This window comes from Myzus persicae, unplaced genomic scaffold, assembly GCF_001856785.1.
Source record: "Myzus persicae strain clone G006 unplaced genomic scaffold, MPER_G0061.0, whole genome shotgun sequence".
In the NCBI taxonomy this organism is placed as follows: domain Eukaryota; kingdom Metazoa; phylum Arthropoda; class Insecta; order Hemiptera; family Aphididae; genus Myzus; species Myzus persicae.
Genome location: NW_019103164.1, coordinates 153,326 through 297,504, shown reverse-complemented (window position 1 = coordinate 297,504; position 144,179 = coordinate 153,326). Strand labels below are relative to the sequence as shown.

General features: G+C 30.0%; 11 protein-coding genes and 2 pseudogenes across 14 annotated transcripts in view; 5 read left to right on the top strand and 8 right to left on the bottom strand.

Moving 5' to 3' along the window:
- LOC111033902 (ubiquitin-like protein 5) overlaps positions 1-3,787 on the bottom strand; it is a 5,997-nt gene extending 2,210 nt beyond the window's left edge. Inside the window, exon 1 of one of the 2 annotated variants that reach the window (XM_022314843.1) lies at positions 3,686-3,787. The gene's annotated coding sequence lies outside the window, so the exon portion shown is untranslated. Of the gene's footprint in view, positions 1-815; positions 1,015-3,685 lie in introns of those variants that run through there. The other variant, XM_022314842.1, reaches the window with a different exon arrangement.
- On the top strand, positions 1,273-2,831 carry LOC111033899 (surfeit locus protein 4 homolog). Its single transcript, XM_022314840.1, has 6 exons — positions 1,273-1,513; positions 1,607-1,870; positions 2,049-2,181; positions 2,241-2,338; positions 2,411-2,590; positions 2,668-2,831. The coding sequence occupies exons 1-6, from the start codon at positions 1,460-1,462 to the stop codon at positions 2,752-2,754; spliced, it is 816 nt and encodes a 271-aa protein (XP_022170532.1). The 5' UTR covers positions 1,273-1,459; the 3' UTR covers positions 2,755-2,831.
- Positions 3,682-6,521, bottom strand: LOC111033898 (protein arginine methyltransferase NDUFAF7, mitochondrial). Its single transcript, XM_022314839.1, has 7 exons — positions 5,936-6,521; positions 5,700-5,810; positions 4,564-4,836; positions 4,386-4,499; positions 4,155-4,319; positions 3,917-4,090; positions 3,682-3,861 (listed from the first exon to the last, which is right to left on the bottom strand). The coding sequence occupies exons 1-7, from the start codon at positions 6,176-6,178 to the stop codon at positions 3,682-3,684; spliced, it is 1,260 nt and encodes a 419-aa protein (XP_022170531.1). The 5' UTR covers positions 6,179-6,521.
- A 1,479-nt stretch (positions 6,522-8,000) lies between these two features.
- LOC111033925 (tetratricopeptide repeat protein 5-like) lies at positions 8,001-10,992 on the top strand. The gene is made up of 10 exons (XM_022314881.1): positions 8,001-8,250; positions 8,308-8,463; positions 8,543-8,672; positions 8,734-8,951; positions 9,493-9,732; positions 9,797-9,850; positions 9,914-10,099; positions 10,237-10,406; positions 10,477-10,621; positions 10,696-10,992. Exons 2-10 carry the CDS (start codon positions 8,320-8,322, stop codon positions 10,807-10,809), a joined length of 1,401 nt encoding a protein of 466 aa, XP_022170573.1. The 5' UTR covers positions 8,001-8,250; positions 8,308-8,319; the 3' UTR covers positions 10,810-10,992.
- Positions 10,993-28,419: 17,427 nt separating this feature from the next.
- LOC111033918 (G1/S-specific cyclin-D2-like) lies at positions 28,420-69,792 on the bottom strand. The gene is made up of 4 exons (XM_022314875.1): positions 69,225-69,792; positions 65,072-65,287; positions 57,555-57,714; positions 28,420-28,864 (listed from the first exon to the last, which is right to left on the bottom strand). Exons 1-4 carry the CDS (start codon positions 69,426-69,428, stop codon positions 28,569-28,571), a joined length of 876 nt encoding a protein of 291 aa, XP_022170567.1. The 5' UTR covers positions 69,429-69,792; the 3' UTR covers positions 28,420-28,568.
- A 12,702-nt stretch (positions 69,793-82,494) lies between these two features.
- On the bottom strand, positions 82,495-84,147 carry LOC111033924 (urease accessory protein UreE-like). Its single transcript, XM_022314880.1, has 2 exons — positions 84,016-84,147; positions 82,495-83,119 (listed from the first exon to the last, which is right to left on the bottom strand). Exons 1-2 carry the CDS (start codon positions 84,025-84,027, stop codon positions 82,811-82,813), a joined length of 321 nt encoding a protein of 106 aa, XP_022170572.1. The 5' UTR covers positions 84,028-84,147; the 3' UTR covers positions 82,495-82,810.
- Positions 84,148-86,924: 2,777 nt separating this feature from the next.
- LOC111033893 (carotenoid isomerooxygenase) lies at positions 86,925-98,028 on the top strand. Its single transcript, XM_022314833.1, has 10 exons — positions 86,925-87,544; positions 87,750-87,861; positions 87,983-88,129; positions 90,608-90,752; positions 91,900-92,044; positions 92,656-92,885; positions 93,666-93,842; positions 94,787-95,029; positions 95,885-95,983; positions 96,824-98,028. Exons 1-10 carry the CDS (start codon positions 87,199-87,201, stop codon positions 96,998-97,000), a joined length of 1,821 nt encoding a protein of 606 aa, XP_022170525.1. The 5' UTR covers positions 86,925-87,198; the 3' UTR covers positions 97,001-98,028.
- Positions 98,029-98,465: 437 nt separating this feature from the next.
- LOC111033894 (ionotropic receptor 93a) lies at positions 98,466-108,762 on the bottom strand. The gene is made up of 8 exons (XM_022314835.1): positions 108,462-108,762; positions 107,778-107,896; positions 107,469-107,651; positions 103,049-103,207; positions 102,694-102,871; positions 101,650-101,949; positions 100,536-100,713; positions 98,466-99,631 (listed from the first exon to the last, which is right to left on the bottom strand). The coding sequence occupies exons 1-8, from the start codon at positions 108,553-108,555 to the stop codon at positions 99,169-99,171; spliced, it is 1,674 nt and encodes a 557-aa protein (XP_022170527.1). The 5' UTR covers positions 108,556-108,762; the 3' UTR covers positions 98,466-99,168.
- A 950-nt stretch (positions 108,763-109,712) lies between these two features.
- LOC111033897 lies at positions 109,713-111,753 on the top strand. Of its 2 annotated transcripts, none has more exons than XM_022314838.1 (6): positions 109,713-109,791; positions 110,363-110,511; positions 110,586-110,765; positions 110,837-111,000; positions 111,079-111,179; positions 111,423-111,753. In XM_022314838.1, exons 2-6 carry the CDS (start codon positions 110,423-110,425, stop codon positions 111,471-111,473), a joined length of 585 nt encoding a protein of 194 aa, XP_022170530.1. In that variant the 5' UTR covers positions 109,713-109,791; positions 110,363-110,422; the 3' UTR covers positions 111,474-111,753. The 2 variants fall into 2 exon arrangements, with proteins under 2 accessions (XP_022170530.1, XP_022170529.1); XM_022314837.1 differs by lacking the exon at positions 109,713-109,791 and adding an exon at positions 109,799-109,963.
- Positions 111,584-119,606, bottom strand: LOC111033896 (GPN-loop GTPase 3). The gene is made up of 5 exons (XM_022314836.1): positions 119,536-119,606; positions 114,114-114,310; positions 113,825-114,039; positions 112,104-112,209; positions 111,584-112,040 (listed from the first exon to the last, which is right to left on the bottom strand). Exons 1-5 carry the CDS (start codon positions 119,578-119,580, stop codon positions 111,758-111,760), a joined length of 846 nt encoding a protein of 281 aa, XP_022170528.1. The 5' UTR covers positions 119,581-119,606; the 3' UTR covers positions 111,584-111,757.
- LOC111033895 lies at positions 114,317-116,766 on the top strand (annotated as a pseudogene).
- A 2,167-nt stretch (positions 119,607-121,773) lies between the features above and the next one.
- On the bottom strand, positions 121,774-132,307 carry LOC111033917 (peptide transporter family 1-like). 2 transcript variants are annotated; one of them, XM_022314873.1, is made up of 15 exons: positions 131,899-132,305; positions 129,920-129,992; positions 129,678-129,819; positions 129,470-129,562; positions 128,291-128,565; positions 126,013-126,095; positions 125,495-125,662; positions 124,602-124,853; positions 124,262-124,519; positions 123,157-123,263; positions 122,943-123,071; positions 122,747-122,849; positions 122,484-122,612; positions 122,063-122,167; positions 121,774-121,971 (listed from the first exon to the last, which is right to left on the bottom strand). In XM_022314873.1, the coding sequence occupies exons 1-15, from the start codon at positions 131,929-131,931 to the stop codon at positions 121,861-121,863; spliced, it is 2,061 nt and encodes a 686-aa protein (XP_022170565.1). In that variant the 5' UTR covers positions 131,932-132,305; the 3' UTR covers positions 121,774-121,860. The 2 variants fall into 2 exon arrangements, with proteins under 2 accessions (XP_022170565.1, XP_022170566.1); XM_022314874.1 differs by lacking the exons at positions 121,774-121,971; positions 122,063-122,167 and having other exon boundaries at positions 122,503-122,612; positions 122,700-122,849; positions 131,899-132,307.
- A 913-nt stretch (positions 132,308-133,220) lies between these two features.
- On the bottom strand, positions 133,221-140,967 carry LOC111033916 (annotated as a pseudogene).
- Positions 140,968-144,179: the final 3,212 nt, after the last annotated feature.

Below are 144,179 nucleotides of genomic sequence, written 5' to 3'. Positions count from 1 at the left end.
ATAAATAACGAGTTACTTCTAATCAAATCCAATTTTGTTCTTTTATAAATAATTAAATGATATATATTGCATAAAAATTTACTTTTTATTATTTTAAACCATATAACTAGCTGCTTATATATTAAAAAAAATAAATAAATAACTTAAATTAAGTTAGTAAGTTAAATATAAGTTTTCAAATAACTTTTAACTTTACTGAGTTAAAAAAAAAATAGGATAACTATTAACCTTTAACTTTTTAAAATATTTTCTATCAACTTAACTTAACTAAGTTAAAAATTAACACTGACTTGCCCAGGCTTGGAAAAAATAAGGTCGAAATATAGGTAAATAAGTTTAGTTCTTAACAGTCAAGATAAAAAACAAGCAAACAATAATGTACCAATCTCAAAGTAGATGAAAACAAAAAAAAAATTAATAGACCAAGATACAATAATAGTATATATACAGTGGTGGACAGAATTCTGGTGATACAAATATTAACACATTAAAACAAATGGTGCCTGTATAGCAACTAATAATATAATAGCAATTTTTGACCATCCACCACTTATATAAATAAAAATGATAGTATATTTGATGTGCTGAGTTAAAATTCAAAATTCAAAATACATGGGTATTTTAGAATTGCCATAGGAAAGAAATGTGAATCACATCATTATAATATTTATTAAAATAATATGTTAAGAAACACCATGTTGAATTTGAAACGTGAATACGTGAATAATATTGTTGATGAAACTGTTTTGAATCAAATAGGGGCAATTTGATTGAGAACTATATAATAAACATAATATTTTTTATTGAACCTTTACCTTTGAAACACGGATGTAAATTAATTTATCCCAAAAATGTAACAATCACAATTGTAAATACTATTAAGTAAAAACAATAGTTATACAACACACATAAATATTAAAAACTTCTTAGTTCTTTTGAATGACAGGAATGTCAATTACCAAAGCAATTACCAAGAAGCAAGATATATGTACCCTGATAATTATTTTATAACTGATAACAAAGTTGATAAATAAGAAGTTATATTCAAAATCAAAATATTTGATCGTTATAAATAATTAAACTTTTTGAAAAAATAAACTACAAAATTGAAGTGGATTTGCATTTATTATAAATAGGCAGAACGGAATAAATTCTAATTGGAGTTGTGCCATTATTACATTTATGCTTCAATAGAATATATACAATTTAAGATGACATAATGACAAATATACAAAAATTAATGACGTCGATAACTAAAACGTTACTATCATCCGATCGATCACATCATCAACATGAACATTTTTCAAAAACAAATATTAAAAACAATTTTACATTTTTCATTAGAGTGTAGACCTACTTTCACGTTATGTGTAGTAATAAATTATGTGTATGTTAGTATAATATTTTAATATTAGATAATTTATTGGGGTTTATTTGTTTTCTACTTTTGTGTACTACTATGGCATTCATACCTAAAAATTATATTGACAAAGCAGAAGATATTTCAGAACTGGTAATTACTAATAATAAATACATTATAATATTACACTGTGTGATTAAATATCAAAATGAAAAACTACTTATTATTAAAACATCATTTTTATAGGTTGTTAAAAATTGTAACGCATACTTGCCTACAGCTTCTCGACTATGTTTGATATCAACATTTATAGAAGATGGCCTACGAATGTATTTTCAGTGGTCAGAACAGAGCAGATACATGGATATGTCTTGGAATTGTGGAATGTTTTTAGCTACCGTTTTTGTTCTTATTAATTTGGTTGGACAGTTGGGTGGATGCATACTTATATTACTTCAAAAACATGTTCGAATAGCTTGTGGAATATTATTTTTTATAGTTGTATTGCAAGTAAGCCAGCATCCCTTAACATATATATTTATATTAATTTTGTTTAGACTTAACATACTCGTTGATACTACTTTAATATAAACTTTGATTATCATACTATTTTATCCTTAACAAATAATTCTTAAACTTTTTGTATGAATCAAATGCATTAAAAAATGTATTTGAATTTTATATCTAGACAGTAGCATACAGCATCTTATGGGATTTCCATTTTTTGTTGAGAAATTTTGCATTAATTGGAGCATTATTATTAGTTCTTGCTGATAGTGAAGTCGAGGCAAAATCTCTGCTTGCTGGTATTCCATCATTGGGTAACTTGCTAATTTTATTAATATACAGAAGTAAAAACTAATTTTTTATTGTTTTGAAGGAGAAAACAAACAAAAAAATTACATGCAATTGACAGGAAGATGCTTGATTGCGTTTATGTTCATTACACTATTAAAATATGAATTATCATTTTTCCAAGTTTGTAATTTAAAATACCATAATATTATTTGTGTATTATACCTTTAGTTGACATCTAAACTTTTTGTGTAGCTGGTTCAAGACATTTTAGGAACTATTATGATGGTATTAGTTTTCATTGGTTACAAAACTAAACTTAGTGCTTTAGTGCTTGTTTTATTTTTAACAAGTTTAAATTTCTATTATAATGCTTGGTGGACAATACCTGAAACAAAACCTCTCCGTGATTTTCTAAAATACGACTTCTTCCAAGTAATTATATTAATATTTATATTAATTAAACATTTAATATTATTTTTTGTGTTTCACTAATTTATATTTATATTTAGACACTTTCGGTAATTGGAGGCTTGTTAATGATTGTACTCAGAGGACCTGGCGGAGTCTCAATGGATGAACATAAAAAAAATTGGTAATCTCTATTCTAAAACAAATGTTTAATATAATGATGTTATTTTTCAAAAACAAATATATACAATTTGATTATTTAATATGTTTTTTACTAGATACTTATTGCTATGTACTGGCTATATATTAATATCCACTTTATATCATATATTGTATATTTATTCTAGTATATCATTGTTAGAGTGACTTCTTAGGAGGATGTCTGACTGCATGCATGGTTTGTTAGAAGTGTTTTTTCAATACTTTAATTTTGAAGTGAGTTATAAGTTTGTAAAATATTACTGTAGAAAAATTCTTATTATTTCCTTCAAAATGAAAATATTGAACACAATTTCTAACAAACTACAGAAAGTGTTGTTTCCTTTAAGTTTAACAATAGGTAGATTTTCTCCAATATTAAAACTAACAATGCTTAATAATAATTTAAATTTAAATTGTCTATGTTACACATTCAAAGTTAAGACAAACTATGCAGGTAGGATAAGACATCCTTTTAATAGCCTATGAAAAATTTGATTCATTTTTAGTATTTAACTTTGCTTTTTGCCGTTAATAATTGTCAATCATTTAACTATTCATTAATTATTCATAGCTAAAATATAAAATTTCAAAAAACTTATTTTTTATATTAAATGCAGTATAATATTATTGCAGTTTATCAGTGTACTCATGAAGGTTGACATTTTTGACTATTGTTTATGTGTAATATTTTTGAAGTGACCTGCCAAAGTTCCACAAACGCTTAGGTATGCACTAGCCACTAACATAGTATGTATTTGACGTTTTGAACTCAGGTTGTTATTAATTTTTTGTTACTTAATAAGATAACAAAAATTGATAGATTTGGTCATAGTTCAAGAGCTAATAAATTATTTATTAATAAGAATACAAGTGTTAGTGTTTATAGTTCAATATATTGAAATTCAATAGTATTCTCACTTTTTTGTTGAATTATATAATCCAAATCCACTAACTGGAGAATCATTTAATAATGGTGTCATTGTTGCTGGTACCATTCCCATTATTTTAAATTTTTTACCCATTTCCATTAATTTATTATAGCCAAATGTAAGTGATGTTGCTTCTTTTTCACTTTTTGTTAAAGTCAACAAATTCTGTAAACATACAATAAGTTAATTTTTTACAATAAGTATTATTTTCTTAAATTACTTGGTATCTCAAATTAATCATCATATTCTCTAAAAATAAATTTTGGCCAATTGGTCCGAAAGCCAAGACATCAGTTCCAGCCACATTTTTTAATCTACTAAAATCAACATCTGCTGTCAAGTCTACTGTTCCAGGATTATGCAATGGATTAACTTGTTGGTGTCCACTAAAAGCCTATACATGAACATTTATTATTTATATGTTAATAGCCTTTGAAAATCAATATTTAAAATCTTACCCTAAAGGTATCAATTATTGGCTTATCTTGTCCATAGTCAATGCATAGAAATATTCCACCATCTAGTACTATTCTCTCGCTTAGCTTCTGCATCACAATAGCTGCGTCCAGTCCGACTTCAATTTCAGTATCATTTTTAAAATTAGAACATTTATAATATTCTATCTAATAGAGATATCTAGTTATTAAACAAATTTAAATAATTTATTCATGCATAGTTCAATAACATACTGAAGATATTAAATTGGATGTAGTTGTAGATGTTTTACTCAAGACATAACGAAATGTTCCACTTACATCATTTTCAATATCTATGACTATTTCACACCATTTTTCATTAATTTTCTAAATAAGAAAGTAAGTAAACAATCACAACTATAAACTTAAATATTTAATAATATATACTTGCCCTGAATTTATGTACAGGTAAAGCATCAAAAAATTCTTGGGCAACTATTAAACTAAATGTATTTTTAGGGATATCATCTATTGATTCATACCAGAATATTTCTTTCATTCCATATTTTTCACAAGTTATACCGTGTTGATAATAACATTTGTCGGAATTTGTCCGTACATCTGAACAGTTTAGGTTATTAGCTTGTTCTAAACTACATTTTTTACTTGTTTCTACCATATGTATGGTAAGGTCAAGTGAGCTGTATTGAGTTTGGTTTAATAACTGTAAAAAAAAGATGGAAAAAATGACTAATAGCATTGATTTATAATCAGTGCTACTTTTTTAATTAGAAAATGTAAACTTATGGTAATAGGCTCTGGTCAGATATGAAAAGCTTAAGCAAAACTATGATATTATGAAATCAGTCAATGTTCATAAAAAATATTGATACTTTTCCAAATAAGAGCATAGTAAATGTTTGTAAAAAAATAAAATTCAAAGCAAAACATTTTAGGCTAGTTACAATAGTAAATTGTAGTTTATCTCTTGCTAAATGTTTTTACAAAAACAAAGTTGTGGGTACTTGCTAGTTCTGTACTAGTACAAGTCTCCATATATTTAGTAGTTACCTACAGTTCTTTTAAAATATTTATTATTGTTTTTTTTTCATTTTTAATTCTACGGCTAATTAGTTATTTATTTTGTTTCAAATACATTTGAGTACAAAGTAGTGTGGAAAATACAATAGATAAGGATTTAGGACAGATGACCACATTATAAAAGCAAATTGGGTCTTGGGGAAAAATTTTTATTAGAAGAAATTTACCACAAAAAAACAATTTTAAGAATCAATATTTTGCTCAATAACAGGAACATTAAGGTCTTGATTTAAGCAGCCATAATTTTTGTATCAAAAAATTGTATATAATATTTTTTTATGTTTATAAAAACAAGGATTCACACTTTGTATTGCTGTGAAGAGTTAAATATATTCAAGGTAACGTGTGACCAACATTTTGTTACCTATGTAGTAATTATACAGAACGCTACATGACACAACGAGGTGTGAATCCACCTTTAGACATTGTTGAGTATAATTTGTTTATGGTTAATAAGTAATGAATTAAGCTGTAATGTAACCTTACTCTTAGCATGTCTGTCATCATTACTCCTGTTCCTGGTCCCAGTTCTATTAAGTTCACAGGAGATGGACACCCTGCTTTTTCCCACAAGCTTAACAACCATAGCATAACCATCTAAAAATAGTGTTGACACCAAATATTATATGCATTTAAAGAGTTAAACTAAAATATTAATAAAATAAATCTTTTAAGGCAAAAGCTAAAAGTAATTTTAGTTAAGAATAATATTGTTTGCTTACTTCACCGTAAAGTTGACTAATTTCAGGAGATGTTATAAAATCTCCATCCGACCCAAAGACATTTCCACTATTATAGTATGTTTTTAATGATTCTCGCATATATTCAGCTAATGTAATTGGGCCATTTATACGTATTTTATCTTGAAAATATTTTGTCAAGTTTTGTTGAACTGGTAATTTATTTTGGAAGGTTGTAATTGTTCGAACAATAGACCTTGGTTGCAATTTTAATAACTTCAACATTTTTTTGTTTTTTATTCTTCCTATAAAATAATACTAGTGTTGAATTATTATTTTCTCATTTCCCTCTGTATGATAAAATAGTTTAAAAAATCAAAACAGTACACATTGTTTAAAAATCAATAGAATCACTAATATTTCTAAGATATCATATATTTCAATAATCGTCAGTTATTTAGACAGTTCTTATTTAGTTATTATAGTTAATACTGTTATATAGACTCAGTAATCTGCATGAAGACTAAAATGTCTATATATGTCAGTTATAAATTGTATATTAGAATGTTCAAAAATATAAAATATATGTATTAAAAAAAAAAATTTAATATTTCAAATAATAATTATCATTTATCACTCATCAGACTAAATAAATTAGATAAGATAATATCTATAGCCGTGCTGGTAAGCATTACTCTATGCTGGTAAGTCAGACACGATAGTAGACCTCAGAAGCATGATTTAAGATAGACTATCTTAAATCATGCTCAGAAGTCAGAATGAAACTATGAAACCACAGAATATTCTGTGATGAAACGGAATGGACACTGATAGCAAATAACTAACAAGCATTATAGGATAAAATTAAAATCAGTCAGCCATTTCATTTGACGCACAGTAGGAAGTTAGTAACATTTTATTCCATCATGAAACGGTTGTATTAATAGTAATAAGTTAGCGCAGTTTTTCAAATGTTACTTATCAGGTGCAAATAGCGTTTGAGTTTTGGAATGCTATAAGGTCTTGTACTATAGCAGGACAGTGCGTAGGAAAGAGACTCTTTTTAAACTATTTATGAGCATAAGCAAAATTAGAATTTTAGTAGTTTTTTTTAATTATTGTTGATACAATATGTTTTCATAAAATTCAAAATCTGTTAACTGAAATACAACGTTCCTCATAAGTTGTTGTTGAGCGTAAATCTACAATAATTTTTTACGACCATTTGAAGTTAAAATATTGACAACATTTATCAAAATCACGAAAATTTATAAATTCTTTCGATTTAGAAATTCTATTTCTATTTATGCTTGGAAAATTTAATAGATGATTCCCCTTAAGTTTTCCTACATTTAAAAAAAAAAAAGGTTACAGGAAAGTCAAATTAATTTTTTACGAACGTTGGATACATTGGATATTCATTATTCACCCATAAATTAACAGATTCATATACAACAATTTTCTTAGGTTGCTATTCAAAAAACTAATAACCATTCTTAGACAAAATATTTTTTTATTAATATTAATCTTAAAGAAATAATTACATTTTCAAATATCCTTAACACAAAATGTGCCAATAATCAATTAATATCAATTTTTTGAAATATTTACCATTTGAATGTATAGGACATAGTTCGGAAGATATGAAAACGATAAAGATATTTTGTGTTTTTGATACTCATAGAAAATATAATATTTCCTTCATGATTGTTTTTTCAATAACTTGTCGTTCTATAATCATTATAGTTAAAATAATTTTCACAATTTACAAAATTATTTTCATAAATTAAACTGTTTATCAAAAAACAGATAATTTATTTTCAATTCAACAGTTCGAACAATTAAACGAATTAAAAAGTAATACTTGCTATAAGTGCTATAACTTCCAATGATAATAATGATGATAAATAATAAATAATTATACAAGCACAATGCACAATATTAAAATATAATTATTATTGTTATTATTTGTTATCCTTCTTAAACCACAATACATAATATCAGTGAAAAAACAGAAATAGTTTCTTTTATAAGTGATACATAGGCAACTGAATTAGTATCTCTGTTATCACCTTATCAGAAAGTGATAAGAACCAAGTTTATGCAGCGTCGGGAGTGGGAGTCGGAAGATATCTCATTATCTTTAGTATTTAATATTTTTAATTGTCAGTTTATGCTTTAGTACTTTACAGTTACGCTGTTCACAACTATTTCAGAAGTGTATCATGAATGACGATTTTATAATTAGCCAAAGCCAGTAGATAAGCTCAAGATTCGGGGAAATAATTTATGCTATCATGGACTACTCTTATACAAGGGTACAATAAACTTTTAGAAAAAAAACCGGATATATTTTGGTAGGTCATGCAACTTGTTTTTTTATGATTTTTTTCATACGTATTCAAATTGTATAGATTTCGCTTAAAATGAGCGATACTCGACAAACAGATGACGACAAGTCTGAGAAAAACCATGATCAGAATTTAGAAAAACTGAATGATTTGAATTTGAGAGAAGAAAATGAGGTTTCTGAACAGGACAAATGTACGCCCACACTTGATTATCTTCAGGTACCTACCATAAATGGAGATATCCTTTGGCTTGATACCATGATTTTATTTTTTTCCATTATATTTCATTGTCTTTTAGTCCATTGTTGAGGAGCTGTATACGTTTCATAAAAATTCATCAGAAAATAATACCGAAAAGGTATCTTACAATAAAGAAGTACTCAATGAAAATATTAAAGGAGTATTAACATTGATGAAAACAAATGAAGGTAATAACATAGGCACTTTCCTTGATCATGATTATAAATAAGGCATCTCTTAAACTTTTAGAAGCTGCAGTTGCTGAAAACAAAGCACAGTATTTTTTTTTACTGGGCAAAACTTGGAGTGTTACTCAACCAGTGACTGAAGAATGTATTAATGTATTGTCCAAAGCTGTTAAACTGAATCCAACACACTTAGATGCCTGGAATTCGCTTGGGGAATGTTTAGTACATTTAAAAAGGTTTTCCGAAGCCAAATATTGTTTCCTTGCCTCATTGAAACACGTAATTAGTATGTTATGGTAGAGTGAGGGTTTAAATGTCCTAAACAACAACAAAAAATTGTATTAAGTGGCGCTATTGCATTTTATGTAAGCTTTAAATATCACAAACTATATTCTATATCTATCTGCTTGCATATGACAACAATGTTGTTTATCAGACCATTTACGGTTGCCACCACTTTTGTCTGATACATAGGTTAAAAAATAATATGTAATACCTTATAAAAATAATACTTATTTAATTTTTTTATTGTTAGTATGGACTTAACGGTATATTTGTAACAAATTTTATCCATTTGTATAAAATATAAAACAATTCATATAATAACTATAAAAAAAAATGCCCTAATAATTTCAGTAAATGCTCTAATCATAAAAATATTTTTAAAAAAAATACAAAATAAAAGTTTTTAAGTTCTTTTATGTATGAAACAAATGTTGTGGCTGAAAAGCCACGTTAGAGGGCTTTTAAATTCACACCATAATAGTATTTTGGTATCACACTTTTTAAATATATTTATATGTTTATCTTTCTGTTCCAGGGTAAATGTAAAGTCATTTTGAGGAATCTATCTATTATAATGCGAGAGGCTCAGTTATTGACTAATGAAAATATTAAGGAAAACCTGAATGCAGGTATTGAGTATGCAAAAGAAGCTGTTGAATTGGACACTAATGATGGTGAATCATGGGCAATACTTGGAAATGCTTATCTATCCTTATTTTTTAGAAGACAAGAAGATAAGCTCCTTAGACAATCCATCAACTCTTTTGAGAAAGCTGTAAGTCAATACATTTAGTATACTTAAATTATTGTTAATTTTACATTATTAAAATTATATTTAGGTCAAAGATCCTGTAGCTGCCAAAAATGCTGATCTTCATTTTAATCGAGGCGTCGTAAGTGAAACTTACTGTTAAAATGTGAATAATTTATCGTTAGATTACATTTTGTGTCATTAGGCTTTAAAGTATGGGGAAATTTATACTGATGCTTTATTGAGCTTTGAACAAGCCTCAATATTGGATCCAATGTGGACTACAGCTAAAGAAACTTTGGAAGATCTTATTAAATATTTGACCTCAACACAAACATTATATCAGCGTAAGGGTCAGGTAAAGAGTAAGAGACTGCAACAAATGACAGAGGTACTATTATACAACATACTTAACATTCATTATTATATATTATATTGTTTTATTTATTCGCACAATTTCTTATAAATGAATATTAAAACTAAACTAAGTATAATAATAGTATGTTTTTTTGTTATTCTCATAATTAGTCTTTAAACCCAAGTTGCTTGGGATTGTACAACAATAAAATAAAAACAATGAAAGGTCATGTAAAGTTGGAACATGTTCCACTATCAAAACTTCAAGCCGGTTTTAATGCTAACAATGTAGTATGTGGCCGAGTAGTATGTGTTGTATACAATCAGGAACCTGTCCCTTAGTAAGTGCAATTAATAATATTGCGATTTGTATAATTTTGTATTAAGACATGTTCAAAATAATTTGTTTAGTACATTCTGCCTGGTTGATAAAGAATTATCGTGTGTTGTGGTATCGGTATACAATCTAGCTCAGGGTAGAGGACCGATCATAGGAGACTCTGTGGCTATTCCCGAACCTTATTTGACTCATATTGATGCAAAATATATAAATCAGGTTTGTTTCTTCTCTAATTTAATAAATTAAATTTAAATTAAAACATATTTTTATATTACTTTTATTATTTCCAGACATTCCAGTACCCTAGCATAAGAGTAAATCTTCCTTTAACTATGGTGGTAAACAAGAAAAATGTGAGTGCAGAATGTGTATCTCAACCACGGTTTTTATCCAAACCATTTTAATAACTGTTTCTATTTTCTTACACCATACATTTTGTATAGTCAATCAGTCATTTCATCATGATAATCATTATTATAAAATTGTTTTTTATGAGCTTAATTTAATTAACATTGTCAACAATATTTGTAAATACTTTAAATTATTAGTGAACTACTTTCATTATATAGAAGACCTTCCATCATTAATTTTGTACTTTTAGTTGTATTTCTTTCTTTTTTACATTTTATTTATACTTTTTTACATTAAAAAAAATTGTTAATACAAAAAAAAAATATATTTACCTATTAACAATGATAAAACTTTTTTTTTCAATTTTTCAACTAAAATGTTAACCTGCTACATTTAAAGTAAGTTAGTTGTATACAGATTTTTATTAGAACGTTAAATTGTAAACTCATTTTTTTATCTTAAAGTAATAATTTCAATTTTAATATTTATTTAACATTTTCAACGATTTATAATATCTAAAAATTCTAACATGTTTTGTTATTTTAAACTATATAGTTATGTCCAATATATAAATATATTAATTAACGTTTTAGTAATTATTTTAATTTCAAATATTATGCTGTGAATAAATAATTACAATTTTATTTCAGATGAAATTAGTTGTTTCTTTAAGTCTAGTTATATAAGCATATTACTTATAACATTAAAATGTTGCTTAAAAAAAACTTATAATGTAATAGAACGTTTTACCTACTTTCTTAAATCGTAAGAAAACAATAAAACGTTTATGAAGTACTTATCATTCAAGTTTTTAATGTATAAACTATAAAGTCATATTTACCAATTAAATAACACACCCACCATAACATTGTAATCTTTCATACTCGTTTTAATTTTAGATTTGATGTGCATAATAATAATATTTAATTATCAGCACACTTTAAAATTGTCCTTGGTATAATTTATAGTACAATATTTTAAATTTTACATTTATTGAGAATTGGTTTGGGCACCAATAATCTAGTTGAAAAATGAAGTTATATTTTGGTTATTAGTTTTTACTTGTTAGTCAACGCTATTCAAACATGATAAAGAATAATTAAAACTCAATTTTTATTATTCTTCTTTTTCAAATGCAATATATTTGTGCGTTCTACAATAAAAATAGGACTATATTTTATATTATACATTTATGCTATTACATTGGTTGATTAGTCTTACTGACACTGTACAATTTTTTTTTAATGCATAGGACTTTGGTATTAACTAAGTTACACCTAAAAGTATTTAAATACTGCTGATTTGATGTGATAATATTGAAGACTACTATAGACAAATAAGATGAATTTATGTATTTATACTAACGCAAGTTATAAAAATATAAACTACTGTAGCTTGACATATGTATACATTATCTATATTTGTTTATTTTAAATAAAATACGGTTTGTATTTCTTTGTGGATTACAATGTAATTAAAAAAAAAGTATTTAGTGGCAACTATGTACACATAAGACACTTCTAGATTTAAAATAAGCACCCACATTAGTAATAATGTCAATAATTGTGTTTCAAATTGTTATTCGACAAGATTATGATTTGATATTAATTTATAATATTCACTATCAGAATGGAATATACAAGTGCAAATTAAGTAAATACATTTTTTGTCAGATCTGTGTCGAATTTTTAGTTTCAATAACAGCTGAAGCGTTAGAAAATGACCGTTTTCTTCTGTTTTTTCCTCACTACGGATGGTAAAGTGGAAAATCCACTAGACGGCGGCGGTCAGACAGACTGTTAGTTATCACCACAAATGATATACATTTTTATATAATCAGTGTTATTACTGTATAGCTCAGATTGAAATATACAATAACATGCTGGTAGGTGGCCAGGTGGATCTGCGTTTTATGTGGGTACGTGGACACTCGTCTCTCGTATTCCTACCGGCTACCGCTGGTGGTAATCATTCGGCATCATATTATTATTTATTTGTTTACTGCAGTATTTGGATGTTTACTGGATAGATTCTCCACATCGCTCCGATCACCGTCAACTCACGCAAAACTGCCCGAAACTAGCCTATTCTAAAAATACGATAGATTTTGACAGTTAAATAAATTCTAGTGTTTATCATGCCTATTAAAATGTATACATAAATAAAAAATTGTTTTAAATTAACATCATAATAATATGTACTAATAATTTGTCCGTATTCAAATAGTGGGTAGACGTTGGCTCACCGTTTTCTTTGACACCTGACCAGTGACCACTATAGCCGATATTCGGTAAAGTCTATACCTACTCTATGTAGGAAGTACTATGCGCACTAAGCTGCATGCACCAGCACCAGAAATTGAAATTCTGGTTGATAAATATTTGTGATATAGTGTTGAATTTCAATAACATTGGTCGATAATGATTGGCCGCAATTAAACAAAGTAGTGATATGGGTAGGCTGTAGGCAATACTTGAAATGGATGATAAAATGTTATGTTCAGCATTCAGCAACTCTTAACATTAACTGTTCATTTAAATAATTGCTGTATAGGTTACTTATACGGATTACGGACTAAACGTGGCCATTAAATAACTTATATATGTCTATTATGTACACTTTCTAACAAACAGTTATATTATTCTTATCGGTCAATGTCGTCAAAGTTTCATTGCAATTGCCCGTAAGCAATGATTCATCGTTTCCGTTCGTTATTAATGGTTATTAAAATGGAACGTTCGAACAATAAATTCGTCTAACTTTCTAAGTAATAATTTGTCAAATCTCTGGGCTTCGAATTCGGTCCGGTGATTTAACAAATTATTTTCCTAAACCCATAAGCAGTCATTTTTCATTATTTCCCGGAATGTGTTAAGCAATTTCACAAATTAATCGCGGGATTATTGTTTGTACGTAAGTAGTTAGGATCTACGAGTTACAACCCACCTATAACCTATTCCATAGCTAAATATTTGTAAAAGACGATACAAGTGGAGAATTTTACCAAACCGGATATAGCTAATTAATTAGTAAGTAGATATATTATTACTACGAAGAAAAAAAGATATAAAATAATATAATATATTTATTCTTCATAATTATTACCTACCTATTAATTGTTACTCAATAACCTAAACATGCCTATTTCAATCATTCTGAAAACCACACAAGTCGCGTCTAATTTCTGATTTGTAGACATACCTAATCCACTCTTCCCAAGTAAGATTCCAAATTTTTGTCTTCATACAAACAAAATCGATGTAAATTGTAAGTATAAATAAAAATAATATATGACAATATTATTAAAACCGTTAATGCTATAAAATATTAAAATTGCTAAGATTGTTCAAGTGCTTTATCCAAAAAAAAAAAAGCATAAGTATAAAGTAGGTAAACTTAGTCAGTCTTTGTGCAAAAGGATGAAAACAATTTTGTTTGCATATTTTTATAACCATAATAATATAAATCATATTTTATTCGATTTTCCGAAAATAAATATTAAATTATGACAGAACTATTGCTCTATTTTACTATGACATTATGACAATATTAGTTTCATATTTATATTTATTTATTATAACTTTTGTCTTTGCAGTTGACCCTTGACACATTTTATGCATGTTATATATTTTATACTTTTATTATAAACAACCACTACCTACCTAGTATAAATAGGAAATTATTGGTGCTACTCAAACGCCATATGAAATAATAATAATGTGTGCCATATAAGCCGACAGTATTTTAGTTGACAAATTTAATATTTGCACCGATAGTATTTTAGCTGACAAATATATTACAATCGACAGTATTTTAGCTGACATATATTACAGCCGGTACCTGGACGTTTCCCCCGTGCTTTTCCCCCCGTGAATCTTAACGGCACTGGACGTTTCCCCCCCAGACTGAGACGTCCCCCCCCCCGACTTAATATACCTTTTTTTTACACATAATAATAGGTTTGAAATTAGGTTCTTTGGATTTTATTCGAATTCTTACGTACTTTGATACAACTTATGTTAACGGTCGTTATAGAAATAAAAAAAACGTAGAATTAAAGTACATTCTTTAATTCTTACCAGAACACCTCCGTTATTTCCACCTTCCATATGGAACGTGTTTGAGTTGACTAAAGCTGGTATAGATAGAACAAACAATATTTCGGAAGGGTGGAATAATAAATTTACAACACTAGTGCGAATTAATCATCCAAATATTTGGCTTTTTATTGAAGCTCTACAGATGAGCAACTCAAGTGCATCAATCAAAATTTTAAATTATGTATAGTCGTATAGAGCAGGAGCTTTTCGTAATAATTTAGGTAAAGATGATAGGTTAAAAAATTTATGTGAAAGTTTTTCAAATGATGATATTTAACATTTTTTAATTTCTGTGAGCTATCTTACCAGAATAAAAAAATAAAAATATACATTTATACAATTATATTTATTATATTATTATTTTATTATATTCATTATATGTATACATTAATTCAATCATTTGTACATTTATTTATTTGCATTGTATATTATTGTTGTTTAATATTTATTTTTTTTTGTCCGGGGGGGAAATTGTCCCGTCCGGGAGGAAAAGGCACGGGGGGGGGGACGTCCAAGATTCATTACAGCCAACTGTATTTTAGCCTTAAATATTTTATATACGTATTTATGTATAATAAATACTATCTAGTGTTTACTGACATATAATGGATTTAACAATTTGACAATTTTATTTTATTTATATATTATTATGGATATTGTATATTAGAAATTTACTGTCAAAACAAATTGACCATTTGATTGTTTTAAAATCATAGAAATCTCGTGAACATTGGTGTTAGGGACACATAATTCTTGTTATAGGGTTATTTGTCGGGGATTGTTTATAAGGAGATTCGTTTAATTCAACCCCACTCCGTGTTAAGGGAGCTCAACATTGCCGTTTTGTCAAACCGTTATACTGTTGTAAGCCTTATTGCAGGCTGCAGCATGTACCATTACCCATCAGAGTTCGGTGAGCACAGAACTATATAATTACGTATTCATTGCACTATTTAATATAGGCATATATGTTAAATATTCTCATCTATCACTAGACTTAAGCACCATGGTTTCATTAAAATCTGCACAGATTAAGTATTATGTTATGTTAAAAGTACAAGCTTTAGTACCTATAACTGCAACATACTTTTGGTCGGCCTTAATGTAAGATATAAAATTATGGGCCCCAATTTCTAAGTCATACAGTACATAGTTATTAATTGTTGTTAATGTTGTGTATCATATTTTTAACCCCCTTCTCCAACCAGACACCAATAAACAAATATTAAACTTTGACAACATGATAATATTTTACCATTTTTTAAATATTATCTACCCCAAAATATAAAGAACAAAAGCTAAATTATTAACATACCTTAATACGTTTGATTAAACAACCGTATCGTTTTAAAATATTCTTATTTCTACATTTTAAATTCTTATCAAGTCTTGACAGCCTGTAATCATTTATTAATTCGTCAAGATCTAGTTAATAAGTCTTCAATTTCGCAGCATTTCTTAAGTAATGTTAAAAGTAACTGGAAGACTTAACTATTATTTAATACCTACATGCTGATAGAATAATTTCAGTATAGTGTGAAAATAAGTTATAAACTGTTGTTAAATCAAGTTTCACGAGTGTGTCTATGTGGTATGAAACTGTAGTAAATTATAAAAATATAAATTAGTAGGTGTTGTACTTATGAGCAAGGCTTACTAATACAAGTTACTATGATTTTTTCAAGTATGTATAATTAGATATTTAATTATTTATATTTATATTGTTTACGTCAATCAAGACCGAAAATTTATGAATTATTATGGGAAATTTGAATGACAACATTAAATCAAATAATTTCTAGATTTTTTTGTCGGTGAATGAAATATTACAATTGGGTAGGACGGTATAAGTACTTGACTATTTTACTTTTGACGTTGGGCCTTCATAAAAATAAAAGCTGGAATGCAGTGCATACCTTGCGACCCCTATACTTGTTGCGGAGTTGAGTAGAAACTGTTATCTTTAGAAAATATCACGTCGAACATTGTACAACTATTATTAGTAATGATTTTCAAAAAAATGATAATGTAATAGTGTAATAGATTATTCAATAAACATGGTTACAAATATTTCCAAACAAAATCATCACTTCATAATCAATAATAATCAATGGCTGTTGCAGTAGTATAATTTTACCAAATTTTATATTAATCGGTTTCTTGCAAACACTGTAGTTCGGTACCATAAGCTCACGAATAACGTGCCTGTGCAGAAAATTCGGCTGTCACGCGTACAATTTCGGCACGGACAGTTTGTGTAGGGTACTTTCCGGTGACAAATATTTTCTACTCCCACCGGAAAAAAAAAAACACAAGAAAAAGGTTACAAAAACAATAAATTCATCGAATCGTGACGTTGTTTTTCGGAAACCCATAATTTAAATTAGTTTTAAGAGGGCTTCGCGATATAGTATAGCAGTGAACCTATCGTGGTCATTAATTCGTTGTCACGTCGATTTTCACACGAGTAAACTCGTCTATTACGTATCATTATATTGTGTATTATCATAATATACGGTGGTACGCGGGCAATCGCAATGTACATATAATACCTATACCTAACATATTAATTTATGGTATTATTTGTTCCTATTATATCCAATAGCGTACGGGCAATACCTATAAAATAAAATACGTAATATATTGTAATATACACACCGAAATGTATATAGGTATACGTTATCCGATCATCTAACGATAATGACACAAAATTTGTTTTTTTTTTCGGGGGGGGACAATATTTTTTTTCGTCCACCACCGAATATTATCGTAACCTATCATTACTGTGCCCACACACTCTTTCGAGTACATTGTACACGACAATATGTACTGCAGTGTTGTACACGACGACAAAAGGCAGTTTATTGTTATTAACCTACTGAATAATATATAAATATATATTTATAGATGTATCGGAACTCAGCCCTCGAAACACACACACACGCACATTACACACACACGATATGACATATATATATATGTAAATGTATACATTTAGTTCCTTTTTGCGTGGTAGCAGGTACCTATATATACAACCACATAACGTGCATCCGGTTCACATGGTCCTAAATGTAACGTAGTAACCTCTGCAGGTATATTATAATAGTTCCTCCGGTCTTCCGCGCGACACGCCGTCCAATACAAATGAATACCTACGTCATAATTAACTCCCATAATACAATAATTATTGACACGGCTGTGGTATTATAGTCCTATACATACTATACATACATAATATTATATATGACTTTGAACTTCCCGCCCGTCGATCGGGGTTCTGCGTTTAGCCCAAACAGTGACGCGACAACTAAACCGGCGAAAATCAATGTCATATCGCATACATTATATTACAATGTATGTTACGGGCAATGGTCAACCGTTTGATAGCCTTATGGAATACAAGACAATGCGTGTACATTGTCCGTAACATTTGTATTATACAATCATAGTTTGGTGTATACTCGATTGTAGACTGAAGTAGACGGGGATTGAAGTGGAAGACGCAGGGGAACGAATCCTGACAGCCCCCCCCCCCAAAATGGGACAGTTCCCCCAAGGAAAAAAAATGAATAGTAAAAATATTCAACAATAATATGCAATTTACATCAATAAATTTAAAAATAACTAAATTAATAATTAAATTAAAACAACATATTCATACATTCAATAATACATTATTATAACACTATTTCCAATACAAAATTCACTAATATGAATATTAAAAATATTAAACAATGTACCTCCAAATTACAAATGCAAAGAAATAAAATATATTGGTACTGTTTACGGGTATTTTCATTGATTTTTGATTTTTGATTTTTCAACAAATTGTTAAATGAATGTATACATATAATTTAATAATACTTTTGCATAACTTTGGGTTATCAGTCTTTACCCATTTGGGTAATAAATCCATAACGTGGATGATGATAGTTGATAAATTATCATACATTTCGGGTAGAACCAAAAAACCTATTTTCCAATCTATTATTATCTGTATAAAAATATGTATTTATTCATAAGGTAAACGTCCTACGGTACCGCTAAAATCTTCGATGAGGCAATGTACCGGGGGGGGGAGGTCCAAATATAGATTAACATGTAATAACTAATAACCAATAATATAACAATAAATTCTTACATTCTAATGAACAAAGTTATTATATTTATGCATATTATACACGTGAACAGGAACTATGCCCAAACTGCTCCCTAAAGTACACTCCAAGTGGCAAGTGTAGCGATTGCCACACAAGATTTTAATGTGTGGGTGGTTCGAGGTTGACCGGATGCAAGGATTATATTATATATATAGTCGCTGAAGTGATGATGGGTCATACAATGAAAGATATATATTTAACGATCACGAGAAAGTAATGTTTATAATAGAATATCTCCGATCTCCACAGAGGGTGGTCGTCAAACGGTGGTAGACATATAACGATTTTAAGTTTTGCTGCATCGAAGTGTATGTAATTTGGGCTTCACATCGATCTACAGGTAGCTGGTGGACGCTGAATAGACTGCAGGTATATAATATAAAAGTATAGGTATCTTCTGATTCGACGTCGGTTTAAGTCATGGCCGTATTACCTGCAGTGGCGTCGGTGCGTCGTGACCGAGATCATTTTGGGGTGGGAGGAGGGGGTTGAGATCTCATGGTATACGCACATAAAGACATGCTCAAATATATTATACTGCACCTCCACCGAAAATAAAATTTCGATTTTTTCATAATATCTACCCCATATGTGACACGACGCTTTATATCCGTCACGGTGTACCTATTCAATTTTATCATTAACAACGATGATTGTTATAAAATCTTCAATGTGAATAACTGTAACCGTTGGGGAAAATGTCCAAGTTGTTTAAAAATGAAATGTCCAACACATCGATTTATGGGCTTTATGTGATTATTTTAACAATAGGTACCTACCTACCTTATTCGGAACTTCAAAAACGTATATATTATACGTGTTTACATGTATTATATTATTCAAGGATACAATAAAGTCTAAATAATGGTCATCGTTCGGGCGTACAATAAAAATGTCGATTCCTGTACAAAAGGATCCTGTAAATAATGTATATATTGGTGCCATACAGACAGCATTGACGTGCCAGCCAAATGTTAACCTCAAATGACATTTTTACTAGAAAATGAAAGATAGTGTTATCTTATATTTACTATACTGTCTATACTTGATTACACAATAGTTAGCACAAAAACTCAGCAATAGTGAAAAAATATGTAACTTTTATTATATGTTTAGTTTTGAAGGGATTTTACAAAACATTAAATATTTGACAAATTTTAAATAACATTAAGTAACATAATAGTTTAACTCATCGTTTTTACAGGTGATTCAAAAATAAAACCCACAGAGACTTGACATTTGAAGTTTTTGACTTTATTTCAGTTTACGTTGATGAAATATTATTTTTTTTAAGTTAAGAGCTGGAAAATATATAATATACATTCCTAACAAGTTGTTCCAAACACTATTTTTATTCAATGGTTTTTTGTTGTTGTTTTTTTTTATGCTAAGTACGGCGTAATGGACTCCAATATTTCAAATAATTATTGACGAGTAATCAGACCGATTCGATTAGAGTGGTATAAACTCGTAAGTTTCGGTACTTGACCACTTGGGTTTTCAGTCGTCACAATGCCGTGGTTTCGTTATCGAGGCATTTTTCAAAAATCTTTTGTTTGTAACTGCGAAGCGGAGGGAATTTCACATTCAGCCAATCAAAGCAAATGTCCCTCCTCCCTGATCGAAAACGATTTTGAATTGAGTAAGCAATATAAAGACCACGTGATCTGCAATACAGTAAATACGTTTTTGCATTATGTAATGATATAATATATATTGTGTCCAATAATTACAATAAGAATGATAGGTATTTTTTCATTTAATAAAAGTCTAGTGTACACTGTACAGGTCGAGTTAACAATATGTACATGTAGGAGAGTACCTACCTGGCCAGTAGCTTATACCTATCCTTTTGTAAGAGCTGCAGTTTACAATTCCCCCAAGCGCCTCCCTGGCGATGTGGCGTGTAATCCTCATCGGTGAACGCAGGACACGTTTCGCCGGACCGGAAGTGACGAGGCTCCAAATTATATATGAACACAATAGACTCGTTTCACCAGAATTTCGTAACGTTGAACACTGAACACCATTATTCGCACTCACTTGCTTATATTATTTATACACGGTCACAGAAGGCGACGAGAAAACAAAAAAGATCGACAACGGACGCAGAGAAAATTGCTGTAATCAGAACTGCAGACAGACGGATAGATATATAAATAATAAAATAGGTTGCTAACTCGAAGTGGCATAGCGTGAAACTTGTTGATGGGGTTAGTGGAGATCTAGCTCATTGAAACATAGAAATAAAATTATAATTTATAATACTAAAGAAAATAATATAAAACGTCTACCTACGTCTATAGTGATGGTCTAAATGTTAGAATCTAATGATGAGAAAAACTCAAAATTTGTAAAACTTTATATTTTCAAAATTAACATAATGTAATTGTGTTTACATTGTTTTCTTCCAATATTTTATTTGTTGCGGTAACTATTCAATATATATACAAATTATTCTAAATTTAGGAAAAAGAGTCAGGGAAAAACAAACTCTTACCAACAAGGCAACAAACATTAAACATTTAATGATTATGTTCTTTAATTATTGATAATATTTATTATTTATTTTAACATAATGTATTGCCTTGCTTTGAATAAGTTAAATATGATTTTTTTTTTTTGTACTTTTACTTCATATTTATTTTAATATAATTGGTAGACAGTTGCATGAAATGCGAATGATGTTACTGCGAGTTAGAGGGACATTTTTTTTGATTTCATATTTAAATCCAGATTTATATAGTTAAAGTAAAATGTCAATTAGGTACTTCAGTTTTATTGGAAATAATCCATGTGGCAGAGTGTTCAAAAAGTATACAATTATAATTGACTTACCAACAAAATATTACTGTAGAAAAAACTGCATGATTTACTATGTGGATACAACACTCCCTGATGCGGGAGTTTTGGCCTTTGGGACACACTATATGGGTACCTATGGTTTATAAAATTATGTATATGTATTATTATTATGCATAAAGATTCTAATTCATTAAATTTATCAAATTAAAGATAATTTTTCTCGGGGCTTTTTTTTTCCTGTGATGGGGCTTTATTTTGCGGGGATTTGATTTCGGAGCTTCTTTTTCAGAATACCATTATTTATTATGTACTAAATTAAATTCTGGATTCCATCCGTGCTCTCGAACGTCTCGAACCCTCCCCAGGCGGAGTTACTGACATTGAATCGAGTGTTCGATTTAATGAAAAAATGTGTACAACTTGATTATTGTGTTTGTATTGGTTTTAAATCACAGGGTAAAATAAATTATATATTATTTAATATTTTATACTATTACGATTTGAGCGGTTTCGTTTCTGCAGCAGTAGTTTTACACGGCGTCAGCAACTATATACATCGGTACCTATACATACGGCTCCTGCACATCTGTATAATATTTTATATATATACCTACACATACTGACTATTACTATAAAAAATAATAATATGTAAATTATTACATATAGTCACGGTGATTATAATACACAATAAAATTATTTGACGGTGTGCTGGATCGAGTGAAAATCATCATTTTTCACAAGAAACGAAAAAAAAACAAAATAATAAAATGAGTATCAGCTATTTTTTGTAAATTTATCACTTTTCACACATTTTGAGATAAGAAGATATTATTATACAAAACCAAATGCTTTGATGGGTAGCAAAAAGTGTGCTGAACATTTTTTAAAATGTTATACAATATTTGGCCTGGTACACTGCAGCTGTCATCTGACTATCATAGTCACTGTCATTACTCATTTGTTGTGTCATGTGGCTTTTATATCATTTTCTTACTGGCGTTATGACTTGTAATCATGGTATATCATTCACTAATCACGATCTTTATTAAGCAATTTCAGAAGTCGAGACGAGCATATATAGGCGTAAATATATAGTATACAGTAAATATAGTAAATATAGTATATAGTAATATGCATATATAGGCGCAAAATATGTATGTGATGGGGGGGGGGGGGTTGAGTGAGTTGAAGATTTTGATGTAGGAATGACATTTTTTAAATTATATATTCCAATGTGTGGTGTTAAATCTTCAGGCTTTTGGACTTTTGGATACTATACATCTGTATAAAATCGTGGTGAAAATGTCCTAGGAAATAAGGTCCAAGTAAAAAGTCCGAAGTGGATAAGTTCTAAGACAAAAAAGTCAGGTATATATATTTAATAATAGTTAAAATAATAGATTTATAAAAAGAATTCAATGATTACAATTAGGTACTTAGTATCATTACCATTATAATATATATATAATATACATTATAATTATTTCTTAGGTTAATTAAGTATTAACTATCTAGTTAACTACCTTAACTAAAAAAAATCCGGTATATATGTATGTTGTATGTATAACAATATTTAAAATAATATGTTTAACCGATATATTTTGCTGATATTGGAACCTGCAAGATTATTCAAATTTTGGTTAGGTAAATCATTTAGTTATTATTTATATTAATACTTATTGGATGTTTGATTGTGCATCACATCATATTTATGTACACCGGATTTTTTTACCTTGGACTTTTTGATAGTATACGGTCTATATACGACAGACGAATAGACGGTGTAACTGTAAGCCCACCTGACATTTATACAGGACTTTTATACAACAAATGACATAATGATGCATAATTATTCCCTCCTTTTATCCTCTTGCCGACCAATAATAATATCTAATAAACAATCGTTTGATGATGTTCGCGCGATTCCGCTGACCGATGACATGCGCACTGCAAAATGCAAACCCGTCCACACCCGGTAAGCGGTATCGCGGTAATACAATAATACATAAATACATATATTATAATGGTCATTCGAGTACCTCACAGCTCCGCGCGGTATATGCACGCGGCGCTTTTTGATGTAAATTGAATACCACCTGTATAGACGTCTACTGAAATCGAACAAGCTGACATTTGAACCTTTTCCCATAATAATATAATATCATCGTCCAACGGCGGTGTAAGTATCTTACTTAAAATATTATTACTTCATAATATTTGCTTATTACAGACAACAAATTTTTTTTATCAGCGTTTCAAAGTATTCGAGTTGAACTGCCGCAGTATCTAAATACCTATATACTTAATACTTTTATTGTCAGGTATGACGAATACTGTAATTGTATTATCAGTTAATTCATTTTATTTTAAACACTCGTTATTGGGTTACGAACATATTGTAATTTAGTTTTTTTTTTTTTTTTGGTGATAATTTTGTGAATCATGATTACGAATTTCATTTTAACATGAAGTTATCGTGTTAATATATTAGGTATGTATTATCTATTTTTGAAGTGTCAAAATTATTATTAAATGTGATTCTAAACAAAAACAGAATTGAGTCAAATATACCTATAGTTGGGTATATTCAGTATAATTTACGGATAAAGTATTTTGAAGTCTTAATATTTTTTTAATTTTGGTTCACTAATCATCACTTATTTAAACTTAAAAATGTATAATTAATTAACTGTTAACTACACTCGTTTGAGATTTGATTTGAATGTAGTATGCATTTTGTATGTTGTCATTAAAAAATGTAAAAACTTAGGAATGATAACAATGAGTGTAGTTGCTAAAATAATTTGAAAATAATATAAAGTATATGTTTTCAAAGATTTTTTTTCAGTACAGATTGTTATATAATTATAGCTGTCATGGGTTAAAATATTTAATTTATCGAACGAAGGCATTTTAAAAAGTACTAAGAAGCCAATTAATGGTATAAACGTTCATAGTCTTGGCAAATTCAATAAGTTTTGAAAAAAATGACATAATTTATGCATGCAATCAATTTTCGGGTCAATTTTAAGGAAATGAACTCTTTGGTAACTACGTCGAAGCACGTTGTAATAATACGCCTTAACTGCATAAAACGGTAGTTATTAATAATATACAAAACCGTATAATATAATATTATATTTATTGCGGTCATTAAAATAAAATTACTTTATTTAAACACGTGTATACTTTTACTTACATAGGTATACTGTTTTTTCAGTTTTTGATAATTGCTGAGTGTTCATTATTCTTTAATAAATAATAAAATCTATTTCTGTAGATATAAGTATTCCATAATGACAGCAGTTACATACAAGCGATTAAGCGAATGTGTTTTTGTAACACTATATCATAGACCTACGATGCACTTTATAATTATTTTGAAGACATATTTTTTTATCATGGTGATTTTTTAGATTCTTTATTAGATATTTAATATAATTTATTTCATCATAAACGGCTACAGTGAGTATAAAATAAACATTTACAGAAAAAAATATACAGTTGCTTCTGTTTATAAAATTAAAAACAAACATAGGGAATCACAAATAAACGACCGTGATACAAAAGGAAGAAAACTTTGAGTAGTAAATTGTTTGTTGTAATGAATGAGTGTTGCATAGATAAAATATATTTTTCAAAACTATTAGAGTTTACTTGAAATTGACTGTTCGGTATGTAACAGATTATATATATAGCACGATGTATATTGTATAACCTACCTAAACTGTATAGTGTATAATATATAATAAACTAGGTAGTACATATTATAAATATTATAATCTAAAATTTTATGAAAAAATTGACCTAAAAAAGTTACAAAACGTATAAATTGCGTAATTGTTGGCGCAATTAGTAAAAAACATTTTTTTGGAGGGTTTGCTGTAGTAATCCTCATATTTTCTATCATTTAATAGACTAAATATTTTCCTTACACTGATATTACTATAAGTTATTAAATTTGTAAGTGCAGACTTTTAATAAATATAAACTTACATTAATACGTATAATTTTTTTTCTGATATTTAGTTTCCAATATTCTATCACTTATTGATAAACCATAAACAAGTTCATCAATTGTACAATCAGTCTTGCAGCATACTCGTTCTTAGCTTATCATTTGCTCCACTGGGGAAAACATTTTTCGAGGCTATTATTATTTAATTTATATTTTTGTTGTGTTTGAAGAGGGGTGGTTATAGTCCCCTCAACTAGTTGTTCCGATGCTGAGTACTTTATGTAGAAGATTTGGCATAACTATTTAAATATTAAATTACGTGCTGAAGATCTCGTGTAATATAATATATGTACACACCGGCGAAGAGTATTGTTCATGCAATATAAATAAAATAACAATTATTATGGTGTTATAAAATATATGTTTTAATTTATTTTTCGTATTTTTTATACAATAAATATCTCTTTTTATAACACGTAAGTTGTACAGACGAAAAAAACATATAATAAAATAAAAATAAATGAAGTGAACATATTATATTATCGGTATACACTTTATTACAATACTTATCGATAAAGTACGGGGAAGTGTGTGAGGAGGGAAGGAAGAATTGGGGATGATCGTTCGACGACGATCAAAATAGGGATGTTTCGATTTGGTTTGTTTAGCTGTATTGAGCGCAGTGCCGTAACTGGCCCGCCTTCTCGAGAGAATACTAAAATTAATATAATATTGATAAACTTATTTTAATAATAATAAAAATAATAATTATAATAAATAATAATAATATTTATAAATACATTAGGGCCGTTCACTATTCGTCAGGCCGTTAAATCGAATAAAAGACGAAAAAAACAATCATTTAGCCGATCATTAAAATAATAATGAATTTAATATTTAATTATTTAATTAGTAATAATTATATTTTTTATTCCTCAAAATAAAGAAAAGGACAAAATCATATGGCTCGTATGCATATTATTATATAATATAACTGCTAGGTAATAATATGATGATAATATAATTTCGATGCGACTAATAATTGTTATAATAATGATGATAATAATAAAAAAAACATAATAATAATATTACTAATGAAAATAGCGTTACTGCTATTGTAATCAAATTATGGGTAGGGTAGCAGTGGGGAGTATGAAAAAAACAAGGTAGCTCAAATGATGATTATTGAACCGTACCCTTTTGCATTGACTATATTGTCACGTATAATAATTCAATTTAATTATCATTATTATTATTATACTATTAAAACGGAAGAAGTAAAAATAATGGTTAACCATAGTTACCGTTCGCGTGATTAATCTTATTTAGGTGAATTATAAAAATAATCTTACTAGAGATTGGTGCCTACTTATTAATATTATATTATAATAATTTTTCTTTTCGTATATTATATTTTTCTATACGCGTTTTTAGAGATCAAGAACATGTCGTGTAAATAATTTAGCTACTATTTGACTCAAATAATAATTTGATTTACTGAATGACTAAAGAAAATATAAAGAATATTAATACCTAGTAATAATAACACAAAACTAATTTTACGAATAATAATATTATTATAATATATGAATAGCCCACGTTCAAGAGATCTATAAAATTTCTGCTACATTTAAATTGTTATAACAATATTTAACTAAGTCTGTGAATAAATTCGTATCATATTTGTACTATGATTAATAATTATTCAATATCTTCAACGGGGGAAAAAAATCAATGAATAAGAAAAAAAAATATTATATACAAATCAGATTTTTTTTTGGATTTTTTTTTAATGAAACAACGTTTTTCATATCGTTTACATACATATAAAGAGGAGAGATCAAACATAAAATAACTAATGATTAAATAAAATAAACAATAAGGGATGTAAAACTTAAAACACTAAAGACAGAAGAATAATGTTATCATATTGATAATAATAACTTAAACCTATGAAATATAATATGCTCCCGCGGAGAACATTATATTAATATCTAAAACTATTTATCACATTTTTTCTTTTAATAGTATAACTAAATATATAATAATATAACCTACGTATGTAATAATAATAATAATAATAATAATAATAATAATAATAATAATAATAATATTTAATTAACAAAATAAGATAGCGGACCTCGCTTGTGGTTGTGGCCACGATGATCGCTATAGAAAAAAAAGCATAATAATATATTATAATAAAACCAAAAATGAAAAGTTCATTTATTACAATAAGATTGTTGAATAAAAGAAAAAAACAAGTAAATCATTTAATGATGATTATATGATAATAATAATAGAAATAAAAAAAAAATTAATAATTTTTTGGGAAGGGGGAAATAAATAAAAATTAAAAAATAAGAAAAATTTATAAAACACACCTGCGGTGGCACATTAATACATTTTATAATATATTATTTCACATGAGGTAGAAACAAAACAAAATATCTTACAATAATTATGTGACGACGACACGGTTGCTTTGCGCATATTATTATTGTCCTTCATCGTCGTAGTCGACAACCGTACCATTATTATCGATAATTTCGGATAATAATAATAATATCGTAGGCCCAAATGGAGAACCCGACCCACGGCACACGACTTTAGCAGTGGGTGGATCTCGGGGGAAAAATTAAAAAAAAAAATACGTCGACCAATCTGTTGACGGTGCGGGTGGATGGAAGCGCGCGAAAACCGCGTTCCTTATTTACCTGCATTTGCCGCCGCGCCGACATGTAACGCACATACATGTAACGCCGTGGCCGCGGGACGCGTCACCGGCACTACCGACGACCGCCGCCTGTTAAGCCGCAGTCCTGCACGAGGTACGGCTTTTTGACGGGAGGCTCAGACGCGGGGTTGTTGTTCTCCGATTTTTCCGGCGTGGCCGCGGCCGTTGTACTGGCCACTAGCGCGTCGATGAGCGACACGTGTTCGTCCACTTCGGCCGCGGTGCACCCCAACAGAACGCACAGTTCGGCGGCCACCTCGGCGGCTGCTGAAGGGTCGATGCCGCGGATGGCCGACAGCGTACACGACGCAGCCATCACCGACGGTTTTTTCTCTATGAAATCGGGTTCTGTGGAAACATGAAAAACAAAACAAGACGGTCATTAATGATTATTCAATGTATTATTGGGCGCGTAATCATGTTGTTATATATATGAATATAATAAATCAATAATAATAATTGCAAGTACAGGGATTTACGGCGAAACGGTTACCTAAATATGAAACAATACTCTTCGGAGAGTAAACAAATATATATTCACAAAAATGTTTTACTGAAAACAACGTTTATTCGTACGCGTACTACGTAAACATTATGCCTTTATATAATTTATATCCCAATGAAACCATTTTTGTGAAAAGCTCGAATAACGGAAACTTCACGTTGTGAGTATACTCAAAGTTTTTATTTTAGCACATGTTTAACATTTTACTATGCATAACAGTGCATCACGTTTTAGAAGACAACAATGTTAGAAAACGTATGTTTAAATAGAACTGCGGTCCGAGGAAAAGAGCCGAAAATACATTTTTAGATAGTTTACAACAAATTAATCACTAGTTGTAGATATGAAACCTAACCACTATATTTTTACAAACTAATTACAAAAATACATCAGGAGATAACTAAAATTTAATTTCGATTTCTATTTACATTATGTAGATACCGTCATAGCGTCATCGTTATTGTTGCAATAATAATTTATAATATAGACATTTATAAATTATAATATTACACTGTAATTATTATTATAATTTATTATGCAGTCAGTTAATTATATTGTAGTAAGTAACAGTACTGCAGTAGCCATACTTTATAGCCCGAACGCCAAAACACCTGTACACAATGCGTGACCGGTGGGGGTGTTTGTATGGGGGAATATTGCTCGAAATCCGTTTGATGAAGTATAAACATTGTGTGTCATGCTGCATGTTAACGTACGCGGTCAACGACGATTTTTTAAATGCGTGTTTTCATTTTCACAATAATATGAAGTTTAGCTGCAGGCAAATGTTTCGGTTCTTTCGGCTAGCATCGCAACGGGCAGCTGAACCATGGCTAAAATATATAGCACAGACCGGGTGTGTCTACTCGAAAGCAACACTCGACATTTTCTAATTTTTACTAGATGTTATAAATATATATTTTGGGAAGGCATAGTATATTGTATTAAATTCGTATTCGTATTATATAATATTATAATATACTAATGCACTAAACTCGGACAGATACATATGGTTTTATTATGTAATACAATATTGGTCATTGCCTATTGGAATTGGATACATCAACTGTTCAGAATTGTTTAAATTTGACATTAGTACGTCCCTCGTTGTCGAAATAGAAATACTAAGACTTTTTATATTATACATATTATCAAACACAAAAAACTAACTGAATTCTGGCGGCACCTACAGGAGTAAATAGAACAGTACGAGATTAGCTAATGATGCCTAAGTCGATTCATTTAATTTTAACTATATTGAGTCTTTTCATAATAATTATGTGACCTATTATATTTTATAATTGTCATCATTGTAATCATCTGTATGTCTGTATATTATCATTATTTTGAATAAAATGAGTTTAATTTTTGCCTTGTACTATATTATACTTATTTAATAATGTTATTGAGCATATATATATTATTTGTTCAGGGGGGCGGTATTACCCACGGGTGCACCACTGCAGATGTAGACTACATATAAAATATAGTATACATTATGTATTATAGCCAAACCGGAATAGTTATATTGCGTTTATAATATTGTATTATTATGTATGTAAATATAATTATATTGTATTATTATTATGTATAGACGAGCACAAAGCGCGAAGACGTCCCATTTTTAATACGTATAGTATCATACACGTGAACGGCGAACGAGTACAATATAATATACGAATTACAACGACGAAACACACCGTTAAAAAATATACATATTTTACTCATCGAACTCGACACCACTGCAGAGAACGATGGGCGATTTATATTATAATATCGAAGAATTAGTTTAAAAATCGAATTTCATTATAGTGTGTGCGCACCTAGGTACCTGTTTAGTAATGTACTCCCGTCTCTGGCTCCGACGAAAAAGGGTTAGTATTGTTGTTTTTTTATAGTTCCCAGACACGTAAATAAATATGAATGGACCAGAAATAATAATAAAGAAGGGTATTGGAGGACGTACCTACTACGCACGATTATTGTAAACGATGTGCATAATACACGCCAGTATAATATTATTATATGTGTAGGAAGGGACCCGTTTACAGATGTCTCCTTCCGCGGGTCACACGACGGTGTGCGATCGCGACACATTGCGCCCCACCACGGCCGTCATCACGCAACATTATTTATATGTACTAGAATATGTTTTGCTACATCATACTTAAACCTAACCACGAACACCTCCCTTGTAGTATATTGTATACAACACATACAAACACGGAAAAGACTGAAGTTTTCGTCCAATATCGAGGGAATCATGCGGCGGAGAGAGCCTGGTCAGCATATCATTGTCAAAAATATGTTATTGGTAAATGACAGACGTAAATTAATACTCTTGAGCAGTGGCCATAAGGTAGGATAGGATTAAAACTTTATAAAAACGAAAGTCGATTCTTAAATCAAAAACAAATCACAACAACTATAATATGGCCACTTCAATAAGCCGATTCACCACCAATTATCTTGTAATATACATCATAATAATCGCGGCCACCCCGTAACGGATAAACATATACATAAAAATAGTTATTATAATTTATAATGCCCTCAAACGACGGTAAGGTGACACGTGTGTCTGTGCAGTGGTTGGGAAGATTTCGACATTTGCTCAATCGCCGGGGCAAGGCGGCAAACCAATGTTTTGTTGTACTACTTTTGGTTTAATTATTAGAAAACGAGTACAAGTCGTCGGCCACGCGCACATCCATCAAAACGTACGTCCGCCGTTTTTATACTTATATTGTTTATACTTTTATAGAATATTATGCGGGCCGCCTCCACCGCGAGAGGATATCTAAATATCTTGTTCGGGAACGAAAAGGGGGAAAACAGACTCGAACTGCGTGTTATGACGTCGTTGCATAACGGATATGGATTATAATGCGTACACTTTCGTCTTAAACGCCCTTGTTAAAATAATAAAAATGTGGCTACAGAAAACAAAAAATGTTTTGTTCGTGCACTCACCATACGTCTATACAAAATCTCGAATGATGGGTGCACACCCTCCCAAAAAAGCGAGCACCTATTTGTGGAAATTTCATTTTTCCATAAACTATAACTGATTGTTTACCGTTCTAAAAAAAAAAAATAAAAAGCAAATTTTTGAATTGATTTGATTTTTGATAAGATTTCAATGTGCGCGAGCAACACTAATTGGGTACCTATAGTTTTGAATGTTTTGCACAGCCGTGCACAATACAATAGGGAAGACGCGATGATGTTTTTTAGAGAAAATCTTCGGATTTGGTGCATGCACCATTTAATTTTCTTCGGACGAGATATGAGATTTGCGTCTCCGCAATTATAAAAAAAACTAATTACCAAACAGGACGAGATGTTGACCGCGAAATTGTAGAAAAATATATTATTCATCTGTCCGGCCAGAGGAGCAGCATTAATATTATTGTATTGAACCTATACGGGAGGACACGACGACGAAGAAGGAGCAGTGACGTTCCGCTATCGTACGTGGCAATGCAGTTTGACCTCAACGCGGCCGGTTAAGTAAATTATCAGCGCGGACACGTCGACGACCCCGCCGGAGGGACACGCGCTTCTGTGGTCATTGGCCCACGCCTCCACCGCCACCGCCGACTACGACAAGACGACGACCGAGCGAGACACTCGGCAGTGGTCGCGGGGGACAGGTGCGCGGAGGATCAATGGACTCCGTGTACCATGTGTTCTTCCCATGTGCGGTGCGCGTGCGAGTGTGTACCTTCCGTCGTCTTCACTGTTGCAAGGCGGGGGTGGTGGTGGCCCAGAGGGGAAGGATCGTCTGACAGACATTGTCGTCTGGTCGGACACATTGCAGTTTGAGCCCCACGGACCCAAATTCACAACGAATTCGGTCCGACAAATAATGCCTAATTGAGTCCAAAAAAATATATCAACTATACCTGTTTTATCGGCGAGCATAAAAAGTTGGAACATTTTTCATCGTAAAACGTATTTCTATTGAAATATATACCATCGGAAAAATATTTTATTAGAATTGTGTTTTAATTAATTTACATAATTGGTATATAGTTGGAATTGAAATCAGTTGGAAATATGTTATGTTGGAATTGTAATTCGTAAATTCGTAATGCACTAAAAGACATTGTGTCGGATTCGTCATTGCTTAGAAACTTATATTCTTGGAAAATGTTTCGTTGGAAACGTTTATTATTGGGTTATGGTTTACATTTCCGAAAGTATACGTTTCTAAGCTAATACAATATACTCCGAAAATACACGTTTTAAATAAAATAATATTGCCAATGGCTTAATTTCCAACGAATGCGTTTTCGAATGAATGCTTTTCAAATAATTACAGTTCCCGCTCATAAATACGGTTCAGAAAGCGTCACCATAATTTTTCTGTCCAAAAGTGGGACACTTGTGTAATATAAAAGTTATATACTATACAAGTGTTGAAAATTACCGATACTTCTATTGTATCTTGTACTTTTAGATACAACTTATTATACGCATAAGTGTTTATAATGTAATTATCATTAAACTAAAACACGTCATAGTTAATAATTAAATAATGATAGCGGACACAACCTCAAATGGTATTAGCTTAAACCATAGACCATTATATTACACATGCGGTGAAATATTTATTTACATAAAAATTAAAATATTCAATTTTCGTGGATGCGGGACAATAGCAGGACCATTCGAAGAGGGGAACGCAGATTTAAAAAGTGTACAATCACGCACCTAATGTGCCGGACGTCTGGTCACCCTATCTATGATTGCATCCTCACGACCCCTCTTCCCTAAGGGCCTAAGATGCAGACCACGTGTACGACATTCATTTTTCTTACTACAATACGACGGGTGGTTCCTCAGCCGGCATTTCTTCGCTATCGATTATATTATAATACCGACGCCGCCGCCGCCGCTACTGCAAAGGAGTCTGGTCGGCCGGCAGCCAGCCGCCCGCGAGTCATTCATTTGGGAGACCGCGAACAAGATGACATTATTATTATTATTAAGTAAACATTACAACGCGTATTATATTGTTGTATGAAACGTAGGTACACGTGCACGTGAAATGTCGAAATCCCGACAAGGAGAACCACCGCAGCCGTCGAGAAAACATTATAATAATAAAATCATAGAATCAGCGACCCTCGACAATATACACGCGAGTTTGCGAAAGACGAAAGCAAATAATATAATGGTAATATTAATAATAATAGGCGCAACACACAAACGCGCGAGCGAATTGGAATTCGCGCGATCGCCTATATGGTACCTATTATAATATTGTATTGTGTACCCCGCGATGTATAGTCCCTGCAGCGCAAAAGGCACGTTTTTCTTACTCTCGAACAAGTCTCATTCTTCTCCGGCAATCGTTGCGTAAAAACAACGAGAAATATTTTCATATTTTTTACACTCACAAAGAGCGTTGTAGGTACCTACATATAATATTTTCGTGAGTTGCCGAAACTATAGAGTTGCCGCTCTCCATTCGCGGATCGTCGATATTCGTGGGCTGTCGCCAGTAAAAAAACATAATACGAAAGAATTCCGGTTTCAACAAAATTGAGACGGAATTTCAAACTCGCCTCGTTACGAATTATTTTCTTCACATCAATAATATTATTGTAATTATATTATACTCGATTACCATCATTTTACACTACATTTAAATATATAGACGGTCGACCCCGCATAGCTCAATCACTAAGCACGCGATCGATGGATTACGGTGTATTATACTTATTAAATAATTGGTTTTTTTTTAATACCTATATGTTTAGATTATTACGATTAGAACGTGCGAGTAACCACAACACGGGCGGTAGATTCAGATAATATAATATTTGCATAATATGGACATACCTGTAAACGCTTAACAATAATAATCTATTTATACTATATTACCTTAGTAGATATTAAATAAATTGACAGGCAATAGATGATGTTTATGACCGAAAAGGAACTGGTAACCATAAATAAGAGTGGCTATTGAAATACGGTTATAAATAATTAACATCAATAAAAAATACTATAGTTCATCTATAGTGTATCTTCTGGCACACAACATATCCGTTTATAGGCCGCAGGGTACATATCACACATCCATTGCTTTATTATCTATATGAATATTACCGGGGATGCCAAGCCATGCCACTCAAAACACGACGTCGGTCCAATTTTTGTATAATATAGATTGTTTTTTCTTCTTCGGAAACCCACCCGAATACCACAATACAAGTAATGTTATAGGTACCTACATCATTGATGTGAATATAAAACATATCAATTCAATTCGGCCTGTCGACACACGTTTGTAAACCAGCCCTGCACCGCCCGCCGACGACTGCAAAACCGAGCTGCCCTGTTTTGTGACCAGTCATGTCTTTTATTCGTACATCATATTTTCCCACACCTTCGACGCAAACAATATAAGTAAGGTACGTACTACGTAACATACACAATGCGCGATAGTTAGATGTACGCAATAATAAGGAGTCCCTTCTGTATCCGATGCACTGTGTACAATAATATAATATAAAGTCGGCGGTACACCTTTTATTATTACTATGCATATATTATAATACAATATTTATTTTCGACACAAAAATGAAATTTACTCGTGTATATTATGTATAGTTACCACTCCGACAGATTTTACTTTCATGATAAAAACTCGTTTATATTAGTGGGCAAGGCGTCCCACCCGTAGCGGCCTGTGTTGCAGCTGATGTTAAAGTTATAGGCGCGCACAAGCTCCCAACGGATTTTTCGTATCGACCGGTGGCGTTCCCCCTCACCCCCACACCCTCCACGGACCATATAGATCCTTATCCTCGTTGGTCTATACCCGGAACCAGGAAGTACCACGCAGTACATAATATGTAATACACAAATTATATATATATATACAGGTAGTATATACAATTATGGGTATGCATGTAGATACATAGCCGTGGTAGTATATAGTACCTATGTAACTGTATCGGTCTTGCGCGACTAGCTGCGGCTCGTACATAACATATATAGCGAACGATAGCAACACCTGGCCGCCCCGTCGACTGTTTTTGGGGGAGACACAAATAATAATAATACGAAAATGAATAAAAATCGTGATTTCTTTTTGTGAAAATAAATGACAAAAAAATGTACAATATAAGTATAAAATAAAATAGCAGATGTTTCCTTCCTTGAAAAGGGCGAAAATCTTCGGGGGTATTGTTCGCGCAAAGAATATAAGCAGGGTCGACGGTGCCACGAGCCACGATCTTTGCGTAACTCATACGTAAGGCAGCAGTCTTGCGAGACATATATTATTATTTATTATGTTATACAATGGGCGAGAGGAATCAATAAGCGCTGATCGATAGCGTCGTTGCGTTATATATTTTTTTATTATATGTGTATACATATTATAAAGAGAAGTATACGTGTATATATACACGTAAGACCTTCGAATTCGACTGACTTCCATCATCATATTATATACCTCCGAGATTTATTAAGGGTCACCCCCCGAGGAAAGGATTAACTCGGACCGAATTCCCTTTGCTATACGCGTGTGTGACAAATCGAAAAACCCCGTAATTCAACATATTATAACATCATATAGACCGTTAAAGTATATAAATAATAAATATTATTACATACCCTATACGGCCATACACGACAACTTATTACTATACATACATGTATAAATGTAGACATTTATACTTCGGACGTACTAATAATATAATACAACTAACCTAACCTATATCTTTGATACTACCTGCTGTATATAATGCAATATAGAAAAATGACACTGACAAATATATATCGACTAACTATTGTAAAGTATAACACTGAATACACCCAGAGTACGCATGGATGCTTAGTAAAGGGTACACCACGCTATAGAAAATAAAACTGTGTAACAACTTAAAAAAAAAAATTTTTTCCAGTAACTATATTTAAAATGAAAACATAAAAAAAAATGTTAGATTAAAAATTGATTAGAACAAGTAATCATACATGATTATAGTTGTAAGGCCATGTGATTTTGCAGGGACAGTTACATAAAATATGTAAGTGTGCCTCCATTGGAAATAAAAGCACACTTTTTAAAAAAAAATTAAACTTTCAACCGTCATTATATTATGTATTATTTGACCCCTGTAGTTTATGGACTAGTTGGCATATGGCCCTATCATAATATTGTCGTTGCGAAAAACATTTACTAGGGAACTTCTTCGCAAAATGCCTATTTCCTTTTTAGTCACAGACCGAGTAACAATATACCCTGTGATTGGAACTTGTGATATACAATTTTGTAACTCTTCAGAGTTTCAAAATATGAAATTTTGATCTTTAAATCCTGAATCCGGACCAAGTTAGCTAACTATATTAATTTATTGTCAGTTGCGCCCATAATGTATATTAATATCTACTGTTAATATTATTGCCATAGATTATTTTTTTATATTTACAAATCGTATTCCTCAAAACGGCCACTGCTACTTACAAAAAAATACATAGTATTATATTAAGAAAGAAAATGTATAGTTTATAATGTAAAGCGATGTTGGTATAATATTGTTAAATAGGACTTTAAACCAAATAAAATCGCCGGATTATAATAACAGTATGGAATTTCACACATTTTTTAAATTAATGACATTCCGTTAGCATAAACGGCACGCAGTTATTTATTTTATTTTTTTCATGATATGTCGGGCGGCGTATAGGTAAGGTTATTTTGTAACGGAATTAAATTCTATGGCACATATTATATTATTCTACGCGATGATTGTCGTGAATGCTTTAAAACGGTTCATAATCGCGTTGATATTTAACGAGATTTCCGTATATCATCATTATCATGGTTCACGACTATATATTGAATTGAATTGTGGTTCCGGACAAATCCGGTCGTAAAAATGATATTTATCGATATAGGAAAAACGTTCGCAGGACGATAAACACAAACACGGCCGGCACAAGACACGAATAATCATAACTCGCCGGTTAGCAATAAAAATCAGTTAGTTCCGATTGGCTGGACAGCTGATTCGATTTTATTATTACTATTACTACTATTACTAGTACCTATACCCGCGGAAAACAATTTGTATACAAGGAGGTAGCATATAAATGTGAATGTGATTTTTAAAAAAACACACTCGGCAGCACACGCGTATAGTACCCATATTTGAAGAGAACGATCGAGAAGACAAGAGTGTAAAAGAGCTCGCGAGGAAATATACACCCATGTGAAGGGGTCCGCCGCCGATGGGGTGCAACCGATTTTTCGTATTACTGGTACGGATTATTACCGATAAATTCGATCATTCGTGCCGTTTATCGAGACGTATATTATGAGCTAAAATAATCGCTAGACAGAACAAAAATAAAAACACCGACAATCCACACGGGAGATCGATTCTCAAACGAGTAAAAGACCGTTAAATTAGAAGTACATTTTAGAAAGAGATTAAAACATATTATATAATAATAATACTATTAATCTAGGTACCTATCTAAATAGTATTGTCGACGAATTTATACCAATGTAATATTATTTAGAATTTTATTTTACGATTTTTTTGCGGGTATTTTAATTTCAAAAGCTGTTCCTAGGCCATAACACTAATAATAACTTCAATATTATTATAGTATTAGTATTGGTTTTAAGTCAAACGATAACATAATTATTTTACCTTGTACACGAATATTTAATATTTTTTATACAAATTGCTACTATTATACCAATCTTAATAATTTATAATGCGATTATAATTTAATTTAAGTAAAAACAATAAATCAATTTAATATAAAAAAACTGTTTTTACTTAAAATAATTGGTTTAAAATAATGTTATCATATAAAATTAAATATTTAACAAAATTAGGCAAAATATAAGTTCATGATTAATAAAATGTATTTTTTGTATTTTTATTAATTTTATTACCTTTAATGTAGTGGTGTAGTAGAGTGTTACGTAGCATCACTGCAAAGGTATTCGTCAACTAAGGTGCACAAGCAATATTATTATTGTATAATATGCACAAATATAATTTCCTGATATTAATATTTGGCTGTTAATGATTTTATGCATAAAGCATGAACACTAACCACTGAGATAAAGAATATTATAAAATATAAATCTAGATGATATAACCAATAAGGATTTTTTCGAGGGTGCGCACTTGGTCACACCCTGGCACAAGACGTCTAGTCTACGACTATGTGCTATAATGTATGGTAGGTGTGCAGTTTGTTTACGTTGTCGCAATGGACCTTTTTATAACTTTATGATGGTAAAAAATTCGACAGCCTACGCACTTGTTTTTACTATTATAAATTTAAAAGAACATATTAATTTATGTACCACCAACCTGTCGCCCTGCAAAAGCAATAATTTCTCCTTCCGCCCGTCAGCTGCACAACGTACGCTATAATATTATTATATCGTTAACACGTTATCAGCATAGGCACATCGACTAATGCATTGTTTTTTTTTTTACCCTATCTAAGTCACGTTATTATTATTATTATTACTATACGTATATCCTCCGTAAAACCGTAATTACTATTATAGGTACCATGCTAGACGCGCTGCAGCTACATAATACATCCTTTGACAAGACATGAACGGGGAATCGACCGACGACTACGACCACGACCGGGTTAACGGCACAACTGTTATAATATCCCGTAACGCATTAAACCAGCCGGCCGTCCTTCGCGAGAACTGCGCAATTTTCAGACGTCTCGTTTTATTATATATAATATAGGCACTGTAATACTACTGCTAAGTAGTATAATAACAATCGTGAAAAAACCTGGACGATGACATCAACAACATCGCCGCTGCTAATACGTGACCTCGATAAATATCTTTGCAGTATTATATACTTGAGTTGAGGATGCCACACAACCGCCATTTAAGGGGTTTGATGTGGGCAATTTTAACGAAATTCCGAGAGGAATTAAAATTAAATTAAATCCTAATAGGTACCTATATTTAAATACTAATTCAATGTGATTTTAAAAATTGTTCCATTATTTTAGTATACATATACATTCAATAAGCTCTTTTTTCATGTATTGTGAACATTTGGTGCTTCAGTGAATTACTGCCTCCGTAAGTTGTGTTTGTCCCACGCAAAAACGTTTTCGTGGATAATTACGGGTGGTGTGAAGTCCACTTGTTGTGAATTTAACATAACAAAAAAATAAATAAATATAGCCACCAATGCTATATAATGTTATGGTATGAAAAAAAGGTTTCTGGCCACAACAGCAGTTCAACCATGTTCTAATATTACGAATGATTATTGTAGTAGAACAGATCTAATAATATTATGTTGACTACCACACGTTTCAAATAAGGATCAAATTAATGGTACCTATGCGAAAATTGGGTTTAAGGAAATGTAATTTGTAGCTCGTTAAAATAAACAGTTTTCTGTATATCTAAAGATTATGTTATTGGTTCGGAGAAGGTTGACGGAAGTCTTGCATCGCAATGTAAACATTTAAAAGTATAAAACGACATTATCACACACAGGCGCATATATTATATACAAAAGTATATTGTAATCATTATTTTAAGTTTCAACCAATTCACAATATCGTTTCCGAGAAAGGTTATTTGTGTCAACATGTAGACTGTTGTATTAAACATTTAACGAATACTATAACATGGACTGTGGTTATAGGAACCACTATATCATGACTCGGGCACTCGCAGAAGACTCGAATTTTGTCTTATGGAATTTTGTCGAACTACCTATCCGAATAGCATAACAGCTCGGTTTCGAAGTCCAGGGCGGTCTAACCAACAAAAAATAAAACGTCCAGCGACATATGGTGTCAATTGTTTTCCATCGGGTAATTGTTTATTCCGAGGCACACGCGCGTGTCTCTCTCTTCATGGTCCCATACACACTCCTCCGATGGGGTTAATTATTATATAAAAAGACAACGCACTAAGCATTAAGGAAATATATAGCACATAATATTATAATATGTGTAACTACGTCCACTAATGAATTCAGAGAAAAAAAATAATGATTGTCTTGACGAAATGCTAACGAATTCACCAAATGTCGTTTACAGTTGGTGAAGTTTTTTGTTTTTTAATTTTCGGTCCGTTGGATATATTATATTTCTCGAAGACAAACTGTCCGCTGCCAAGTTTAACGATATTTTTCCAAACAGACATATTTTCGGTGGTAGGTATAATAATAATAATTATGCGTTTGGTATAATATGTTTTATGAATATAAAAACAAACAAATAGGAGAAAAAAACCATAACGAACACACTATGGTTTTCACTGAATAGGACGAGAATTAATGTGCGTAACTATACGTAGTTGCATGGCTTAAACTAGTTTCAACGTGTGTATACATGTGTGAATGCGCGGAAGGAATGAACACCGCTGTCGCGATAACGGAAATCCAAAATATTACCTCCTTCGTTAAACGGCGCAAAAAAACGAACAAGAAACAAGAAATGAAAAAAAAAATCACGATTATTTTTTGTTTGTTCCTTTTTTATTTTTTGGTCTTCTAATTACAAAATATAAGACTCGCCTGTTTTTTCGCATTCACAAAGGTGCTACTGAGCAGACCCCATGCGAACGTGAAATTACCAGTACATTGTTTAACTAGTATTTTTTTTCTCCATGGGAATTAAATACGGACAAAAAAAGCAAGCCTTTAAAAAAAAGGGTAGAAAAAACAGTTCTTCTTATTCTGGGCCTTACCCCCTGACATCATAGGGATAAATAATTAGGTTTTCGTACACAATGCACTGCGAGGAAACGGATAAATATTTAAATGGGGAATCCTCTGCAATGTGTCCCCCCAGCCAATTGTTAAATAATAATCGAATATGTTTCAGACGGTCGGAGAGTAAAATATTTAATTAAGCGAATCGTAATTCGTAAGCGTTAACAAAACAGTTCGAGACACGACACCATCAAGATATAACGAGTTCGGACTATATACGCATAAATGTAAAAATATTCAATTTTTAAACCAAGTAACAAATTAGTTTTAGACTAGAGTGTGACATTGAAAAACCACAAGTAATAATTACAATTTTATTTTTAAAGAATCACGTTTGTAAAAATTATAATTGACAACAATTCTTAAAATAAAATTAGTTTCAATTCGTGATTTTTTTTTTATGAAATCATAAAAGATTATAATTTATATGATTTCGACTTATCAAACATTCTCTCTTTTCATATAGGTACGCGACGAATATGAAAACAAAAATAATACTATTTATCAAAACGCGTAAGAATTCGATCTTTAAAATTTCATTATTTGATAGTCCGGACATAAAGGATTATGTAGACCTTCGTTGTCGACGTTTATCAAATAAGACTCGCAACAACGGACGTGCGACCTGAAAACAGTACCACAGAATAGTTAAGAAAGTAAATCAATTTTTTTAAATAATGAATTGGGTCTAGAATTGGAATACTTATTATTTTTGTTTAATCGTTTTGAAGGTTAGTAACTTAAACATAGGTGGTCCTAGGCCTAGCCAAATAAACTGTAATTGTAGCATACTAGTAGCAACTAGTAGCATATTATGGTAAAGTATGTGGTAAGTCTTATAAATTTATTTTTTAAGTTTTATTATTAAATATTAAGTTCTTGTTAGTCATATCATAAGGATAAGTTATTATATACTGTTATTGAAAGAGTTTTAAAAATAAATGATAATAAATACCTATGTATTTGCAATAAAATATTTGACCGAAAACCTTTAATGAAATATAACATAAATATAATATAAAATACAGGTACTTGAACGTATAACTCTTGTAAAATTTTCTTTCCGTGAACTGAGTTACTTTACTTTTGTGGTATTGCAGAAAATATTTTAGTAATAATAATAATAACAACGATGACTTGGGTATCTACAACCTACAGGACCGCATCACGCGGTATTTCGGTGTCGCGATTGGAAGAAAAAGAATGTCTGCGAGACGTATTTCAATTTTATACAATCGACACACATCCCCTCCTCAGACAAAAATCACTCCGCCCCGGGGCCGATCGATGGAACGAGATTTTCGGTTATTGGCGAAAACCGCAAGACGTTCTCCCGGGTGCGCAGCCGCACGATATAATATTATATTATTATAATATAGGTACACGCACGGGGTATTAGCATTTATTGTTATTATATTATTTTCGACACGGTCGCAGCTCCCGCGGCGACGACGGGGGTCTCGAGTGCGCCAATAATGACGTGTATTCTTGGCGCGTTTGGAGTGGCCTGGTCGTCGTCGTCGCGCAGTTATACATGGGAAGGGAAAGAGGAAAAAAAAGGGTTGTGAAACCAATATACGACTTCGCCGCCGCCACCGCCACACCCGATAATGGGGTTGTTTGTTCACGGCCAGAAAAACGATTAATATGCGATTTTTTACGGTCCGACGGGTTTTTCGAGTAGAGAATATTCGTTTATGTATTAGCCCACTTACTGCTAGGCACACTTGAGATCGACGCTTTTCGCCATATAGGTATTAGAAACCGATTATTCAAATGTTTGAAAAACAAAAAGAGATCCTCGAACGGTTTTAGCAAGGGTTTTAGCACCGATGAGCACAACGAAAAATGCCGAATACTTCACTACTATGCTTACTGCAGGAATCTGTCGATATAATTTAATGTTGTTGCGTCTACCGAAATACAAATGTCCGTTGAACGTTTGAAGAATTCCAGTGCAAACGGTAAAATGTTCTCAAAATAATAATAATAAAATTATAGACTAAGATTAGTTTAGATTCAAATACGGACTTTAGCAATTGTTAGGAAATGCAAAAAAATAATATTAAATTAAAATTCAATCTTTTCACTACATAACCTTCAGAAAACTAATTAATGACCCCTCCGACGTATAGCGTTTCAAACTTAACATTACATATATATTTAAAATGAATACCATATAATTCGAAGAAGCTAAACATTTCTATAAGAGATTCCATAGTCGTTTATAATCTCATCTAAATCCACTACGTAATTCAAAAATTATCCTCTTTATAAACCCTGATACTTCTCGTATAAGCATAAGCCATAGAAATTTGAGTATAAATGGTGTGATAATCATAAACATATATAATAGAAAGTGTCATCAACTGGTGGCTTGTTTCCGCCATACTTAACACATATTATACTTTAAACTTGTTGTGTAAATATTGATTAAGACTCAAAATAAAACAAACAAATATTATCAATCATATTGATGGAGAAATAAACAAGTCGGATGTTATACTACTGATATGTAAACATGTTAGTGAAATTGTATTCGAGATTTTAATGAATTAACCACCTTTAAATAGTTTTCTAGTTTCATTCTTTGTTTTAGCATTTGAACATGAAGCAATTAATAAATTTATACGAACATAACTTAAAGAACATGCTTATTTTAGTTGTTTGAACTTTTAAATTTATCATAATATGTTTATGTACAAAGATTTTTTTTTCAAACATTTAAACGAAAAGCTCAAAAATATTCTATCAAAAGTGAATTACGAATGACGTCAATCAAATAATAATAACGATTATAAAAATAATATAAAGTTCAAATTTAAAGTGTCATAGATTAATATTTAACGTTTCTTTTATTTAAATATTATAATATAAATCGATAAACACATACTTATAGTAATAATAATAAAACTAATGAAATGTCTATTATTGGATGTAATATTTTTCATGTATGATCATTAAAATTATTTCAACTTCCTTATCATTTTTTATTTCTAGAGAATACGTACCTAAGTTAACATTATCAGTAGTAGTGATACTCATACATATCCGGCTATATTATCATCACAATTATATTTAATAAGTATTTTGTTTAGTTGAATTATATTAATAGGTTTGGTCATTTCTGTGAACTCTAAAATTATCGTCCATTTCCGCTGGCATGGTAACAATAATATTAACTTGTTTATAATAATAACGTTCACTTCCGAGATCAGATTTGATTTCCAAAAAGTAAAAACACCAAATAATTACTAGAAACTAATGAAAGATGGAGACATTCATAGAAATATTCAGTATGAGAAAAACATGGTCATTCATAAATCATAAGTCATAACAACTAAGCAACTACATCAAATAATATTTGTATGGCCGATAATTGTTGGCTTTTGTACCATTTTGTAGAAATATATAAAATAATAATTATATAAATAGGAATAAAAATTACTAATGTTAATTTTAATTCTTAAGGTATTTACCGAAAAGTATTAAAAATACACACAGTTGGTGTAATACATAAAACCGCAGTGTTACATCACTTGGTAACATAAATAATTAAATACAATATCGCTCAACTCATGTCCAAAAATATACAATGAAAATTCACTATAAAATGTTAGTATTGTATAATTTTTAATTTTTATAGTTACTACCTATATTTTAGAATTTTTTAACTCAGAAAATTACCAAAAATGGCATTTATAAATACTTTCTTGCTAAGAAATCCGAACCCTAGTAATTATATATCATGATTCATGACTAAATTGACCAATAATTTTGATAGTGTATAACCTATTATTATTAAGGTACCTACATTGAGATTCTAAATTACTATTTAATATACAATTATAATTCTTCGTTAGTCGCCAAGGTTACTTAATAATATGTGTCCCAGGGTTTTATAAGCAAAGTTGCATAATCAAATATTCAGTAATGGTAGTCCATCTTTTATGTACTCGTACACGGTATACAGGATAAATTCTAAACAGAATTTATTTTCATTTTTGGGTTCAGTCATTTGTATTTAAGCATTCGTGCCCAAGTTGACTTGGATACATTTTATCGATTGTATTTGTACAGTTTTTGAAAATGACTGTATTTTTTTCTAAAATGTTAATATTTAATTTAATAAAAAATAATTTGGATGAATAAGAAAATATATAGTACAATACTGGCGGAACACAAAAAATATGTACAATCGTACAAAGCAACGCGCAACTAACGAAATTAAATCAATTATTAATATAATTTTCACAGGACAACGTGAATTATTCCCAATTCTGTTTTATTCAATAATACGAAATACCAATAACCGATATGTTTCGTACCGATGCGCGCGGGACGGTCCGACGGTCGCCGACACGACCGCGCGCGGGAGAATGAATGGCGCGAAATATGCCACTGGCGTTTTCCTCCGGTCGGGTAAATACCGCGAGGGACGTATACCTATACACACTTTAATGTTATATTATAGTACTACGCACTACGTACTACGTACTACGTTTATTATATTATATTATACGCGCTTGGCCAGGTGATGGGAAAAGGATCATCTAGCGATCGCGCGCGAACACAAACAACAATGGGCACGCAGCTGCCGCCGCCGTCGCGTCAGACGCGTCGACGTCGACGGTGGCGGCGGCGGCGGCTGCTGCGGCGGAGGTGTGGTGGTGGTGGTACAGCCGCGGTGATGCGAATCCCGCCGCCGCCGTCGTCGTCCCAGACGTCTAGCCGCCCCGGGAGCGGGAGGAGGAAGTTCGAGGGGGGTATTTTCCGTCTACGCGTCGACGACCGCGGCGGCGGCGGCGCCCTGGAGACGAGAGAGAGAGAGAGAGAAGGGTCCACCAAAATATAGAGAGCGACGCGGGGAGAGCAAAAAACCCGACGCCGCGTCGTCATCCCTCAGCACCCGCGGACCGGTTTTCACTATATTTTTCTTCTCCGACGCGCCCTTTCTGTTCGCGTCTGCTCTCCCGTATATTACGCTCTATATATGTATAATTTTTTTTCACCAAGCTGACCTCCGGTCAATAAATGATAATCACAATAAAGGGGTTGTTGAACGCATATAGGCGTAACTACTACCTACATATACCTTGCTGTTATACAATATTATAATATATATATTATAAGTGTAGTCTGAGATTTTTTTTCTCAGGCAGTAGTCGCCGCCGCCGCCGCCGCTGCCGCTGCCATAGCCACCGTCTCCGTCGAGGGGGTGGAATTTTGCATAACACTGTATACAACTGCACTATATAGGTACCGTCTGGATACTCAGACCCCTTCGGCTTCCATGTTAATAATTATTATTGTTATTATTATACTTTTTTTTATTGTTACAACGGTTATTTTTTCCAATTCCCAACCCGTCGCCGCCGCCTCCAAATAAAATATATTCGCCGCCTACCAATTGTGTTGTGCGAATTTTTTAACGATTTATTTTTACGATGTCTGTACACGTCTATCTGTATATATCTATGTCTTTGTCTTCCGCGGCCGCCGTGTCAGGGTCCATACTAATAAGCGTGTTCTCGACCAACATCCCCCGAAAACACACACATCACGTCTCATATGTAAAAGGTATATACCTACACATTACACATGTACAAGGTATAAATGCGGACACGTATATAATATATTATACCGATGAGAATTGAAATCCGAACACGACGAGTCTCGTTATTCCGATTGTTCGTATTGTGTGCGCAAAACCGCCAATTAACATAAAAATAAATGTATACACGAGAACGTCGTCGACGATGGGGGTGGCTCCTATAAGACTCGTCTTACGGTTGTTATACACTGCAGCGCAGCATGGCACCGTAGTAGATATATGATAATATTTTATCTAACGTATTTTTATTTCGAGTGATCATCGCTGAGCGGACTTAACCGTTTTTTCTGTGGATCAATATATTCGACCTCGTTTTTACCGCTACGCTGTATCTATTAGGTATCTGCTGATGTCTATGGGAATCCAAAGGCACTAGAGCGTCCAACGGCCGTAAACAATTGAAAACAATCAATCACACGCGTAATCTGCATGTACCATCGGCCGTAATACACATTAGCGTCGTCCCGCGGCAAATGGACCGGACTAACTCGTTTGCCAGAGTCATATTTGGACGCAAACAGTGCGTGTCAAGACAGATTTGACAAACGATTGGCCCGACATGCGACCTTTGCTGCTGTCCTTTAAACGGATTTTTGCGGCATCACCAGACCTATATATGTATATATAGCTACTGCAGCTATACACTGCAGAACAAGGGGGTAACGGACTTAATTTGCATGCGGCGGTGACCGGGGACGGTATATGGTATGATGTATACGACGAGGAGTATAGAATATTGTAGAATAAGTTTTTGTTGTCTTCTTCGGGCCGGAGCTCTTTTGCAGCCGAGGGTGACGAGGGGTTCTCGTCGCAGGACAATGCCGAGCGCGGGGAGGGGTCAGGTGCGGACGAGGACGAAAGGAAATATTATGCTAATCCAAGTGCAGAACACAAAGCGGGCCGCTCTCGTGTGTGTCGCGGTTATGACGAATTATGTGGAAGACCCCAAGACCGTTATTGGCCATTCGTTACAATTAAAAAAAGCTACGAGGTTGTTTTTTTTTTTTGATATTGTAATATATCCATATAATATGCAGCGCGTACCTATTATACATATACGAGTATAGTTGGATAGTTTATTTACCCTGAGAACAGCAGGACATCGTGAAAAAGATAATGTGGAGGGTTTTTATAGACCTATTGTTTACCCGCAAAAGAAAACTGTATTTATACATCAACCCTTCCGGGTATAGACAGGTAACCGCTAACAGTTCTAAAATCTTACAACGGGACAGCTGCGATTTTAGTTTCAAAAAAATCATGTCATCAGTTTTTTATTTACCTAAATTACGAAATTTACTAACTGATATTATTATAACAATAGCAATCGCATTTACATAGATCACATAATCATTCTCAAGTAAAATTTACGCTACACATAATTAACAATATTTTAAGTTTTCTTATAACAATCAATTAATTGAACAACCACAACAAGGTATAGACTACAGAAGTATAGAGCATCATAGAAAAAAAAATTTTGTCATTGGACAGCAATAATTGACAAATTAAATGGGACATACCTATACTATATTATCATCTATACGTATGTATATCATGCACGTATATGTGTGTGTACAAATTCCAATAGTTTATAAATTAATATTTTTGTAAAATGTAAATGAATACTTCTGATGAGATTATAGATTTCATTTATTATACAGAGTATAGACCATGTGCTTAATAAAAAACTTCGATTTTCATTTATCAACAATAAAGTTACCTAAATAATATAGTGTACATAAGAGTATACTACCGTTCTTTTTTTAAAGTATGCTCATAGTTTAAATTTAGAATTAAATAATGAGCGTATGTGTATATACAAGTATAGTTAATAATATTGAATTCTTTAACAAGTAGTTTTTTTTATAAATTATGCAAATAATGAAAGACGACTATCTAAATTTTGAATTTTATCTTCTAAGTACATTTAAAATCGTTCTTGATAGAGATTTAATATTTTCGATAATGTCGAGTCAACATACTCTGTAATTTGACGTTTAATTGGTAACCGGCAAGTATTTTCATAAATGTACAACAATTATTTTTGAAATTAGAACTACTGACGTCGATATTTGAAAGATGGGTGAAAACCGTGTAAATAATAGCTAAGATTGCTTCTTCTTGAATTGCAATACCTCCCACTTAGACGATTAAAAGTTTTGTGTCTTATGAATATTATTGTGTGTAAGCTGCACATAAATAGGGCGGTCGCGACACTCACGGGGTGAGGAGGATTAAATGAGATATCTATATTTTAATGACAAGTTGAGTAACATTATGGTGCTGAAATAGTGCAGCGTGATAATTTTAACGCCTTTCCGCTACATCAAGGTTAAATAAAACCGCCATAATAATTTTTTTGAACAGTGTTGTTTTTTTCTATCTGTATAATCTCCGATCGCACGACCCCCATGTAATAATCTAACCGTAAATGGTACATACGTACCCTTTTTTTCCTTTTTTTTTATAGCTTTATATCATTAAGCGGACGCCGCCGACTTGGGTCTTGTTAATAACAATAAAGTTTATCACTTCGTAGGTAATAGGTATGCGCGTATTTTTACGATCGATAAAAAAAGGAAGCAACAAGTAAGAAGATAAATGCTGGGTAAACACTGTACACAAGTGACCTGTTGGATGACGTAATTAAGTGCCGGTAAACCGTACTCCGATGCAGCAGCACAGACGACAATGAACATAAAACACAATATAATACCATGATAAACTTATGGTTATGAGACACCACAGAGCAGTTCACCACGGAAACGGTGCACATAGCCGCGGCTGCATATAGGAAACACCTAATTACTTCCTATACAATACAAACACTGCATATATAATATTAATATATTATATACATATACATATATATATATATGTACCATATTTATATGCAATTATATACACGACGTTACGAGGTCGTTGCCACTTATCGATTTCAATAAAATATTCTACAACGTTATTGTCACTTTTGTAATAGTATTTAATAATAACATACCTCAAAAGAGGCCCTCAAAAGGCGCACACTATTAATAGGTATGTATAAGAGATTAATGCGGTCGAGTCTTTTAAACAGTTAATGAATATTTGATAATAATATGATATGATGAAACTATAATACTCTTTCGTTATTAATTAAAAAACATAAAACTAAAATAGGTATATACAATAACGTAATACAGAATTAAAAGAAAAGAAAATCACATGTTCAAGTTTTATTCAGGAAAAATAGTATTACATAATTACATAATAATCATGTATGTTACGGTTTATCTTTGTCTTTGGTTTAGTAGAATTAACAAATATAGTTTTTAGTTGGGTAAAGCCCCTTCAAGTACAGTTCATGTACATTTTCATTTCTTAACTTTAAACTTTTTTTAAATAATTGTTTGCCATTGTTCAAAATAAATATTTTTACCTTGAAAGTGTTAACAACGATTAATTTGGTTTCATAGTTAAATTACTTTTTTAGGAGAAGCAGTTTAGCAGTTTCTAATATTTAATATTGTTATAAAATATTTCACTAAATAAACGATGAGCATGATAAGCGATAGCGTTTATATATTTAGTGCATTATCCCGGTATGTCAATACAGTTCAGTGTAAATGATTAATACGATAATCGAAAACTCTTATAATTATTAAACTTAATAAAATAAATATTATATATTTAAAACAATACAAGTGATATTATGTGAACAACTCAATGATCCAACAACACAGTTCTTAAAAATATATTTCAGCATAGGTAAACATGACAAGACATGATGCGAGTCTGTCATCAAGTCACAGATTCATTTACACTGCATAGCATTTATCATGAATCATGATATTTTGATTCATCGATATAATTTGTTGTCTGAGACCTGAGTATATCATTAATTAATTTTAAAATGATTTATGCCTTATTTCAGTCATATAATACCAGTATAATTTAAATTTTTAATAATTCTAAGTTATAAACTAAAATCGTTTAAGGGATGTAGAATTAACTTTTAAATTACAATGGTTATTACATTTCCAATATTTAAAAGTCATTTAATGTTTCAAATGTTTTGAATGATTTTATGAAATAATAAAGTCAAAATAAAACGGTTACTTTTTTTATTTTTGAAAAAAATATGTAAAACAACATATTTTAATATTATTTTTTAATATCGTCATATTTCTATGCGATTTGTAATAGGTACATTATGATATTCTGTTCTTTAAATCCACAATTGTTATTTTCATCATAGTATCATACCTACGTCAAGTTGATTACAGTTTCATGAACACGTGTGGCCTAATAATATTTAATTTGTTTAAGACAACTTGTTATTATTATTAAATATGTGTTATGTATTTAACGACATTTGCGCCTTTGTCAAAAGCTTCCTGTCTAGAGGCGTCGTCTGTTCTAGAACGCACGAGTTTTATTTTATTTATAATCCAAAAACGCCCTTCATCTTTTGTGCTCGAAGTCGTTAAGCGCATTTTTAGCCAACACAATACACGAAATGGTTTTTTTTTGGTCCGAAAGGCAACGGTCGCGTGCCACGGGTATTTAACACAGATTTCCTCCCTCGAGACAGATGTAATAGACCCATTGTACATTCAAAAGACGTTTTTCTCTTTTCTTTGCCCTGACACACGATTTATATTTATATTTTTTTTTGTCGCACGTACCTACCCACACACCTTAGAGATATAATATTTATGTACTAATATTACGGCATTCAATGAATCGGGGAAACAATAAGTGCGCATAAATGCATAATTTACCTATTTTAATATTCAAGTCCAATTATTTTTCAGAACATAAACACAAAAATCATCGGACATAATTGACGATGTTTCTTTTATTTTTTATTTTTTATCGAGGGACAACATTATTTCCTGTTTTCCCATGCGAATCGTTCATTATAATTATTTTATCGTAATTTAATGACGCGTTATCGATGTCATCGGCTGTGGAGAAATGTATTAAAGCGTCGAGCAAAATAATGACGAGTTTAATAGAGATGAAATAATGGAAACATATTCACAATATTTATAATATAATATAGATATGTTTAATGTATATATATATATTATTTATCCGTATAAATGCGTATGTATGTAATATTAAAAATATAAAAAAAAAAGAAAAAGTCAGGCGCATTGTTACAGCTGCCCGGAGGAGGATAGCAGCTGCAATGTTTGGATTTGTTCCCTCAGCGTCAGCAGCACTATTGGAGGTAGGTGCATACAACGCTTGTATAATTTCTCTCTGTCATACACCTGGTATATAACACGTGGTGACTCCGATACAGATCGTCGATTTATTAAACGATAAAATGTCTGCTACAGTCGTAAATATAGAGAGTAATAGATAAAACAAAAAAAAATAGAAAATTCTTACGAGTTTCACGAATCCGATAAATTGATAATCATTTCCTGTACATATATATGGGAAAACTATTTACTTATACAACAGCGATAATTTGGTAAAAACTGGGATAACGTTTTTGTTTAAACAGGGGCAAACCGAACGGTCCATTAGAACAGATAATTAGAAATAAATGATAACACCGCGGTAAGCAACACATATAATTATGTTATATTATACTATACTATACAGAGTATTTATATTTTACAATATTTTCCTTCGCAATCTTGTTATTAATTATAGTATGTGTTCAGAAAAAAAAAATATGAATTCTATAGATATAAAATGTAAACCACGAATTAATTATATTAAACTCTTCTAGAGTATAAGTTGTATAATAAGTTTGTTAAGTTTGTTGTAGTATGATTACTGTTATTTTTAGCTATACAATATATTATTATAGCTCATCTCAATAAGATTCTAATATCTAAGTAAAGGCAAAAGAGTGTAAAAATGATACGGGTATGTTAAAATTTTTTTTTTACATATTACCTCGTGTTATATGTTGTTATTTTTGTGTTGTAAATTATAATATAGGTTACACCTATGTAAAATATTTCATTTATCTGTTTATTATGGTAAACATTTTATAAGTTATTGTTAGTTGTTATTATTAACATATTTTGTATAAAACTGTCAAGAGAGGTTTTTGAACCTCAAAAATGGGTTAAGTTTATCCAGGACGTTTTTGTATCCAGTCAAGGGGTTTTCGGAGTACAATTGAATTTTAAAAACCTATAGAATAAGTAATATTTTAACGTGGCCACCATGACAGAAGCTTTCCATCTCGATCAAATGCACCTTGTCCTTTTGTTTTTTTTTCAAACACTTCCTCTATTACGGTGGAATTAAAAAAAACCAACAAGACATTAAAACATCCCGCATTCACCTCGATCCACACCGTCTGCCGCCGTACAGCTGCTACCGTTAGAGTACGTATAGTAATCGTCGCAGTTGTAGTATAGTATAGTAAACTGTACGTAGTAGTAGTATGATAAAATAGTAATAGGTAGGTAGGTATAGTATTTGAGTGTACACTTTTAAAAAATGGAGGTCATCGCCACCGACACATCTGTAGGACAGACAACAAATTTCTTTTTAAGTTCTTATGCGCACAATGTGTTTATATTTATACGTATATATTACGTATACGAGCCTAAAAAGACGAGCAATAACTGTACCAAGGCTGTTTACCCTGAGGTTCAATAACCAGCACGTGTCTTAACACGTGCGTCTGTCCGAGCCCAAGGAAATTACCCTTGGCATTAACCACCGGCTAAAAGACATCAGTCTATATAATATGTAATATACTTCCTACACTTCCGACGATGATGAAGGGGGGGTTGGTGGTAGCGGCCCTGTTGAATAATAAACCTATATATTCGTATTAACAAGTAACAATATTTACAGGTGGCTTGTATATACTTGTACTCATTTGGTTTATTATTTATTATAATATAGTTTTACACCGCTAGCACCAGCCACCAGATGATGATTTCGGGTAGTTATTTATATTCAGATGAAACGATACCTATGTATTTATTTTATAATAATTGAACGACGAAAAATCGAGAGCACGAGTTTCATGTACACATAATTAATTCATAAATACATAATCTTTAACCACGAAACAAATAAACTGGGAAAATATCTTGTATTGACAGGGGTAACTGTTCTTTTACACTAGGCCGCGGCTCTGAATATTATTATTTATTACCGAGACATAAAATACAGGTGCTGATAATAGTAACAGAAAATTCAAAATAAGAAGATGCTGATTTATGAAAAAACAAATAAGTCTACAGACTTGTTACCTACCAAAATGATTACATCCTAAAAATCCACTTAAACGACGAGCATAAATATATAGCACGGTAATACCTGTTTAATCAGTTTTCTCCCTTATTATTTTCCCCCTAATTTTGCCCCTATAGGTGCCAAAAATCATTCTGACATTCGAAGGAAAATCTAACTATGATAATATAAAACTAACAATAAGTATCCGTATTCCATTTATAGATGAATAGTTATTCTACTTCAAAAGTACACGTGACTGCCAGTATAAAAACAAAATTACTACGACTAATTAAACACCATCGCCAATTTAATTACTTGAATATTTCCCCTTTTCCAGTGATTCATGCCAGACTTGACCCGCATGAAAAATTAAAATAATTAGACTATTTTGTTACAAATTGTAATTCGAAATGTTATAATAATGAGTCATAAATAACTTAACTCAAAAATAAAACTATAATATTATTATCTTGGTATTAAATCTTCTTTCGAACAATAGACAAGTGACAACAATCAGATTATTGTCAAGTTTAACGAAGATGCAATAAGCATCTATCGATCTTAATTAAAGATTTAAGTTGTTTATATCATGGATACAATGACACTAAATTAATATTATTAAAAACGGCATACCTAATGCAACTCAATAATTATTTGACTAAAATACGCAGACTGTTGGTAAATAATATTAGTACCATTATAGGCGTAAGGATTCCAAACAATAAATATTATTCACTGTAGAATACTTTCGATATATTTTAATTAGATTGTTCAACTTCGTGTAATGACATGCATAATAATAATATAGTGCATAGAAATTCGTCTAGCGGCAGATGTGTAATCCCCACTCCTCCGTTCATTTTTCAGGCGTAAGTCCCGGAGCTATTTACTAAATCAAAACACACTGGTAGCAAGAATACTGTCAGAGGGGAATGGGGAAGCATACAGCGCGTGCTAAATAGGGGGGAAGCCTAACCTATCTGCTTTTTTTTTAAAGGTCTTTCGCTCTTTACTATTTATATTTTATATTGTTTGTGAAAGGCCCTGCAGTAGCCATACGAATGGTACCTGTGTGCGCACAATAGCTTCATACCTATATATAATAGTATACAATGTGCACAGAGCAGCTGCGAAATAACGTAGCACTCTCCCGTTAGTCAGCGGGCGTGTGGGGGGGCAAAACTAAATTCGCCTATATTAACCGGCCCGAAGCACAACATGTATGTGTAAAAACTTTATTTCGACACAGACACTGCTGCAAGCGGACTTCTCAATAATTGGAAATCGAACTAAAACCCATATTTAAGAGCATAAGACTTACTAAGCAAAATATTCTAATGCAGTAATATGATATAGATTATAAATTATAGAGTAATCAGTAATGTCTCGACCGTTCGCAAAGAAATATTGAACATTGCTGCGTCTGCCTTCTGTAACTATTTTATCTGAACAATTATAATTTTACAAGGCGCATGTTTGATTTCAATACCTATTTCTATATGATTTATTTTAGAAAAAAATTATAAAAGATAACCGAGTCTGTTTTCAATGAATGCCTGTACAACAACGTACATAAGATAATATATTATTATTATCTATTTACATTATAAAATAGAGAATAAATAGATATAATTTTAAACGAAGATTTGTATTGCGCGGAAATGAAAAGTTTTAGATACAAAAACAAATACCGAAAAAGAATCAAACAATATCCACTATTTAAGTCTCTATATACGAGTACGTATGTACTGTATACTAGTAGATATGTGTGAAATATTTAAAACTCATTTTCGTCAAATTCGTCGAAATAAAAGAATGACAATGAATATATTAAAATATTAAAACACTATATACTTTTGAACACGCATTATATAACTAGTGAAGAGTATTATATTTGAATGATATAGGAGCTGTATAATTACTGTAATTGCGAGGTTATTGAACGCCATGAAAATTAATATATTATTATTTTGTTGATCATACTATCACTATTATACCTACAGGTTTTGCACAAAAAAAAATTAATCATGTAACGTATTAGGACGCCTGGTACAATTGGCGAAACGAAAATTTTAAATATAACTCTATAAGTTTATTAAACCCACATTTTTTGCACTGCACATAAAAATAGAAATAGGTACATAGATAACGATATTACTGAAGAACCCTCTACTCATGGTTTTCCAAACAGTGTTTCATTATATTTTTTTTCCTGTTTCGATTTAAAAGCCCCAAACCGACCTTGGATGTTTATGTTAACGCCACCGAGCTAGACACACGCATATGAATAATCGTTAAATAATGTTTTAGTTCGTTTGTAAACCGAAAACATGTAAATTAACGCGTTGACATTGCAACCGAGGTGAATAGCCGCGGAAAGCGAAACGTTGTCAACGAATACTGCATTTTATTCATATATATATACACTTACAACTACGACTACTATTAATTGTTACGTATAATATTTAAGGGGTAACTACGTAGTATCATAACTACTCGTGTCTTTGAAGGACAATAATTTGTCATTTCCAAAATAAATGAAAACCAAACAATAAATCCCACCTGTATACATTGACATCTTCAATGTTTACTATAATTATTATGATTGGATACATGACGAATTTTTTCCTCTGGTTCCTATATATAGTGTATTGAATTAAAAGAAAAACACGGAGGTACGTATTATAAAGTCCGCATTTTAGGAACAACTGTTACAACAATATGGCTTATCATAATGTACGTTTTTTTTTTTAAATTTATGTTTTATTTTATATTTACGTGTGATAATTACTAATAAAACAAACGTGGGCTAAATTAGTTTAATGTCACCTAGTTTTCGGTCGTTGATCTCCGATAAAATGTATTATAAATCCGTATAAGCACTATTGTCTATTGGCTATTGCTTATAAAATAATATAATATGACAAGGTAATCAGCAGTACTTACCAATATAACAGAAGGAGATGAGCGTCAACATATGCCTCCTAAGCATCGAATCATTCCGCCTTTTCCACTTAATTTGTTCCATAATGTGATCCACGTAATCGAAACTGGTGACTGCTACAATTCTCCATTCCAATTTAGAAATAACTAACAACTCCCATTCCTAGAATTAATCAAATGTTTAAATATTAATAATTTTAAGTCCAAACAAGTATAGGTAAAATATATTTTTGTATTTATTTATAACTGTAATTTAAGAGGATGTCAGCACACTATATATTTGTTTTTCTCTCTGATCTACGCCACATAGACAAAACAAATTTACACAGAATCTTTTTTAAATTTTTTTGTTATCTTAGAGTAAAATCACCCATCACAAAAATTATAGACAACAATATTTTTGTGTATGACATATTGATTTGTCAAAATACTGTCAAAGGTTAAACATTAAAATTAAAAAATTTTCTATTTAGAAGTTGAATACAAAGTCTAATAATAATAATACATATAATAAAACCGATATGTTAAACCCTCCAAAATATTGCACCCTATATATTTTTTGTAATAGGTGATTTAACTCTAAAATTACTCAAACGTGTATGTTGCGCTGGGAAAAAACAAATATTGCACTAACATCCTCTTAACGTTTTTTACTTTTTATTCATCATTGAAGTCTTAATTTGGAGGGGAGCCTTTACAAAAAAAACGCGCATGTCGATACATAATTTTTCTGAAACTTTCAATGTACCAATTTTGAGTTTTTTTTAATGTAACGAACGTCTGGAAGGTTGGCAACGATTCAGTGGGTTCGAGAGGGTGAATTAAGGGGAAATTGCGAAACTAAATTTGCCACCCTAATCTGTCTTATCGTTGGTTTCATGATTTTTATTCGCGAATACAAAAGATGTTTAAAACAATACGATAAACAATTAAAAACATTGTATCGACGAATACGTTAAAGTAGTTTTTTAAACAACTCACTGTACAGAACACATAATATAAACTCTTTTGTTATATTATATGCAAAGGGGAAAGTAAATATTTTTTACTGTTATGTTACCACAATTTTTTCCCATACAAAAATAAAAGCGGAATTGATAATAATAAACTATGTAACTCAAAGGTTTACAGTTGACGAATATTAAAAATATTAAACAATAGCTATAATCACACTAAAGTACTATTTTTTCTTATAGATATATATTTTGTACTAAATTAAAATAATAAACATGATTTTAATCGACACAAGAAATATAATACACAATAAATACTTTACATACATTAAATAGTTAAATTTTAAATCATTAATGATAACTGAAAAATGGCTTGTTACATAGAACACAAATGTGTTCAATAAAAAAATAAAATAAAGGCAGGGCATATAGTTGACTAATGTTTTAATATTTCTATTATGCACAATGTGTTTAAAGGGGAATATTTCTTAATCCTAGTCACAAATACGAATAATGAAATCCGTGGGTTTTATCGTCTCCCGCAGTCAGTTTCGTCATTTGCAGTCAGTACGATTTTTTTTTAAGGTAGGTCAATAAAAGACGTCTAGCTCCTGGTTTTTTTTTATTGCTCATTTCTTTGCGAAATTCCAGACAGCCCACTGAAACCCAATGGGTATTGTTCCGGATAATAGTAGTGAGTAAGTACGGTTTCGAAATTATCTCGTCTGCGGCGGATGCGGAACCTGTTCTGAACAACTATGCGAAGTTAAAAAATAATTATAGCCTATAAACTTGGGCACTGCAGAGTGCAGATAACTGAGAAATAATTAAGCGGCGCAAGGAAAGTTCATTGGAAGTTATTATCAAACAAGCAAAATAATAAATAATTAATATTGTTTGTTATTACGATAATATTTAATCCTGAACCATAATAATTATGTACTATACTTTTAAAATCAAATTTTTTTTTTATTGTCAAAAGTGAAAAAAAAATATAAATGGGTCAGTAAAATTGTATGGTCTCTGTACGAGTACTAAGTAATTAATTATCTTTAATTTAAACTTACATTTTTTGAGTATACCTAACTATTAACATATTATTATAAGCCATGCATGACAAGTTAGACCTATTTATTCTGGTACCTATCATAATATTGATTCTTGTGCACAAACACGCCATAAAAATATACTAAAACTCCACTCATAACTATGTCTGGAGGAATGTTTATATTTTCATGGACACATAATAACACAAGAAGTTTGTATCTTATTGAAAACTTTGACTACTTTCTAGACCCCAATAATAAAACCACAAAAAGAAGAGTAGCTGACACTACCTAATACTATTAGATACTTACTAATACTTTTATAGATAATATTGATTAAAATACAATAACTAATAAGTAATAAGTAATATGACCAACAATTTTTCTGAAAGTCGATTATTCATCATAAATAACTCTCAAAATGTACGGCCTCTCGTATAATAATTTTAAAGTATATTATAAATTCAAGTCGGAAGGTATACAAATATCATAATCATATTTCTAAATGACAAACATTTTAAGCCAGAAAGAACGTTGATTGGTGTACATTTTACTCGCTTTAATTAATTACATTTTTTATAATAATTAGTATAAAAAATTACTGCTTCTTATTACTTCACCAACCAGTTTAGTTTAAGGAATTATGGCTTTTAAGATGTTATAAACGGTTCACATTCAAACTCTATAACTAATGAAAATTTGCATATTACAGTTATATTTTCATGAATGCACCAAGCTGACTAAACAATGATCCAGTAAATGTGGACAAATTACAAGCTCGTTTACAAGATGATGGCTTCCCCGTGACTGATAACCGTGGCTAAATAAGGGTGGAAAAATGTTTAACCCTTCATGCATGCAATAAGTCTACAATTACACATCGCTTTTGAAGCCACAGGTCCGTGAAAAATTGTTTATTGTTTTCGTACATGTTGGAAATCGTCCATCCTGTCTTTTGTGTATCTTTAATGTTTTTCATTTTAATTACCCAAATACAAAAGCTTCAATATTTTTGTGACTCTTGTCTTCAACGAAATTATTTATTTATGATATAACAGATTAGTCCCAATAAGGCTAACTGTTCACAATTCAAACATTTATTTTAATGTGTTTAAAAGTAAACATTATAGAATCTTTGTAATTATAGCTATACATAGTAAAAACTAAATTATGGGAGTTTAAATTATACAATTACACTATTTAGACATTATTCAATTAATCAACCAATATTTTATGAAATATTCACTAAAATTGGAATATTTTCTTTTAGCATTGCCGCAAGGGTACACATATGACTATACGTCTATACTCTATACCTAGTATACCTATATAAGTTGCAGTGTTTCCGAGCTGTCGAGCGTAAAAACTAAAAAATATACATAGGACATACATAACTACATAAGTACATGGGAAAACATTTGATGTGAACCTAATAAATTGTTTATCATTTTATATAGTCCCTGTGGTATTATAGATATCAAGTTTTTCTTTGAAAAGAGTGAAAACATAATAATACTTTCGGTGGAACTAATTGCCTGTTACGATGGACGCATAAGGGAAAAAGAAGAATCCATCAGGAAACTAGGAATAACAGTTGTATGGCGACCACAAGTTGAACATAAACATCCTTGTATACTACTAAAAAAAGATGATTTTAAACACATGTCTAGCAAACCATGACCCCGACAAATAGCGTGGGTTGGTGTACTAAAATGTTTGGTCTAACAAAGGGTGTTTTGTAATCGATATATACGACATACAACTTGTCCATTTACATATCACGAATAGAATACCATCTTATTTAATACAACAGGATATTGTAATTAGGCCATAGAGGTTCGATTGAAAAAGATTATTGAAAAAAAAATATGTACAGTGTACAGTGTGTGGGAAAGGATTGAAGGGTTGAATACTTGAATACCTTATACCTACACACAATGCCGTTATGTTCGAATAAAAGAATTTCTATTTCCTAAAAACTCTGACAGGAAACTATAGTCTATATTGACCTATATTAACTAGGTCATCAAACTCAGACAAATTTTAAGAATCCTTGAAATATTGTTATGACGCATTAATTTCCGGTAATACAAAATCACATAATATATAAGCCGTATAAAGGTTGTTGCATATAGATACTGATTAAAAATGTTTATTATGTATATAATAAAGTTAACAAATTGTATACAATTATTAAAAAATAAAAGCAAATATTTTTACTTACATATACTTAATAATATTAATTTAAATTTAAAACCCAAAGACACATTTTAAGTAAAATTCAAGTGAATAAATAAGTTTTCATTTGGTAAACATAAAAACATATATTGTATAACAGCGTTATAAGAATATTGTTAAGCTATTTCTTTTTATATAATTCATTATTATGTACATGAAAATTATACTACAGAATCCAACACATGTTTTGAAATTGATTATATTTTATTATTCGTAGTATTTTAGATTTAATATATATTTTATAGCTATCAAAGAGAATAATATAAATAAACGACGAACATCGGAGAAATAGATAGTACTGTTATACATTTTTATCGTATACAATATTGAAATGATGAGTATAATAACTTATAAGATAATACCAAAAATCATAAATAAACTACTTACATGGTTATTTATTTTTATTTATGGTTATCATAATATAGTTTCCAATTTCCATACGTATTCATTTATTTGATAAAATGAAAAATAATTTTGTTGAAGTATCTAATGTTTTAGAGAAAGTTTTGAAAGAAAACATTTATTTTTATTTTATTTGTAATAAATTTAATGATAGGTGTATCATCTAAATTCTAAACATTTAGGTATGTGAAAATTCCTTTTCTTAGGTTAGGTTAGCTTTAGGTACGTTTAGGTAATACATGGCTAAAAAATAAAACAAGTTTCAAAACAGTGACTGTACATAAAGCATTTCTAAGGAACTTAACGGAATAAACCAGTCAGATACGTGTGATGTCACTAAAAATGAGTACGGGGAAACGGCCATTAGTAAAGGGCATATAATGCGTAAAAGGGGTTGGATTATCTTGCTGATTTATCGATTGCGCGTCGTAATCAATGGGTATCCGGTGACACGGAACGAATCAGCCGTACCGGTTGGTCGCGGACGTATCCTTTGAGTATTCAAATCTCATTAGACGAGTTCCATAATATAACTTCTTCCGATGTGTCTTATTAAATATGAAATATTATTGGCTAAAGGGAATTATCATGGGACTTTTTTTCACGGTGATGGTTCACCGATTTGACCTACGCCATGTATCATTGCCGTTATTATAATAAAATACCTATACGAACTGTCAAAATACTTATTATTTATACGATTTATGTACGAAATAATAATTCATGTATTAAAATCGAAAAGGATTAATGTATTAACGAACAAATTTAATCGGTAAATTATGATCAACAGACAACAACAAAAATTCGTATTCTAAGCCTTTTTCATACTTGTTAAATAAATGTAAATAGGTATTATTATATACACTGAAATTCACAACTTTAATTTGGTTTGATAAAATGAAATTATTATAGGTGCTATGTTATTATAGCTTCAAAAATGATGACAACTACAAACTCGTGAGTCGTGAAAATATTATTCACCCTATTCGTATACTGAAAGAAAAAATTAACCATATTATAAAATAATATATACTAAACAAATATAGAAACTGGAAATAAACTCATATCTATAATAATTATGTGATTTACAAAAGCTTTCGGAGCTGGGAAAGTACAAAGACGTGTGGCGCAAATGCGCAGGATATACTGCACGCTTGCGTGGCAAACACGAACTACAGGTTTGTCCTTATCATCACAATAACATTGTGCAACGTAGGTCAACACAAAAAAACCGTAGTATGGGTATACCAATACGGCTATACCGGGTTAATCCGTTGACCGGTCTCTTCTTTTTATACTCATTGCCTACCACATAAAATATCTATTTGTATTTTGCTATATACAAGTGCGCGTTGAATTCGCCCCAATTCACATGTACGCTTTTACGAGGAAGTGCGCATATGTTTATATAAGCACGCAGAGAACCTCGTGCAGGACATTTGACCGTGAGTAGTCCTGGGTAGGAAACAAAAAAAATTTAGTTCACTGCCCCGTTCATAAACCTAAAAACCGGATAGCAGGCAACATTTCAAACATGTACGTGTTATAAATGTTTCCATTGTAGGACGCATAATAATTTCAAAAAAATATTTGACACGCCCGTCGTATACGTATAATATACAATATACGTATAAGTAAGCTGTCCCTGCGGCCACAAACGTGTTTCCGATGTATAAATATGCTGCATTAAATCGCGACGAAAATGGCATTATTCTCACGATATCGTTGAGAAAAAGGACCGGACCTTTGCTGGACAAACAAACGCAATAAAAATAATGGACACATGTACACATGGCTCAGTTGCCGATATTGCCCAAGGTGTTTACTACACCACATAAATGTCAAACATAATTATTAATTAAGTGCAATTATTATTATACTCAATGACTTAAAATTGTACATTGAGTATATACAATTAAAAATTAAATTATACTTGAAGCATATAATATCTTTTGTCTATTGTCAAATATCAATGAAGTTAACATAATTGTACGATAATTACAACCTGTCACTAACAGTCAGTAAAGAAGTAGGTAGTAGGTATTCGATATAGATGACAATGTATTTTACATTAATATTAATTAATTTAATATTTAATACGAAAATAAATGTAGAAATTAGTACCTACACAATTGTATGTGAACTCACCACAGAATACAAATAATGAAATAATATTAGGTAGTCCTAACTTCTTCAGTTCGACAATTGCACACACAATTACTAATATACCTAATCATCGAATAAAATAAAACAGGTTTTGATAGTATTGTATAAACCTATAAAATAAGATAGCAGATATAGAATCAAATTGCCTTATATTATCTTATTAAGGACTTAAGATATGTTCTATGTACACACAGCAAGTATACATTGTATATAACTACCGAATCGGAAACGCATCAGCTCGACCAGGAAATAATTAATTATACAAGAATACTCCCTCCTGATCATAACATTGACAATTCGTTATTAATTGCCTAATTTTGTAGTTTCTGTAGGACCAAAGAACTTAATATCGTGTGTCGAAGACAAGTTCCGTGACTGATTTTATTATTATTAGCCGGACGACAAAACCGGAACACACGACAATAAGACGGAGATGACAACAATAAAAGCTAGGGATTTCGAGGAAACGAAGTATTACGCCTTAATTGCAATGTGGTTTTTCTTGTGATATAATATTCAAGCAGCTGCAATTAATCATTTTTTTGTCCCCTGAGATAATGATCGCAGGATATTGTGGAAAAGACAGCCGACCGAAACGACTTCCTTCGAAGACTAAACCACAATATTCTAATATTCATATACCTACAATGCATCTATTTGTACACATACACAGGAACTAAAAGAATTCTATCTAATAATTTTTCTTAAGACTTACCCTCATCTCTTCTGGAGTGACGCTATTCTCTGTGTAGTAGCACAAGAGTTCAATAGAAAGCGCAGTACATTGTCGCACTTTTGATGCTAATAACAGACACACTGCACCAGTGAGTTGTAAGTGTGTTTTGGATATGTCACAAGCACATAAAAATCTGTCTAGAAAATTAACAGATAATGGAAACACTTGATCTTCACATCTTTGTTCTTCGCATACCTATACAAAAAAATAATAATAAAACATTAAAATACATAGTAAAAACCAAAAAGTCCAAATAACAGATGTCGGATATTATTCAAGTGTTAGTAATAATTATATAGAACATACTAGAAGTATGCGATTATCATGTGTCAATGCATGAAGCTAAAGTTTACTTCATTTTTTTTTTTTAAAGTTAATTTATATTTTCATTTCAATTCATTTTTCTTTTTATGGTGCAACTAATTTCAACTGTATAATTTAATTGTTATTATCGAAATAACATTTTTATTTATTTATTCGTATGACAAAAATAAAAATGTGTGCAGTTACTATGACTTGTGGCATATTGTTATGTACAACGATGCACAAAATTACTAATGCTGAGAGGTACATGTTGAATATCTTAAGTGTCATTGAACCTATTAAAGCTTTTAGAAAAACATAAGAAGTGAAAAAATTAACCGAATAGTTTTATTACATTTTATACAGTTGACATAATATTATGGTATAATGTGTACAAACATGAAAAAAGATAATTACATAAAAACACCGTTTTTTTTTTATCATCACCCGTCTGTGAGATCCACACACGGTTTGTTTTTATCGAGAACACTTATAACAATTATTATCAGTAGTGTAAACCAAATAGAGATACAGTACAATAACTCAAGAACGCGGACATGCGCTGGAGAAACTAAAAACATATTAAAAATATTTGAAAATGACAATGATAATAAAAACCTGATAAGAAGTACTATTCAACATTATGTTATTTTAATATGATACCATACACCATACTAATTTAAAAAAATGTGCACTTATAAAATGAAAAAGTAAGACATGCAAGGCCGTATCTGGTTTGAACCCCCCCCCACCCCTTTTGAGATTGCTGTGGTAACATGTCTTGTTAATATTATACACATAATATATAACTACCAAAATGTGTAATATTACACCCCCCCCCCCACCTCAAAATTAATTTCCAGTTAGGGCCCTGAAGACATGTAAAAATAAAATTGTTGTTAAGTATTATGAAGCATATTTTCTTAGCTATGTTATTTTATAGAAATCCCTAGCCCTAATTAATACCCATACTAAGGGTCATGCATTATTTTATTTTTACTAAAAAATCGAAACATCAATGTAGATGTAATTACCATCAGACTGTCGTTGGGAGACGCTTTATTTTTTTATTATTATGTAAAATTACTTGCATGTCAGTCGTTTGTTAAATATGTATAATACGAAGGACCACTTCATTATTATACTGGTCGAATTGAAAAAAGATCATGCGATCATAACTCACAAGCCTTCGGTCATCTATAGCACTTTTCAGACATCATTGTATACTATAATATAACTTATAAGTACTTGGAAACGTGTTGGACAGAGCAAGGCGATTAGAATACCACCCTATTTCTAACCTATACACAATATGATACGACATACATAATAATATTATATGAATATTACAATAACTGCGACGTCAAGTCGTCGTCGTCACATTCTTGAGCGTAGGTATTATGCGAACGATTTTCCGCCGTACCTTAGACCGCACCTCTCTTATGCGTAGTCGTGTATATGCTTCACAAACGTTAATTAGTATATTTTAATAATAGAGGAACCCGAACCCGCGGCACCGTACACTGGTAAATGATATGGAAATAGATGACGTGCTCGTACCTATGTAAGAAAAATGTAATGAACAAACGAAGAAAGGAACAAGTATTAAAGGTAGTAGACTCGTAGATGAACCATTTTTAAGACTGATTTATAGCCTACGTTAGCCAGTAAACCCCGAAATTCGGATGACATAATATTTAGTTTAGTTTACAACCTCGGAGTTGAGAAGTTAAAGAGTTGCTGCCGTTTTTGCCACAAGAAAACTTCATTATCACAAAGGTAGAGTGTACGACATACCTATCCAAAAAGAACTGAAAGCTACTTCTTTACTCCATCTTTGTTGAGTACGTCGACATATTCACGATCAAAAGTTAGATCGTTTAATAACAATTATCTAGCCTAATAAAAACATAATATTTTATAGTATATTTCTATGAATTATTTTATTATAGCTATACAATTATAGTACTATGCGGTTTCCAATGCTTATAAATACAGCTATACATGCGCATCCCAAACTTTTCTTTTAATAATTAAATTTATTCAAGTTCTGATTTTTGGAATTTTTTAGTAAATGTTCAAAACTTAAGGACCGTTTTTTTAAAATAGTTGGATTTTCATACTATTTAAGTGGATGTACAAACTCTTTATTTTCAAATGAGAATTTGTCGAAAATATTGATGTTTCTAAATTGAATTTCAAACCGGGAGTATTATAACAGTTAAACATCTATTTCATATTTTTCTTAAATCATTTTAAGGACCATTATCCTTCAGTATATAATTTTAAAAACTTGGAAACTATACTAGTTATAGTAGTTATACTAATATACTAGTCAGAATTTCGACTTGAATAAATCAAAATCGAGATAAAATTAAAATTAAATTGTATTTAACAAATTCATTTGTTCAACAATTTACACTAAAAATAGATTGATTCTCGTTTGAAAAAAAAAGTTGGCACTCCAACTGAATACTCATTGAATGATAGAATAAAGTCAAAGTAATTGAAAATATGATCCTAAAGTATGATACTTACAAAATTTCAAAAATCAGAATATTTTGAAGAAATATGTAATTAAGGGGAAACAGGGGTAAGCCTGCTTGCGGTGAATCACTCTGTATAGTTGAATATATGTTATATAATATGCATACCTATGTTATAGGTACGCGTTCTCACACGGTACGTACCCCGTCACCCCCCCAAATCCTCACCACAACCATGAGTACATTTATTATGGTTATTGCGGCATAAATAATGCATCAGTTTCTATGCAGTGACCGTATTCAAATTACGCGTAGTCCACGTGTACCTGCTATAGGTACTATAATACTACCATATAATATATATGCAGGTATAATATATATAAGCGTAGTTTTACGGAGATTTTTTTTTGTTATTATTATTGATATTATTATTATCGAGTAAGTATTATTGTTTTTGCCACGAACTCGTCGTAATAATAGTAATATTATTTATGCTGCACATATTTTAATATTGATTGACAGACGATAAACGTCGACAATACAAAGTCGTCTAGATTTCAAGGATTCGCCGCCAATCGGAAATCGAAAATCAAAATATTATGCATAACACGACTCCGTCGCTTTGGTGACAAACCAGTGAAGGATTTAGGACTTTTTCATTGGGACTTGGGTGGATAAACAATTTTTTATGTTCATGTTATAAATGATTTTATTGTTTTTTAGTCCATACCGAATATACAAATATGGCCTCCATAGATCAATCACTGACAAAACATACGAATCTCAGTCACAGACATCTAAAATCTACTATTCCTTCACATTAGGTAAGAAACTTGTATCATCAAATTAATATGTATCTTATTTCGCCGTTTCTCGGTTGGAAAATCAACACGGACATGTATTTTTTTTATTGGTAGCTTGCATAATTTAATTTTTATACCCGTGGACATTTTTCCAACCCGAAACAGGTTTGGACGAGCTTTATATTTTTTTGTGTTGGTTTTGTTCAGTTTTTAATCCGGGTGTTGTGGTATATTATGAATATTAATAATATATTAGTAATATATTGTGATATAATGTAGAGTGAAAAACAACACAAGAGAGCTTTGTGTATCAATCGAAATACTGTGTTATCTAGAGAAAAAAAATTTAGAGGGAAGGGGGAAAAAAGGTCACTCAGCTGGTGTAGCAATCAGCGGTTTAGTATTGCTGCAGCTCGTGACACGAGACTTATCACCGAAAAAATTTACACATTCCTCGGCAAATGTTGATGACGATAAGCTCCCGCCGTCGTTGATGTATTTCATTTTTAATGATGACGATAATAAATGAAAACAACTCACGTCCAACATCCACGTGGCCACCACCCGTCTCATGAACGGCTGCAAGTTGGAATGGGAGTGAGCCATGTAATCGCACCCGGGTACGTACTGCGACTCGGTTTCCAACAGCTTCTTGACGGCTCGCTCGTCCCGGAAAATGGTCCGATCCTCGGCGAAACACCTGTCTTCGGACGCTGTCTGCGACTCTGTGCACATCAGATTCATCGTGAGAAAGACTAGTCGACACCGTTGTGCAATTTGGTTCGGTTCGGCCGACCGACAAAACACCAACGATAGACGACCTGTCGTCGTTGTCGAGACTCTGTTATCAGCGTTTTCGGAAGGTTTTTGAAAAAAAACCAATAAAAAAACCAATACGAATTTCGGTTACACGAACACAGCTAAGGCGGAGTACCGACGGTACTTTTGTCACAACAGATTTGGTCGGGTTTTAGCGTCGTCCAAGTCGTCGACGTGTCTCACTAAATATTATATTAAATATTAAAACACATCGAGCGGGCAATTGAACTCTTGCAAAAACGTGCTCACAAGACGGTGGCGACGAGACTACTGATTACTGAACGCAGAACTGCTGTACTCGACGTCGTTGGGTGTCGAAACAGCTGATCGCACGCGCCGCAGTCCGCGGTACCGGTTGCCAGTCGGCCCCGCGCAAGCGCCGCGTTTGTGTAACGATGCGCCGCCGTGTCGTCATATTATTATTATTATATTTCAATACCATCGTACTATTCGTACATCCATACTATATTATACAATATTATACATTCATATTGTCATTATGAGGAGGGTAAAGATTTTTCGGTTTTTACATAATATCACTTCTGACTACTGAGCAGTTAATAATAAGCTGTCCTATACTCCTATACGAGTAATAATAAAGGGGCGTATACCTTGGAATATTAGGTAAATTGAGGGAAAACAATTTTAATTTTAAATTGTTATTTTTATTTTTATTTTGAAACCTACCTTTACAATTTGTATTTGTCATTGACTAATAAATAAAAATGAAGTAATATTTTTTTCTTTTAAGCTGCAAATTTAACATTTGTTTTATTGATTTTACAGTAATAAGTGTTTTATTAGTATTATTATTATTATTATTTTTTTTTTTTGTCTGTTTACGCGATATATAGTCGAAATAATGCTTCGATTTTTAATTTCAGTATTCTTTTCTGGTTGGAAAGTGAAATTAGTTGGTGAATTACTCATGTTGAACTATTTATAGGCATATGAAATTTTTGATTGTTAGTAGTTTTTTTTTTTTTACTAATATCGATAAAAAAATTTTTGCTCAGTCAAATAACATGAAAATTTATTACAAGATCCATCATGAGTTGTTATTAATGGAAATTTAAAAAAAAGTTAAACGTAAATCCACAACAATTTTTTATGAGCAATGGATTTAGATATTTGACAAAATTGGTAAAAATCACGAAAAATTGAAAATTATTATTCATAAGAAATTTAATTTAATATCTAAGATTTTAAAATTTAATCCAAGATTTATCATAAGTTTATTTATTTTTATCAAACAACGAGTCTACCGAAAAGTCAAACTAAATTTTTATGAGCTTTTGAAGTTCAAATTTTTACAGCATGCACTCGATTTCTCATTTCTTATTTTGTTGTAATTTAAAAACTAAAAACTTTAGATACTTGAAATTTACATCAAATGTTTATTCTATTATTTCTTATATGTGATACATTTTTTTAATATTTTGACTCTTTTTTAGCTGTTTATTGACATTTTCAGCTTTAAATTTGTTTATCTTTTTTTTCTGTTAATGTCAATGAAATTTTTTTCATTAGGTCAAAAAGCTTGAACTTTATTCCAATGTTTCTGATATACTGTTACCACAGTACCTATAGTATAAAAAATACATATGCACGTTTTTTTATATGCATCATAAAATTCAAATTTTGACAAAATGTATAAATTATTTTGTAGCTAAAAATGTGTAAATATTCTAACTTTTACAGCTAAGGATCTAAAATTGTAAACAAGGTTCCACGTAAGTGGTTAATTATGAATACTCACAGCCTTTTTAATAGTAATAACGGTAATATAATTGTTATTAAAATCGTTAATAGGGCAAATAAAATTAACAATAATATAATTTTTTAATTGATTCCAATATACTGTGAAATAATATTGGAAATTAAATAGTGAAACCAAAGAAAAAGCAAACAACCAAGAACAACCTATGAGATAAAGCTTGGTTAATGACATTAAAAAAATGATCAACAACCAATTAAAAAATAAATGGTTAAACATTGGCAATAAACAAAATAAAATAAAAAGAATAACTAAAAATGGAACAAACCAGAGACACTCATCCGAAGAGATAAAGTTGTATTAGAAATTAGAATTGGTCATAAGCACTATACACAATATGGCAAATACTAAGTACACAAATAAAAAATATACAAATATTATTTTATGAAAAAAGATCCACCATGAATATGTCAAACATGTGGCTACATATTATGGTATACCTAAACAATGCACACTGTACCTTCACGACTCCCTTGGCTATGACGAAAATACCATAAGCGAGAAAAGTGTAATTATAAACTCATATATTTGTTAATTTGTATAGATTCATTATTGCAAATTTGTATTAATTATGATTTTTTATTTAAAAACTAAACTAATAATATTATATAATTATATATTATATATTGTATAACATATTTTATTATTCGTTAATAATAATAATAATAATAATAATAATAATAATAAAATGCTGTAGGCAATAGTGGAACTGAAATAGTACTACCGTAGTACAGCGTTTAGTTTTATATATTTTTTGAATATTTAAAATAACTAATCTCAATCACGAGTCGGAATGGCAGCGGATATCAACTATTTAATAGTTTTGGGATTATCGTATTAACATTTTTAACCTAGAAAATTAAAAAATAAGCATTATATTTAGGTTCATAATTTTTCAACATTGTATATATTATTTAGTATTATTTTTCTATTCACCGGTTCATTATCATTATGTCGCGTAGGTACTTTCGTAGATTGTCGATAGGTCGATCGATCGATATTGATTATTGTTTACTTGAGTGTTGAGCGTCCGTTTTCAAGACGATCCTAGAAGTTTAGAAATTAAATGAAGTCTAATTATTACCTTTATTCAATACACTGTATGTAAAAACACTGAATTTGTTACTTATATAGTACCTACACTATTATAATGGAGACCTTTAAGATGTGCGAAGATGATAACAAAATATAAATAAAACACTATAATATAATTTTTGCGTTTTACGTTATATTTCAATTTTTTTTAAATAAATAGGTACTATGTTTAGAATTTCAGATACTTCTGATAATAATTTTGGCTTTATAATAATGATAAATTGTTTTACTAAGAAATAAATCATGATAATATTTATTTTGAACATTTATACTTATTATCAATTATTTTTTAGGTCCCTTCTACCTACTGTATACATTATTACTAGTTGAGATTAGTCTGGGTCAACTTGGCCCAAGCCGTATAGTTCCACTTATGCGTTTGGCGCCAAACACATTTGCTACTCGTGCTAGTCAATCTTACGAAAAATCTGATTACGAGAAAAAAATAGTATCCTACAGATTTCAGGAGAAGGGGGGGGGGTTTGGTTACTTTGGTAAAGTAATTATATTATTCTTTGGTTACTAGAGAAAACCCTAGGTACTATAACCTTATAAATAACATTAATTCTATCTTTGTTATTGTTTGGTCACCATGGCAACTGGGATAATAAGAAATAATTTGGTTGGAAAAAGAAATGTCGTATCAAGCCCAAAAACACATTTTATATGCTTATAAAAATAAGCTATTCTTTCCTAGGCACTGAGTAGATATCTGTGTATCGCCAATGGATGTGCATATACTTCTATCACGTTATTTATGACCTTTGTGTCGAAAAACTGAAATACTTATTGTACAACAATTTTACAGATTAGTAGGATGAAATAGTCTATTCGAAAACCTGGTCCCTGGTCCCCGAGCAGGGGACCAGGAACTAGGTACCAGGGACCAGGTTTTCGAATCGGCTATTTCATCCTACTCAGATTGTATTTTATTGAGTAAAAATATAAAAACTAAAAATTACATAAAATGTAAAAATATATGTAGTTGAAGTATCTGGAAATCACAGCATAAGCAAAAAAAATTGTGTGGTTATTATAAAATTTAAATATTGATTCAACAGGTATTCGGCATCTATCTTGGTTGGTGGTATAATGGTGGTAATGTGGACATGTGGTATCCCTACCCGCAAATACCTCAAGTGGTATTTAATCCGAATGTCTCACAGTAATATTCTATAATCTGCTGTAGTCTATTCGGTATACTATAGAGTATAGACAATAGTTGTATTATACTTAATACTGTAATAGTCGAGTATTTAGGTTAAATAGATTACAACTCAACCGATATGATTAAGTACGTAATGTTTGTGTTCTAAATTGTGATATTTGAAGAATGCAAAGTATAAGAAAATAAAATTATTATTAGAGTTTAAAATTGTCGGTTCAATTGCTGATTAGTTTAAATTTTATAAGAACTACTAACAAATAAACATACGGATATTTTGTATTGCCTATACATTTGTTCCTGAAAAATGTTTAAGCATAATATTATATAGTATCGAGATGACAAACCTACTGTTTTAATTTTAAGGGGCTTGAAATGGGCAAATTTAATGACCTTTTTTATTGAATTGACATTTTAAATCTTAAATATATTTAAATAATAATTGAAAATATTTAAAAAATCGTCTCATGTCAGTAAAAAAAATGTTTGTTGCGTACAAACGAGATTAAATAGAAAAACGATTAGGTGGCTGACGAGTGATAGATTTATCAAATGTCCACACTACATAGAAGATAACTGTATCTGCGTCACTGATTTTTTTTCATATCAATATTCACCAGTCACTTATAACTAATTTGTAAAACAACAAAATGATAATGATATAAAACAAATGAATCTTTAGGAATGAGTAGTTTGGGTCGTCTCTAAGTTATTAATAAAAACAAAACTAAAAATACTTTGGATAATAAAAACAATATAAATATATCTCTATGTATAATGTGAATTTGGTAAATCGACTGCTGACACTGCTTTCGTAAGTTTGTTTGTCCTCAAAAAATAATTTTCATGGCTAATTAATAATTTTATTATGGTTGGTGTTATACTATAGGTGGACCATATTTTATAAGGAGTTTAATATAGGCAATTTTCCAAGTGCTTGCGTTTCGCGTAAACGTGTACTTAGTGATAACTGATAAGTAATCATATGAGTAATTTATCTCAGACAATTTATATGTTACACCTGGTGTTTTTCTCTGTTTTTTAATTGATATATTAATTTCCAAATGCTAAAAGTAAACCTTTATTTCGTTTAATCCAAAAACCACACATATTATTGTCACTTAAAATGATTACATTTTGCTTATTTATAGATACATATTTAAATACATATATTTAACAAATATAACCTCCAGTCTACTAGATATCTATTCATCACAATAATAATTGTATAAGAATTCAATATTTTTGTTATGTTAATTACAATTTCATCTTATTTGTAAAATGTACAATAATGTCAATTTTTTTATTTTGCAGGATAATAATAGAATATATATCACAATTTAAAACAACATTGAGTGTTTAATCCAAACTTTTTGGTATACTTTGTACACATTGTTGACGTTCATAATACATCTGGCCGATAAATTAAAAACAGATTGCGGTTTATATCTCACTAAGAGTGCAGTATTTTGCTGTACAACGAATAACCGAGTTTATTTGCCGGGCCAAAGTGTATGTGTTTTGTCTATAGAACTTTTTGGAGCAAAACCCAATAACTTATCTAATTTTGGTAGAAAACACAGCCTTTTGTACTAATTATATATTTTAATTGTTGAGCATTATATAAAGTTAGCTCATTTCATCAATTATGTTTTAATAATATATTAAAACTAGTCCATATTTGCTTAATGCAAATTTAAAAATAACGTTTGTATACACCTAACTCCAGAATCAACTTAATCCATTAATAATTAAACGATTGCATATACACATGTTAGTAAGTTACGAGATCGGGATTAGTGTCTTATTTTCATTGCCAAGACAAATCGTCAGGAAAGGTTAATAGTACTAACTACTAGCTTCTGTTAACAAATGCAAGATAATATTCTAACAGTTTCATGGTCGTAAAATTAAATATTATACCTATAGGTCGAATGTTTGATACTCGTGCACTATTATTCAAAACATATTTTGGATACTAACATATTGGTTTAAGTTATAAAGATGTTTTTTTCTTTAATTATGAAATGCCACGGAATATATTATCTGCATTTGTAAAATATATTCCAGTAAACTAATAAAGAAAATAATTATAGGAGACAGGTAGGAGGGTAACTACGTACTTAAAATTAAATATCGTACTTTTATCTATGCACAGTAATCACTAATCAGTTATTAAATAAAATTAGTCCCAACACATGGGTGGTAACAGCAGGGGTCTTGGGGGGGGGCTAAGCCCTCAAATATTACATTATCTCCCCGCCCCCACCCCATCTCTCAAATATTATAGTTTATTTTTATGATTATTGATTATTAATAGTTAATAGCTACCTAGTTAATATATAACTTGTAATATTATATTACATAATAGGTAGTTGACGAGAGTTGAAAAGTATCAAAACATGGCTGAGACATCTCTTAACGATTCATAATCGTTTCAACCCTTTGTCCATCATAAAGTTCAAGATTGAAAAAAAAGTTGTTAAAAAGTATTGATATTGAACACATTATTGGTCAATTTGATAATTTAATTTTCTAAAAAGTAAAAAGAATTGGGGGCAATAATCTTAGAACAATTGTATTGTTTTGTGATATTTTTAATAAGCTAACAAAAAATTAAAAATAATGTAATACATCTTTAGGTATTTAATTATATATTATACAAATATTTGTTTTGTAACTACATTAATTAATGAAATAATTATAATACCTATTTAATACATTGGCACAACTAGGGCAATTTTTTTGGTTGAGCTAGACTTGTATCAGCAGTATAAAACCACACAATTAGTATTTTAAACTAAAATATGATTACAGAATTGTGTGGGATGAGGATAAAACTTGGGAGATAACCCCCCCAAACCCCCCTATTTGCGTATATGCTATAATAAAGAAATGAATATACCTAATACAATATTACATTAATTATTTACTGCTGTGCATGATTATGGGGTGTAGGAGGCGCAAACCCGTCTTACATGTACAGTAAAAGTATTATTAGCCCCCACTCCTGAATTATAATGGATTTCCGTCTTTGATGAAACGTGTATAATAATGTATAAAAGTATACACCAACAGAATAACTATTAACGAATTCTAACATTCTCCTACTCTATATATGATTTACTTCAGTTCTTTTAAAAATGGCGACAGCCACGGTATATTTATCCTTTTGTACAACATTATATTGTAGAACTCGGCCAACCCCCTGTAATGTCCACCTGTCTATACAAAAAAAAAAAACATAAAGAAATTTCTCCCTCTGTTTTCTCCGCACGCGTTTCTTATAGTCAAGGCTAACAGATTTTCTGTACGTAATTTTCCACGCCGCAGATGTTTCCACTTCCTTCGCCTTTATGTGTATATTGTAAACTATAATTTATAATATATTATTATTTCTACACTCTTTCAGGTAAATATCTACTGTGCTAAATAGTTTACATCAGTGGCGTAGCCAATGGGAAGGAGCTCAGTGGGCTAAAGACTCCCCCTCCCCGTATAGGAAATTTATGTGTTGGAGCTGTTGGAGGGTATTACTTAAGCGCAAACCCCAATGATTGAATGATCATATTTTATCACTAAACATTAGACGTTAACATATAATCATACTTCAAATTTATAATTTTTTTAAGAGAAGAACTCTATTAAAAGGTGAGTTTAAAACCAATAAGCTAAGAAGTTTATTGGTATGGAAAATTAAACATATTTGCAAATAAGAATTTTGAACAATTTAATTTTTATAAGAAATAAGTGATGGAAAGCCATGTTTCTGGATCCTTCCAGTTGATTCAATTTTGCAGGATTAAGAAGTGTGGTGTCAACTTCAAAACAAGGCGTATGCATATTCATGTATACGGCTTTAAAAAAATTCAAAACTGTTATTTTTTTTACATAGGGGATCGGTGAAACCATATTTTGCTGGCCTATCATAATGATGCTAAGAAGAAGGACAATCACATCATAAGTTCGTCCTATATATTTTATGTACTAAAGGAAAAAAATAATGTATATGTAGCTTACTGCTTATATAAGTTGAAAATTATATCCGAAATATGTTAAGTATATAGCTGGTATGTATTTAAAAATCTATACAGGTAGGTAGTTGTTTATTAGGATTTTTCGTTATTTTAGGTTGTTATCACAAAAAAAATACTTTAATTATATCCTTAAATATTATATCTAGTTATACGTAATTATTAATTTAAATGTAACAAGCAATTATTAAGCTTATTTTTTGTTAAAATTATTGATACAACAAATAATCGTTTTAATGATCTATATGTTTTATAATTGAAATTTGATATTGGAAGTTCCTACATTTAAAATATTATGATATAATTTAATAATTTGCATCTAAATTATTACCATTGATTTATTATTAATATGTTTAAACGCCAATCAAAAAGCGTAGGATTAATGTCTAATGACGTAAAATGTTATCAGATCTTCAGACGTTGAGATTATTGAAAATGGTTTTTTTTTAAATTATTAAAGTAGTTAATATTGGATGAGCAGCGCACTGTTTATTTTCTCTCTCTGGCATATGCACAATATAGAAAAATGTACAAAAAACAATCTATTTGAGTAAACTTTGAGCAAAATCACCCACCAACAACTTTTACAGAATAATATTTTTGAGGGTTTACAATAATTATTCATTTGTCTAAATATTGTCCCAAATCAATAAATCATTTTAATTTACAAAAATTGTCTGTAATTTATACTCGTAAGAGTATAAAGTCAAATACTAATAAAATATAAAACTGATACGTCAAACGGCCAAACACTCAATATGATTATTCTCTATAATTTTGTGTAATAGACTGGTGCGATTTTTATTTATTTGAACCAGACGGGTTTATAATTATATGAAGATGAACATAATAAGTTGATAGTGTTTCATATAACATGTTATATACAAGGTAGAATAGAAAAAAGAAAATTAAAAACTAAATTAAAAATTTATATTTGCAAGAATGATAGTTAATAGTACGAGTATCATCAGTTTGTGCTTTATATAAAATAGTAATATGTTATGGTCAATTGCTAACTTGGTAGATACATAAAATATGACGAGTAAATAAAAATTATATTAAAATATGATAATGATTGATAAATGAAAAGGTCTATGTAATATTTATTTGACAAATACATTGGATTTTCCTCTAAGAAGTAAGAATACAAATTGTAAAATGAATGCGTTTTGTCAATGTTGCGTTCGTAGATCTGAGTAAGAAAACGAATTGTTTATGTATATTATTATATTAAACATTTTGGAAAAAATCTTAGCATCGATTTTGATAATTTATTCGATTTTTAGTTTATTTATTAATATTTAATACACAATTTATAATAATCTTGAAATAAACAAGATAAATACCCCCATCTGATTATTATTTATCTAAGATAATATGTTTTTCTACAGACCATTATTTGTTTTATTTAAACCTCAGATTGAAGTGAGTCATTATTTACTGTAAATTGTATTACTATTAAGTTTATACTTATAATTATTATTTATATGTATGATAAGAAAAATCGTTTTGTTGAATTCACGTTCACAATTTTACTAACAACCCGATATGCGTTAACTGATAACTAATCATCTATAAACGCTACAACTAACATTTCACGATTACGTTACTTACTTACTAATAAGTAATAGTATCAGACTCTGATTTGTATAATGATTAGGTGGTATAATTAAATCTTTATTATTTTTTATTGTTAAATAAAATATAAGTACAATCGCTCTTTTCTTATAGTAAATACTATTACTTATTCTATATTATCCAGATATTATATATTATATTATTGTACAATATGCATGTTGATATTGAACATTTTTAACTTTTTTGAAACTATTTTTGCATCAATTGATGTCATTGTATAAAATGACATTTTTGTTAAGAAAGTTAATGATTTTAACAATTTATATCGTAATTTTTTTTTGTTTTTTGCTATTTTAATGGCGATATATATTTTATACTTAATATTCATAAGCGAAATAATCTTATGAGTATTTAATAATAGGTAGGAATATTTATATAATTATTATATATAATTTAAATGTCTTAATTAAACTTAATTAATTATAACTTTATAAGTATTATTAAAAGTTCAGTAATAAATACCAGGATAAATTGTATATTTAAACCAACGAATTGTCTCTGTATTAATTGTTTTAAATTCTACAAATTTTATATTTATTTTTATGGTATAATTAAGGTAATTGCAAATCACATATTATGTGACACAAATATATATTTTTTAAACTATCTGTAGTGGCGTGTTTAGGAATATGGCTCCCAGAGTACACGATGAGGTAGCTCCCTTTTTGCATAATATTTAACACCAATACAACACAGACATAATTATAAGGTGATGTAAACTCCTATACAATACTATAAATACCCCCCCCCCCCCAACAATTTGCCTAATCTAAAGGCCCCAAAACTAATCGTATCATAAATTTGTTTATAAGACTTAAAAGCCACTCAACATTTTACTTTCGACACTCACTTTATAGTTTTAAATTATAATTTATTTCCGTGAAAATTGTATTAACAGACGTGAAATAAAATTTCAAAATGATTAGAGTAACGTAAAAATAAAAATTCATCATTATAGATTTATAAACTATAGTACGTAACTATAATAGGTAGTTTGGTAGCTTTCCAGCCCCTTTAGACTCAGAATTTGACAACTAAATACGACATATTAACCATCAAACGCGGACCACTAATGATTTGTATGGTTCTTGTGGTGAACTTATAATTCAAATTATTTATTTATAATTAAGATGAGTAAACTGAAATTAAACTAAAACAATAATTTTTTTAAACCTATGGTTTTTATCCTAACACCGCTTGTACATGTACGAACCTGCCGTGTGGATGTGAACGTGATCTTTTAACGTTATATAATGACCTATATTAAATTATCTGATTGGAGCGATGAATGTATTGGTCTTACAATGATGACACTAAGTTTTTTAATTTTGTCTATAACGACCTTTTGACTTTTATAGAAGTAAAAATGTTTCAATATTTGACTTTGAGGGGTTTATACTTTTAGAGCCAACGAGGAAACACTCAGAGTCCAACGGTCTATTATCGGCTGTAGTTTGTCATTATATAAAGCCATGATAAATATTAGTACCTAATTAATATTACTGTTCGAAAATATTATTTTTAAAACGTGTTTTTAGGAAACACGTCGTACATCAAATTGCAGTTTTAGATACCAGTTTATCAATAATGATTTTTACTTGTGAACGGAGTATATTTTATTTCTGTTAATAATAACTAATTAGGTATTAATTAAAACAATAAATACAATTAATACAATTGATGCAAAATATATAATTATGTAAAATATTTATTCATAAGTATTTTTTTTTATTGATAAAATATCCTTGGCGACTTGGGCCATTGGATTCACAAATAATTTAAATCGATAACATATTATTATGTATACTTATTCTAAATATTAGTTTTAAATTTTGGTTTGAAGATTGGCGGGCTGTGATGAATTGGATGATGTTGGCTATGAATTGAGAGTGATTTTGGAGTACTTCGGTGAGTGATTCGGGCAGGTTGTGACTAATTCTGATGTTGTGGTATAGTCGGCATTCAGTGAGAATGTGATTGATGGTGAGTTGGACACCACAGGCTGTGCATATAGGGGGGTTCTTCTTTGGTTATTAAGAAACTATGGGAGATTTGAGTATGTCCGATTCTGAGTCATGATTGGATAACTTCAAATGTTCTGGGTATTTCGATAGGGAATGTGCAATCGTCGGTGTTATATGTTTGATATGATTCAGTTTGGTGGAGTAGGATGATGTCCCTTTCTGGTGCCATCTTAGTTGGAATTTATTTGTTATGAGCATTGGTAGGAATGTCCCTGAATGAAGTTATTTGTGTAAGTGATGGAAGTGGAGACTGGAGAGGTGATGTCGGTTTTGGCTGCTAGATCAGCGAGCTCATTTTCAATGATGTTTGGGTGTCCGGGAATCCAGAAGAGTTTGATCTTGAAGTTATCGTTGTTTTGTGGAGTTAAAATTTTATTTTGAATATATAGGCCAATGTCTGGTGGGTTATAAGTATTTTTAATATTATTGATGGCGCTGAGGAATTCAGTGAAGATGATGGTGTCTTGGAAGAGGTGATCGGTTTTTAACTCTAAAGCTTACACATACGTTTTGTTTCCTAAACAAATCATGATTCTTAGAATACAATATTACGATTACACGATAAAAACGTTTTATTTTGTTTCAAACTCAAGATTATAAGGTCAGACATAAATTGTGATTATACCTACTACTGGTTACCTAAATGTATTATACACCTACTTGGGCGTCCTATATATGCACCTATATAATGACTAAACGACTGACCTAGTAATCACTATATATTTTCTCGTTACATTAAAAGGTTAAATGTCATGCCACACGCGATAAACATGCGTATCGCGTGTTTATAGTATTATACGAAACAATATTTTACACGATACATGTACAAATTAAAATGGTATTTTCATTTCAATTCGTGGGTAGATATATTGGTGTAAAATATAAATGGTTAAAAATCTGGGGGCTTAGAAATGTCAATCTCACGGGTTAGCATAATTAATTACACTGACCAGGCTTAGTTATAGGAAATATTCGGGGGGGGGGGCTTTAGGACTATTTTTGTGGGCTTAGCCTCCTAAGAATACCCTCCGTTTCACCAATTTACACTGGTGGGTACGTACTTAAATTTTTAAATGTTTGCAGTGGAAACATCTTTTTTTACATACCTACTGTGATCACAATGATATAATTTTTAAAATAATTATACTTACGTTTTAAGTAATCAGATTTAATATAATGATATAGGTACTATTGTACTCACCAATTACTGTAATATATATTATAATTCAGACTCATATTTTTAGTATAGACAAACAAATTTTATTGACCTAAAAAACCTTTATTATCACTACCTTTATAATTGATATTTCTTATATTGTATCCTGTCATCTAATACATAATTAATCAATATTATTATTAGTTGTACCTTTTTTATTTGGTATAAGGTGAATTAATTAAATAAAAAATTGAGTATTCTTAATTTATTTCATAATGTTATACAATATTAGTTATTACACTATAGAATAATATAGTTAAATTACATTACGGAGAATGACATATTAGTTTTAATAAAATATTAATTTATTAATTGATTATGGTGTATTTACACAATTGTGTACTTAGCTTAATAACTATTATTTAGTGTGTTTATGTTCTTCGTGGTTGTGGCCAGTATGATCACCTGTTTTATGGTCATGTCCTGTGTGATCAATTGCGTCGTGGTTATGGCCAGTATGATCACCTGTTGTATGGTCATGTCCTGAGTGATCAATTGCGTCGTGGTTATGGCCAGTATGATCACCTGTTGTATGGTTATGGCCTGAGTGATCAGTTCCTTCGTGGCTCGCGTGGCCATCGTGATTAGCGGGTTTTTCACCTTCGTGATGACAGTGAGCACTCAAACATTGTTGTATCAAAACAACTACCACGAAAAGTAACACCATCTAAACAAAATATTTGAGTTAGGTACAAATTTGCTTTGATGTCTAATTTCTAAATGTCAAGTAAATTTCAATAGTAAGAATAAAAATTATTATGAAAATAATCATTCTATTATTATACATATAGACACCTATATACTGATATTATGTATTCAGTACCTATATAAAAAATAAATGTTTTAATATTTTTTATGTTAATTTTATGAACGTTATAAACAAAATTTTAAAATTCATTTTATCTCGATTGTAAAAATACAAACATATTAATTAGTAGATTTAAATATTGTATCAAATTTATAAAAATCATTTTTATAAAATTACTGTATCCTTCAAACGTTTTTGAGCAGTTGCACACTCTTTAACAATTCTACCTACTTTACATTTTTGATTTATTTACAAATTATAAGTAGGTTTTATGATAACAATATTAATTGCGAGTAAAATAAAAATAAAAATTTTTTTTAATACATATTATATAACTAAAAAAAGCTTTGGCCTTATTTTAACTTTAGTAAATAGTTATCCAGAAAGGCTGTACATAAAATAAGTCAATGAAGAGTTACACTAGAAAAATTATTGCACAAACTAACTGAAAAATGTCTCAAGTTTCTATGTATATATTATTTTTGATAAAAGACTCTCGGCAGCATAGGATTTGGGTTTACAAATAATTTAATCGATAACATTATATATAATTAAGTCTCTAAACTGTGTAGGTACTCGATAACTTCAATAAAGGAATACAGAAATTATTAATAAGTTATTGAATTACATATTTTTGAAACAGACAGTTCAGATATTATATAAAAAGGAATTGTTGAATATTATTAATTTTTATAACTAATGATTTGTAACCATGCTTAGTCATTTTGTGTTATGAATAATAACAAATTACTTACCGAATATTTCATGATGTTGAGTGTAAATTAACAACTTTATAAAAAAAAATCTTAGATAAACACTATTTAACTGTTTGTAAGAACTGTGAGGAAAACCACTGTATACCACTATATAAATACACGGTGTTTGATGCGATAAAAAAATAATCTACAATAAATTATGTTGTTTTCTAAAAACTTTTCCCCTTCCATTAATATTGTTTTTAACAAACTAATTTATAGTTTTTTATATTCTCATAATATACTATTATTATTTGTTAACTTATATTTCTACGTGCCTGATACAGTTACACGATAACAGTTTTAAGAATTATATTCTACGTAATCGCGTAAATATATAATTTTTACGAGAATAAGTCGTTAAATAAAAATTACATTAAACCTTTTAAATTCTAAACAGACCACAGACGTAATTAAAATAAATATATTTTTAAATGTTATTTGTGTTTAACAGACAACATTTGAGGTAGTATAAAATGCTTTCATCTTAAAAAATGAAATGAGTTTCTGGTAAGAAATGTTATCTAGTTGATACTTAAAGGAAAGGGAAGGGAGGTGGGGTCTTAAGAGTAAAAATTCAACAATACTTTTCAAAAAATGATGAGTAAAAAAGTACGGTAAATGTGTACAATATCAGTTTCGATTGTTTGGATTGTTTGCAAAAAAGACATTTTTATATGCTAGAATTTTGTAAACGTCATCATTTCAAATATTATAATTTAGTGTTATTTATAGACATTTTAATTTTTGTACTTTTTTACAAATTTTCCGATGTTACTTTGCATGATGCAAGATTTTCAAGGAAGTAATTGGAGTGTATCGATACTTTTGGGTCAATTTTGAGAGTTCATGAAGTTACACGTGCTATATACAAGCGAAACGTATCGGACTAAGATTTCGATACGAGCCTGTACGTAACTATTGCTGTCGGTATGTAACTATTCCTTATTGATATGTATCGAATCTATTTTCTTGAAAATATGAATGCAGTTTTTGTTTACGAGTAAAAAGATTTACAATTTAATACATGGTTTTTTTTTATAGCAACGAAAAATATTAAAAAAACATTATAAGAATTATTTTTATAAGAGTTTGAATTTCAAATTTCAAACATCTAAGAAATTCTCAAATTATTTTGTATTTGAAAATTAACACAATTTAAAATTTAAAAACAATTTAGAATAAAATCATGTTAAACTGAACTTTTGAAAATTCAATTTTTTTTGTGTTAAGATTTTATATTTTAACCACGGAAACTTGAAACATTTCATTTTTTTAATTCAATTAAATTTTCAAAAAAATAGAAGACTAATTCTAAGCTATATTATATATATTTGAGCTAATTAAAAGCTTTAAAATGTTTGTATTTTTTTAGTTTTTTTAGAAGTTGAAAAAAGTGATCGTGTTTTATCAAAAAACTTGAAAATTAAATACAAAGTAAATTACATAAGTTTTCTTAATATAACTTAAGAACAGCCATATAAGTATCTACATTTTTTGTTTTTTATAGACATTTTAAGTTCAAATTTTATTGACATTTTATATTTCAATAAAAAAATACCATTCTTTCTTTCAATGGTTTTAGTTGTTTCATTATATGTATTTCAAAAAATATAATTTACAAGGAGTTTTTATATCCCATTTTGGTCAATTTTGCTTTCATAATGAATTTATTCAAATTCTGATTTTCAGAATTTTTAAGTTGGTATCTTTAGGTACTTAAGAACCATATTTTCATCCATTAATGTTTGTATACTTTTTTTAGGAGTGACCAAGGTGTGTAAAGCCATCTAAATTTTTTAGTGTAAATTGTTAGGCACTATTAAGCAGTAGAATTTTTTTGAAAATGTTAACGTATCTAAATCAAAAATTGGACTGGTAATTTATGAGTTATTAAAATGCATACACTACCTAGTCATAGTAATCCTATCATTATTAGAAAATTATAATAGTTTTAATACTAATATATTAGCATTTTATGATTGTTAAAATTATCTAAGTAGGTAGTGATTATAATAAGTAGGTTCTAGTCTGTATAAAACATCTATTTCATAATATATAGTATAAAAACAATAACTAAAGACAATTACCCTTTGTGTGTAACATTTAATAACTCAGAAAAAAACTTTCAAATATCGATTATTGCTTCAAAATGTTAAAAAAAATCGTATTCTGTTTGATAATTTACAGTAATAAGTTACAATATTATATGTATGTAATACTCATTGGAAAAAAAGGAGTTAGTATCGGCGACACGCGGCGGCATTCCTTATGAATGGTATTAAAAATCTAAGTTTTTGCAAATACGGGTTTTTAGTACCTATGTGTAATTAAAAATTCCAAAAATCAAAATTTGAACAAACGCATTATTTAAGAATAAAACGAACGATCTACCCAAGATGGTGGATCGCCCATTTTAAATAATATAGATCTATATATAGGTAATACAAGTTCATTATTCCTATAAACTCCCTAATATTTTGGACTCGTTACATTTATTTTAGTTTTATGTTTAAGTTACATAATAATTTATATAATCGATTAGTTTATTATATTACGCATAGTAGCTGGTACCTAACTTTACCGACCACCCATTTAGTCGGGACGGCGCATAATTGACTGTGGTTGGAAACGTAGAGCTTGCAGGTCAGTTCGGTGTACCTATACAATTTAGATGTAAGTATAATTTTTTTATATTATTACGGATTATAATAGTATCCTATTTTTTACAACCTCACTATTATCGTTACAGTCAAATGTACAAACAATAATGATTCATGGCCGATAACAGGATTAAAAATATTATGTTGGACTGGTGTAATCGTTTTATATCATATATATTATTTATAATATCATATTAAAACATTATATATTATATAAAGGTAGGTATATATATATACATGTATAGTAAATAATATATAGAGGCTAATGTTATGGTGTAACTGTGTAAGTATATTAAATGTGTTTAGTTAACATTAGATCGGTTATATAGCACATATAAATATATAATATATATTTATAAATATATATATATATTCATTCAGGAAGCCATAAAATCGTATATTTGTATCCAATTACACGTGTTTTTCGTAACACGCGGTGATGGTAAATATAATTATGTCGAAATAATAAAATAGCATAGGTACCTATAACGCATTTATACAGTGTAACGTGCATTTAACGATGAAAACAACAGCCCGTTATTTATCAAAGAAAAAATTTTATTTAAAAGCAATATTGACCTCAAAAGTCAAGTCGACTATTAACCGGTATAAAAAATGTCGATTTTGGTTAACCAAGGGTTGGTTGCGCGTCGCAAACAATTGGAAAACGACTGAGCCATCGGCGAGAGGACGAACTGCAGCAGCAGAAATCGACGGTAATATGTTCCTCGGATTGGACGAAAACAGAGACGTGTTGTTAAAACGTTTGAATGCCGGCCAAGATTTATACCCCAATTGTGATACATCGATTTGGCTAAGAAACTGTACGCGTGACATCCTGACTCCGATCCAGGGGAAAATCGAGGGTAAGTTGATGCGGGTTTAACTAATAAACATTTATGTCTATTGCCTCTTATTATGAGTTGCACCGTGTATAACATAGAGAAGATGCAATTCAATTGCATGACTATTATGCAATTCGCACATAATACACTGAGGTCTATTGGTTTTCAAAAATTATATTATCGATTTACAAATTTACAATAACACAATATTAATAATATTATTTAGGTAAGATACCGGAATGGTTATCGGGGTCGCTGTTACGAAACGGCCCGGGGAGTACACGAGTGGGAAATTCTGAGTTTAAACACATATTTGACAGCTCGGCTTTACTACACAGGTAAAAATGTTAACTATGAATTCTTAAAATGAATTTTTTATAATATTATATGATTTGTTTATACATTGTATTTACACTAACTATAATATTATGTACATTGTAAATCTATATGGTATTATAGGTTTGCATTCAAAAATGGAAAAGTATCATATCAGTGTAGATTTTTGGAATCAAACACATATAAACAAAATAAAGCAGCTCAAAGGATTGTCATTACCGAATTCGGAACCAGAGCGTGTCCCGATCCTTGTAAAACAATTTTTCACAGGTATGAACTAAAAAATATAGTTAGGTATCAACTGCAACCTTTTTGTTAATACTAAAATATTAGTTTTAGTGTAATACAGTAGAAACACAATATACACATTTACTAATAAAACAAAACAATAAATAATAAAACAACGTCATGAACTATAATCCATTCATCGTTTTTTTTACTTTACACACGTCTCTTATTTATATATTATATGCTCACTATAGAACACTTCAAAATTATTAGTAATGCAGTCTCATATATTGGAGGTGATTATATTTTATAAAGTCCTATAATGTTCTTTGGCAAGGACAAAAGTTCATTTAGAGTTGCTAAGTTTTAAGCGTACACGTGTACACAATAAATCAACTATTAATAAATAATATTAATATAATATGAGTCAAGTGCCAACACTAAATAACTAATTAGTTATGAATTTATGATCTAGTTTGAGTTTTATGCTTCAATTGATAAATATATTGGAGGGTAGATAAATGAAAAGTTGAAAAAATATTACCATTAGTATTACATTTTCATTAAACATTTGAATTTCAAAACATTAATCATTATTGTAGACTTGTTGATTTTTAAATACAATGATGTACAATGCAATTGAACAGCAGAGAATCTAAGGCTTTTCAATAATTGTCCTTCAATAATCCCAACATAGTTGCAACATATATCTACACTATTTGTATCGCATGGATTGAAGGTTATTATAGTATGTTTATTTATTTACTTCTAAAATTTGTCTTTAAAAATAAAAATGAAAAAATTTTAAATCTAGATCAAATGCAACCAATATGTTTTAAAGTTATGTCTATCCACCTAATTTATGGCATTAAATAGTAATAATTTAATTAGCCGATATAGTATATTCTACATTTAGGTTAAAATTTTTTTCCGTCTTAAAATAAGTACATTGAAAGAAAAATTGATGGTACGCATTTATTCTGTCATGAATAATACCAAATGTTTACTTATCAGAAGTAAATACTATTTTTTTAAATTTATCTATGATAATATATTATCTAGTCCTGTTAAAACTTTAAATTTTAGTTCCCAAATATAACAGATAAAAGTCACGTTAAATATAGGTATTTTTTTCTAAATTCTACTGATTGTTACGTATTTTATTATCGTACATATAATCCTTATAATATTGTTATTGCGTACACATAGCCACATTACGTCCTATAAATGTGTATGTATAAGTATGGAAAATTAATATCCACGACAAATCGATGAACGTGACAAATATTCTTGCACGGCTTTCATAAATGATATACTTATTAAATGTATTTACTGAATTAGGTTGACCAACAGGAAAAAAAATACCTGCAATGTAATTAAATAGGGAAAACAAAGAAAAATAAACAATTATATTAACTAAACGCCAATAATAAGCAATAATTATGAGTGACTAATAGCGCATAACTCTGTAGGTGGATATAAATCATTAAATGTAAATAAATCGAAAAAAGAAATCAATGTTCAACGCATTAAAATTTAATTGCAACTATTAGAAAACGAGCGTGGATAATAACGAGAGTTAAATATTTAATACTTATACATTTATTATACTAATATGACATTAATATTTATGACTTTAATAATTAATAATTATACTTTAAGTGCAAATGTATTTACAATTCTAAACCAATAGGTAATAATATAATAATCATATTTCAAAATCTCAAAATCTCCTGTACATACATCAGAGTTATCGCATATTTAACTGTCTTACGACTACATCCAACCAAACATTTAGAAATTTTTAACAATTAAGACCACACCCAATGTGAATTAATTTTTTTATGACCACATGGTTTACATGGAATTTGGTAACAGTAGTAAGAGAGTTGAAAAGTAGTGATCGCATATAAAGTCTCGGTCTTTAAGTCTTTTACTAACACATGTCATAGGTAGTATGCTTTAATTTGCAAATTGAACGTTGTGAAGAATTCCTTTTTTTCTGTTATTACTTTTAATATTATTTAGTAAATTATATTTACCATCAAATTTAGAGGTAATTATATTATCTAGATCTCACCCGTTCAGGATTTTTATGCTTTTTAGTTTTTAATACTGAAATAAGTAATTAGGACCACTATTTAAATTAATTGTATTTTTATTTCTATTTAAATATTTACACGGCCAACAAGGGAAATATCCATTGATAGAACCCAATGTGAATTTTTTTGTTTTCAATTTATTAACTGGGAATATTTTGGTAATATAGATAATTGTTTTGGGCTAGGTACCTTTAACCCTTTTTTGTATGTTAGCAATTTCGGATGTAATCTTGTGTAAAGTCTTAATGTACTGATTTTTAAACTATTGCGAGTAGTGTCGTTTGATATATACATGTACATACTAGGGTGCAGAAGTGATCAGACAGATCTGAACATTTAAGATTTGAGTTAGAATTACCTAAGTTATAGTTGTCCATGAAATAACACTCAACTGAATAAAAAGATACTTTTATTTTAGGTTTTCTAATGTATTTAAATGGGGAGACGACCAATCAGACAATGCGATGATATCTATTTACCCAATCGGCGATGAGTATTTTGCATTTACCGAGTATCCAATAATGATCAAAATTGATCCAACAACTCTCGAGACACTTAAAACTGTAAATATAATATAATATTAATATTAAACAATAATCTAATAAGCTTTTTTTATAGTATTATTTAAATAATACATTGTTGTTCAAAATATTGTATTTCAAAATAGGATCATATTACTTATGGTTAGGTACTTATTATTTAATCGTTTTTTAAAATTGTTTTTCTTGTATTAATTTATGATTAAACACGAATGGTAAGTATACGCATTGTGCAGTTGTGCACATTGCATCATAAAATATGAAATATTGGCTTACTTTATTATTTCAATTGAACAAGTTCCATGAATTTTGATACATATAATACGTAAATATGTTGCAATAATAATGAAAATCATATAGTATTGTTAAAGCTCATAACAATTGTTTAAAATTTTATTTGAATTTTATCTTTTACATACACATGTAAAGTACGTTCATATATATATTATTATGATATAATATGCATTTGCATATGCGTGTGTGGGTAAGTGCCAGCGTGTGTGTTGTTATAATATGTTGTAATATTATCAATCATGATAAAAATGTAAAAATATACTTAGAGATATGATTGTTATTTCTCATTCTCACATTTAAGCACGTTTCGTAGTTGAACAAATTTATAAACAAAAAAATGTTGTGCTTGCGTTGCTAGTAGGTAATAGGTAATAATTAATTGGTATATTTTTACATAATTGATATTAAGAAGGTGTCAGCGTATTATATATATTTGTTTTCTTTCTTTTTCCCACCCACACAAGAAATTTTCGTTCAGCAGAACCAACCTATTGTGTTGTTAGCTTTTACAAAAGAACGGACCTATTATAAAACTTAAAATTGATAACATTATATCTGCATTAGTACGTTGCGATATTTTATTATTGTCTGCAATAAACGAATGTTTTTAAATTGTAATATTTCACGTATGTCGTATTCATAATACTGGCATATGAAAATTGAAAAATCGTAAAAAAAATTTTAATATAGTTAATGATATTATTATTTATTATAATTCATAACTTAAAGTTTCATAATATTGGTCAATTAATTGTAATGTTTAAAAGTACCTATTAACAATGCCATATGCCCATAGATTAGTTCTGCCGACCGCCAATTCTGAGAATGAAAATAAATAGTACTCTGACATCTTTGTAACGGACATTTTTCCAATTAGATAGACATTGCTCGTCTGAATGGTATTGTTCATCATACTGCTCACCCACACGTGGCAGCCGATGGTGCAGTTTTCAATTTAGCGACTGTTCCAAAAATTGACGGACCTCATTATTGCGTGGTTAAATTTCCTCGGGTTGATTCAGGTAGGGCCCCAAAAATATTTCAAAGCACTGTATTTAGTAAGTATAACACGTTTCCACTAAAAAAGTCTTCCAATAGTGGTACCACCAAAAATGTTTTTACCATAAAATATAACATTTTCTAGAAAATAAGAAAAATGTTGTGATTTTAATAATCTAATGTGGAATAATATAATTTTTAGGAGAGGGCTAATAAAAAATGTCATAACATTTAAATTTGTATTGCTTGCACCAGAGTTATCTTTTATATTTATTATATATTTATATTGCCACATATAATTTAATATTAAATGCATACTACTGAAATAAATAACATTTTTAACAACTTTTTGTTTATGTTCATTCACTACAAATACCTTACATCTGTATATGGTCCCTCATATCCTTTATATCATATATTATTATTGTGATCAAGTCCAGTCCAAAAATTGCATACTTCAAGAAGATTTTTATTTTAAAAGCTGTTCATATTTATTTATCTATATTTCGTAAAATATGTATAGGCAAAAATAAGGCTGATACGGGGGCAATGGGGCATGGTCCCTTTCTCACTCCCCTGGCTATATTACTATCTACATACGTTTATTGAGTAAATTCTTTTTATGTTTTCCAAGAAACCGGATGCCAGTATTCGACGGATGAAATGTTTGGGCGAATGTGCATCGTGGCTACCATAAAGTGTCGGTGGCCCTTGCATCCTGGGTATATGCATTCCTTCGGCATAACGGAACATTATTTTGTCGTAGTCGAACAGCCCTTAAGCATTTCAGTGTCTACTGCCGTGGTTAACAAATTCAAAGGAGATCCGCTGTCGGGTGCACTAAAATGGTTTCAAGACTGCCCCGTAAGTGACAATTTTCGGTTATTATATAGTATATACAAATGCAACAACAACACGCGTATGACACGAATGACATTAATATTTAGAGCACATATTATATGGACTATACATGCGTACCAATAATATGTAACATAAACAATTTTAGGTTTAAACTGATCCTTCGCCACCACTACTTCAGAGGATGATGTAGACAATTTTAATGACATTTCGTAAGGAATTCAAAGTATTCTAAAAGTGGTCCCGTGGCAGAAAGTACCAACAATTACGAAATAGAAAAACGGTTTCGTGCTGCAGGATAAACTTGTGGACACCGTGTTTAGTGTTTACTGCAGATTTACCTATTTTTCACAATATCAGCAAAAGATCTTTTTTGTCTCTTTAATTAATCCGTGTCACAAGTTTAATTATTTTTTTTACATCAGTATTCACAAATTTGTGACTTGCACCTAATTAATGTATGAAAAGGAAACAATGAATATTACGAATGAATGATTTGGATTGCCAGGGCCCCGCATTATATGTTGATACAGTATTTTGCTCATCCAACTTTAAATACTTAAAAGTTATAACTAATAAACTACCTGTCCAATATTTAATTTTTCTACACCAAAATATCATATAATGTCATTCAAAACAGTAAAAATCTCAAAAAAGTGTACAGAGATTAAATGGATCATTTCGTATATAAACATAAATATTATAAGTTAATTGTTATAATATATCATATCCAATGTTTCCTCTGTAACTCTGTGTTAACCCTTTGTATACTTATATATTGTATAGACTTTAATTCACTTGATTTCACGATCTGACGGCAAAACAGCAAAGACATTTAAATCGGATGCGTTCTTTTATCTCCACATAATAAATCAGTACGAAGAAGATGATCACATAGTGATTGATATTTGTTGTTATCGAGATCCTTCCATGATCGACTGCATGTTCGTCGAAGCATTACAAGTACATTTTTAAAATTTGTTAAAATTAATTATTTAATTATAATGATTTAAATCGTTTTGTGAATTGACTTATATATGAACAGTAAAAGTCAGTAAACATCCATCTCCGCTATTTAAGTGGTTATTATTTAAATCTCTGCACGGGGGGTGTACATTCGAATATATGTTAGGTGCCAGTATGATTAGGTTACAGCCTATATACAGAGTGATCTAACAAGTATGCTGACCCCCCTTTTTTCTTTGATAATGAAGTTTTTCAAGATCTGATTTTTGGATATAATTATATACTATCATATACTACTATCATATTTTCATATTCTTGAGATTTTTTTGTACCACTTGAGGAGTATCCTGTGGCGACATAAATTTTTATTTTTCAAATGGGAACCCCACTTTTTTACAGTAAATTATTTAGCGGATTTAGTCAAACACTTAGGTAAATAACAAGTAAAATCTTTCTTGATTTATTTAGTTATTTTTCTAAATCCATGTGTAGAACTGTATAAGCATACTCCTATTATTGACTATTATCCTTAGTACAAATTGTCCAATAACTAGGAAACCACTCTTTCGAATTTTGATTTCGATACATCAAAGTTCTCAAAAAAATACTCGAAAAACTTCATTATTAAAGAAAAAAAGGGGGTGAGCATACTTGTTGGATCATCTTGTTGATAGATAACCAAACAAGGTATTATACGTGGTGATATACATATATTAGATATTAATAATTAATCATTGCAAGTTGCAACATTGTTATCGCCATCCGCAACGACCGTTCATTATATTAATGTACCACAGATTATAGTATAATTTAATTTACATTGCCCATACTATTTTAAATTGTAGACTTTTCTTCTTTGTTCTTATTATTTATAGAGTATATGACATTTTACACTCGCTAAATCGTTATTATCAAACCAACTTAATAGACTTTTATTTCAGAATCTCAACAAAAACCCAGATTATGCAGCTATGTTTCGCAGCAGGCCTTTGAGATTCGTGTTGCCAATTAACCGCGACAATCCTACAAGTGGTGATATCAAAAACGACCACTTGTGTGTCTCCCCCGAAAAGCTATGCGATTTGGGTTGTGAGACACCCAGGATTAATGAATTCAAAATTGGGAAAAAATACAGGTTTTTTTATGCAATATCATCTGACGTTGACGCTGAAAACCCTGGGACGGTAATTATATTGTTGTTCTGTGGTTGAATTCGTTAAGATTTATGTAGGTTCTACTCGGGACTCGGAAGTTGTAAGAGTTGAATTTTATTCTATAATTTATATGCTCTCGGTTTATAGCAAAGGAAGCTAGAAATCTAAGCTATACAATGGTGAGTTTAAAACTCAAAATTGTAAAGTGCATAATTAGCATACTTAATTTTAAGTATTTTAAGTATTTCATTTTACCACATTTTAAGGGAAAAGTGCATGTTTCTTGATTTTCATGCACATTTTATGCATATTTAATATTTTCTAAAAAAAATTATCTTTTTTTCTTAAACTGTTTCTTTTTCTTAATATTATTGAATATATAACTCGATATTATTTAATGTAGGTAGGTATTTATTGTTATCGTCTAAGTCGACTATTAATTTATTTATTTAACTACAACGGCGCTATGCACATTTAATCTCTATCACGCTAATATTCTGATGTACTATATTTTCAAATATATTTTTTTCAGTTTAATACAATTTCAAAATGCCAAACAATTTCCCGCCATATTTAAAATATTATACATTTATTTTTCAATATTTTATATTTATTTTAGTGCAAATTAATAAGAACATAAAATGGTTTTTTTTTTGGAATTTTTAACTTTTATGAATATTTATATAACATTTTTTCTATTGGATATTTTTGCATGCATATTTTTAATTTTTTTAGCTCCTATAACTTCCAAGACCCGGCTGAGTTATGAGAACAAAAAACAATCATGCATAGATACAAATTACATATTAATATATTATATTATTATCATATTATAAAAACATATATAAGTATTATATAATTGTTTTATCACTTTTTTTAAATTAGCTCATTAAAGTGGATACGTACAATAAAACATGTAAAACATGGTGTGAACAGAACGTATATCCTAGTGAACCAATTTTCGTTTCTTTACCAAACGCTGAAGTATGTATAAATCATTTTCATAAAATCGAATATTATTTGTCTATATTATAGTCTATAATCTATATACAACAACAAATTTATATAAATATGTTTTTTTATATTAAATTATGATTTAAAAAAAATAATAACTGACGAGTTCTATAAAAAAAATGCATTAATTTAATGGTCTCCTAAAATGGTGTCCACTATATATAATCATGCTCGAGGGATCATCTGCTATTACTATTGAAGATTGTCATTCCTTAAATGTGTTTTTAGTTCAACCGGCATCGATCTACTTTTATTATAGTAAATCCGATTAAATTTTATTTAGAGGATGTCAGAGCACTATTTGTTTTCTAATTTTCTTCCTCTGACCCACTCGCCAAATACCAAATTTGTGTTCAGTAGATCTAACCTTGTGTAGTTAGCTTTAATATTAAAACGAATTGACCTATTATCAAACAATTAAAGTTTATAACAATATCTGTGTTCTTACATCTTGCGTTGACTTATTAACGATATTTAAATTTTAAAATGAGATGAAAATTTTTAAATTGTAACATTTTACATACTCATAACTCAGATAAAAATTGAAATATCGTAAAAAGCAAACTCCCGAACACATGGATAATGTACATAACTTTAAGTTTGATCATATTGGTCAATTCACTTTAATATTAAAGCGAACAACACAAAGTTGGTTTTACTGAACGAAAATTTGCTACGTGTTGCGCATATGCCAGACAGAGAAAATATAGAAGACCGATAATGTGACACTATGATGAAAATATAATTCTCTAATATGTTTATAAGTAAAAATTATTAAGTGTTTGGTGATGTGCCCGTATATGTAAACAGGATGAAGACGACGGTGTAGTTTTATCATCAATCATTTGGGGCGGAACAGAGTGTGAAAACCAAGCTGGAGTAATCGTTTTGGACGCAAAGAGTTGGACAGAGATAGGGCGAGCTGTTTTCGTCACTCAGTCACCAGTTCCTAAGTGCTTACATGGCTGGTATGCTGCTGCTGTATAGAAAACTTGTCATCTAAATATACAGTTATAGAGAATATACTTATTTTTGATAATTATTATTGATCATCGCAATCGATTTTTAAATCAATATCTATCAAACTAACTATTATAATATATATTGTTTTATATACTTGCATGTTATATTAAATGTATTTTACTATCATGTGTTTTGAAATCTTCTTGTTGTATTTGAACCACAGAAAACAAGAAAAAACTGTTTTAACGCTATCTGCTATCTGTGGTACATGATGATTATTTCTCTTTCATACTGATTATTTACAGTGATAAAATTAAATATTTTTCTATCATTTGATAACACATTCCACTCAATATCTGAATTTGTCATTTTTTGTGACTTATGTCGTTTCTCAAATAGGTGGTTCATTTGAAACCAGTGGAATTATTATAGTATAGACTACAAGAGGTTTATTTTAATCCCAAGACTTATTATGATCTTTTGTAAATAAACATCTAGTCATTCTATTACTTCTATCAGGTCGTGTATTCGAGAATTTGATCAAACACACAGCACAATATAAATGTATAGGTATATGCATATAATGTAATATAATGCAGCCAATATTAATATGGCTGGGTTATGCTGTAGAAGTCTTAGGTGACACAAATTAACTACTCAAAATACTCGAATCAAAATAATAAATTACACTGATTATTGCTCGTCATGAAAAGTCCAGTCGTCGCTCGTAGGATTCGGTATAGAGATGTTGTTACTCTGTTTGGTGGTGATAATGCACTGACGAAGAGACGACCCAGAAGGGTCTGGAGATTTCCGATTTCTACGTGCGACAGTTTGGCCGTTATTTATTTATCTGTTATATTTTAAAGAATTGTGTGAGTATATCATTACACTTTTATACAAAGAGAACTATTAAATTTAATTAATTCTAAAGAAGTGTGAAGTTTTCCTGCTTCTAGCCAAACTTAAATGATAGTCCCGAGAAATTTAAATATTCACTTTTTATGTATAAATGCATAAATGTTTTGTATAAATTAATGTTGATAACAGTAGGAAAAATAAATGAACGGTGTAAAATAAGACTAATATTTTAATATAAGAAACATTGTATTTAACCATGTGTAAAATATTTTATAAGTTAAACCAGACACTATTATCAAATGTTATCGTCAAACGTGACCTGTTTTAAACATGGCTGTTTAGAATACATATTGTATAGAACATACGCTATCGGTTCATTTGCGGTCACTTATTTTTCTTTTCATTAGCGATCAATTATTTAAAATGGCTTAAATACGAAATGATGACTGATGCATGTAGGTATAGTATATATGAGTTCATTAAATTATTACTGTAATGATGAATGAATGACGTTGATAAATCGGTAGACGATAACTGTATACCTAACACGTGGAAAATATTTCCTAACATAATTAATTGTACAACACAATAATTATGTTGTAATTACAAAATTATTTTGTTCAGAGTATTTGTTTAATCCATCCCTTTCTAGGCAGGGTTTTTTTCTTTAAATCGGCCCCTGTAACTTCTTCTAACCTAGGAGACCCGCTGCGGAGTATTTTGAACCACGTTTAAACTTATATCAAGTATCATATCCAATCCACATCAGCTGTCAGATTGTCCATCCGAGTGAAATTAGTTCACAAAGCAAAGTGAACCAAATACTGAGAGCGCTTAGGATTTTTTAAAATTCACATTTTAAAGAGGTGCTCTCACAAGAGTTTTGAGATTAAAGATGGAAATTTTTTTATTTGTAAATGTTACTATTGGTTGCAGATCACAATAGTAATAGTAGGTAGTAATTTGTAATTTTTTTTTTTCATAAATGCTTGCCATTTTTGGTATCACTAGTTAGTAGTTACCAATTTTTAAATATTCTTTGAGATATCAGAAGAGTTTAGAGGGTAGATAGTTTGAATTACGTTCGAAAATATATCAAGTGCCATATCCAATCCACCTCAGGTATATTACACATTTAAATCGAATTAGTTCGCAAAGCGTGGTAGACCGGCTTCAACTGCTCAGGGACTAAGGTACTAACACTATACCTACACCAATGAAATAGCACTGTATATTGTGTATTTAGTCATTATTTTTTCAAGGTCGAAGTCGGGTTATACAGCTAGTATAATAGGTATACCACATAGGTATCAGCTGCAGTCTACGGTGGATCAGTACTGAAATCGTCGTAATGACGATTTTCCGTCCAACAGCAAAAACGACGACGACGGCGGCGGAGGCGATGAAGTCGAAGACGACGATCCGCGGAAGGCAAAATGCGTGGCCGATGCGGCGTTCATGACGTTGTCGCGGTGGCTGAACGGGTACATAGCCTTTGACGGCCGACCGAAGACTGCGATCTCGCACCGGACCACGCCACTGTGCAGCGGATCTTGCGAGCGGCGGCCGAGGTCGGCGGCCACGAACCAACCGGTGCGCGTGGACAGCAACTCGAGCGTGAACACGGCCGCGGCCATCGAGAAGCCGCACACTACCACCGCGTAAGTGGTATACAGGTCCGAGTTGCGGAGCTGCCGCTCCTTGCTGCCCAAGTTCAGAGGGCAGATGACCGCCTCGGGCAAGTCTTTGGTCTGCAAATGCCTCACGATGCCCGACTCCATGTATGACAGCATTCTGTATATGATATCAAAATAGTAATTTTTAATATTAACATAATGTAGATTGGTAATATTTAAATTGAAAAAAATCTCTATTTTATACCAAAATCGTAATCGTTTCTTGATTTGTATACTTACATCGATTACAATATTTGTAATCGACATTTTAGAATCTAAAATTTAACAAAAGCCATTAAGTCTATAATATTATTCATTGATAGGTACCTAATTATATAAATTATTACTTATATTATCTAGCTCTATGTCAATGTTAAGGGCAATTTGGTTTTGCTTAAGAAACTTGAATCACAAATACAAATAAATTATTTGTTGTCCTAATTATATTTCGTATTAAATGTATTTTAACTAAAAACTGAATTGATTACTAAATATTTATAAAATAACAATACAAATTAATACAAAGGTCCTCATTAGTATCTATTATAGTAATTTAATAATATTAAAAAAAAATAGACCCGAATTTTCTGAAGTGAATACCGTTATATAGGCAACAGTGATCCGTTTAATGTTAAGCGTTAAACCTTCACTCGCACCTGCTATAGTCTATATTATATACTTTTACATATATTATTGATATTTTGGTATACTATGTTTCTTGTTTACCTATAAGTATTATTTTTCTGAATTATTATCGGTCTACTATTGAACCAATATTTGACTATATAAATGCGTATTTTAAAATACGTGGACGTATATATAAACACGACCGAAGTGAATGCCTAAATGAATATTTAACTTTGATTGCATGTAAATAAAACATTTTACATTTGTTTTTAAACATCGATTTGTGTAGCAAGGAATGAGTAAACGAAAGTAGAGAAGCGCACAGTGCTTCTTGTACCCCGTGGAACTATCCCTGCAGGCGGTTAGTATAGATAGTTGTTTAAATAAACACTTACATTGGATTGAAAAGTGGTGGTAAAATACTGTGTTTAGGGTAAACAAATGACATTGATCTTGTCAAATATGGCTCTGTAGTCAACACATAACGACACCGTTCCTTCTCATCCGTTATTGACCTTTCGATGTGCAACATCAAAAAATTTAGCCAATTCTTATCGTGTAGAAGCAACGTTCCTATAATATTGTATACGTAATGTGAAAAAAAATGTATTCAAAATTAGAGTGGATCATTTTTCTCCAAAAATGAGATACCGTTTTCCTTCACTGTTCATATTCCGCCACAAAAATATATAGGTAGGTACTTTAATACTTTATTACATTTTCCAGACACATTTTGTATCACTAGAATCATGTCAATTTTGGTTCAAATGTTAAAATTATTTATTTATTTTTAAACATTAAAAATATTATTTTTATTTGTATTGTACTATTATGTATGCAACTATATGAAATGACAATACAGATTTTTTGTCTTGTATTCTCATATTATATAACACTCCTAATATTAATAATAATACCAATAAACTATAAAGATAACTCAAATTGCTGATAATTTGTAAATAATATTTAATTTAAATTAATTTCATATTTAATGTTTACCTATTATACTAATATAGTCTATAGACAATAATATTCAGAAGATGATTGATACCAATATAAATTAATAAGAGGGTAACAGTGTAGAGGAATACGGTATATTTGTTTTTTTGGAAGGAAATGGCTACGGCCCAAAATTATACTAATTGTATAATATATACAGACATACAGTAAATCATAATATTATACCTTATACTACTAGACAAGCCATGAGTGTATGGAAAGGTAACAACATACTTTTTGATTACTTGTACGTAGGGTAGTGCAGAGTAGCAGGGTAAAATCTATAGATATTTAGATTATTGTATTTTTGCGTAAAGACAGTTTACAATGTTTACATCACTACTATATTATGTTGTTACGCAGCCCGCATGCAGCTGTTGTTATACACAGTTCTTGTCTAGTAGTATGAGGTCTATGCAATAAATACAATCAAACATTTTAAACAGTGTAATTATTTAAAAAAAATTAATTATATTCATCCAGAAAATAGATTTTATTTTATTTTCTTACCTGACGAAATATATTTTAAAATTGTATCAATTTCGTCGATATTTATAACCATAAATTGACCATTTCCCTCAAACATTGATTGTTTGAGTGGCTTCAGATCGTTGTCCACCTTGACGATGTACTCGACGGCACTACCCTCTGAAGAAATCCATCGATACTCATTACTCGCAATATCATCTATTCTTTTTATTGGTAACGTGAATTTGGAAAGTGTTAAAAACGCAGTCAAATTGGCTGTATAGAATGAGGTCAATATCATTATGAATATCCACCATGTGGCGAATATGAGTCTTGCAGAATCTATACAAACGTTTATAGTTTAAAATCTCAAAATTATTTGATTATACAACCAAACATCGGATAAAAATGTATGATTTACAAATGTAGTACTTATTTGTATATCTAGGTAGATTCTTATGTCATATAATAGTAATATAGTATGTATAGAAGTTTATATACAGGGCTTAAAGTAACACAAAATGGCAATGAATAATACTGTAGCGTGCCACCTGCATACTATTTTGAGTGTTCTATATAAACTTCAATAATTCTTACTACCCAAAAATATTAATTGTATTTCACTATCGTTGCCGACGGTGATGGAGGGGAGAGTTAGGTTCTTGTATTTATAATCACTAAATTAGTAGTAAAAAAATTATTTATTGGAGGAAATTGTTTGATTCAAATTAAAGGCTGCAGTGAACTAGCGTATCTTTTGGAGAAAAAGCGGTCAATTATGTGAGGGAACTGAGCCTTCTTCCATCTTTATCACCACTACTTAATAAACTCTGTATATTTTATAGGAAGATAATATTAATGACCACATTTAATTTATTCTATATATATATCTACAGTTGTGGTAATAATTATATTAAAGTGCAATATGTCGGGGCTAAATAATATTGTTTAATTATGCAATTATATATAGGCAGTTGGTACATATTATTACAACAGTTCGATATCCAAATCAAAAGCATTTGGTTGTATATTGAAGATAATTAATAATTATAATTAGGCATCTATTTAACGAGCTATGGTACGTACCAGTATCTGGGTTCAAAGATGATCCTTGTTTCATTAACGCGCCATATACGAACCAAACACACGTGGGTATTGGATATATTATCCCTGAATCGTGACCACAGAGTTTATGCCTTAACATCATAATACCGTAAATAATTGGACCGACTGCTATCAGTGACATCAAAATTAATAACCATACCTATAATAGGCCAATATATTGTAACAAAAGTCAATTTTTGAGTTATAATATTAATTGGATCGATAAATTATACATTTATATTTTATTAAAATAAACAAAAAGTAGATTTATGTCTTTGACACAACCACTATCATCGATTATTTAATTAGGTAGAGACTTTTTTAATTATAATACTACCTCCATTTCAAAAGGAGCTAATAGACCAGATCCAGTAGCACTTTCTTTGGGTCTCTTCATAAGCACAACATATTGAAATTGAGTCAAATCAATGCCCCACTTGACAATGTCGTCCAGTCCCGGCAAAACCGGTATAAAAGCAGCTGCCATATCTACTTCCTTAAACAATATATGATACTCTATAATAGATGTATAATATTTATGAATAAATGAATTAGGTTATCGTAAAAAATGAATTTACATTTTCCTAATAAAAATACACGTGACGTGCGCCACGTTCAAAATTTCTTTTTTTAACAAAAAAGAAATAAAATGAAAAAAATTTCTGTTTCATGATTTAAAATGTCGAAATAAAGTATATTAAATATTTAACCATGTATTTAATGTATTGTAGTTGACGGTATTGAAATTTGATTCTGGTATCGGGATCGGTACCGGTGTACATATGAAGTTATACCGTTATACTAGTGCGCTGGTACACCGGTACGTATCAGAGTACCGTAAAACCAAGATACATAATAGAGTAACCGGCATTGATTAAACCACAAGTATAACAAATACTGAAATATAAACACAAAAATTTGCATCAACCCCCACATTTTTCATTCAGATCTACGTAAAATATGTCCAAACGTACGTTAAAATAAGCACCCGACAAACGGTATAATAATAATTGTATGTATAGTATTGCTGTCGTGACTACATTTCACGTACGTAACGTCGTAACTACATAATGTGGTCCAGCGATTTAATAAAATAATGAAATACCTATGTTCAACCAATATTAATTTTCCTTTTTATAGTAATCCCAGTAGCCAAATGGCCAAATATATAATATATAAGGTACCTGATAGGTATAAATAGATTGATCAAAAAAACGTTAACAATAGACAAATCGTATTATTATTGTACAGTTAGTATGCATAATGCATCTTATACAGTGTTCTAGTGTTCTTATAATTATACGTTTATACAAAACACACACTCTATAAACAAGTTCTATATTCTACTTATAATTATTTTTGAGCTACATGTTTAAGTGTTTTATTTTTTTAAACGAATCATGTAAAAAAAAACTTGTTTTTACACAGCTTTTATATTAAATAGTTATTTAAATATTATTTTGCACTCTAATAAATTATGTCTATTATTGCATGTTGATAATTATTATAGGTATATATAGATAATATATTTATATGTACCTTCTACCGTCTTTAGATGTATTGATTTTAATATTTTCCTAAACAAGTGACCGTTGGCTATTGGTTATTGTTTTGTATATAAAGTAATTAAAATAATGAAGAAGAGTTTTAATATATAATGAAGTCAGTAATCGATGTATTATATTGAATAAACGTAATATTAAGGGGATAATTGAAAATATGCATTACCAATATTATTGTATTCTCTCTCCATTTATAGGTATGGTCCTAATAGTAATTTTTGTTACTGAATGAACATATAATTATCTATCATAAAAATGTAAAAATATATTTATCGATTTTTATTCATTCAATGTATGTAAAAACTACATCAACACCTTGTTAATTTAAAAACAAATAAGTAATGTTGTATAAAATACTACCTAGTACCTACTTATATGAGTTCTAGTAAAATTCAAATTTGTATATTTATTTATGTATATATATTTTTTTTATTGATCTTAAGCCCTGTAATTATGTGCATTAACTGTTTTTAAGTTTACTTATTACTGTGGGGTAGGGTATGGTTGGTTTATATACTCATATTATCAACCTACTATATACTGTCTATTATTGATCATTTAGGTTTTTCGGAATAACTAATTTATCTTCAACAAACCAACATCAAATTTTTTTTTTTTTTGCTTAAATAACTCGTATACAACGAGTTTTAAGTTGCACACATCTCATCTTGAGTTTAATTATTTTATATCTTTAGTTAATTAATATAGTTTTCAGTACCAATAATTGAATGATGTATAATAATTATAATTTATATTATTTGTAGTGTGATTCAATTGATTATCATAATACAGTAGAATAACGATAACTCAAATTTCGAGAAAGTAAAAACCTTGGTAACTCGAACTTTTTCACTTATCCCTTGAGGTGTATAGATATGTTATGAGAAAAAGTTGAAATTGAGCAAACCTATACTCTGTAACGAAAGAAAAAACACCAGTTCTGAGCCCTTGTTTCCCCTTCCACTGGTCATTACCAATGCCGCTATGTGGGAGATGCGCGTCGACTGATGTATTCTCTTTTGGAACGGAGTATAGTAACTATATAACTGTTGTGAGTATTGATCAATATTCCAAAGGAGCAAAACCATAGAGACTAACAATAAAGACAATTTTAGGATTTTACTACGATTATCAATATACGATTATTATTTATAAATGAAAATGAATATAAAAATGAGATAGGAAAAGAAAGTGAAATTGAAAATAGGTAAGAACAATATCAACAAAATAAACATTTTAAAAGAGTTATGGTAAAATCTACCATATGATTTTATTGTGGTTAAACATAATAATAATAAAAATAATGGTAAAACAATCAAAATTCCAAACTTCAAAGCGTTATAACTTTGAAACTAAGTCCGACCGACAAATTCTGAATGCAATATTGTTCTTAACTATAGATAAAATATATAGGTTTCCGAAACTTTTTTTCCAAAAATCGCTTGGAGGTTCATCTTCATTGTTATTCCATATTTAATTATATTTATGCAATAAAGTGATTATTTAACACTAAACACTGATTAGTGTAATAGTGTTAACTGTTTATTACGATATAATATTATCTTAGTAGTTAGTAATAAGTATAGGTAGCATAGAGGAGTGAGGGTTTTATGTAATATTTCTATAAAATATACTATGCTACCTAATACTTAAAAGGCTATAAATAATAATATTTACAGTTATAAATAAGTACTTCAATATGGCTTACCAGCTTTCAAAAAAAGTTATTGAGGGATACGACACCCAAATCCCCCCATCGTAATTACACCACTATCGAATTGTTTTTATCCGAGAATCCGAGATTCCGAGTTTAAAAAATTCAAATAAAAATAAATAAAACAAACTTGAACAATGGCCTTTTATTAACAAACTAAACTGTATTTATAAAAGTATTATTTTTATGTCTAACTTGATATTATACACATTCCAAGAAAAATAACAAACCCATAAAAGGTCGACTATAAAGGGGTAATATACGATTGCGAATGGAACGATTGCGAACGGATCTTTTCCGGTAACACGTTTGCGAACGTTTTTACCTTCCTTAAATCATGCGGTGTTGTCAGATTTGGTACCAATAACAAATTTTTAAATAATAATTTAAAATTAATCATATAGTAATATAAGGATTTTCTGCTATTACGCCGGGCGATAAGATAGATAGGTACGATGTAGAATATCTATAATATTATATCTTTATTAATTTGATGGAAAATTCTTGTTCCTTCCTACTTTAATTTTACCAGTTAATATAAAATCTCTAAGTTTTTATAATTATTTTTTAGAACTACTAATGGCCCAGAGAGCTTTCACAGGACGTACAATGGTCAGTTTTATAGCCCCCATCCTCCAACACACGTAGTTATATTAGTTTTAAAAGAAATACAAGCTCAAACTTTGGCAATAATTAATTCTATTAAAAACAATGTACATAAGCCTATGGCCAAAAAAGATAAAATTTTAATGAATCAACTTTACAAAATTATAATGATTATAAAGTACACAAAGATCTAATTTTATATTTAGAAAAACTGGAAATTCCTACCAGGGAAAAAATTTTAAAAAAAGTAAAAATGTAGAAAATTTTTTTTAAAAACTATTATTTTGAGTGTATTATTATGTATAATATTATTTTTTCATTCAGAACTCAGATATTATCAGTATTATTAATATTTATACAACGAAAACAGTTTTAATTAATCAACATTTTAAACATTACTTATTATTATTTTATTTTAGTTTGTAACGAAGAGTTGTTGTCTTAATTGTATTATTAATAGCAATAGTTTATATTTAAAAAAAAAAAATGTTTTAATTGAACTACTGAACAAAACATATTCAGAAATATAAACTTGGCAACGTAGTATATAAAAACGTTCGCAATCGTTCGTTTTTCGGCTAAAAAACAAATTCTCTGATAAGCGTCATTCGTTCGCAATCGTGTTATAAAAAAGGTAAAACGTTCGCAATCGTGTTGTACCCCTATACAGTTGTTATACATTTATAATTTTATTTATCTATAGGCTATAATATTCAAGTCCAAAAGTATAAATCGTCTATATGACAAGAATTTCGTTTGCAATTCCAGGGTAAAAAAAATTTAATATTTTTTAATAAGTATTCAAATAACCCATATTATTAAATATAAAAAAATGGAATTATTTCTTTTAAGTAATTTTTTTTTTTTTATCTCACCCCGTGAACTAGCATGTAGATGATGCTGCCATTTTCATTTAACAAAGTTTCTCTCGTTGGTACCACCACATCGTAAGTGAATCCGTACCGTTGACGAAGCGTTTCCACAATTTCAAATGCAATTCCGTGTCCTATAAGCGTACCGTTGATTTCTCTTGTAACCCAGCTCAGAGGTTTTGAATTCTGTGAAACAGAAAGATGTTTCAATGCATAAATCTCTTAAAAAATTATTTTTTAGTTAAAACCATTTTACTTTTTGTACTTAGTAGTATGATGTAAAATTATTATAATTGTTATAAGTGCACTTACTGGAAATGTGGCGATTTTCAACCGTTTACCCCTCAATATTTCGTATTGAATTTGAAAGTTGTTTTTCAGATCGCAATGATATTCGGTACTATTCATGAATTTCGCTTTATGCTCAGAAACTAAATTTATTTAAATAATTTCAATTTATGCTCACTTTTTACTCATTATACAACTATTATAATGCATTTCTTCATTCTTGGGATAATAGGTAGGTAGGTGCTATAAGTTCAGTATTATATTCTTACAGTAATCAACCTTTTGATTTGAAAGTTTTAGCAAAATTAAAGTTAGTTCTCCTCTTGTCCGATTTCATTTTTGATAATATTTGAATTCGGCGGAAAAATGCCCACATAGAGATTGTATGGATCACTGAAAAATTGTATTCCTATGTAATTTTGATTTGTAACTGAAAACTCGAAAATATTATTTCTATAAAATATAAAAATGGAAAGTGTTCTATGCAATCTATATATAAACAATAGACATTTTTCTGCTGAATTCAAATTTTTTTCATATTTAAAACTATACATACGTTGACAAATTGTAATTTTAAGTCTACCTCTCTTTTAATGTAGAAAACAAATATTTTAGCTACAGCGCAGGAATACAATATTGTTTAAACGGAAAAACGCCATAATAATAGGTAAAGATAACTAAACGCGAAATTGGCAACTTTAAACTTACTCCATTTCCACGGTGGTGGTAAAGTGATTTCTGTAATGTTCGACGGCGGCCAATTGGCACAAAGCGCCAACAACAATGTATTGGTCAGCGCCATAGAATTTATAGTTTATAAAATGATTAAGTCCATGGATGAGCTTCGGCGGTCGATGAGTGCTTACTGTCGCCGCGTGTCCGACGCTCACCCCGTGATTTATTTCGAGTTGTGCTGTCAAAACTGTCTCCTGCGTTGAATAAAATATGATTAAACCGAAATGATGTTTATTTAACCGTAACAATCGGTCAAAATATTATAGAGGTTTTAAAATAATGAAACGTTTGTGTTAAACATATTAACGATAACTGTGCGAACCTATATGCGCATACTATAGGATTATGACATATACGGATATACGTATACAGAATGTCACTGAATAATTTAATTTTGTGTGAGTTTATATTGTTACATATACGAATACGATAGTAGGAGTTTAACTACGCTGACCACCATATTGTTAAAACCAATAGGTTTTCTTTGATTATTCAGAAATTTAAGACATAACAAGCGGTTTTCATCCCCAATCAATTCCAAATTTAAATGGTTTTGAATCACCATTTGTCAATGAACAATATTGTGGCTGCATAGACACCTAAATATATTTATATTCAGTCAAATACTCTGATTAAAATATGTTTTCAAGTTTAATAAATTGTACCGTACATATCGTACGATTTAGTTCATTTGGTGCGTTTGATGTGCTGCGATGAGTTGATCGTGGGCCTCCTCCCCAAATAATTTTCAAATAGATTTCAATTTTGGAACATGCAGTAGGAATATCAAACAATCTGATATTGTATTTATCTCAATTAAAATATCTTATCTGCTGATTGCCCATCTTTAATATGGAGGAATTTTCAATTCAAAGAAACCTAATTAAACCTAATTGAAAATACTGCGTTTTTGCAAAAAACCATACTATACTTAATTATTACATATAAGTCTATCAATGCAAATAAACTCAAGCATATTATAACAACTGATGTGTAGGTACTTATTGCCTACTTCCAGATTTAGGTACAGGACAAATATACAATTTTTTTTGTCTCCATTATGTCAGCTCATAATTGGTTTTGCCTCTGACCCACGAGTAACAGCAAATTTGTTAGTCACCTAGACAGCATTATTTTTAATGATAGATTTAATGATTAATATTATTATAATATTGTTAACATAACGTTTTACTAATATTATAATTTATTTTTAAGAATCCAAAAAAAAAAAGTGCATGAACTTACAAGTACTGCTTATAATGATTCAACAACGGTAACTATAGAAACTGACCGAGACACGAATGTAAGTATAAAAGAAGAAACAATATTCGAATCTAATAATATTATTATAGTTCAATTACTTTAGTATTTATATGTACCGACCTACGTAAATAGTTAAACACTTTATTATAAATATGGAATCATACTTGGACGAGGTAAACAACAACAGAAATATGGGTATAACAACACTATTGGTAGGTTATTAAAAATTATTTAATAACAATTATTAATAATTATGTTGTTTGGAAAATACAGTGATGAAATATGGTAATATAATGAAAATCAAATTAATAGGTCAGGTATTACATGAAGTAAGAAAGTATGAAAGTTAAAAAAAAATATTTGTACATACATGCTTATTTTATTAAATTGTTTTTTTTTTAATATTAAATACCATTTTAGCAAATTTTACTTTCCTAATTTGGTCCATACAACAAGAAATAATTCCTCATATTCCCTCAACATTTAAAATACAATATTATATTTTAACCAATTTTTATGCTTAGTGATGTATTTATATATTTTACAATATTGCTATACCCTCCACAAGTAAAATATAAACTTACATTAAGTACCAAATGTTTGATTTTAAGGAGGATACTGTCAAAAACAGAAATTTGGATCAAATCACTTCACTTAAATTACAAGCCCCTATGTCTGTAAATCGTTTGTGCATGTTGGGTACATATGTACCAAATTTGGTGGAGCTTGATTTAACAGACAGTTTTCTTCCGTCATTCAGGTTATTTCCACAGCGTATAAATTAAGCAAATTATAACTAGCTATAATTAAAACACAATGTTCCTATACCTATAGAGATTTTGCATTTAAACTTGATAATTTGAAAGTTCTAAAAGTAGCCTCATGCAACCTAAAGTCATTGGATGGAGTTTGGAACATACCAAACGTGGAAGAGTTATTCGCCTCTGACAATGACATTAGTGACCTAATGTTATGCTCTACACTGGTTAAACTCATCACTCTTGACTTATCTAGGTAGATATATTTTATCATATAGGTATCATATTAAACCTGTTTAAAATTTTGACTAAAATAAAATTTTATAGAAATAAAATTATGGATTTGACGAGATTACACTTTTTAAACTTCTGTGAACAATTACAATGTTTATCTTTGTCGGGATGTCCAGTGGCTAAAGTTGAAAATTTCGAGAAAAATGTTCGGAACATTTTACCAAACCTGAATCATTTTAATGGAAATCCACCTTTAGGTAAGAGATTTGTATGGATTTAATTTAACTTGAAAAAACCTATTAATATTTTATTGAATATTGATCATTTCATAAAAGAAATTGAACAAGTTAAACCCAAATTGACCATACAATCAATAGTTTGTGGCAATATTACTGCTGCATTACGAAGTAGAAAAACATACTCCAGTGGAAATAAGGTACTTATCTATACCTATAGTATATTAAGTAAAAAAAAATTCATCACTCTATGAGTGAGTAATAATAATTTTTCATGAAAAATTAAGTATTGAAATTTAGTGTTAGCTAGTGTTGTAATAATAACATTACAGTAGTGAAAATAAATTATTTAAAGTAAAATGTTTTTTTAATTATCTAATCTTTGATATAATAATTTTTTTAATGTAAACACAAATAAGTAACAAAAGTACTTAATTTTATAGGAAGTACAGTTTGGAGATATGCATAAAGTATTGAATGATGACGAGAAGTAAATAAAAGATATTATAGAGTTTAGAATAATCTTAAATTACAAAACTAGTTTAACATTAAGGCATTTTATTAATACAGTGATTAAGTTAAATAAAATGCACAAACTGTATTGTATGGTTACATATATTTTTTTTTTAATTTTCTTAATTTAATCAATGTATAACTTTAATAATAATAACACAGTCTTCACAATTAATCATAATGTTAACGGTTACGCAAACAAAATATCATCCATATTTAATTATACACAAATTGTATCACCATAAATGTGTAGCCTACTTTAACTCTAATCAAATTCTTCAACACCTCCTGCATTATCATCTGAATCTTGTTGATCAAAATCAGTCATACGAACATCTTGATCTTCACCATATTGAATCATTGTGTTAATAGTATATAGTAAACCAGAAATACTTTCTTCATCTTTTATATTTAATGGAACAAATTGAACAAGACTATAGTCTTCGATCATTTGACCAATACATTTAGATAAATGCCGATATTTCTTTCCCCAGCTTGTATGATTTTTTACATCGGACAACAATGCACGAGTATCTGGCTCTAAATAACTAAATTAAACAATTTTAAGTTTAAAAATAAAACATTAAAATAAAGAAAAAACAAATACTCACTTGTCCAAGTGTTTTCTAGCTGTCTTACTAAGCAAATCCATTTTTGAAAGAACATTAACATGAGGCAGTTCCAAATTTATCATGACCGATAAAGCAGCCATTGTTCCTATAATTTAATTTTATAAAATATGTTTATAAATATTCATAGATATTAAAAATAATGCATGCAACAAAGATTACAAGATTACTAATTAGTAATCATCCACAAGATGAAATCTCACACAGAGCAAGATTTTATCATTGACGATAAGCTTAAAAAAATGTATTATATAATACAATAAAAAAAATGTAGAATGTATACTATATGCACGATGTTGTTATAAATTACGTACAAACACAGTTTAAAAAATCCCCCTTCCCTTCCTCAGGACAAAATAAAATTTAACTCCCTATAAAACTTAGATATCTAATAAATTAAAATCTCCGATTACAAAATTTAATACTAAGACGAATCAAATGATACATTTATATTTATATTCTTTTCTATTTTAATTTAATATACCTATAGCTGTATTTAACCATATAATATGGTAAGTATTGATGAAACCACATTGTACTTCGAATTTCCCAAGCAGTAAATTTTATTAATTTTTACCTTATTGACATAAAGTATTAATACTACTAATATATCATAGTACTATTACATAACTTTTTTGACAAAGAAATTAGTAATTTCGGTAAGTATTCATATATTGTGGGCAAATAATGTAAATTTTTTCGTGGTTTTATATACAAAGATCATTTCAAACTTTGTATCCAAATATTTTACATTTAACTTGTTCATCTTATACAAGTCTATATGTCTTTTAAGAAGTATGAGCAATTATAGAAAAACATATAACCCAGCTAACTGCTTAAATGACATAACACTTAATTAAATACTAGAAGTGAATTTCAACATTGAATGAAGTGCCCAGGATCGCAAGACCCACAGAGAACAGTAACCACAACATTAAGTGCCTAGATAAGTGCTAAAAAATAAAACTTAACAAATTTAAATGAATTTAAATGTATGATTACGTAATTTTAAGAAGATTCTTAGTGTATGAGAGTAATAAAAATAACTTTTGAAATTCCATCATACAAAGTAATCTGGTGGATATTGAATATTATTTTGGATTTTCTCTCCATGACTAGGAATAAAAGGTTACAATTAAATCTATGTTTTTAAAAAATATTAAAATAATACTGTACAAGTTTTAGGCATAATATTAAAAAATAGTGACAATTTGCAAATCAAGCTAGACCAATCAAATGATGCAGTAGCTAAAACCAACCAAGTTATCTAAAAAATAAATAATAAGAATCAAACAACCAAATATTAATTGGAAAAAACCCAGACGATGACAATTTGAAAACTAATTACTTAATCGATAGTTAATAATTATTTGTCTATGAAACATGCACCAATAACTAGTGTAAATGTTGAAAGGTATTTTAACTGATGTCTACAAATATTTTAGCCGGTAACCATCAATATTTATATGATGATAAATTAATCCAAATATATCATTGAAGATTTTTTATTAAAAAACTAAAAAATAAATAAACTCGTTTTTTAAATTAACAAAATAATGAAACATTCAAAAACTGCTTTATTTTATATTTTAAATGCTTTTTCTTGCGTCTTTCACATGTAAAGGACTTTTGTTATTCATTTATTATAGATATAACTTTAAAATCTGAGCCTCATTAATAATGATTTATAATATATATATTACCAGAAATGAACTTTGGTCCATCTACCATAAACTGAGAATCAATCAACATAACTGAACACACATTAAATCCCCAGTTTTGAAGTAATTCTGCCAGTTGCTTAACAGTTTTCATATGGGTATACAGTTCTATTTGTCCAGGTAAATCAAATAGAATATAGTCATCATCATCTTCACCCAACTGATCTCGAAGCCAATCTTGATTTTCTATTAAGTATCTGCAAGTCAAATAATAATATTTTGTTAAGATAAAATACTTAATCTGTATCTAATAGCTAACAAGCTAACTTACTCCATACAAAATACCAATCCTCCATTGGGTCCAAAATGTAATATTTCATCGTCCATTGCATCATCAACATGAATCAATTCACGAATATCAACAGTTGGAGAGTACTTGAAACGTTCAGCTGCTGGATCCAAATTAACTACCATCACTGAATTTTTTTCATTTTCAATATGTTCTGCTAAAGCAGAGCAATATGTGGACTGAATAAACATACAAGTAATAATTATTGTACATAATTTCGGTAGTGATTGATTAAGACACAAGGATGACAGAAAATATGTATAAAAACTGAATGTTTATTGTTAAAACAAAAATAAATGTTTTTACAATTAATTTCTTTACAATTTTGTAAAGAGATAATGGGGCAAAAGTATTTTGAACAGATTTTTTTCCTAAAAAATTTTAAAATTTTAACACTTGGTATGTTTACAAACCATACAGTAGTTGTTTAACTAAAAATACAATAAGCTAAGAAACTGCACCTATTTGGTGCCTTTATTATATAAACCAAATAAGGCTAAAATGCACTTTACCACGCCCCTCACGAATTTCGATTTTTTTTTTTTTAAAAAAGACGTGTTTTTCAACGCTGATTTCGAAACTGTTTGAATTTTTGTGCGGAAACCATTATTTTGGAAGTTATAGCCTTCCAAAGTTTGCGATTTTACGTTTATACGCATGCGCTCAACACCATTATGCATTACTGCCGCGCGGAGCGTGTATAACCTATTTAAATTCTTTTTACTCTTAACCCTGTGACCCACTTGGGGAGGTGTTGCACAGCATGTTGGGGGATATTTTCGATTTGTGGAGCGGAGCGACGGCGCCGAGGAGCGTAGCGACGAGTGCCGCTAGCACCGCATCACTGCGGCTGTCCAAAAACGAAACACAGTAACTACACCTCTTGGCTCTTATCAAAATCGACTTTTTTACATATTCATATTCCTTGTTAAAATGCGGATTTTTTTTATTCTAACCTCTTTGTGGTATTACCATTAGTTTAGAATTTAGTAATCAGTAACTACCATTTTATTTGTATGATAAGATTTTTTCCAAATCCAAAACACAGTATCTACATCAAACAAATTTAAAAAATGAAATAATTTTTCATTTCTCTTTCCTTATTCATCAATATTACTATACTAGTTTGTAATATGGATGAATAGTAAGTATATTACATAAATATTACGTTATTGTCTCAAAATGCTTAGTTTAATATTTCTTTATTATAATTTTTTAGTGTGTTTGCTTTACATGACCACGACTATATTCACACTAGAAGTTCTTTAAACAATAATGAATCAGATGCTATACAATTGGATAATGAAGATGACCATTCTAATGAATCTTATGAGGTATTTGATGATGAAATGCTGGATCCAACCTTTGTTTTTAGTAATGATATAAATAAGGATTCTATATATCAGTTGAATTTGGATGTATCTATAGATTCAGTGAGTTGTCAAAATTTCACTGAAAATATCCATGATTCAATAATTAATTCTCCATTACACATACCAATTCCAACAAGTAATAAAAAATTGAGTCCTGCAGAATTAAAGAATAATAGGTTGATTAAAGAAGACAATAAAAAAGAAAAAGCTAAACTTAAACACCCATTTAAAGATATAACATGTAAAGATTCTTGTAGACAACAATGCCGCCATAGTGATCTAACAATAACTCATAGAAAAGCTCTTTGGACAGATTTTTGGACTCAAAATTATGTTGGAAGGATGAGATTTTTAGCAACATGTTTAGATATAAAACCAGTTAAACGTCGAACAACTACATCAAGTTTAGCAACAAAAAATCAATCTCGTTTTTTTTATCTACCAAGTATAAATAGTAACCGATTACAAGTGTGTAAATCAACTTTTCTATGTACTTTTGGCTACTCAAACGATTCTATTATAACTGAACTTTGCAAGTATATGAAAGGTGACACCTCTTGTCTTTCAGCTGTGAAAGAGTATAGGGGTGAAAATAATAATTTGAGAACAATTGACAGGGAAATTATAATTAACCACATTAAAACATATAACCCATGTATAAGTCATTACAGAAGACACAATGCTCCAAATATTTTATATTTACCCAGGGAACTGACAGTGAAAATGATGCATGATGATTTTTTTTCAAAAAATGAGAAATTAATTTGTCAAGAGTTGTACAGAAGTGTCCTGAAAAGTATGAATATATCATTGAAAAAACCAAACTCAGATATGTGTGAAGATTGTTGTATGTTTAAAAATCAAATTGAAAATTTGGAAAATGAGAATGAAATAGAAGTAATTAAAAACAAATTGGAAGAACATAAGTTGAAAGCATATCAAGCTCATAAGATGTACAAAGAAGATGCTACAATAGATATAAGTGGCACTTCATTTAGAGTATACTCAATGGATTTACAAAAAGTATTGTTACTTCCTATACTACCAGAATCAAAAACTAGTTTCTTTACTAGTCGGTTAGTAGTTTTTAATGAGACATTTGCCACATTAAAACCAAAAGGTAAAGGGTATTGTGTGCTTTGGCATGAAGCTATAGCAAGCAGAAAAGGAGAGAATATAACAGATGCCATATTAGCCTTAATAAAGGAAGAAAGAGATGTGACAGATTTCATATTTTGGGCAGATAACTGCACCGGACAAAACAAAAATTGGATCTTATTTACTGCTTTAGTTTGCAATGTTTGCATATTAAACACCACCCATAACACTGTTGAAAGTATTACGATTAAGTACTTAACCAAAGGCCATACGCACATGAGTGCCGATGGCATTCATGGCAATATTGAGAAAAAAATCAGAAAAGTAAGAAATGTTTATGACTATGATGATTTGAAACAGACAATTCTAGAAAGCAGACAAAACTTAGGTATCATTGATCAAAAAAATTTTTTTCAATGGACAAGTAAAAAAAGAACAACCAACATACTTTTAGATCCTCTTAAAAATTTTAAACTACAAAATGTAGTTTTGGTCAAATTTATAAAAAACTCATCAAAAATGCTATATTCAACCAATTTTGATGACAAAGAACTCAAAGAAATGGATTTTTTACAAAAGAAATTTATAAGGGGTATTAATACTTATAAACCAAAACAAATTGATCAGCCAAGAGGTGTGTGTGTAAATAAAAAAAATGAAATCATTTCAAAGTTATTGCCATTGATGCCAAAAAGCAGGGAAAATTTTTGGATTAATTTACCAGTATCCGTGACATCTACTGATCTAGTAGTAAATATTGGTCTAACGGATGAATTTTTAGATGAATGTGTGATATAAGATTGAAATTGTAACTATTACAAAGACTGCAAAATAAAGTAGGATAAGTTAGTTAATAAGGTATTTGTTATGAACTTTAATCATTTATTATGTATATGATTTTTTTATACATATTTTTAAATTTTGTTATAATTTTGTTATAATATTTAAAAAATTGTAAAGTGATACTTTTTATTTTGTTATTAAATTGTGAGCAAAGACTGCATAATATTGTGATCAACATTATATTTTTACTATAAATGTGTGTAATAACTGCAAGAACTGCATATATTTTTTTTTAATTTTGTTATTATTTCATTAACATATATTTATAAAATTGTTAAGTGATACATTTTAAACTTTAAGATTTATTAACTAGTTTTACTATAATATGTAATTGTTTATTATACATTTAATTTTGGTATTAAATTGTGAGCAAAGACTGCATTATATTGTGATTAACAATGTATTTTTACCATGAATTAAAATAATGACTGCAAAGACTGCCAATTTAAATAGTACAGCAATATATATCTCACTAAATGCATTGTTTTATTTAAATTATAATAATACATAATATGATTATATTAAATATGATGTTCTCCTATTTTAAAATAATAAAGTTATATTACCTAACATATTTTGTTCATGTTTTATTTTATATTATGAAAATTAATATATTATTGAGAACTTATTAAAAAGTTTTCCATGTAAAATAGTATCCTATCAATGTATATTCCTGATGAAAATTATCAATTTTGTCCTTGGCTCAGACTTACAGTGGCGTATATAGGATTTTGTAGGAAGGGAAATATACATTAGCAAACGTATAGAATTTCCCTCAGGGGAGGGGGTAATTCACCTACCATCGACATCACAATATTATGAATTATTAACAAATAAGAGTCCATGGGAGAATGGATCTATCCTCCACCCTGTAAATACGCCACAGCGGATTTATGACAGATACTTGGTTTTGGTTTGGGATTTATGAAGTGAATTAATTTCAATGAAAAGTACAAAACACAGTATTGGCTCTTGCTGTGTTTTATAGTATTCATTTAAATTAATTCACTTCATAAATCCCAAACCAAAACCAAGTATCTGTCGTAAGTTCGAGACAGAACAAAATTGATAATTTTTATCAGGAATATACATATTGATAGGGTCCTATTGTATCTAGAAAAAAATTTCAATAACTCATAATCAAAACTTATCAGTGGCCCAATAATGTTTATTAAACTGGCTCTCCTGTAAAATATTGAAAGTGGTAGTTACTGTGTTTCGTTTTTGGACAGCCGACTGTACGATGTTTCTTCAAATTGGTGGCTCGGTGCAACAAAAATGCAATTTTCTCAACCCTGTGACCCACTTGATTTTAAATATATTAGGCATACGACTGTTTGAATGACGAGGGATATGTGCATTTTAAGGTTAATCATAGTATTAATTTTAAAGTTCCCGAAACTCAGCAGCATACAAATACAATTGAAGGCCTTTGGAGACATGCCAAATTTTCACTACCTCAATATCATAGGAAGAAAGATTTTATAGGAGGATATCTCGCCAAACACATGTTTTTAAAACAAACTAAAAATAAAAATGACGCCTTAATAGAGTTTTTCAAATTAGCTGGACATTTGTACAACGCAAATGTCCCAATTAATGTTGAGCAAAACTCAAGTGATACAGATGATAATGAAGAAACAGATGAAGAAACTGATGATAATATTGTTTATTAAATATTTAACATTGTGTATAAGTATAATATACAATAAAATAAAAAAAATTGAATTTCAACTTTAAAATTATTGTCCCCGTAAAAAGAATTTAAATAGGTTATACACGCTCCGCGCGGCGGTAATGCATAGTGGTGTTGAGCTCATTTGTATAAACGTAAAATCGCAAACTTTGGAAGGCTATAACTTCCAAAATAATGGTTTCCGCACAAAAATTCAAACAGTTTCGAAATCAGCGTTGAAAAACACGTCTTTTTTAAAAAAAAAAAAATCGAAATTCGTGAGGGGCGTGGTAAAGTGCATTTGTTCCCCAAATAAGTTTAAAAAATTCAAGTCCAAATACGATGAGGATAAAAAACAATTTTCTATAATAATAACATAATCCTAGATTGGAAATATAAATCGTTAAAAATTTACCTTTCCGCTTCCGGCCGGTCCCATTACTAACTGAGCATACCTCATTGCTTATATTTGTGGCGGTACTCAACGCTACGGTTTTTATTTATTATCATTTATTATTATATTGTTTTTTGTGTTAGTAATAATTATCTTGTTACGGTCTGACGTTATCGTCGGCGGCCGAGTGAACGTTCCTTACTTCACTCGGTCAATGACTGAGGCCATAGAGTAATATATGAATATATAGAATATTATTCTTAAAATGCTTGTGCTCGTGCTCAACTTCAACATTTATTTTCTCTGATTTAACATCAGTTGATTTTTTTTTCTACACTTTTTTTTGATAACCAAATGTTTCCTTCAGTGTTCGGTAAATGTAAATATAATATATTGTAAAATAATTTTTTTAATTATTTTATTTTGATTCTTAGACAGTGTTCATAATGTAATTTTATTTTTATTTTGTGAGTGTACGTGTTCCACTTTCCACTTTTTCAGTAGATCAACACTCTTGTTTTTTTTTTGTATATATTTTTAAACAAAATTTTAGTTATTAAAGCCACTAGTAAACAACTATGATAACTTGACATATATTATTCAAGTAAAATAAAATAGATTTTACAAATTACAAAATATAAAATTAAAAATACATCAATTTTTCGACTATATAATAAAGCCGGCCTACAAAATAAATGTGCTTATCATTTTTATTGCTAGTACTGATTTGATGTGTAAAATAGAGTGGAGATTACTGAAAGAAATATTAAGGGATTTAAGAGAGTTAATTAAAATTTGCAGTTTAATCTGCAGAGCATGGCTGTCAAATAACACATCAGTGAAGTCAGGGATACACTCATTTGAATGAAGTGTACAAAAATGCGAGTCGTTAAGTCCTTGTTTGAAAGAGTAACAAACTAATAAATAATGCCGTCTACGTAAACAATACAATTTTACTACATTGGGACTTTGTAAATTTTTGTTATCAAACCTTTTTTTACTCCTTAAAATATATTTGACTGAAGGTGGCCATGCCCCCCTTCCAATTTTTTCTTAATTATTTTAAGTTTGGCATTTTTATAGACATTTTGATTTTTATCAATTTGTTATGCTTTGATTACAAGGTGCCATCTGCTATATAATCTTTTTTTAATGAACTAATTACAGTCAATTATTGACTCGTTGTGTTCAGAGTTCAGATATACTCATAATTGACTGTGCATATATTATAGGATGTATTATGTAAACTGCCATATGCCTTTACTCCGTTCACCATGATAAGTTGGTAATTACTTTCATTCGAATTGATCTAAGAAGCGTGGATTTGGGGTGATTGTGGCGAGGTACTTCAATAATGTACCTATTTTGCCTATATAATTCGCCTGGCAAAACATATTTTTGTGTAATATATTTTATCGAATGACTTTCCTAGACATTTAAATACTTTTTTTGTGGACCGTGAATTTTTTTTTTTATTGATCTCAGAAAATAACATCTTCAAAAAGACCATTATTTATAAGCAAGTTATGAATTGTGATGATTAGCTACAAAGATAGGCTATATAATTCGCTTACATTTTTTTTTTTTTTTATAGGATTGAACAATTTTGTTTGTTTCATAAAATGAATTATGTCAAGGTTTTTTTTTTATTGGATACGAGTACGATGTCTAGGTTTCAGGATATATTTTGTTCGACATGTTCTTGGGTGTACATAAAACAGTCTGCTATTAAGTGTTTGACAATTAACACAGTTCCACAGGTTTGATAAATTGGGGGCTCCTCTCTGGCCATCAGGAAACCGTGAGTGATTCTGGTATGATTAATGCGAAGTCTATTAAGAACAGTATCCTACTTGGGGTTAAGCTTTGGGTTTATCCAACGAAAAATACCTCTTTTAATCTCGTATAATTAGGGTGTTTATGTTCAAAATTCTTTGCCATTTATTTTTATATATTCATTTATGAATTTTTCCGAGTCATCATATGACATTTAGATTTAGTTTATTAAAAAGGATTCATTATTGTTAATAGCTATTGAGACTTATTTGTCGGCTATTTCATTGCCTATTATTCCTGAGTATCCACATGATGATTATATGTTTACCCAGATCGGGGTTGAGAATTTGTATATTATTGAAGGTTGCATTTGCTTAGCTGAATGGATTTGGTTTCATTATCTTTAATGTTTGAAACTAAATTTCGTGTTGGAAGGAACTTCTAAGGTTAATATTGACCAGTAAAAATAAATACATCATGACATTAAATATTGAATAATTGTATATTGTATAAGTAATTTCAATACACGTCCTTTAAACATATATTAATATTGCCCTTTACATATATCCATTATGTTGCATCAGTTGTATTAGCATTCTTACTACGGTAAACCACAGCGAAATACGCTAGTAACATCGTGTCAGCCAACATGAGACCCGAGTACATTAAAAATTCGTTTGCCTAAATCATAAACAAAACCAAAAACGTTTAAAAATTAAAAACTACATACTCATTTCTTAATTAAGACAAATTATTCATACTCCATAGATACCTGATTTTTAATTGATATTGTCGATATGAGTACGACCAACAAATTTCCTAATGCCATTGTCAATAAATTAACAGCGGATATGAATGACTTAAGGTTTATCGGGGCCTAGGTATACCAAATAAATAATACATTATACATATATTATACAGTTACTACTAATAACTATATTCTGGATAAGCAATTCAGGTATTAATGAAATGTATAAAAAATATAATAATATAGGTAATGAAGACAACTATTTAAAATAATTTGGAACACCTATCACATTTAATTTGATAATAAAAATAACGGTTATCATAAGGTACCTAACTATAATTAAAAATTGAATAGTAGCAGGTACATATTATAATACTATAGGCATCCAAAAAAACGTCTCTAAGTTATCCAGCACAGTGGACAATATAATGTAATCAAAATATACCTCAGTAAATGCAAATTCCGCAGTGGTCACGGCGAATATGGCATCAGCTGTGATCATACAAAAATATTGTGGTAGCTGCCACAATATGTGAATATAGTTTCCTTCATCTTTGGTAAATAATCGTACATCCTAAATATATTATGTATTTTCTTGTTATTAGTTATATATGTGCTATTTTATTTTCACAAAATCTTATGTAATTTACTAGTAGCTCACAAAATATTAATTAAGCAACCCGCAGGTCAAATACTCTGTAATTTTACCATTTTATCGCCATTTCGCTGTAAAGTTATTGTATAAAATGTCGCAGGTAAAATGTCTATAATTGATGTGGTCAATATTTTTCCGTTGAAGAAAACATTGTATCTATCAAATATTATATTATAGATTAAATTATAATATATATTATAATATCAATAATTTAATTATTGTAATGGTGAAAAAGTATTAAGTACTTACTTCCCTACCTTAACGACATTATAGTTCATCCCCCGAAACGAAGATAGAGGGTACGAGGTAAACGAGTTTTGATCTGCACTGACCAATGTAATATTATCGTCAAAATCGAATGTGTGGTCGATCAAAATTCTAAAATAAGTTGTTTTCGTGTTTCAAATATTTCAATATAGGAACTATTATAATGCAGACAGTAGGTATTTAGACTGGTACGTACCTCAATTTTGGGTTTCCAAACTTTTCTTTAACTAGACTGTCATGAGTGTCAATTCGGTTTAATTTGATTGTGTTTGGGTTAATACGGAACAAGTGATAAGAAATCTCCTAAAATCAAGTTAAAAAAAATAATATCAATGCATTTTTATAAATGATTATATTGTTATTAATTATTATACTAAAATAGATCCAATTGCAAAAGTGATAACACCCAAACAAACAATTTTTTGCCACAAGCAGAAAAATGTTATTTCTTTAGTATTTAAAAAAACTCACTTTTTTGTGGACTATAGTCATATCCATAGGCTTTTATAAAATTGTAGATAAATGGTTTTAATAATATTAAATCAGTACATTTATCGCTCAGCCAGAATCTAAAAGTTTTAGATTTGTACATACCTATTTCTTTTTGAAACTAAAATATGGACTTACTCACTTTTGAAATAAATAAACTTAATGTTTGAACTTGATAATTTTCAATCATTGTAAATCCAACTTAACAATATAAAATAATTTGTCTACATATCTTATTTATGATAGGGATGGCCGAGTGGGCTGCTGCAGCCAAAGTGTACACTTTACATATCTTCCACAAAAATAACCTTTGTGTTTGTTTACTGTTTATAATGAACCGAGTTATAACTTGTAAGAAAGTGTTTTAAATTAATTTTTAATATTATTCTATATATTATATATTTTATACATTTATTATTATATAATAAATTAAATTTTAAAAATATTCTTAATTCTATGTTATTCTTAATTTTTAAATAATAATGGACAAATTTATCATTTGAATCGCGAAGATAAGTCAATATATACGCACATATATAATAAATACACACAGATAAAATGGTTTTAGACAAGTTCTTCAATTTAATGCATTTTCCATGCAACTCGGCAATATTTTTATTTCACTGTTACATGTATAATATTATAGTTTTAATCTAAATTAATAGTTTTGCTCGGTATATCAGTGTCATGTTATAAAATAGTTTATACTTTAGCAGCTAAAAATGTAAAATAAGTCTCAAAATATTATAATACTGTTTTGTATTTACGTTTCTTCAGTGAAAGTGTTAATTTAATAAAACGAAATAATTTACCACTCCTTCGGTAATCGTCACAGTAGTATCAAACTCGTAGTTGTCAGGTACCGATAATAAGCACTCTGTTTCGAAACCTAATGAGATATCGACGACGTCATCCCGAGACAGTACTGGACGGCTGGCGTTGATCATTTCGAGTGGACCGATAATATTGTCCTGGAGATGCAATGACCTCGATCGTACTGACACGTTGCAGTCTAATCCGTTGTAAATGTTTAGGCGTCCTTGGCCAGACGGTATCTCTGTGGTATTTCCCTTTAAAAACCAGGATTGGAGGCGAGTTAAAAAAAAATCGCCGTTCGAGCTACCTATAGTATATATATATTGTAGATCTTACGAAAATTTTAAACTGCAGTAGAGCTGTGAACACAAATGCAATGACGGCCAGGGCACCGGCAAACGTGAGCTTTTGTAACGGTTTCTGGACGCCGACCATTGCCAGCAACGGATAAAAGACGACGTCGAAGAGGACAAGCAACGTCAGACCCAATAACGGTGTTAGTATCTGCATTTGATCGGGTTTGATTGTCCAGCCCAAGAAGTCCACTCGTCCGTTCATCAGCATGGCTTGCAACGTCCACCGGGAACTCTGTGATAGAACGGGCGAGACGTCAAAGCGTCTACTACAAAGGTGGGTTTCTCTTGGATCGTTCACGTATATTTTAATTAATTGGACTCCGGTAAGGACGGTTAATCCGTTTGTTTATTCGTGATTACTCCTAGCATCAGCAAGAATAGACTATTTGAACCATAGAAATTATACTAATAGACGAAGCATGACTGTATAGTTTTAGAGGTTTGACATATGGGTGCGCTGATCTTGATGCACGACATTCACTGTACCTACATGTACACTAGAATATTTCGGTTTTTGCAATAACTGTTATTATATCTGTGTATACAACTCCAACCTCTTTATCACGAGACAACACCACACATCTTCGCCGAATGCTGCGAAAGCTCCGGATGTCTATGTTATCGTTATGGTATAATGCTATAATATGTGCATGGTTTGAACGGAAATAGCTAGTTGAACTAGATCGAACTTTGAAGTAAAATGGTATACAGTGAGGTAACACAACTATAATTTGGATAAACCTGAATAATACCACTTTACGGTCCGATCACGGGATAGAAAGATACATGAACGGTCCAGTGGAAACCCATCTTGAGATAGATCTACGTCAAAATGTATTATAAATATGTTTCGTCACTGTAATTGTACCGTACCTGTTGTGCGAACAGCGACCAAAACACTGGATATGCCACGAATACGCTGATCACGTTCAGTGACGTTCGCGTTTCAGATACCTCTGTCTCAGTGTACGCTCCTTTTGCATTGTCCAGCCAGTGGGTTTGGCATGGAACGGACGTCGTCATTTTCGTGCGTATCGCATACTTTAAAACCGAACGTTACGTGAGAACCGAGAAAGAGAATATGCGGGTTCGCTGGGCTCAGTGATTCTCAATACCTATACGATATGAGTATCGCCAAGACGCCAAATTTCGGATCTTAAAATTATTTTGGTGAGTCGAAAGCATATAATAATATTATACGATTAAAAAATTAAATCACAAAATTCCGTACTTCTACTACTAGGTATTACAACAATATAATTTTAAGACTTTGGTTTTTTTCCTATGATGGTTCACCCGGCAGAAGGAGTGTCGAACAAGCGGGTCACCGTATCAAAAATATTGGGAAAAACTGGATTCTGTTTTATAACAAGGTTTAAGACAATACTTACGAAAATACAACCGAACGTCTTGGCGATGATGTTACGTTCTGGCTTCTTATTCACGTATATAGATTTTCCGGATACGAATACCACTGTGGCAAGTAAGAAAATACTGTAGATAAGTATAAGATTATACTTATATAATATAGTATCTTCTGTAGTATATACATAACGTGTACTCAAACTAGGCCATTTAAATTTTCACACAATATTTCAATTTTAACTTTTTTAAATGATGATATAGGTACATTTTTAATTTTATATTCCAAAGTAGAATACTTTTTGGAGTATACATATATTTTGATGCTACAATAAATTTTCCACTCAGCAGTTATAATCAGGGCCGGCTTAAGGGGTAGGGGAGTAGGGAGATATCAACCCCTCCCCCCCCCCCCCCCACACACACACACTTTATAATATCGAGTCGGCACAATTACAATTTAAATAGAAGTCGTCGAATTGGTTTTCATAAGATGAAAAATACAAAAACATGTTAAGGTAAAATATAATATATCGTATTTTCGTATCCATCCAAATAAGGGACTTAAACATGCCATTAGGAATTACCATGCTTTTGTGAATAGTATATAAATATATTTATTAATAGGGTGTGTGTACATCGTTCATTCTTTATCATTTTACTAATCTCATGGGTCCTACGCACAGTATGAGTCGTACTGTGCGACAAAGCATTTAGTGTGTGGTGGTTCAAACTATTTCCTATCTAACTACTATAAAACACCTTTTCCTAAGTTTTAATTATTTATTTTTTGAATTACCTTATTTATTTTATAATGAGTGATTTTGAAAATGAAAAACACAAAAGGAAGCGGATATAACTTAAGTGCTTATCTTGTGGTAGAACATTTGTTGACGACTACCGCCGAATGCACAAAAAACAAGTGCACAATGGTGCAAAGGTTAAGGTGAAACATCATTGGGCTGCAGATGAATCCGTTCGTATATGCTCGATTAATTTCGAACAAAAGGTATGTCAACTGTCAAGTATGTAATAAACTAATAACTGATAGCTAGTGCATTCTATACTTTTAGATGCATATATTGAATAATATACCATTATTATCAATAATTTTCTTAACGTTTTTTGTCATTTCTTCTCCTAATATAATTCAGTTACCAATAGTACCAAATGAGTGCTAAAAATTAATAGTTTAAACATTAAAAAGTGTTGTTTTAATCGTTTGTCATGATTGAATTATTTAATTAAGAACTAAGTATCTTATAAAATAAATTAAATAGGTACCTGCATAAATGTAGCAGTGGTTTATCCATTAACTTTGTTGCACTATCTACCTAATAATAATTTGTTGATTCCAATTTTGTACTCGAGTGATGGTCACGAGCTACATAAATAAATACTTCATTCTTCTATTTTATTTTAAACTTCAATAATTCATTGTTACAGAAAAATGATAATGATGCATATACTTAAATCCAAAAATATCGAAAAATGTAGTTAGTCAACCACTATTTGATTCGTTTTACGTAGATAAAAATAAAATCGATTTTGATTTAAGTTTAATACATGACAAATTAGAATTACTTCCTGCTAAGTTGGAAAAATGTGTAAATATATAAAATCATCTATTGGATACGGACCATGAAGTATTAGTAGTCAAAGTGCAAAAACACTGATATTTTTAATAATTTAAGTCGGAATTTTATTATTTTGACAACCCACCTCTCCCTGAATAATTCTTCTCGCCGACCCTGGTTATAATATTAGTTAATTAGGTACATAGATTTAAGTTATAAGTAAAACAAAGAAATAAAGAAATGTACAAGTTATACAATTAATTAATTACTGAATCCAAAAAATGTTTTTCTTCAGAATGTAAATTAAAAATTGTACCTATGCTATTATTCAAAAAAGTAATAAGCTTAAAAATTTGTAAAAAATGCAGTTTTCAAAAATTTTGTTTTGTGTTTTTGTGATGACATACAATTTGAAATTATGTTAAATAATATATATATTCTTAGTAAGTAAGTTAAGACTTTTCAAAATGATGGGTGTTAGAACTCGTATGGATCACATTAACCTTGTATAGTACGATGAGGAAACATTACTATAATAAATTATGATGATACATCAACGAGGGGAAGTCGAGGAAATCCAAGAAGAAAAGTTATAAAACCGGTTGATATTTTACTTTAGATACTTATTTTCGTCGAATTATACAGTGAATTAACACTGCAATTTTGATCATGTGTACATGGTGGCGAGAATGTGCTATCACTTTGTTTATATTACAATAATAGTATATACCTATAGCTGTGAACATAAGCAGGGCTGGAACTCCGAAAGCCAGCGGAAAACAAGTGTCTCTGCCAAGACAATGTACGCTGTGCCTCAATTCGGGCGTCAAAAACGTCGAGATCAACGCTCCAACGCTCACGATAAACAGGAAAACGGTAGTGTAGTGCAGTAGCTGTTTTTTTTGTTGTGGCAACTGGAATTGATCGCCACCGAACGCGAAAACGCAAGGTTTTATACCACCTGTGCCGATAGATATGATGAATAACCCGAAAACAGCCACAATTCTAAAATATTAAAATATAAAGTCAGTTTAAGAAATTACGAGTATTTTGCTTACATTAAAAAATATCTAAAAACGATTTTTAAAAATACAGATATTTTGAGCTTTTTGAGTACATTTTCAAAAACATTTTACTTTCCTTCCGGCCTGTGATCGGGGATGGGTACAGGGTTTGACATCCTGACGCTATCGACAAGTCATTCGACCATTTTTAGCCTATATGGCTATATATTGTTTGTGTTTTTTTAGACACAGAAAGTGATTGCCAAAGCCAAACTTAATCGAATCTTCATTAAATATCGAACTATATAATGTAAATTCGTTTTATTATAATATATTATACTACCATATTCATAAACCCTTATATAGAGGTTAATTGTTCACTCTATTTTTTAAAGACATACTTCTTTAAACTTACATACTTAATATACATTCATTCAATATTTATGAATTATAGATAATATCAATATAGATTTCACATTTAGTAAGTAATATTATTATGCTGCAGTGGTAAGTAATTGAGAGTTAAATAATAGGGTAGCAAGCATCTTGAATAATATTTTTTATTCAATTTTATATGGTCTATAATAAAGTTCGGGAGCACTGAGTGGATAAAATAATACAATTAGTGGGATAGCAATAATTATTACTCTTTAATACTCTGTAATGACGCCTCGCTATGATTATGCCTTATCGAATTATTCTAATTTTTTCGAACGTACCTACTTCGAAATGAGAATTATTTTTTTTTTCGATCCAGGTATGATAGGAATGATAACGATTTCTATAGTTTTGGAGTATTATCAAACACTTCTCATAAATACACTTAAATGCTAAGATATAAAATATGTATTTTATGTTTCTAAAATTAGTTATCTACTGTTTTATTATTATAATCAAGCATTAACTTTTGAAAGTCCAGGCTAAAAATATCTGCCATCGAAGCACCGGTAAGCACTGCACCTCCGAGTGCGTAAGCCGTTGACGAGCATATTATCGTTCTAAAAAAATAAAACGTTTCATAAATGATAACAATAATTATACTTTACGGCAACAATAGTGACGATGTTTATGCCGATTTAATTCCAAAAAACCAAACACGTACGGCGTACTTACTTGAATTTTCCCAAATAAGAATCGGCCAGGATTGCACCCGGCAACGGCATGATGTTTGCTAAAAATATGAAACTGTGATATATTATCGTCGAATCGTCTCCGTTAAACTTCAATATCGTCGTTAAGTACAAAACCAATGCGCCTGTAAGTTCATAAGTATATAAGTAAAATCGTTGTGGAATTTTTGAGTAAGCAAAACATTGTATTTATATAACGGCAGTAAGCCCACTTGAATAACTCACTTCTCAGTCCGTAAGTGCTAAATCGTTCGCAAAATTCAATAAATACGATTAAATATATGGACTTGGGGTATTTCTGAAAAACCAAATAATGTTATTTTAATTTTAAAGTGAGTATAGGATAGGTAAAATGTTCCATGGGTTAATTGCGTGCAGTTGCAGAGGACTGCAAGGGTTGAATTCATTTTTTACTATTACAGCGTAGGTGTATCGAAATATAAATTATAATCAGGTATTATATTATACAGTAGTATATTATGTAGTATGTTTGCTTATTAGCACTCTTTTATCAGGATAAAAATATTATATTATCAAATGTATGAATTTATCATATTTTCTTTACATTTTATAGTATAATATTTGACTTCAAAAAGTAAAAAAAATATTTTTGTTTATCTACAAGTAAATGTTTGCATTTTAGATTCTAAGCGGAGCGATGAATGTATTGATTTTACAATGATCTTTTTAAATTATTGTTAGTGTCTGTTTACACAATAATTAGTCGAAATGATGCTTTAAATTGTAACTTCAGTATCTTTTTCGGTGGAAAAATGAATCTAGCTGGTGGATCCACGAGCTCAAAATTAAAAATTTCTAGTATTCCCCTTTCTATACTCATGTTGAGCTGTTTATTGGTATATTAAATTTTTAAATTAATGTGTATAAAAAAATTTTTTCTCGGTCAAAAGACTTTAAAATGTAATACAAGGTTCTTCGTAAGTAATCGTTAGTGGAAATTGCAAAAAAAGTTGTGTGTAAGTCCACAATACCTTTTTACGAACGTCTCAATTTTGAATTTTGACAATATTCCTAAAAAAATACGAAAACTTGGAAATTATTTGAATTCGAAATTTATCAAACATTTTCTTTCTATAACTTAGATTTGAAAATGTAATACAAGATCTCACTAAAGTTTGTCTAATTTTATTTTTTTTTATGTATACCAGAAAGTCAAATTAAATGTTTATGAGAGTTAAAATGTTTCAAATTGTTTAAATGTTCCAATCTTTACAACATTGGATATCCACTTGATTTCTCTTGGAGTGATTTTCTTATATTGTTGTAATTCAGAAACGAATTTTTAATTCTCGAAATTTAAATTTATGCTAACAAATCTTTACACGTGATCATTTGACTAATGTCTCTATTTGTATTAGGTTATTGTTATGTTTGTACAACATAACCGTTGCTTGAACAGCATACAGGGGTAGCTCCGGGGGGTCCCTAGGGGCCGTGGTCCTCTCCCAAGCCCGTATTTCTAAAAACTGTATACTGTTTAAAACAAAGTTTCAAAAAAACCGATTATATTATTGAAAGCTTTCTGAAAATTATTAGTTAGTCCCCCCCCCCCAACCATGTAGCTGAAGCCACCTCTGTCAGCTTAAACGTTGTTCTACGGATACTAACAAATAACAAACAATGATTGTTACATTTACTGACATATATTTGTATATTTTATATTTTTTATGTTATAACAGAACAAACATATTCGAAACACGACAGCTGTATCAACTTTCACAAATCATGGTCGACGCACCCACTATATGTAGAGAAGATATCTTCTCTATATCGTGAATGCACCAAGCGTGTGTGTGCCAAATAACCTTTTAGGTTATGTTCAACGTGGAACAAACACTAAGAACATTGTATTATTATTTATTATTAGCAAATATGATATTGATAAAGATTATTATTATGCAATACCTCGATTTAAGCAAATTTTATTACTGTATTATTACTATTTATTAATATAAAAATAGCATTTATATGTAAATGTAGTAAATAATTATTAGTTATAAAACTCCTACTCTCAACACAAGCATTTGCTTACAGTGAGTAGGTATAAACTTCTAATCTAAAAAATTACTAATGTAGGTACATATGAATAGTTGCAATAAATAAATAAATAGATTAAAAAATTAAGCTAGATAAAATATGAGGCTTTTAGGATTTAATATTTTAATGTAATGAATTTTACTTGCCAATTTTTCCTTTTGGTTCGATCTCAAATCCATGTTGTGTTTAAAATAAAAAACAAATTATTACCTAAGACTGTTAAACTGAAAATCTCAGATGTTTGAAATTGAATAAGTATGAAAAATCAACTTTTCTGTCTTCAAAAAACATGTAATTTTGTACTACAGTATTTATTCACTCTGAATTTGCATTGTAAGTATAAACAAATTACTTGTCTTGGGAACATCTATTTCAGTCGAGACATTTAAGACACATTATCAAGTAAAAAGGTCCATGTCACACAACGTTTCATTGTTAGTTTGCTTACTGTATCACGTAGAAGATAAGTTTTCATAAGTACCTTATGATTTCAGTGAAGTTTTGAGTACGTACCTCTACATAATTGAGTGTATGAATACTTAAAATATAGTATGAAACGCATGTTTTAATTTTTATTAACCATATAATGTAAAATGATAGTTTTTAAGCTACTAGAAATAATCTTTTATTTAACATTCATTAATAATTATACAAGCAAGATTTATTATACCTAGTATACTCTTATAAATATCTGACAAGTTGTATAAATTAGGCACAATAAAAATTGTTTGTTTAATGTTTTTGATACATACTTATAATATAAATCAATAATAATAATTTATTGTCCTTTGTAACGATTGGAGTAAAATCAATAGCATATATTGATACACTCATAAGTACCATAAAGTATAATTATTTGACTTATGTGATTATGAACATTCGACGACAAACAATCTAATTGACAAAAATCATGAATAGGTATAAAATAAACGAATAAAAAGTAGCCACTAAAATAATTTTTGAATGCTATATTCTTATATTTACATAATATAGTTTACTTGTTGTAGATTTCCTTATGCTGTATAGTGTATATTCATTCCTGAATAATTATATGGTTCTATTGATTTTCAATGAATGACAACCAAAAAAATTACTTACATTTTTGTAAGACTCTGGTATATACAAATTAAGGTTAACATTTTGAGTCACAGTTTTCAAATTCGGCGGTATTTAAAGACTACAAACAACTTTTTCCCCTCAATTCTTGTAAGTTTTAGATATGGTTCATAACTTCACAAAACACGATCATCCAAAGGTTAACTTATTTTAAAAAATGATTTAAAATATTATCTTGATCAATATAGTTTCTTGGTGAATGATCGTTTTGAAAGCGAGATGGTGAACCTATAACACGTGCGTGTTCTTTTATAGTGATACACTTAACCTGTTTTTTATCATTCAAGGTGTTGATGTAAGAATTTTGAAGTCTATAAAAAGTATCATCTAATTAGTTGACACGCAGAGGAAATAAAATCCAACCAATATTTTTATTTGACAACGAGTACAGAAAGGTTCGGCATCCCTGTGTTAAACGAAAGTTTATAGTTTGTTTACAATAATCATAATTAGACATAGATAAACGTTAAGTAAGATCATTTAAAGAGTTATAAAGCAGTATAACAATATTTTCAACATTTTTTTTATTAAATTTATTTTAAATTTTTTATGCTTAGTGCTTAAAACTAGCATAAAACTTATGAATATTTTATACATTTTATTTTCACCTGCTTATTTTGAATAACGACCATAAATACATTTAAATATTAAATTTTAAACATAAAGTAACCATGTCTACTTATATATAACATCATGTAACTATTTACAATTTCAAAATACGTAGTTAGGTACATTATAAATTATTATAACATACTTTAATTCTTCGAGTCTATTCAGTTGCCGCTTGCCAGCTTTGTCGAATTAAACAGTTTCAGTTCACAACAGTAGTTTCCTCCATTTTATTCTCATTCGGAGTCATTGCGTCAGTTATATTGGTATGTTTACTCTGATAAACAACACTGAAGTAACCTAATAATAACGTATCAGCAAGCATAAGTCCAGAGTATAGTAGGAATTCGTGTGCCTAAATAACAAAACAAAATCGATATAATATTAAATGAATACTATCAGCATTTAATTATTAAAACAAAATAATTAATAAAAACCTGATTTTGAAAAGAAATTGTTGAAATCATAATGACCAACAAATTTCCAAGTGCCACTGTCAATAATTTAAAAGAGGCTATGAATGACTTCATGCTTGTTGGGGCCTATATTGAATAAACAACAAAAATATCATACATAAAATATAAAAAATAAACAATTTATGAATTTTGTACTTGTAAAAATGATGAACATTTAAGCTGTACTATTTAATATTTATCACAGCATCCGAGTCAAAACGCGATAATAACATTTTAAACAATATATTTTCGTATATCCTTAGTATAAAAAGCGATATATTTCTATGAAGGAATAGAAATTAGTAATTCAATTTATCAAAAAAAAAAATCATACAAAACATGTGCTATACAAATGTTGTTCAAATATATGAATTTTATTAAGTTAAATAATATACCTATAACAATAATAATTTATTTACTATAATATAAAAAAAAAATGTATAAGCCTAACTATTAATAAACCGAAATCACTAAATTAAAAAAAACATACCTCAGTAAATGAAAATTTTATGTCAGTGGTCACGAATACGATGTCAGCCATACTCATAACCAAATATTGTGGAAGCTGCCACAAAATGTGAATGTAGTTCCCTTTGTCTTTGGTAAATAATCGTACATCCTATGAACATTTTTTTCTTGTTAGTTACTTTGTGCCTACTAAATTGGGTTGCAGTTCATTAAATATTATTTACAACCCGCAGGTGAAGTACCCTAAATTGTTACCAATTTATCGCCATTTCGTTGTAATGTAAGTGTATAAAACGTGCCTGGAATTATGTCCATAGTTGGTGTGGGCAGCATTTGTCCATTGTAGAATACATTATATCTATTTCAGATTTAATTACTCATGTTAAAGTTAGAACATTAATTGTAAACATTAATAATTGTAATGTAAAAAATGTATTGGATACTCACTTTCCTACCTTAATGACATTAAAGTTCATCCCTCGAAAACGAGCAAGAGAGTACGAAGTATACGAGGTTTGGTCTACACTGGTCAATGTAATATCATCATCAAAATCAAATGTATGATCGACCAAAATTCTAAAATAATATTTTGTTTCGGTTTTTTTAATATAGAAACTATTCTACAACTATATTCATTCATTGGATACTAACCTTAAATTTGGATTCCCAAACTTTTCTTTGACTGAACTGTCATGAATACCAATACGATTTAATCCAATCGTGTTTGAATTTAGTCGGGTCAAGTGATAAGAAATCTCCTAATAGGAATCAAAAACCGTGCGATACAAATACATTGACTAACTTACAAATTCAAAAAAGGTTACTAATACATTTTATAGGTAGCATAAAAAATATTTGGAAATATTGCAGGTACAACGTCAATGCCGGATTACAATCAATCCTTAATTATTTAAAGAGAAAAAACAGTGAATTATCTGGTTTTTGATTGATCCACTTCGAATTGGTCAAATTTTATGAACCAGTTCATAATAAGCTATACGATTTTTACTTTCAAAATATCATGATACTGAGTAATATTTATGAAACGTTAAGTAATATTGTATATTTAAATATTTTATAGAATCGAAATATTTACTTTTCCTTCGATTATTGTTACAGTGGTAGTGAACTCGTAGTTGTCTGACACAAAATTGCACTTTGATCTGAAACATAATGTGATTTCGACGTCTTTTGAGACATTCTGAGACGTGACTGCATGAGTGACGTTGAACATTTCGAGTGGGCCGATTTGATGTTGTACGTGTAACAACTTCGACTGTACGAACACGTTGCAATCGAATCCGTTAAAGATGTATAGCCGCCCTTGTCCAGATGGTATCTCAGTTGTGTTTCCCTTAAAAATACCAACCAGAAGCGAGTAAAATAAAGGTATGTGTGCTGAGACAATGTCTTACAACTATTTTTAACTGCAGTAGGGCCGCGAATACAAATGCTATAACTGCAAGGACACCGCAAAAGGTGAGCTTTTGTAATGGTTTACGCATACCAATCGCAGCAAACATCGGATACACAACGTCGTTAAAAAGGATTAGCACTGTTATTCCAATTGTCGGTACTAGCATCTGCATTTGATCGGGTTTGATTGTCCAGTCTAAGAAGTCCACGTGACCGTTCATTAGCGTGGCTTGTAACGTCCACCTTGAACCCTGTAGCAAAACGCATTGCACGTCAAATAGCTATAAATCCTTACGTATTTTAGGTTTGCATAGTCCTAAGTTAATTGGCCCAATTAAACATCCTGATTACTATTTACATGGCCGTTGGATGAATAGACGCAGTTCCATTTGGCGGGTCTGCAATTTTTGGTTGCCTCAGTCCCCAAAAATCACAACTCAACGCCATCTATCCTTTTTAAATTCGTCACACTTATCGATATAATCTATACTGTACCGGTTGTGCGTATAGTGACCAAAATACCGGATATGCCATGAATATGCAAATCACATCCAGGACAGACCTCGTGTCTGATATTTCTGATTCTGTGTACTTTCCCTTTGCGTTATCCAACCAGTGGGTTTTGCAGGGAGCGGTTGAAGTTATCTTCACTCGCAGCGCGTTCTTAAAATCAAAAAATATTTAACATGGAAATGACGATGATGCTTACAAAAACGTTTTTGTAATTTTAAGTAGATACGAATTAGCAATACTTACAAAAATACAACCAAACGTCCTGGTTATAACGTTTGGTTCTGGTTTTTTCTTCACGTACATGTTTTTACCAGATACGAAAATTGCTGCGATTTGTAAAATACATAGGTACTGTAGTTATAAGTATGTTAGAGAATGGATTTATTTTATGTCATTTTGTGGTTGATAATAAACTTATGATTGGGTTGTGATCATATGACAGTGTGGAGAAGGAGAGTTTTATTAAAGTAGATATTTTCCGTCCATTGAAAGTAAATTGTGGGTTTTATTATTACCTCTCTGAATGATAACTATTATAACTATCAGCTGCAGTATATACCTATGGAAATAAACATCACCATGGTCAGCACACCGAAAGCCAGCGGAAAACATGTGTCTTTTCCAAAACAATGTATGCTGTGCCTCAATTCGGGCATCACAAACGCTGAGACCAACAATCCAACGTATAGCGCCAACGTGTAATTAGTAGCGAAGTGTAGTAGCTGCTTTTCTTGATGGGGCAACTGAAATTGATCTCCACCGAGGGCGAAAGTGCACGGTTTTATGCCACCCATACCAACGGATATAAAAAATAACCCGAGGAGGGTGAAGATTCTAAAAAAAAAAAAAAATAATGATACAGATGTGAGATGGCGATTCGACATCTAGATCACGTACTAGATCGTATAATTAAGTATAAGAATAGGATTCACACACACAGTTGCGAAGCCACTGCCCTCCCGTTCTAACATTATATCTTGTATTATAATTTATAACTATTATTATTTATTATATACTCTTAATTAATTATGTGGTTATCGACTATTGCACTTTTTCGGTTTCGGGTTCCTGTTACAGAACACGACACCGATGATTCGCCGGTCGGTCACAGAGTCCGACAGAATAAATCGCCGATAACCAGCATATAAAAGGCTGTACGGCCGACGCTCCAACACCACTCTTCTACCTGATCTGTAACAAGACCCACCCGGGCAGACGCACTTTCAAGTAAAAACACCTCCACTATCGGACGGTATTTATATCGGTCAATACTACAATAGTCAGAGTATTCTGGCATTATACCGACTGTCATACCGTTCGGTAGATTCCATACCCCCCGTCGTGCATACTTGTATCGGAGTGAATCACTATTGTATCATGTTTTGTAAATCAAATAAATTATTCATCAATTAAACCAAAAACCGTTGCGTTCTTTTTTAAATTACTATAATAATTGCATTATGCTACAAATAGGATATTGAGATATAGAGTTGTATCGATCATACATTTGAAATTGTGTTATTAACGACTGTCAAAGGATAGTTTCTTGGTGGTTGAGTGGCTGCAAATAATTATCGAACACTTTGCTTTAGTAGTCCTTGACTGAGTATTATTGATAAGATCGACGCAAATTATAAGTCGCAATAAGTTCGTGGTATTCAGTTCCAAGGTCTGGACATTAAGTTTAATTGAAATCATCAAAGGATATGTGCGCGGAAAAAAATAATGATGGTGTAAATTTTGTTGGACACTTTTTTAAGGAACCAATTTATGCTAGAACCTTTTACTTCATGGAATCCTAGTTAAAAATACTGCGTTTTGGAAATGAATCATAAAAGGTTTAAACTGTAGAATAATTTTTTATTAACTTTTGAACGTCCAGGCTGAACATATCTGAAATTGATGCACCGGTAAGCACTACGCATCCCATTAAGTAGACAAATTCCATACATATTATTGTTCTAAAAAAAAAAATAATATAACAAGCATAGTTTTAAAACATCAGATAGATACGTTATTTGTGGGAATTAAATTTAAAACCAAATATACACAGCGTACTTGAATTTTCCCCAATAAGAGTCTCCCAACATTGCGCTCGGCAATGACACGGAGTACGCTATAAATATGACACTGTGAAATATTATTGTCGACTCGTCTCCGTTGAACTTCAATATTTTTGTTAAGTACAAAACCAAAATGGCTAAACAGAATATGATTATTATATTAATAATTTAGCTATGTAAGACTATATGAAAACTATGTATTTTAATTTTTAACAACTGTTATAACTTATAAAGTTTTAAACCACTTAATTGACTCACTTTTCAATCCAGAATGGGTGAATCGTTCACAAAATTCACTGATCGCGATGAACCACGTAGACTTTGGAAACATCTAAAAAACAATTAACATTTTTGGATAATATAAATTCAAGATTCTCCGGAGGAATAAATTATATTGGTATACATATAATTATTGATATGCACAATGTTAAGGCCACGGAATATTTGAATTCCTTAATAAATACAATTTGTATAAATTGAACAAATTGAACAAATCAAATTCATTATTGAATTAAACGAGACATGATAAATTGATAAGCAGATAATATGTGCACATTACACTTAGACACATTTGTTTGAATGCCCTCGGTATAAAGATACCGGATAACAACTAATTTATTTAGTGTTAAGTAAAGTTAAAGCCGCATTCACAACTACGTCTTGTGTAGTGTCGTGTCGATCAAATCGCAATTGTGATTAAACGTTACTTTTTAGGTATCTTTTTTAAGTTTTCAGTAGCAAACATGTATACCAAGAATAGACTACAGATTACAGCTCAACTTTTAAATCAATATGGTTACCAATTTTAACCATATAGATATAGCTACCACACCTCCACACGGCACATGGCATAGCTGTGAATCTTGGCTAATTATGCACATTTAGGAAAATATAAATTAAAGATAGTATAAATATTTCACTATTCATTTTACAACTAATGGTTGGTTGTAAATTCCACCTGTACGATTTTCTTATAAAAAATAATTAAATTGCACTAGTATTAACTTTTTACCTTCAAATAAATGTAATTTCTAATTGTATTAGTTTTGAACAATTTTTTTTAAATTTTAATTTGCATTTTATTTTAAAATAATTATAGCAAAGCGATTACAAATTGAACAATTTTATTTTTATTATTTTTGTTTTAGATTCTGAGCGATGAATGTATTGATTTTTCTATGATGTATGTGGTTTTTTTGGGTAGGGGGGAGTAAAAATGCCTCTATTTTCTTCATCAGCATCTCTTCTGGTAGGAAAGTAAATCTAGTTGGAAAAATGTTTTCAAAAACAGAAGGAAAAATCAAACAAAAAATTAGAAAAAACAGAAATTTTTACACCAAATTAGTTTTTGATATACATAATCGATTTTGGTTTTTTTGTGTAGCTCTAAAAAAAAAAACGTAGATACATGAACTTTTCACTGAATTTGTAAATTCGCATTTTCTCTTTATACCTATTATATGATTACTTACAACTGAGTAACTGACCATATTTTGTTGTATATTTAATTCTAAATTAAACCGGGGACTGGTTGTTGCTTTTGTTTTATAATTATCTTAGAAAAGTTTGTGCAATTTTAATTGTTATATTTTGTTGTTAAATACTAAATAAGAAAAAAATATTCGATTTGTTATTAAAAAGTGTATAATATTTTGAATTCTATACCTCATAATAAAAATACCTAATATTTATTTTAACTACACTGTAAACATTTAAATTTAAATTATTTATTTATAGGTGTATGGTATTGGCGATATAAAGCTTATCAATTTTTAAGCCGGGAGGGAGTTGTCTGTAATGGGGCTCTTGGAAAAATAACATACATTATACACAGCGGCCCCGTTACAGATCATCACTTTCTATCACCAAACGCCAATATAAAAATATAAATTATTTTAGAGATCGTCGCAAAGAGACGTTTATTTATTTCCCCCCCCCCCCCCCAGCGTCCTTAACACTTAATCCATCGTTGATAATATGTACGGTCATACAAACTTAAATACACACTAGTAATACTACTGACAATGTGCTTTTATTATTTGGTCACTATACATCATTATACACCCCCTTTTTCTTACTTCACTTTCACTAACTTATAGACACCACATCCTTTAATCACAACAATATCATCATATAATTGTGTGTATGACATATAATTATATTAACTAATATTATAGGCTAACAGAATCCTTTTTGTATACAATGATTTTATATCCATAAAATAAAGTACTTCCATGACAGTGACTTCATTATACACATCATGTACAGCAGAGCATTATCCACTTACCTGATTTTTAGATTTTACTTTTAAGACTAAATTTGATTATAATAAGTAATTACACACATTTTTCTTCCAAATTTAAGGTTAAAATATTTCTTTATAGAATATACAAAACAGATTTTATTTAAATTATATTACTTCAGGTTAGATTGATTAATTGACGGAAACTAAAAGTATTCACTTTTTATAATGGACACTATGTAATTGAAAAATGTTAGTGGATTATACAATTAAATGTTAGTATTTTATTTACCAACTCACCAATTTTTCCTGTTGATCAGTTACCAAATCCATGTTGTGCTGAAAAAAAAACAAACAATTTTGCTGACCATAATTCGTAAGAAATAAATTATATACTGCCATACCAAATGTTTTTTATTTTTTGGTACTCTACGAAGAATGGGTGTTTACTGTGTTGGTACAATTTTTACAACGTTCCTACACTCTATAGGTAGTTTTTCCAATCTTGTATTCACCCTGACAAATTTGCAGTGTGTACCCTAAGCATTAATTGTTTTACAATTTATAAAGTGGACAATTGGAGTCATCAAAATACACCGAACCAAATGACGACAGGACATTGATAATACACAACAAGCTCAAACGTAATTCTATGATACACTGGTGAGAATATCTAAATAAAACCAACGTCTATAAATAACACTTGAGACTTACTACTCGTAAGTCGTATTTTTACCACACCATTTATTATACATAAAAAGTATTTAATACGATAATCTATGGCTTATAGTATTATACAGTATATAGGGTAAATCAGAAAAAGCTGATAACAAAAAAAAAAATTGACACTGATTAAACGTATGTTGAAAATTATGAACATTTTATGGATTCCAAAACCGAATAAATAATTCTTAAAAAGAATTGGAAAAAGTTTAACTTTTTAATTCAAAAAATAATCATTAATCATAGAAACATTGAAACATTGAACAATATTTCTCAAAATGTTTAGACCCAAGGGCGCTGAAACCCATATTGATGTAGGGCGACTGTGGGTGGGTGGGTCGTGGGTGTGTGGATAGCAGTTGGTAGACCTAACCAAATATTTTATTTATCTTATTAAAAATACATTACATATATCTATTTTATAACTGTCTCCTAAAGTGCAACTAAGAAATAATAATTAACCTAAATGAATATTTCGGTAAGGTGGATGGGTGGGTATGTTGTTAAATATGATATGCCCTATATATATTTTTATAGTTTGGCGCCCCTGTTTAGACCAACTTTAAGATGCTTATAAAATATTTATACAATTGAACTATAGACATTGCATTTTTTTATAGTTATTTTCTATACATTTATCTCGCTTTATCTCTGAATTCAATGATGAGTTTAATAGTTATTACATTGATGGGTTTATTATTTAGAATATACCTACTGTAGTTTCCAACTTCTATAACAACATTACTTTATGTATTATTAATTTCTATTTTATGTCGAACGGGTTGATCTAGCAACTGATATGACAACTGTGTAATTTTTTTAAAATTGTAATCCACTTCTGAAAACGTCCAGGAAAGATTAAGATTTTAGTCTGTCAGTTTTGATAACAACCAATTTTCATATATTATTATTAAATACTGAATTTTGCATAAAAATATGCATGTTGCTATTTTCAACATCATATACATGCTGTCAATGAGTGTCCACAAATCATTACTTGATTGATAAAATATCAAAATTTTATAGTGCATATTTTTGCATATTCTGATGTTAGTTAATGTTCTGCATATTTTTCATATTTTTACAAAAAACCATACAACTATACACCTAACGATCTAAAAAGGTGTTAAGCAAAAAAAACAGATTCTAGATGCGTTTATATATAATATTAGTATCAAATATTTTACATCTCAAAGAATATTCAGACTCTAAAAATAGGTTAGGTTATTATTTTTCCAATTAACATACTATATTAAATTTTTCGTACTTTTTTCCTACTGATTTCAGTTTATCACCAATGTATCTACTATTTAATTTTAATAAAATATTTTTTACAATGTATCAACGATTAAAAATTAAATTACAATTTAACAAATTACATTATTGTATTACATATTTATTATACTATACATCTTACTTTTTGTTTATGAAAATTTTAATAAAACTAATAAATAATTATCACTGCTAAGTGTTAACTTAAAATCAAATATAAAATGTAATAAAAATTGAAATTTTATTTTGCATCTTTTGCATATTTTTCTTTCATCTTTTGACTTTTTTTAGTGCATGTTTGAATGTATGTTTTAAAATTTAAAATGCATATAAATCCGGTCTTTAATTATTATAAATGTGTATTATTATGTTTTATAATCAAAAATAATAATTAAAATAAAATATATAACTGTAAAATATGTAATACCTATATCTAGGGTATAAACTACTCCAAAATAAGGATAAATTCAAATAAATATGAGGTGTATAAATGTATAATTTATAAATATAAAATATTATGATTAATAATATATTGTTTTAATACTTCATGCAAACCTAAGGTTTTACCCTGCGTATAGTATAGACAAAATGAGTACGTATTAAACCTGGAGTGGTGAAACAAAGACCTTTTGGGTATAAACGTACCTGTACGTGGTTTTACATTCCTCATTTAACCGATTTCCGTGGCAATAAATATTTAATTTAATTCTAAAAAGTAAATTTAAGCCCCCAAATTATATGAAAACAAACTTACGGGTAAACATCGACGCTTCCGATGAAACCTAGTTGTGCCATATCTAGAGTGCAAAGTACGCTGCCGTCGAAGAAACAGCTATCTTCATCCGTCTTCATCTCGCTCCGAGTGTTTCCATTAATTTATTAATATTTATAAATGTCTTAAAAAAACAACGAAATAGTTTCTGAAGTCAAAAACAGTGAACAGAAGTGCCAAAAATATTAAGTTAGAGCAAATCGCTCAAGAATCGCAACCAATTTCCAAAATGTTTAAAAAAATTGAAAACAGACAGAACTTGAACCAATAGCATAATCATATTGTTTTAAATTAAAATAATATTAGTTTACAGAATTTTAATTTGTATCTACAGTTAATTTTATATAATATCTGCTACTATTTATACTTGCAAATGATGTTTTACCTATAAGTGTATAAGAAGATGTTCAACGATAAGATTAAAAAATATTTAAATTAAAAATATGTGAGGTGGGAATAGTAATTTTATAAAAATGTAAGTATATATGTGCTTTCGAGCGAAGTAAGTGGTTTTTTTTTTAGTTACCCATTTGAGCTGTTCAAAAATTTTGGCCCCGGCCCTTTATTAAGTACTGAAATGACGCCACTGTATACAGGTATTGTTATACGATTACATAACTATAAAAGTATATTACTCATAATTCATAAATCATAAGCGTGCTCAAGGGGTGGTGAGGATAGGCAGTTCACCACCCTGTTTTAGATTTACAACTTACAAGGTTATAACTTAAAGTATGGTGATTTATGAAGAATTAAATATTAAGTATCAAGTATCTTA

Bases quoted from the DNA above. Each gene is read 5' to 3' on its own strand.
- LOC111033899 (XM_022314840.1), top strand. From the start codon at position 1,460: ATGGCATTCATACCTAAAAATTATATTGACAAAGCAGAAGATATTTCA. The intron at 2,182-2,240 runs GTAACTTGCTAA...ATTGTTTTGAAG, and splicing joins TGCTGGTATTCCATCATTGG to GAGAAAACAAACAAAAAAAT. The intron at 2,591-2,667 runs GTAATTATATTA...ATTTATATTTAG, and splicing joins TAAAATACGACTTCTTCCAA to ACACTTTCGGTAATTGGAGG.
- LOC111033898 (XM_022314839.1), bottom strand. From the start codon at position 6,178: ATGTTGAAGTTATTAAAATTGCAACCAAGGTCTATTGTTCGAACAATT. The intron at 4,837-5,699 runs GTAAGGTTACAT...TTTTTTTTACAG, and splicing joins TGATGACAGACATGCTAAGA to TTATTAAACCAAACTCAATA. The intron at 4,091-4,154 runs GTAAGATTTTAA...GTTCATGTATAG, and splicing joins CAATAATTGATACCTTTAGG to GCTTTTAGTGGACACCAACA.
- LOC111033925 (XM_022314881.1), top strand. From the start codon at position 8,320: ATGAGCGATACTCGACAAACAGATGACGACAAGTCTGAGAAAAACCAT. The intron at 9,733-9,796 runs GTAAGTCAATAC...AATTATATTTAG, and splicing joins TCAACTCTTTTGAGAAAGCT to GTCAAAGATCCTGTAGCTGC. The intron at 9,851-9,913 runs GTAAGTGAAACT...TTGTGTCATTAG, and splicing joins TTCATTTTAATCGAGGCGTC to GCTTTAAAGTATGGGGAAAT.
- LOC111033918 (XM_022314875.1), bottom strand. From the start codon at position 69,428: ATGAATCTGATGTGCACAGAGTCGCAGACAGCGTCCGAAGACAGGTGT. The intron at 65,288-69,224 runs GTGAGTTGTTTT...TTTTTTGTATAG, and splicing joins TGGCCACGTGGATGTTGGAC to GTATGCGAAGAACAAAGATG. The intron at 57,715-65,071 runs GTAAGTCTTAAG...GATTAATTCTAG, and splicing joins TCACTCCAGAAGAGATGAGG to GAATGGGAGTTGTTAGTTAT.
- LOC111033893 (XM_022314833.1), top strand. From the start codon at position 87,199: ATGAAAACAACAGCCCGTTATTTATCAAAGAAAAAATTTTATTTAAAA. The intron at 87,545-87,749 runs GTAAGTTGATGC...AATATTATTTAG, and splicing joins GATCCAGGGGAAAATCGAGG to GTAAGATACCGGAATGGTTA. The intron at 93,843-94,786 runs GTACATTTTTAA...CTTTTATTTCAG, and splicing joins TGTTCGTCGAAGCATTACAA to AATCTCAACAAAAACCCAGA.
- LOC111033894 (XM_022314835.1), bottom strand. From the start codon at position 108,555: ATGGCGCTGACCAATACATTGTTGTTGGCGCTTTGTGCCAATTGGCCG. The intron at 107,897-108,461 runs GTAAGTTTAAAG...AAATAAATTTAG, and splicing joins ACCACCACCGTGGAAATGGA to TTTCTGAGCATAAAGCGAAA. The intron at 100,714-101,649 runs GTAAGAAAATAA...ACAATATTATAG, and splicing joins TTTAAAATATATTTCGTCAG to GAACGTTGCTTCTACACGAT.
- LOC111033897 (XM_022314837.1), top strand. From the start codon at position 109,904: ATGGAATCATACTTGGACGAGGTAAACAACAACAGAAATATGGGTATA. The intron at 109,964-110,362 runs GTAGGTTATTAA...TTTGATTTTAAG, and splicing joins TGGGTATAACAACACTATTG to GAGGATACTGTCAAAAACAG. The intron at 111,001-111,078 runs GTAAGAGATTTG...ATTTCATAAAAG, and splicing joins TAATGGAAATCCACCTTTAG to AAATTGAACAAGTTAAACCC.
- LOC111033896 (XM_022314836.1), bottom strand. From the start codon at position 119,580: ATGAGGTATGCTCAGTTAGTAATGGGACCGGCCGGAAGCGGAAAG. The intron at 114,040-114,113 runs GTAAGTTAGCTT...TTTGACTTGCAG, and splicing joins GGATTGGTATTTTGTATGGA to ATACTTAATAGAAAATCAAG. The intron at 112,041-112,103 runs GTGAGTATTTGT...TGTTTAATTTAG, and splicing joins GCTAGAAAACACTTGGACAA to TTATTTAGAGCCAGATACTC.
- LOC111033917 (XM_022314873.1), bottom strand. From the start codon at position 131,931: ATGGATTTGAGATCGAACCAAAAGGAAAAATTG. The intron at 129,993-131,898 runs GCAAGTAAAATT...TTGGTTTTTCAG, and splicing joins CGAACCAAAAGGAAAAATTG to AAATACCCCAAGTCCATATA. The intron at 129,563-129,677 runs GTAAGTACGCCG...TTATTTTTTTAG, and splicing joins TCTTATTTGGGAAAATTCAA to AACGATAATATGCTCGTCAA.